The sequence below is a fragment of the Macadamia integrifolia genome, chromosome 5 (genome assembly GCF_013358625.1).
Source record: "Macadamia integrifolia cultivar HAES 741 chromosome 5, SCU_Mint_v3, whole genome shotgun sequence".
NCBI lineage: Eukaryota > Viridiplantae > Streptophyta > Magnoliopsida > Proteales > Proteaceae > Macadamia > Macadamia integrifolia.
The window spans coordinates 46,320,571-46,434,761 of record NC_056561.1 but is presented as its reverse complement, the minus strand read 5'-3'; the positions used below and the strand labels follow the sequence as shown (position 1 = coordinate 46,434,761).

Sequence of the window (114,191 nt, the reverse complement as noted above, 5' to 3'; positions counted from 1 at the left end):
AAAAGATTTTTTTGTATTTTTCCAAATTTACATAAACTTGAAATGCACACTTTTTTTTGGAAAAAATTATGCATCTAATTTCACATCATGGTCATTGGCCAAGTAAATTATAATTATTTTTTTTTAACTAAAATGAACTGAATTTTCTAAAAAAATTGTATTTTTTTAGTATTTTTCTTATTATTAATTACTTTTCGAAATAAAAAAAAATAAAATAATACAAACTATTTAGAAATTTTAATTTTTTTATAGAAGTTGTAGATTAAATGTTTTTAAAGAACATATAAAAAATTAACAAAGTGTGGACCAATATATTTGAGTAGATCTAAGAAATAAAAAAAAAATTTGAAACCCTCACTTTTTTGGGAAAAAATGTGGGTTTCATTTGAAATCATGTATTTAGTAATTATAAGTTATGACATTATTTTTAAGAGTTGAATGAACTAAATTTTCTAAAAAAAAAAAATTGGGATTTTTCTTTTTTTAATTAATTTGGGAATAAAAAAATTAAGAAAAAATATTTTTTTTGAGAAAAATCAAAAATTTCCATGGAAGTTATAGAACACTTGTTTTTACATAACATATAAAAAATATAAACATTTTTAACCATTGAGCATGAGTAGATCTAAGAAATTTGAAAAAAATTAAAACCCTCATTTTCTCTTGAAAAAAGTGTGTAAATCCTTATAAATCCAATGATTTCATGTAATAATGATGCACAAAATGTGATTCTAAGTATGATGAACCTTAGATTTGTAAAAAAACTTGAAAATCTAAGGTTAAAGTTGAAAAAAGTGAGTAAAGATTCAAGAACTTACTATTTAAAATTTTCAATTTTCAAGTTCAAGGTTCTTCTTGGACTATGTTTCTCTCCTTCTTTGAACCATTCACTTCCACAATGTTTCTTTCAATCTACCATTTGAGTCTCCAAAAAGGTGTATGAATCAAAGGGGAAGAAAGAAGAGAAATATAGAAAACTGTTGGTGAGAGTTTGAAGTGTTTGTTTCAAACAACAAAAGGCACATTCACACTTAAGTAGCCGTATCGTACCGATACGGTACGATACGCTTTGATACTATACGATACAGTCGATACGTACCGATACTCACGGGAATTTTCATATTTTCAAAAGTTCGTATCGCAGAGTATCGTACGTATCGGTACCGTATCGGTACGGCACGATACGGTACTACCAATACCCCGATACACAAAAAGGGCCCAAAATTCCCTGTAGCATATCGGTATGTATCGTGCCGATGCCTACCGATACCGATATGTATCGGACGATACGGCACGATACGCATCGATGCTTAAAACCATGCTTATGATTAGTGTTGTATAAGTAATATGTTTGGGACTTGGGATATTGCTCTAGTACACTAAATATTAGTTAATTAATGTTGATTTATTTGTAGTACTATCATATTATATCTTGTTTTAGCAATGAAGCAGGTAAATTCTCCAAAACAGTTCGACGGACTGCCAAACAAGGGTGTAACTCTAAAACACTGTCATGTTCTAATATTTTTGCAATTTTAAGTTCAAAGCATGTTTATTAACCTTAAAACAAGCTACCCACCAAGTTTCAAGTCAAAATATGGTCGTTTAACCACTGAAACAGTCAACCGAGTAAAAAAAAATACACCAACTCGCCGAGATTTCGGTATTTCGGTGGATCTAAAACCACCAAAATACCGAAACGAAATGAGATTTTGAACCTTGCTGCTACCTTCTAGGGTTCTCGCCTCCTCCTCAGCCCTCTTCCTCCTCCCCCACTCCCAGCCTCGACCCTACTTCTCTGCCTCCCCCCAAGTCCCTCCCACCCTCCTTCCCCTACCACCAACTCCCCTTCTCAAGGTAGAATGACCTGATCGGCCCTTTCAGTCCAGCCCCCTTTCCGTCCAGAGAGGGCCTCCCTCACCACTTTGCCCCTCCCTCCTTTAGTAGAAACACTAAGATTCTGCTCTATCTATCTTCCCTTTTGGACTATAAGGAGCTCTATGGTCTTAACTCCTTGGTTGCGCACTTCATTGGCAACCATCCCTAGTAAATGTGGTTCCATCTCTCTCTCAAAAGCAATGGAGACTTCAAAGGCAGGTGGATGCTAACCTGCTTGATAATGGCTTCTTCGTCTTCAAATTTTCAGATGAAAATGACAAATTACATGCTCTTGAGGGTGTGACACATCACACGTGGCAGGTTGGCCAGAAACATATTTTCTACAGGCAATGGCTCCGGCATCTGCAACTCCACAAACTCGGTCTTTCCTCCATCCCCCCTATGGATTGCTCTGCCAGGGATCCCACTCCACTTTGGTGCACTGATGGCCTGAGTATAATCGGCTCAGTGCTGGGTACTCTATTCAAATGCAACAACAAAAAGAAAATACAGACTTATCTTCGCAGGCTGTGTTGAAATCCCAGATGAAGCATCTCCTCTGACCAAGGATTAAAGTATATGATGCGGATCTTGGTTCCCAATATGGGAATCAGATCGCTTATGGACCCACTCAAGAGTTAATAACTCAAATATTAAAAATAGTGGCAGTTTTGTAAATACTCTCAAATTCCCAAGAAGGGTGGCAATGTTGTAATTAACTAGAAACTAAGAAGGGCCAATATGATATGAAAGACTAAAGGACATCACATAGTTTTAATTTATTGGCTAAGGGTATAACAGGAACTGAGGTTGAACTAAAAACATAAAGGATTAAAGGCATTAAGAAGGGGGTAATATGGAAAATAGGGTTTAATTAAAGGAAGCAAAACCTGGACAGAATCAGTCGTCCCTTACCTCCAGATCAAAACCATGGCAGTGAGCTCAGAACCTTGCAGAAGAGAAAGCTGCTTCAGTTCTTCTTGAAAAAGCCAGAAATTCCAGGTGAAGGCTGGAAACCCTTTGGCCTCTTGATTCCGGTAGGCAAGTACCTCAAACAGCAAGCAACGAGGAACAACTGCACCTGCAACTCAGATCTAGCGATGAGCAATGATCCAGATCTGGTTGTGGAGTAATAGCTCACAGCAGAGGTTGTTTCTGATCATGAGAACCCTGCGATTGGGTCGCCTTAGGGAGGTGATTCTAGCCCCAAAGTTTGAAGGTGAAAACACTTGTATCTAGGGAGATCCCTTCAATTCTTTTGAGCTATAACCTATCGTCTAGAACAGGGGATTCACAGGGAGAAGGATAAGCAGTCGTAACCCTGAAACAAATTAGAAGGAAGAAGTAAACAAAGAAGAAGAAAAGGAAGGAAGAGGGAAGGGAAGGGCTCCCGCACCACACTCACTATATTCACAATAAGAAACTTCTCAATCAATTCTTCAAATCTAATCTCCAGAAACGTTTTACAGCAGTTTAAAGAGGAACCCATTGCATAAAATTGGAAAGCAATTTAAAGATAGAAACTAACTAATTGCAAAAAGAAACTATTTCTAAAACAAAAGAGAATCAAATATACTAGGATTTCTTCCCAAGTTATCAACTACCAACCCTTGCCAGTCCAGAAGATTGGTTTGGCTCGGTTGTGTCTTAGCTTAGGCCTCCGCAGTGGGTCAGTCTAGTCCAGCCAAGCCAAGGCTTCTGCATCAGTATCAATATTAGTATCAGTATCAGGCGTTGTATCGATCAGCTAAATTTAATATATGTATCGAAGGGTATCGTATCGTATAGGAGATATGCTAAGATATGCTAAAGATCAATGATTAAAGTATGGCTATTGATTGCCGTATTGGTTGGCTAAAAATTAAGATATGTATCGTAGGGTATCTATCGTATTGTATCGGAGATACTTTAAACCATGCCTGCAACTTCAATCACGATTACTGACGACGAAGGTACACTTTCGAGAAAGATCAGCACCCTCGTCAATGCCTTTCTACAAGGTATTTGAGCATGAATCCCCTTAGTGCCTTCCTAGGACCTCACCAACACTCAATGAGGAAACTCCATCTCTTGATTTGAATCCTCTTCCTCCAGTCCTGTAGCTGAACCTGAACCTCGAGAAGATGATCCAAATCCTTACCACCCTGCTACTGCCTCTTCTATCCCCCACAACCACCGTCACACCTTATTTCCTCCTCCAACCCCTCTACCGTTGGTTGGGCCAACCTTCTCCCTCTCGTGGCCATCAGCAAAGCCGTCATAATAAGAGAACTCATCATTGGCAACAACCTACTTCAGGCTCTCCAAGGGCCATTTTGTTGTGTACTTCGATCGACTGGCCCAATCCTCTAAGGACCGCTGGTTCCAACCATTTCTCTTTATTACAGATTGATGATGCCACCTCTTTCATGTACATAGCAGACCCTAAACCTTGTAGCCTTCATCCAGTTGGTCCCCCGAAGGGTCACTATCCCCAGGAAGCCATTGCTGCTTCTTCAATGATGCAAGTGGTTATGGTCCGTCCTCATACCGCCTTGTCTCGCCTCCCCTCTCCCGAGCTATGCTGTCTTCTTTTCAAGGAAATGGAGGGTTTTATCCCTCCCTCCACCTCCCCCCCTCCTCCCTCTTACCCTTGCCCTCATGTCCTTGGGGTTAAGGCACATTCACACACCTCTCGAACCTTGCCCGACCCCCTCTCTCTCTCTTTTTTATAATCCCACGTAGATACTGAGAGGGGTGAATCGATGTAACCAATTTTTCTCCCCAAAATTCCATTGATTATCTCATTTTTGGCACACACTACTGGCAACCACAGGTTCAAACAGGATGGCTGGGGCAATCCCAATTTTATGTCAACTGTCAACACAAGTTTGTGTGCCAACCTACACAACCACTATGTGGCCAGGTTTCCCAGGTTGTGCATATTCATCTTGCAAGCACACAACACTCTAATCCATATATTCTATATTATCACACAACCGTGGTTCAAAATCTCACTAATATCTTGGAAATTTCGGGGTTCTTTTCTTTAACGAGTCGAAATGACTTATGAAATACAAAAAGGAACATATTTCGGTCGAAATTACGTTATCTCACCGAAATTTCTTGTACCATTTCGGCGAGATACTAAAACGTTACATGTGTGTTATAAATACTCATTCTTGTGAGGGTGAGTCAAAATTTTGACTCCAACTCTGCTGTCTTGGCGAAATTTCTATTTCTTACTTTAATTCAAAAAATCAGTCCATTGTCAACTAATTTGTCACGTCATCACATCTATTGCATTGAAGATCACTCCAAGTTGAAGATCTACACATTTCAAGCTTTGGAAAGGTAAACTACTTTCCCCAAAACCTTTTCTTTTGAAATAATAACAAAAATACATGTTAGGTTGGGGCTAAATTTTTTATATGTTAGACACTAGAGGCCGATCTATGACCTCACGGAGTCAAATATTTTTTTTGTTCATAAATATTTTTTTATTTTTCTGGTTTAAAAAATACATTTCCATCAACATAAAATGTTTTTTTTTTTTTTTTTTTGTTAATATAGCTTTGATGGAACTCAATTATATATATGTTACTCACCATTGGCTGATCTACGACTCTATCCGATCAAAATTTTTTTTAGCTAGTAAATATTTATTTTAATTTTTGAAAAAAATGATAAATTGATTAATAATTAAAAAAATTAGGAAAAAGTATTTTGTTTTGATTTTAAAAAATAAGAAAAAAATATGAGATTAATTTTGAAGTGTTGTGAAGTGTACATGATGCTTCTTATGTTATACCATATTTGATTTTGTTGTATTATGTCATAAAAATATTCTCTAAAATCGATTAAAAAATAATTTCATGTAAGAAAAAATATAAGTAGCTACCATATACTTGTAAGTTAATGACATTTTTTTTCTATGCATCAGCATTAGGGTGATACATAATGGCTGACAGAGGAAGCGACAAGGAAAGCGGGAGAAGAGGGAGAGGAGGTGGGAGCTGTGATAGGAGTCGTGACAGTGAAGAGATTGCATGGAAACACGAAGTGCCAATTGATGGCGATAAGAGGAAAACAGAGTGCAACTATTATCACAAGAAGTTTATGGGTGGTGGGGCCACTAGACTTAAGGAACATTTGATTGGAAATTGCTCAAATGTGGCTACATGCACTGAAGCGCTTGATAATATTGCTAAGGTCATAATTGAAGACATGAAGGGATGGAATAAGAGGAAAGCAATGAAAGAAAAGGCGAGGATAGAATTTGAGGAGGTACTCACCCATGCAACGTTATGATAATGATAGTGATAATGACAGTGATGACCCTATATATGTGCCTGTTGACATACAAACTGAGGAAGAGGCTAGAAATTAGAGGTGGGGCCAAGCGTTGAACCGACAAAGTCTTCGTGAGGAGAAGGAAAGACGTAGACATGCAAGAGGAGGAACTGGTCCATCTAGAGCAAGAGGTAGTTGATCTTCACAACCTCCTTTGTCATTTAGAAGAACACAGAGTACAAAGGTTGCCCCACCTCCACCTCCACCTCCACCTCTAGTGATACCACCTCGTGTGAACCCCGTTCTATAATAGGATCCCCGTAGGTACAGGAAAAGGGCAGTAAGCAGCATAAGATAAAGGGGATGTGGACAAATATGAAGGCTTATGTTTGGGAGGTTGTATCTAAGTGGATGTTATTTTGTAGCATCCCAGCAAATGTCACTACAAGTCTCTTTTACCATCCAATGCTTGATGTTGTTGCTAAAGTTGGACCAAGGATAAAGCGACCCACTGCTAACAGGTGATGAATGTGAATTTGCCGTAGGAGAAGAGAGTTGAAAGCATACATAACTGAATTAAAGATTTTATGAGAGCTATGGGGTAACCATAATGTGTGGTGGTTGGACAGGGCCCACGAGAAAGTCCATCATCAACTTTATGGTTTATTAGGATGGTAGAACAATTTTTTTGAAATCTTTGGATGCATCTAAGGAAACAGTGGATGCAAAATACATCTACAAGCTTTTGAAGGACGTTGTGCAAGAATTTGGGATAGAGAACGACATTCAAATTGTGACGGACAACGGAAGCAACTACAAGAACGGTCAAAAAATGATGAATAACAGCAGATTCCAACTCTTTTGGACTCCTTGTGTAGCACACTGCATTGATTTGATGTTGAAGGACATGGGGAAACTAAAAAATGTGAAAAATGTGGTTGATAGGGCAAGGTAAGTGAGCACATTTGTATATAACCATGGGTTTTCGTTGAACCTATTGAGGGAGAAGTGCGGGGGGGGACTTGGTCAAGCCCGGTCTCACAAGATTTGCTACCAACTGTGTTGCACTTAAGAGTTTTGAGTCCAAGAAAGTCGGTCTCCGATCCATGTTCGCATCTGAGGAGTGGATTGGGTGGAGGGAAGTAGGATCACTTGGTGGTAGGGAGGCACAGGCAACAATTTCATCATATGAGTTTTAGACACAACTGGGTAAAGTGGTGAAAATCTTGTCACCAATTGTTGGTGTGTTGAAGATGGTGGATTCTGCTTTCAAGACCACCTTGCCAAGCCTGTATGCTACTGTGGGAATGATGAAGGAACATGTTTATGCTGCCAACCACATGGAAGTAAGAAATTTGTGAACATAATAGAAGATCGTTGGGAGTGCCAGCTCAAGCATCCATTGCATCAGGCTTGTAAGCAAAGCTGAAGACATTCTTTTATGTGATATAAAAATGCATTAATGTTAACATTGAGTCATTGACAATAACATGTTTTGTCAAATTTCAGCGTACTATTTAAACCCCAAATATCAGTATAGCCGTAGAATTACATTAAATCCAGAGCTTTTGGAAGCAGTGAAGCAAGTGGTTGCCAAGTTGCAACCAAGGCCCGGTCTATAAGCCACAGCCAGTACTGAGGTGATTTTTGTGGTTCTATAGGAATCCAAATTTCAGTACAATGGCTGTTAACTATTTCTTATTTGTAAATTTGTTATAGACGAAAGAATTTAGGGATGCATTAGGTAGTTTTGGAGCCCCCGCCGCACTCGCGGGTCATACAAGTATTGATGCTGGTTTGCAAACCAAATTTCAGTATGTTACTTATACAAGTGTTAAGTGTTTTGAATTAAAAATAATCTTTTGCACTTTTAATTTGTAATGCAGCTAAATGGTGGGTGTTGTATGGGGGTTCGACACCAGAATTGAGGAAGATTGCCATCAAAGTACTCTCACAGACATGTTTTGCATCTGGTTGTGAGAAATTAGAGTACATTTTCATTCATCCACTCGAAAATGTGAATTAATTAGGTTCAGAATGTCTCGCTGACTTGGTGTATGTGCACTACAATGTTAGACTGAGGATGTAGCATACACGCATGGGTATGGAGAATGATAGGGGCCAGATCGAGCTTGCTAGTGTTTATTGACTTTGATGAAGAGAATCCTCTAGTAGACTGGGTGAGGGATAGAGGCAAGCCATTGATGGATCAGCTGGGAGGTAAGCTGGACCCATATGTAGTGCAAGAGATGGCAGTCAATGTGGATGAGTATATGGCTATAGAGGGAAGGATACATTCACAGATCCCCGACCATTTGAACCTTCACCTGGTAGGGATGATTCAGATGAAGATGATGATTGGTCCACTTCCTCGGGTGGTCAGACCCAAACTCAAACTCAGACACAGACACAACATCGAGCACCAGGTAGTGATGACGGTGATGGTAATGGTGATGGTGGAGATGATGATGACGTTGATGATGGTGATGGTGATGGTGATGGTGATGGTGATGGGGGTGGGGGTGGGGGTGGTGATAGATTTGAAGGAGTTCAAGAGCATTGTGAACAGGTTGAGCCAGAGCCAGAGCCAGAGCCAGAGCCGAAGCCGGTGCGATTCACTGGGGAGAGTCAGTTTGAGTATGCCACACAAGATGCTGATCACAGTGCACGTCAATCAAGTGGCGGAAGGAGTTCGGGCTACACCAGAGGGCCTTGTCGCCGATTCGGTGGAGATGGGCAGTGAGGTTGTATGGACATTGATAGTCTATCTACTTCTATTGGCGGAATGAGTTTGAATAGAGGGGATAGTCATCCTCGTAGTGACAATAGAGAAAGTTGGCATTGGCGTGCCCCATCATTTACTAGAGAGAGCATCTGGTCGGAGTATTACAAACCTTATGGTCAATTTACTGGGATAAGGCATGCATCTGGTTCATCCATTCCTAGTATTGACTATGGCTCCCAGACTCAGTCATATGGTGGTTGTTTTGTGGACACTACCCAGCCCATCCGTACATGTCGGAAACATCAGTTGACAGTAGTTCAATGGCGGGTTCTTCTTCTTTATACTATGGTGGTGACACATACCCTCGGATAAGTTACCTTCAGTATGTAGATGACTCAGTTGTTTTGGTAGATGTGAAGGACTATGATCGATTCTTCTCTCACAATATGACAGCATGCATTTGTGATGCAATTAGAGGAAAATGCATGTTGACTCCATCATATTGGGCGTGGAATCCAGCCAGGCCGTCATAGTTCTTTCCAGTAGACAATCATTATGATTAGTGTTGTATAACTAATATGTTTGGGTCTTGGGATATTGCCATTTGGGACTTTAAGACTTAAGAGTAAGAAGCTCATTGGATGACTTTAGTTGGGACTTGGGAGTTAGGGAGTTTCATATATTACTCTAATACTCTAAATATTAGTTAATTAATGTTGAGGTATGTTTTGATCATGCCTTAGATGCATTATGTGGTTGTTTTACTATCATATTATATCTTGTTCTAGCAATATTTCATAAAATTTTCAGAACAGTTCGACGGTTGCTGCTAAACAAGGGTGCAACTCTAAAACATTGCCATGGACCTATATTTTTGCAAATTATAAGTTCTAAGGATGTTTATTAACCTTAAAACAAGCTCTCCACCAAGTTTCAAGTCATAATATAGTCGTTTGATCACCGAAACAGGAAACCGAGTCAAAAAAAAAATCAAACAACCTTACCGAGATCTCGCCAAAATTTAGCTTTAAACCACTGAAATACCGAAACGAAACGAGATTTCGAATCTTGCACACAACACAGTAATTACGTGGTTCATAGTTTTTAAGGCGCTGGTAAGGCGATTACCAGCACCTTGGCACTGATGCGGTCTAGAGATGGTAAGACAGTGCTCCGTCTTTCGTGAAGTGGCGCCTTATGGGTTTTTTTTTTTTTAACACATTTTAAAATTACTTGATGAATATTCCAAATATAGATTTTTTATTGGTAGGTGTATGATTTTGTTAACACTTGAGATGTATGGGATCAGCTCTACTCCACTAAAAATAACCAAAACAAACAAAACAAAAACACGATTCACAAAGAGGGTTTGGATTTTGTCAAGGGTTTTAAGAAAGGGCTTTGAGAAGGAATCAAGGAACAAGGAAGAACCATTGATCTAGGCGACCATTTTGCTCCGGCAGCGATGAGTTTGCTCCGGCAGCGGTGAGCTTCATTCTTCTTTGACAAGAGTAGAAATATAGTGGATGACCTTAGGGCTTAGGCACTCATTTTGGCATCATAAAGGTAAGTATAATAAATACTTGTATTTTTTATGTCTTCTTTTCTTTGTATTTATAATTTTGTTTCATAATTATGTATTTATATTATATGTTAATATGTTATGATGATTGATGATTGATGAAGATGAACTTAGTTTATTCACTTTATTGATTTGTTTTCTTGATAAATATCTTACATTGGTATGAATATGAACCTTTAATATTTATTTAACATATGAGTAATAGGATTCAACTAGGATTTGAGCCAAATAGATTGGTTTTATAAAAAAATTACACATGAACGCTTTAGTCAATAAGGCGACGTTTTATGCCCGCCTTATCGCTAAAGCGCTCCGAAAGACCCTTAAACGCCTCTATCGTCTTACTGCCTTAAAAACTATGACGTGGTTAGGTATTATGCCTACATCCTTGGAGCAATACCCTATAGAGGGTTTCGTGTTTAGCTCAACACTCAACTCAATTTGACGACAACAGTCCAGGTTCTCCTACTTCTGTTTCTGACTATGCTACAACACAATCTAGGGCACCAACACCCAATCCAGTCAAGCCCCAACTTGACTTGTGAGTGGTGATAAAAGGTTTCAAATTAAAAGTTCAAGCACCCAAACTCCAATTACAAACACTTGGTATGCATTCATCAATATTACCACCTACTTACAAGAAATGGGATTTGGAAAATGAGATTGATTTTCCCTGAGTAATCCTTTACTCGGCCAACACCCCGAAGCACTTGTATCAACTTTGGCAATGCACAAATCCGGAAGCAATCACAATTAATGCTTAAATTTGGTTCTCAACAGCTAATAACCTCTTCAATACTCCTTTTTGCTCCAAAAATGGGTTTTTGAGGTAGTAGCTCAGATAACAATGCCATGTGAAAAAAATTGGGCCTAAAATGGTCTTAAAATGAACTCAAAAATGTTTTTTAAATTTTGACTGTTGGGTTTGGACAGGGTGAGCCTGGTTGACCTCCATTTGGAATCTAAAAGATTCCTTATGACAGGAACACGCTTCATCGGCTGGCGGTGCGATATCAGTCATTGGATGCCTCTTTAATAATGTGGGCTCAATTATGGTCCTCAAATCTCAATAGTAAAAAGGACGATGCATACAAACCGCGTGCTCAGTGGGAGGGCCTGAAATGGAATCTTGCATAATGTTATGATGCACAGGTGGCGTACTGGATCTATATCGACACCATTAGCCATTGGATGGAACTCCTAATATGCGGGTGGCCTATTAAGTGTTGGATTGGCTCAATAGATCCAGGTGCTTCAATAATTAGCGGACACAATGAGGTCCAATAATGTAGAATCCATATTAGGCGCACAATACGAGCATTTAGCACTGGAGCAGGCTTATTGATTACATATGACGTGAAGTACTTTATTCAGTACACAAGACCAATCAAAAGCCATGTGAGAGAATATTCTCCATGGATGCACGCACTTCGATCTGAATTATCCATTTGGGCCTTGATCTAATGGATGTGTTGGATCCTCCCCTTGGGGGTTGGGAGGAGACTTCAATGTGGTCCAACTTGGCCATGAAAAGCTCGGAGGAAACCTCATCGACCCTACCTTTGTGGATGCCTAGAACTATTGCCTAGATGACAGTTTCCTGGATGATTTAAGGTGGTCAGGTCTTAAATTTTCCTGGCACAACAAAAGATCCAGTCCCGATCAAATTGCTTGCAAGCTTGATAGGGTCCTTATCAATGAAGCTTGGCTCACCAACTTCCCTCTTCCCATGCCATCTCTAATTATAGCCCTCTCTCTCTTTTTGTCCAACCTTATATCTCCTTCGGCCCCAAGCCATTTAAATTCTTCAACATGTGCACTTCCCATCATGGTTTCCTTCCTATTGTCCAGATGGCCTGGGACAAGCCGGTTCATTCCTTCTCCTCTCCCTTTATTGTCTTCGCTCGCAAATTAAAAAAAACGTTAAATTTTCCCTTTAAGAGTGGAAATCCTCCACATTTGGATCATTTCTTCTGAGTTTCTTCCTACAGAGACAAGGTTTCCATCATCTAATCCCGCCTTCAATCTGACATCCACAACCCATTCTTGTTCATGATGAAAAGTCTCCCTCTCTTGAGCTCTCCTCCTTGCTTGCTCAAAAAGAGAGGTTCAACAACAACAACAATTCAACCTTTTCCCAACTAAATGAGGTGAGGTTAGCTATAGGGATCAGTCAAAGGAAAAGATAAGAGGTAAAAGAGAAAAAGGGGGTGATCAAGAAAAGAAATAACGCAATGCAAAACCTCCAGGTCATTCCACTTAAACACAATCTGCCACATGGATCTTTGCCATCCAAACAGTTCTATTTGATGCCATACTAGTGTAAGACAGCTTTTGCATGTATTTCCTTACCAAATCATCAACGGTTATTTTATGCTTGCCCCTAACTCTACTAGCTCCTTCCAATTGGATTTGATCACTTCTCCAAACTGGACCATCCCCAGGCCTTCTTTGGACATAGCCATACCACCTTAAACGGCATTCTCGAAGCTTGTCCTGAATCGGGGCCACTCCTAACTCAGCTCTTACTCTGTCATTCCTGACTCTTATCTCTCTTAGTTTTTCTGTACATCCATCTCAACATCCGCATCTATGCTACACTCAACTTATCTATGTTACACTTCTTGATTGCCCAACATTCCGTGCTATACAACATAGCCAATCTTACGACTATCCTGTAAAACTTTCCTTTAAGCTTGAGGAAAATGCGTCGATCACGCAACAGTCCAAATGCACCTCTCCACTTTCACCATCCTACTTTAATTTTGTGGGAGACATCATTATCTATCTCACCATCATTGCTAATAGCAGACCCCAAATATCTAAAACAGTTACTCTCTCTCTCTCTCTCTCTTCAAGCTTCACCACATTAGTATCCATCCTTGAGCCACTAAAGTTTCAATCCATATATTGCATCCTTGTTCTATTTATCTTAAGACCTCTTTGATTCCAAGGTAGATCTCCATGACTCCAACTTATCATTAATCCCCACCACTGTCTCATCGACCAAAACGAAAGCATAAACCACGGAACCTCCCCTTGAATGTTTTTTATTAAATCATCTATGATGAGTGTAAACAAATAAGGACTTAAAGCGGATCCTTGATGTAACCCAATGGTAACCGGGAACTCACTACCATGATCTCCCACCAATCTCACACTAGTCACCAAGTTCTTGTACATGTCTTTAATTATGTCTACATACATACTAGCCCCACATTTATTTTCTAAAGAATGCCAAATTAGCTTTGTGGGAACTTTATCATAGGCCTTTTCTAGGTTAATGAACACCATATGAAGATCCTGTAGGATCTAGATTTTTCTATGATCACCTCCATCGTGGATCTCCCAGGCATAAAACCAAATTGGTTCCTTAAGACATTAGTTTTCCTTCTAATGCGGACTTTGATGATCTTCTCCTATAATTTAATAGTAAGACTCATAAGTTTTATGCCTTTATAGTTATTGCAGCATTGTATATCGCCTTTATTTTTGACTGGGACTAATACTTCACCTCCATTCATCAGGCATCTTTTGAGTGTTCAAAATTTTGTTAAACAAATTGGTTAGCCAGGTAACGCCACACCCTCCCAAATCCTTCATACTTCTATTGGCAACTCATCCGGGCCTGGAGTCTTACCTACTTTCATCTTTCTCGGGGCATCTTTAACTTCGGTTACTCATTTTCTATAAGCTTTCTCAAGAAGAGAGCTTCCTCAAGCAAAATTCCCTCATCAAATAGTTGAATCTTAGAGAGTCCAATTCTGCTTAGGTCCATAAGTCCCAAAAAGCAATAACCAATTCAAACTCCATTTCCCTTCTTTTGTCCTTTAACGGGGATCCAAAACCCTGAGGACATCAAAGCTAAGATTGTCTCCTATTTTTTGAACATCTTCCACTTCCCCCTGACCCCTCCCTTTCCCTTCTGCTCAATAAATTCATTCCCAACCATCTCCTCCCTCTCCTCCAAGCCGTCCCATTGACTCTGAGATCTTGGTTGTTGTCAACTCCCATAAGCCTAACAAAGCCCTTGGCCTAGATGGCTTTAGTATGGCTTCTTTTCTTGTTTGGGGATCATCGAGAAAGATCTTATCTCTGTTATCAGAAGCTTCTTCCTCAATCCCTCTCAATCCATGGAGTCAACCACACCTTCCTTTGTCTCATCCCCAAAAAGGAACGGGCCTCCTCAATGTTTGACTTTCGGCCTGTTTTCCTCTGCAACTTCCTTTATAAGTTCATAGACTTTCGGCCTATTTCCCTTCGTAACCTCCTTTATAAGTTCATTGCCAAGACCCTTGCCACTCGGATCCAAGAGGTCATTGACTCACTCAGTCCCAACTAGTCAACTTTATAGATGGTCAAAGCATCGCGGACATTATCTTTCTCTGCCATGAGATTGTTCGTGGCTTTGTCAAAAAATCTCAATCTCCTTCCCTCGTCAAGATTGACATCCACAAAGTCTTTGATTCAATCAGATGGGATTTCATCTCCAACGTCATGTTCTCAATGTGGGCCTCCTGTCTTTGTCAACTAGATTTACTCTTGTATTTCCTCCCCCAATTTCTCTATTCTAGTCAACAGATCCCTAGCTGGTTATTTCTCCTCTTCTATTGGCATTAGACAAGGTTGCCCCTCTCCCCCTTTCTCTTTTCCTTGGCTCTTGAAGTTCTCTCTAGATCCATCCAATCCCACACTAATGATATCCTCATTTCCCTCACCCCTAAATGCAGATCCCTTGAGCTCACCCACTTTGCATTTGCTGATGATCTTATGATCTTCTCCAAAGCTAACCCCCTCTCCATTCAAACCATTCTTTCTTCCTTCCACTTTTTTTAATCTCTTTCCGGCCTCCGTATCAATCTTCTCAAGTCCAATATTTTTCTCTCTCGTGTTTCAAATGACACCAAAGCTCACCTCCTTGAGCTTATTGGTTTCTCTGTTAAAACCCTTCCTATCTATTTGGGCCTTCCTCTTATCTCCTCCAAGCGAACTGCCCACCATTGCACTCCCATGTTGCACAATATGCACAAAAGGCTCCCAACTCTGGAAAGGAAAGCTCCTTTTCTATGCCGGTCAGTTGAAGCTCATCAGGTCCTTTTTATTGGTCTGGCATCTTTGCCCTCCCCAAAGCCACCATTAAAGCTATTGAGTCTCTCTTTAGCTCCTTCCTCTCGAAAGGTGCGGATGCAACCAGATTCTTCCATCCCATCTGCAAGTCCTTCATTTGCATCCCCAAAGCCAAGGGAGGTCTTGGTCTTAAAAGGATTAATGATGTCAATTCTTAAAAGGATTAATGATGTCAATTCTACTGGCATCCTTAAGCTTGTCTGGAAGCTTGCCTCCAAGCAGATTATTATTTGGGTCTCTTGGTTCTACTCCTCCCTTCTCTGCAAAAAATCCTTGTGGACCGCTCCTATCTCTCCGGATGCCTCTTGGGTTTGGCGTAAAATCATTCAGGTTAGACCTTTTGCCATGGAGAACATCCACTGTAAGATCGGTAATGGTCTCTCAACCTCCCTTTGGCTTGACAACTAGTCTTGCCAAAGTCACATCCTTTTCCATTTTCTCCAATGGCGCATGGTCTCCTCCCACCTTCCCCATCGCCTTGTCTTCTATTAGGTCCTCCTCCGCCTCCCCTTCCCATCTCTAATAGGGAGGACAAAGTCATTTGGGCTCCTTCCTCCTCGAAGAATTTCTCCTCCTCAGCTTGAAACCTTGTGAGAACTAGTGGCACCACATGTCCTTGGCACAAAATTGTCTGGTTCATATTCCACATACCTTGCAATAGCTTCACTGTTTGGACCCTCTCCTATTGTCTGCCCACTCAATCCTTCCTTATCTATCGCCACATCCCCGTTGCCCTTGCTTGTTGTCTCTACTGGAAGAGTTCTGAAGATATCAACCATCTCTTTTTTTACTGCCCTTTTTTCCTCCTCCATCTGGAGAAGAGTCCTAGCCCACTACTGGTCTTCTAGGAGATCCCTCCCCCTTCCCCTCTCTACTGAATGGATTTAGATTGACATGACCTTCGATAGAGATTCCATCTATGACACTGCTAGGAAACTCACTTTCGGAGCAGCAATTAATCACATTTCGATGGAGCACAACCTCCTTGGTCTTTTGAAAAGATTTGGAATGCCATCTACTTTGAGATCTCCTCCAAGCTCTCCCTCATCCCTGCCCTCCCTATTGTAAGCTCCCCAAGGAACAATATCATTGTAATTTCCTGGGGTTTAGCCCCTTCTATTTTGATTCATCCCTCCCCTAGCTCTTCTAGGTTGTAGCATCTTTTTGATGATTTTGTTTTTCTTCCCCCTCGAGTTTGTATACACCACCCCCCCTTTTTTTTTATCCTTCTCCTCTTTGGTAATGAATTTTCTATTCACCAAAAACAAAAAAAAGGGACAACGTGATTCTTAAACCGATTACTTTAACAAAAAACGTGTCACAGAGAAAGACTTACCAATAGGTAGGAACCAAAACCCCTTCAACTTGACAGTACGTTGAACATGTAGGAGGCTAATGGTTTAGTTACGTTTGAGGCATTCGACTAGGGCCACAGCCGCAACGCCAGCACACACAGGGGCCTTTGCTGGCAAGCCACTGCACGCCTGAGGGCTTTGCTCATGGTTGTGTGGCTGCACATAAAGTGCGTGGGGCTGCCTTTGCTGTAAGGGTGGTGCACGCATGGTGTGCGTGGCTGCCTGGTCATTCAACCTTGTGCTACCATGGCCGGTCTGGCTGTACCCCAGCACTTTGTGGTTGTATAATGATTGAACACTTGAACTGGCTGGCAGCCATGCCACGTGGCAAATTTTTTTTTTTTTATTCTCTTTTCAGTGATGCCATATGCCTCTTCGACACGCTGTTTGTCACTTCCATCACCACTTGGCCATATCAACAAATACCTAACCACCTCAACTGGTATAACCCTTCGCAGTCACTGTCTGACATTTGGGAACATTGCCAATCACTAAACCTCACCAAACTGTTGCCAACAATGACAGCACTGCCCCAGTTGCCCAACAATCTCCCTCTTTGGAATTGTTTGCAAACAAAAAAACAAAAACTAACCTGAACTTCATTGCAACTACTATTCATCTCCCCCTTTGACAACAAGAACAAAGGGACTCCCCATGCATGAAAGCTCCCCTTAATCTCCAATGCTAGAGCAACAAGCTCACCCATAGAAATGCTCACTGCATCTTTCCTGTCCTATAGGGAGAGATGATCCTGTGCTCCCCTTGCACATATGCCAGCTACCTTTCATGTGGAGTAACAACTCTAAGCTTATCTCGTAGTTTTTCAAAGTCGTCCTTAGGGTGTGCCTTGGTGCAAATGTCAACCATTTGGTCTGATGTGGGGATAAATTCCAACCTTACTGCATTGGTGGTGACCTTCAAAAAAAAGTGATATTGTGTATTCATGAGCTTCGTTCTTGAATGCTGCACAAGATTCCTGGAGATGTTGATGGCGCTTGTATGATCACACATGATTGCCACTGGTTCTTCATTTTGAACTCCAAAGTCTGAAATCCACCTCTTCATCTATAGAACCTGTGTACAACTGGCTGTTGCTGCTATATATTCGGCCTCAAATAAAATGCACTACCGTTAGTGCTTTTCGTATCATCAATACTGCCAGCCCAGTCAGCATCTGAAAATATTGTGTGAATTTCCCAATCTTGGGATACCACAGCCCATGCTCTGTTGTCCCTTTCAGATACCTGAAGATTTTCTTGACTGCCAATTAGTGTCTCCTTGGGAGTGGCTTGAAATCTGGCAACAAGACATACAGCGTGCAAGATGTCAGGTGTAAAAGTTGTTAGGTACAAGAGACTTCCAATCAAAGACCTATAGTGTGTGTGATCATCCAAAGCTGACTCATTACTTGAACTTAGTTTACAGCCTAACATCATGGGTCATGGGTGTCCCTTCTGGTTTGCAATCTTCCATCATAAACTTCTACAATATCTGCTTGACATACTTCATTTGCGATATGAAAATGCCATTTTGTCTTTGACTCATCTGCAAACCAAGGAAGTAAGACAATTTCCCCAACAGACATCTCAAACTTCGTCTTCATCCTCTCCACAAACTGTTTACATTGTTCATCACAGTGACCCCCAAAGATGATGTCATCCACATACACAACCACTACCAGCTGACTACTGTCCTCTGTCATAACATAAACAATTTTATCCACCTTTCTTTTCCGGAGAGCCAACTGATGCAAATATGTGTCTATTCTTGAGTACCAAGCCCTTGGAGCTTGTTTCAAACCAAATGGGCCAAGGGCAGGGCTGCAAGGTAAGGTTTTAGTTGAATCAAAGGTCCAGAAACAGATGAGCCCACAAAGGGAGGAGAGGGTTGGGTTTGTGAATAGGGGTATTTGTGTGACCCATGATTGGATGAGGATTATGCAAAATGGGGGTTGATGAGGGAGGAGGAACATGACCCGACGCAGGGGTTTCTGCTAAAAGAAAGTCAGGAGCAGAAGAAAAAAAGACGGAAGATGGGGATGGCAACAAGGTTGCAAGGCTACCATCGAGTGACAGCAACTACTCGACCAAGTAGGGGGAGACTTTCTGTTAGGGGAGCAGGCAACAACTCCAAAGGAACCGCTGAGGTGTTGTCGACATTGTTGCAAGTGTCAATCTTCTGCAAGGTGTTAAAGTGGTTGGAAGGACCTTCGGTTGTTGGTGGAAGGACCGTTGCTGGAGGAGAACCTGAGGCAGTTTCTCACGACGTTGGGAATTGCGAAGGATACTTCTTCTCCAGCTGCGGTTGGGACCACGGGACCAGAGATAGCAAGGATGCAGGGGCCAGATAAATGGAGCAGCCTGGGTGATGGATTGTTGGGGTATCTACAGCAGAGGGGTCCGAGAGGGATCTCCAAGCACAGCAGAAGGGGCAGTGATGTTGGGAGTACAAGCCTGAGTATGATTGCTGAATAGCTTGCAGACAAAGCATTTGAAAGGGAGGGAGGGAGGGAGGGGGGGGGAGGCACCATTCATAATGGACCTTTGTTTGAGGGAGAAGCCTTCATCATCAGCTACCATGATAGAGAAAGGAGGAGAGAAATCCTCAGAGATCTCAACACATATCCTCGCATAGGCCAACCTGTCCATCTTTTTTGGTTTTCCCATCAGAGTACAGCGGGTTTCCTAGCACCGATCCAATGATACTAAGACCAGCTTCACAGCAGAAGTGGAAGTAACATACCAGTACAGCGGGTATATGAACTTTCTTACCTTTGTGGACGGTCATTCCCTCTTAACTTGGTTATATTAGTTGAAAGATCGTTCAAAGTTTTTATCTATCCTTAAATCTGTTTATAATGAATAAAAACATAGTTTGATACATCTGTACAATTCTTCATTCAGACAATGCATTAAAATATAATCAAACCTCTATATCTTCTTTTTGCTTTGAGCATGGTATTTTACATCAAACTAGTTGCTCTTATATGGTTATACCCATCAGCAGAATGGTGTAGCTGAAAGAAAAAAACTGACACTTATTAGAAATTTCTCATTCCTTTTTTCATATGAATGTTCCCAAAAGTTTTGGGGGGATGTGTTAATCTCTTGTTTTCTGATTAGATAAGTCACTTAATAGACTTATTTTATTGGAAATAAGCTTTGGGTTGGGTTATGTATGTGTTGGGCCTTTGATCCCATGGGTTTTCTTTGTAATAGCCCACTTTAATGGGCCTAAAAATATTGGTAGAAAGTAGGAAAATGAAATTTACTTCATTAGTTTAGTTAGAGTCCTAGACTCCTATCTTGATATGTTTTGGTTTTTTTTTTTTTTTGGATGATTAAAATATTAAATTACGAGAGAAAAGAATATACAAGGGGGGAAGATAGGGGAGGCAAAAGCCGACAAGAAAGGGGGAACAACCCCTACAAGAGGGAAGAGTGGGGGGAGCAGGTACAAAGTCAATCCATCGTAACAGGGGGAATGATAGAGAAGGGGAGGCCCCGGCAACAACAATGAGCCTGTTCCTTGGGAAGTCTCTAACAGTGCGGGGACGGAAGGAGGCAAGTTTGGAGCTAACATCAAAGTAGATGCCCTCCAAATCATATCAAAGGACTGGGATTTGGACATCCATCTATGGAGATTACGCTCCATCCAGAGGTGAGAAATGGTAGCATAGAAAGCAAGCTTTCCAGCAGTGTCACAAATGGTAGATCCGCCAAATGTCATATATCGACCCAGATCCATTCTCGTAAGAGGAAGGATTCGTCTATTAAAAGGCCAGCAGTGCTTGAGAACTCTCTTCCAGATGAGGAGAAAGGGAAAGAGAAGGAAAGTTGGTTGACATCCTCAGAGTCGTTCCAACAAAGGCAGCAAGAGGGGGGAACATGGATCTGGTGATGGATGAGAAAGGACTGTGTCGGGAGGCTATGACGAGGGATATGACCTTTGAACCAGATGGTTTTGCGTGAAAGGACGAGCGGGCCTTTGGAATGGACAAAATCCCAAGCGAGGAGGAGGATTTTGGTTGTTTTGTTTGGGTCCAACTCCACGTTGGAGTCTTAAAGTGTCTTCTAGGAGTCTTATTATGAGTCCAATTATGTTCTTCTTTGGTGGACAAATAGCTTAAGTCCTAGGCTAAGTAAATTTCTTGTTTTGAGTCTATTTTCTTTGTTATTTCAGTTTTCTAGTCAGCTTAGGTTTCCCAATTAGTCAAGGATTGGGTTAGGCCTTTACTTATTAATGTTTGAGTCAGTTTTGATCTTCTTTATAAGTTTGTAAGGGGCTACAGCATTGAACATGAATTTATTAATGAACTTGCAGCTTTATGCTCCCAAAATTCTGAGAAAGGTTTCTTCAACTACTAAGATAGTTGTGGTTGAGGAGCCCAAGCTGAAAGAGCCATCCCACTATCCAACCCACATCTATCCCATCTCAATCCTTCATTTTCATTTTTATTCTTTCATCATATTCTTCATCCAACAACATGTAAGTATTGTTCTTCAAGTTCTCCTTGAATTTCAAGTCTTCTATAAGGTTGGATGTCACGTTTTTTCGGATTAAGCAATTCAGCCATCCGATCGAACTCAAATTTTGACCAGGCATTCAAGAACCCTAATTTGGAGATTGATTGTATTATGGGCTCTTTCTAATGGCTTGATCTTGAGATATTTGTAAAATACCAATTCTGCCCTTCCCTTCTCAAGTTGCTGTCTTTTTTACACCTAGTGATCATTATTTGCATCTGGACCATCCATTGAGTATAGATCCTTGTCAACTTGCTACTATTTCGATTTTTTCAACTATAGTACTACATTATATAATAATTCTCCTATGAGCATTGTTTTTCCTAATTCTTCTTTTTTTTTTTTTTCCTTACCACCTCATGTATTTGGTTGCACTTGTTTGTTCATGTTTTACAACCAGGTATTGATAAGTTCTCCCCAAGCAATTAAATGTCTTTTTCTTCGATATCCTTGTAGTCGAACATCATTGTTATGATCCTGTCACCTGGCAACAGTTTGTTACTGTTAATGTTACATTTTTCTAACGTACACCATATATTTTTCTGCTGAGTGTTGGGAGTTAGCAACTGATATTTTTCACCCTCCTCCAATACCTTCTTGAGTTCCTCTTTCGGATATTCTGACCTCATCTCAGGCAGAATTACTGCAAGTCTACCAGCAACAACCTAACTGTTGCCAATTCTACTTCTCCACGGCTTTCTGTCTGATGAGATTTTGAGGATGAAGTTCTTGGTCCCTCTCCTTGCTTTTCTACAGTGGTGTTCCAAGGTGAGCATGGGTGGTATCTATGCTCCAGCTTGAGGGGGGAGTATAAAGTTGTTATTTATTGTTTGTCTACCATAGGTGTAAGGGTAGTAGTGTCTTTCTTCCTTCCACTTATTATTTATGGTTCTTATGTTTGTTAGTTAAGGGGCAGATGGTATGTAATTTCTCTCATCTATAGATTATTATTTTAATAGAACTTTTGATGTCGATAGGGCATTGAATCAAATCTATTTCGAGTTTTTCTTTTCTGCTCTTTGTCTCTCTGGCGACTCTTTCTCTCCCCTCTTCTTCCTTGTTCTTGTCTCTCATCTACTGCTGTTATTTGCTTGATACTGTTACACATATCATTAGCATGTCATCATCCAATATCTATTCCATTATTCTTGATCAGTTGCAAGGTATAAATGCCAGTGGTGATCTTGGATTTTGAAATTGAAAAGCTTATGACAATCTATTAAGTCTTTCTGCTGTTACTGTTTCTTTTCACTCATCAAATTGCTGCTTTCAAGTTTGATTTTATTTAGCAAATGAGGTGTTTCTCTACTTTTTTTTTTGGCCAATTATAATGATATATCTATTGCTGCAGGTTGCTCATGCTCAGATAGCCCAAGCAACTAATATGAGACACAGGCTCGCTTCAGCCATAGTTTCTGGTCCCAGCCCAACCTCCGTGATTACCTTACCAGCTGAATCAATGATTGTTGTTGAACCTAACACAGTCCCAGTTCAACCAACAAGCAGCACACCACAACCTCCTTTGACCCACCCTGTCACTTCTTTTGCGGCTTCAAAACCCACAGCGGAAGAAGAGCAAAAGAAAGCAACGGCAGCAGCTGTTGCAGCCAAGCTTGCTGCCTCTACATCTTCTGCACAGATGCTCACCTCTGTGCTATCATCACTGGTTGCAGAAGAAGCAGCTTCTATGAATGGTGGCTCAAAATCTGGAGGCTTTGGGAATAGTTTTCCTTTCTCCAGAGAAAAACGTCCCAAACTTGAGAAACCAATGCTGGTTTCGGAAATGGGCAGTACAACATACTTTGCTAATGTACAACAGCAACCATTAACCAATTATCCCCTCGCCCCTGGCCAAGCTTCAACCACGAGTATGCAGCCAATGTCCCAAGCCAGTCAGGTACAGTCTCCATTCCCGCCGCCTCCACCACTACCACCCCCACCCCAACACACACACCAATATGTACAATCCACAGGTATGATAGCTGGAGTGATGCCTTATGGGTATGGTGCTACAAGCCTCCCTCCTCCTCCACCCCCTTTGCCTACACACATAGCAATGGGTTTAGCACGGCCAGGGACTCAGCCACAGCAGCCACCACAGCAGCAGCCTGCAACAGGAAGTTATTACCAGCTGCCAGGTACTGGATTCTATGGGCAGAACCATCAGCCGACAACTCCCCCTGTTCCTCGGCAGTGATTTCCCCTCAGAATAATCCATACAGGCAAGTGGGTTGTCCAAGTATCCCATCTGTCTGATTCTGTAAATTAATATTTTGTGACTTTAATTTCTTTACACGGTGTAGAAAGCCAGGTCAAGGCACAAGCAGAATGAGGTCCCCTCAGATAGAGTGTGAAATGTTAGGTTTACAGTGGTTAACAGGAAGCCAGTTCAGTCTAGGCCTTGTAGTTACTAATCTTTTCTGTACTAACTTTCAAAAAGTTCTCTTGCAGGAGAGCCTTACAAGTTTAGATCAGTTTTTTTTAAAAACCACTTTAGGGCTGCAGAACCCTACTAATGGTTTACTCAATTACTATACTATACCCTGTACCTTTTCTATCTGGTGTCAAAGCACCTTGGAAGAAGGCCTTAAGAATCCTGGTTGTGCTGCGAAGTGATTACCGAATGGCTTCTACTTTGCTTAGCTTGTTGCGATGGACACACTGCTAGTCTAGAAAGAAGAATTTCCTTGGTATGGGCTCAGTCAGACCTTTTCAAGGTTCCATTTGTTTTCAGGTAAAGACCAGTAAAAGAATATATGCGTAAAATTCAGAATGGAAAGGTCAGATCTTAATTGAAAATTTTCATTCTGCATGCTTTTTACCAGTGAAAAGAATTGTATGGCCTATAACAAATAGATATTATTTTGCTAAATATGATACAAAATTGTCAATTGACCTATATTTAACATCTTCTTAAAGTAGTGCCTTCTAGGTCCATGATACAATCGCTAAGCTCTTACTATGGATAGATTTTTTTTTTTTTCTTATTTTATTATTTTGGTGTCGTCATAAACTAGAGCCCCTGGATTCTTATTTATTAGTACTACTAACCAAAAAATTATTTTAATGTGAAAAGAGAAAATTTTTTTCCTTTTTTTTTTTTTTTCCTGTCGTCTCATCCCGTGGCCCATATTCACCCCACAACAGCATGAGGAAAGAGAATTTTATTATTAAAACTATTTAAAAACATCCACCAAAGTTTTAGTGTCAGATTTTAGTTTTCTTATATATAACAAAGCAAGTCAACTTTGTTTTTGGTAAAAAACAAAGTAAGTCAATGCTTGAATAAAAGCGCAACTTCGTTAGAAAAGTGGAGCTTAAATTTAATAAAAATAAGGAATTTATGGACAAAAAAAAATAATAGAATTGTGCCCCAAGGCTACGAATTGGTGCTCGCTTCCGAGCCAAGTTATGCAAAGTATCTGGTTTATTAGTTGAAGTAGTCATTTTAGAAGCATCCATATGGAAGCCAAGAAGAATCTCATCGTATCAGACTTTCATTCCTTCCTAACAAGTGGATTTTCGGGGTGATAAAGAGCGGCAATCCATTATTCACCAGGGGAAAAGAAAAGGAGTTGCAGGCCATTACATTCCACATATAATTGCCCATTCCAAGCCTTCCATGGTCTCTGTTGCTGCCAAAAAACCCCGCTGGTCCAACCTACACAAACACAGACGATGGAGGTCCGGAACTTTGTCCGGGGTTAGTCCTCCGACGCTCAAGTCAGGGTCGGCCGCACAGTTCAATAAGGGAGTAATGGTGAGGGTATTAGAGCTTACCTTCCCCTTTCTTCCGTGCCTTCTTATATAGCTCTTTGGCCTTAGGGTTTTTCCCCCTTCGGCCTTCTTAGAGTCCTACTCGAATACGTCCAACCTTCTGGGGGGAATATTCCCCTCATGCAGACGACGTGATCCCGCATGATTCTGCGGGCGTGCCTCGGTGATTGCGCGTGCTCGAGTGTGAGTGGTCTCTTGGAACCTTCGTCTGGCGGTGGACACGTGTCTCAGAGGCGACACGTGTCATGGCCCCCACCGAGAGGTTATTTTGGCTATATCAGGAGCCCCCTTACTTCCACTAGGAGCTTCTTCCTGTGGGAGTAACCATCTTCTTTGGTTGACTTGTTCCTTCGGCCTTGGCATTACCAGTGTCCAAGGTTCGGGGTCGATCGAGAGAGACCTTTGACCGCTTCGGATCGACTTTGCTGAGCCCCCTGTCGATCGGTCAGCACCATTCGGCTCTACCGAGCCCCCTGCCGAGGGAGGGACCTTCGGTCAGTTTCGTTCGTCTCTGGCCGAGCTCCCAACCGAATGACAGACCCTCGGTCAGGTCCGTTCGGCTCTGGCCGAATCCCCAACCGAAGGAGGGACCCTCGGTCAGGTCCGTTCGGCTCTAGCCGAACTCCCAACCGAAGGAGGGACCCTCGGTCAGGTCGGTTCGGCTCTGGCCGAACTCCCAACCGAAGGAAGGACCCTCGGTCAGGTCCGTTCGGCTTTGGCCGAACTCCCAACCGAAGGAAGGACCCTCGGTCAGGTCCGTTCGGCTTTGGCCGAACTCCCAACCGAAGGAGGGACCCTCGGTCAGGTCCGTTCGGCTTTGGCCGAACTCCCCACAGAAGGGAGGACCCTCGGTCAGGTCTGTTCGGCTTTGGCCGAACTCCCAACCGAAGGAGGGACCCTCGGTCAGGTCCGTTCGGCTTTGGCCGAACTCCCAACCGAAGGAGGGACCCTCGGTCAGGTCCGTTCGGCTTTGGCCGAACTCCCAACCGAAGGAGGGACCCTCGGTCAGGTCCGTTCGGCTTTGGCCGAACTCCCAACCGAAGGAGGGACCCTCGGTCAGGTCCGTTCGGCTTTGGCCGAACTCCCCAACCGAAGGAGGGACCCTCGGTCAGGTCCGTTCGGCTTTGGCCGAACTCCCAACCGAAGGAGGGACCCTCGGTCAGGTCCGTTCGGCTCTGGCCGAACTCCCAACCGAAGGAGGGACCCTCGGTCAGGTCCGTTCGGCTTTGGCCGAACTCCCAACCGAAGGAGGGACCCTCGGTCAGGTCCGTTCGGCTTTGGCCGAACTCCCAACCGAAGGAGGGATCGTCTGCTAGGCCTGCTAGGTCCGCTCGGGCGCAAACCTCGAGGCTTCGTACCCTGACGTGGCGGTGCCATTAATGCTCGGAAGTCGTACCGCCATTCTTCCATCTATATAATGTGGGGGGCCATTTGTGGGGCATCCTTTCTTTTTTCCCTTCGGAGAGCTCACCTTCGGCCTCGGATCCCCTTCTAGCCTCGTCCTCTTCTTCCTTAGCTTAGCAACAAGTAAGTGATGTCTTCCTCGTCGGGCTACAGCCCATCGTCCCGCGAGAGGTCAAGACCAAGACGTAGGTATAGGAGTCCTGGGGAAGTCCGAGGGATGTCCTCGGATTCCACCGACTCTCCCTCCTCCCGCGACTCATCGTCAGCGGCCACACCGTCGGGGTCCAAGGGTGGCTCCAACGGTGAGGAGTTTAGGGAGAGGGTGCTCGACGCCCGAGCCCAGACACAGGAGCCCTTAGAAGTTGAGGCCCTTAAGATCGTCTCCACGATGGACGAACCAGAACTGGAGGAGCTAAGGGCCTCCTTCGGCGTTTCGGATGCTTTCGAGCTCCGTCTGCCCAAACCCTCTGACCGAGCCAGCTATCGGAACCCCGAGGAGCTGTGCCTGTACAAGGAGGCCTTCAAGGCAGGCCTTCGGCTGCCCCTCCACCCCTTCTTCACCAAAGTGTTTCGGCACTATGGGGTAAGCCCGACCCAGCTAACGCCGAACGGGTGGCGACAAGCATTAAGCTTCGTCATCTTCTTCGTTCGGCACAAGAGGCCTCTCTCCCTTCGACTCTTCATAAACTGTTTTCTTCTTCAGGCCTGTAAGGGACTTACGGGCTGGTACTACTTTTGCCCCCGAAAGGACCTTCGGCTCTTGAAGGGTTACCCGAGTTCCATCCATGGGTGGAAGGATAAGTACTTCTTTGTGAAGTCGACCGAGGGGGTGCCCTTCGGCACGGTCTGGGACATCCCGGACCTTAGGGATGTGAACTCCGCCCCTGCCCTATTCGGGGCAGATGCGGAGTCGTTGGCGATGGCGAGGCGGCAGGAAGGCTGTTCTCCAGTCGAGGCCGACTGCCTCAAGTCCGACGCCATCCTCTTCAAGTTCGGGCTTAGCCCGGGTGAGTTAGGCTAGACTCCGTCTTCTTCCTTCGAGTGTCGGTCTTTCGTACTGATACCTCTTGTTTCTTCTTGCAGTGCAAGTTACCAGAGCCGAGGCTAAGGCCGCCGCCGCCGCAAGACAGGCAAAGATAAAGGAAGCCAAGGCCCGCGACGCCACCCAGCAGCCGAAATCCAAGAGGAAGGAAAAGGCGGGCCCGTCTTCCGAGACCCCGAAGAAGAGGCCCAGGGTGGAGGGGTCGACTGCCGAGGCTGTCCAAGCCCTTGCTGCTCCCAGAGACGGTCTGGCTCAAGACCCTTCGTCCGCCACTGCCTCCCGAGGCCCGAAAGTCCCGTCGTCGAGGGCCGAGGTGGGGTTCATCCCACAATGGTCGGTGAAGGAAGACGACTCTCTGACCGTCGGACGGGTTGCCAGAGAGTTGGTGACGAAGGGGAGTCTCCCCCGAGACGCCACCGAAGCCCAGAAGCAAGGGACGGCGGCACTGCTCACCTCGGCGTGCATCTTCATGGCGGGGGTAAGCTTCGGTCCCCTTCTCCTTCGGCCTTCCTACCTCTTTCTTACTCGTACTATATATGTATATATATATATATTTTTTTTCATTCTGACCTTCGGTGCTCTGCGCAGGCTCAGAACCAGATGGGTCAGCTGGTCCTCCGAGCCGAGGCCATGTGTCGGGAGCTTGAAGCCAGTGAGAGGGAGAAGGTCTCCCTAGACAACGAGCGCTCCCTCCTCCTCGAGAAGGTGGAGCACCTGGAGTGCGACCTAGCCCTCGAGCGCCGAGAGTGCGAACGGAAGCTCTCGGAGTTGAAGTCACAAGTGAGGGCCCGCCTTCAGGAAGCCGAAGCCCGAGGGGTCGAAAAGTATCGGTCCTCCGAGGCCTTCAAGGAGGAGATCAAGAACGCCATCGCCCCAGGGTACACCATGGGCGCTACCGAGGTCCGAGATTGGGTCCTCGGGCGCTACCCTGGGGTTTCCTTTGCAGACAGCGGCCTCATCTTCGAGGACGACGATGTGGAGGTGGTGCCATCGACCACCGAGGTTGCCGACGCCGACGGTGGAGGCGGCAGCGAGGAAGGCGAGATCCAACTGCATAGGGAAGTCCCTCCGACTCCTGGTCGTGGGGGTTCGGACCAGGAGGCACTCCCCGCCGAAGACGAGGCCGCGAACCCGACGGACGCTCCTTAAGGTCGCCTCGGTTCTCAGCGCAGGCTACCCCCTTGTCATGTAACTAGCCTTCGGGCTTTTTTTGTAATCTTTTGCCTTCGGGCTTCGTATGTAACTAGCCTTCGGGCCTTTTTGTTGTCTTTTGCCTTCGGGCTTCATATGAATGCAATCGTTCTTTTTCCAACTGTCGTTTAATGATCTTTGGTTCGTAAGTAGTTGCAGAGGGCCGAAACCCTAGCTGTCTTTAAGCTTATTTCCCCGAGACTTGGCCGAGGGTCGACCTGTTAGTATGTCCGACGAAGGCCGAACCTATTATCACTTGCAATATTTTACCAAGTGTTTTCCCTTCGGCTCGAGCCGAAGGGTTCACCGAAGGTCGAGGGGTTCATCGAAAGTCGAGGGGTTCACCGAAGGTCGACCCTTCAATGGTCAATCACCAAGCAATCCATCGTGTGTACCCTCGGCTCCAGCCGAAGGGTCTATTAGATGCTAGGTCTTCACCGTTATTGCAATATTTTATTAAGTGTTTTCCCTCTCGGCTCGAGCCGAAGGGTTCACCGAAGGTCGATCGTCCAATAGTCCGAATCACCGAAGGTACCCTCGGCTCCAGCCGAAGGGTCTGTTAGATGCTACCCCTTCGGTCAGGTCCGTTCGGCTATGGCCGAACTCCGAGCCGAAGGGGTGATTGAGCCTCCAAGGTGTGGACCTTCAGTCATCCGTTCCTCAGGGTTAGAGGTAGGAGAATTCTCAGTTGCCGTAAACCAGCTCTCATATTATCCAGTCTCGCGGATTTCAAGATGAATTACAACTTAAAAAGGGTTCAAAAAGACAATAATTGCAAAGAACGACAGACGGACAAATTTACAAATGACTACTGCGTGCCCGCTACTTTACTACTGGTGGAATTTTCTTAGATTATCTGAGTTCCACGATCGGGGTACCCTTACTCCCCCCGTAGTCTCTAGGTGGTAGGACCCTGGTCGTATTACCCTCGAGACTCTGTAGGGACCTTCCCAGCTTGGGTCCAGCTTCCCTTGATGCCTTGGATCCGACACTTCCGCCCTTCTAAGGACAAGGTCGCCCTGCCTAAACTCGTTCTTCCGGACTTTGGTGTTGTAGTGCCTAGCGACCCTCCGCTGGTAGGCGGCGATCCTTTCCTGTGAAGCTTCTCTGGTTTCTGCCAAGAGGTCCAAATTTGCCCGGAGTCCTCCGTCGTTTTCGTCTTCGTTGTAGTACCGAATCCGATGGGTAGTAGCCCCCATCTCTACTGGGAGTACAGCTTCAGTGCCGTATGTTAACATGAAGGGTGTTTCTCCGGTAGCTAGCCTCTCGGTGGTGCGGTAGGCCCAGAGAATGTGGTGCAACTCATCTGCCCATAGCCCTTTGGCATCATCAAGTCTCTTTTTTATCCCTTGGAGCAACGTACGGTTGGTTACCTCTGTTTGCCCATTGGTCGAGGGATACCCGACGGAGGTTTTCCTGTGGTTGATGCCGAGGGCTTCACAGAACGCGTCGAAGGTCGGATTAGCAAACTGAGTTCCATTGTCCGTAACCACGACCTGGGGGATTCCGAATCTGTATACCACCGCCCTTTGGAAGAAGTCCCTAATGTTCTTTTCTGTTATCGTCGCTAGGGCTTCGGCTTCCGCCCACTTCGTGAAGTAGTCGACCGCCACCACGACAAACTTCCTCTGTCTCGTGGCCAGGGGGAACGGGCCTAAAATGTCCATCCCCCACATGGCGAACGGTACTGGGCTAGATAGGGACGATAGCTCGGTAGAATGTAGCCTGGGCACGGGGGCGAACATCTGGCACTTGACGCATTTCCTGACCAGCGATTCTGCGTCCTTTCTCATTGTCGGCCAGTACAGGCCCTGCCTTAGTACTTTGTGCGCCAGGGCCCGGGCCCCAAGGTGTTGGCCACATATCCCCTCATGCACCTCCCGGAGCGCATAGTCGCCGTCGGAAGAATCCAGGCACTTGAGGTATGGTGAGGTAAACCCTATCTTGTATAGAGTGTCGTCTTTCAGAAAGAAGCGCGCTGACCTTATTCTTAGTTTCCTTGCTTCGTCCCTGTTCTCTGGGAGCTTCCCCTCCTTGAGGTATTCTATTATGGCGTCCATCCAGCTTCGGCCGTTTTCACCTACGGGTAACACCTCGTGGGGTTTCTCGATGCTTGGCTGTGGTAGTACTTCAAAGTACACCGCTCGTCCAAATTCTGCGAAGTCGGAAGTGGCCAGCTGCGACAGTGCGTCTGCGCTAACATTCTCTTCTCGTGACACCTGCTTTACCTCAAATTCCTTGAAAGCCGCTGACCCTTCTCGCACCGCGTTCAAGTATTCGGCCATCCTCTGCTCTTTGGCCTCGTATTCGCCATTCACTTGCCGCACCACGAGTTGGGAGTCGCTATTCACTACCAGTTCCTTCACCATCAAAGCCCGGGCCAGATTAATTCCGGCTATTATCGCCTCGTACTCCGCTTCGTTGTTGGAAGCGTCGAAGCCGAACCGTAGGGCGCATTCTATTTTGAAGCCTTCGGGGCTTACCAACACAATTCCAGCGCCACTTCCACCGCTATTGGAAGCCCCATCCACATACAGCGTCCAGGCCTCCTCTGCTCGTTCCTCGGCAGATTCCTGCGGGTCATCGGGGATCGTCGTCTCCGCTATGAAGTCTGCGAGGGCCTGTGCTTTAATTGCGGTTCTCGGCTTGTACTGGATGTCGAACTCTCCCAGCTCTATGGCCCAATTTACCAGACGACCGGACATATCTGGTCGCTGCAGTATTTTCTTCAGAGGCTGGTCGGTGAGTACGCATACTGTGTGTGACTGAAAATATGGCCTCAGCTTTCTTGCCGCCGTCACGAGGGCGTATGCCACTTTCTCCGCCTTTCGGTATCTTGTCTCGGCATCTAAAAGGGTTCGGCTGACGTAGTATATTGGCCTTTGTTGCTTCCCTTCCTCTTTCGTCAGTACGGCGCTTACAGCAACTGCCGATACAGCAAGGTACAGCTGTAGGACATCTCCGGTGTTCGGCTTTGTCAGCAGTGGGGGTGCGGCCAAGTACTCCTTCAATTGCTCGAAAGATCTTTCGCACTCCTCCGTCCACTCGAACCTTTTAGCCCCTTTCAGCGCCTTGAAGAAAGGAAGGCATCTATCAGCAGACCGAGACATGAATCTTCCGAGGGCAGCTACCCGACCCGTCAGCTCCTGGACTTGCTTTACGTTCTGGGGTGACCTCATGTCCCGAATGGCTTGTATTTTGACTGGGTTGGCTTCGATTCCTCTCTCTGAAACGATGAAGCCGAGGAACTTCCCCGAGGCTACTCCGAAGGCACATTTCGCTGGGTTCAGCTTCATGCCGTACCGTCGTAGCACTTGGAACGCCTCTTCCAAGTCTTGGATGTGCCTTTCTGCCTTCAGGCTTTTCACGAGCATGTCATCCACGTACACTTCCATGGTCTTGCCGATCAGCCCTTTAAAAACTTTGTTCACCAACCTCTGATAGGTGGCCCCCGCGTTCTTTAGTCCGAAAGGCATGACCTCATAGCAGTACAACCCTCCTTCAGTTATGAAGGACGTTTTCGGGACATCAGCCTCGGCCATTTTGATTTGGTTGTACCCCGAGTATGCATCCATGAAACTCAGCGCCTCGTATCCCGCCGTCGCGTCGATGAGCAGGTCTATCTTCGGCAGGGGGTATGCATCCTTGGGGCAGGCCTTATTCAGGTCGGTGAAGTCGATGCAGATCCTCCACTTCCCATTTGCCTTCGGGACCATCACCACGTTAGATATCCACTCCGGGTACTGGATCTCTCGGATGAACCGGGCCTTCAGTAACTTTTCTACTTCCTCGTCTATCTTCTTCTGTCTTTCTGGGGCGAACGTCCTTTTCCTCTGCTGCACCGGCTTCTTCATGGGGCTAACATTCAGGTGATGTTCTATTACTTCTCGGTCGATCCCGGGCATGTCCGATGCCGACCAGGCGAATACGTCAGCGTTGCTCCGTAAGAATGAGATGAGTCTTTCTTGCTGCGACCTTGGCATGGTAGCCCCAATCTGGAATTGCCGGGTGTGATCTCCTTCTTCAGCTTCAACTTGCACTAAATCTTCGGCCGGCTCTCCTCGTTGATAACTGGCATCATCACGTAGATCCTCTATCGGGAGCGTCTCACCCGCCTTTTCTTTTCCCCAGAGAGTAGTGGCGTAACATCTTCGGGACGTCTCCTGATCACCCCGACACTCCCCGACGCCATTCTTGGTTGGGAACTTCATTTTGAGATGGGGGGTGGAGACGATGGCCTTTAACAGATTCAACCCGACTCTTCCTAGTATGGCATTATACGCTGATGTAATGCTCACTACCAGGAAGTTGATCATCACCGTCGCCTGGCGATCTCCGGTGCCAGCTCGAACCGGCAGCTCTATCGACCCTTCCACCTTCACCGGGGTGCCAGAGAATCCTTGCAGCGGGTGTTCGACCTTCTTTAACTTTCCTTCGTCGAGGCCCATCTTCCGGAAAGCTTCGAGGAACAGGATATCAGCTGAGCTGCCGTTATCCACTAAGATCCTCTTCACTTTGCAATCTCCTATAGTCATGGCGATGACCAAGGCATCGTCATGCGGGGTCTGTACCCCTTCCAGATCATCGTCTGAGAAGGAGATGACCGTCCCCGTCTTCGCCTTCTTGTTCGACCATTCTGCCACATGTACGCTCCTCGCGTAGGCCTTCGCCTTCCTGGCAGAGACCGAACTCTCTCCTGCGGCCGGGCCTCCACAGATGGTTGCTATAACTCTTGTTGGGCTCTTGTTCTCCTCTCGAGGCCGGCGTTCATCTTCCTCTGGTGTCTGGTTCCTCCGCCGTTCTTGATTTCCTCTGCGGGCGAGCCCCCCTCTTTCATACCGACCTGCACCATCTCTCCGACGGTTATCTCTCCGGCCAGTGCCTTCTGGAGCCAGCTCTTTCTCCCGGTCTACAAATCTGCCTAAGTATCCCCTTCTGATCATTCCTTCTATCTCCCCCTTGAGATGCCAACAGTCTTCGGTGTCATGGCCGTGGTCTCTGTGGAAGTGGCAGTATCTATCCACATTGCGTCTTTCGGGATGTCGCCCCATCTTTCCTGGCCACTTCATGGCCCTGGCATCTGGAGAATCTTTTATCTGCATTAACACCTCTGTTCGCCTTCGGTTCAGGGGTGCATACCTCTCAAACTTCCTCGGTGGACTGGGGGCCCGACTGCGCTCGGACTTTCGTCTTTTTCCTTCTTCGATGGGTTTATCATCAACCCTTAAGGGCCTCTTCCTCGCCGCCTTCCTTTCGACTTCTTCATCTGCCTGGAGGGTTTCTTCCATCTGGATGTACTTATCGCATCGCGCCCTCAGCTCGGTCAGATCTCTAGGCGTATGCTTCGCCAGGGACCTCTTCAATTCCTTGTCCTTGACGCCACCTAGCAGGGCCGTGAACTCCTCCTTCGGGTCTAGGCCCCTGATTGTGATCTTTTCTTGTTGGAATCGCTTCATGTAATTCCGCAGCGATTCCCCTTCTTGCTGTTTGACGTTGGTTAGGTTCAACGTAGTCTTCTGGAGGGGCTGGCTACTAGAGAACCCCTTCACGAAGAAGTAGCTCAGGTCGCTGAAGCTGTGGATCGACTTCGTCGGTAGTCGGTTATACCACAGCCTCGCCGCCCCCCTGAACGTCAATGGGAGGGCCCGACACATAATATTTTCCGAGACGCGATGGAATTGCATGGCGACCTTAAAGCCTTCCAAGTGATCGACGGGGTCCCCCGACCCGTCATAGGTGTCGTACTTGGGCAGGCGGAAACCGACCGGGAGCGGGTCCCTCATGACCTCGTCAGCTAAGGCCGTATCATTGGTGAGGTCGGGCTCGCGGTTCCCTGTCTGGTTTTCTGCCACCTTTCTGATCTCGTCCTTCAGGTCTAAGATCATCCTCTTTAATCCCGAGTCCTCGGACCTCTGTCTGTCTCCTTGGTGCTGATCCCCATGCGGGTCTCTGGCGGCGCGTCGCGTCCTACTTCGGGGCGCGGGACTCTCCCTTGCTCGGCTTCGAGGATCGCGGCCGGCCCTCGTCGATCCCGTACTGCTTCGGTCTTCTTCTCGAGCCCTCTCGAACTGGACGTGGGTACCTGGGGGTGCTCCGCCGGTCTTATGGGAGACAGCTTTGGAGACCTCTCTCATAGTCTCGGCCATCCGGTTATATTTGTTCTGGAGGTCTTTAAACTGCTGCCTTGTCACGTACTCCTGGGCCGCGGGAGGCTGATGGTCGCTGCCCTCCCGTACTGAATATCCAGCCGACCGCTGGTACCTGACGGACACTTCCCAGTCGTCATGACCCCTTTCTCGTCCAGTCTCCGCCGAGGGAGGAAGCTCCCCTGAAGGTTCTTCCCCCATGTCTACGTTGGACGTCGCTCTCGTCCTTCTTCGGTTGTAGGTTCTTCCCACCATTACCGTCGTTCCCACAGACGGCGCCAATCTGTTGCTGCCAAAAACCCCGCTAGTCCAACCTACACAAACACAGACGACGGAGGCCCGGAACTTTGTCCGGGGTTAGTCCTCCGACGCTCAAGTCAGGGTCGGCCGCACAGTTCAATAAGGGAGTAATGGTGAGGGTCTCCGAGCTTACCTTCCCCTTTCTTCCGTCCCTTCTTATATAGCTCTTTGGCCTTAGGGTTTTTTCCCCCTTCGGCCTTCTTAGAGTCCTACTCGAATACGTCCAACCTTCTGGGGGAATATTCCCCTCATGCAGACGACGTGATCCCTCGTGATTCTGCGGGCGTGCCTCGGTGATTGGGCGTGCTCGAGTGTGAGTGGTTTCTTGGAACCTTCGTCTGGCGGAGGACACGTGTCCCAGCAATGACACATGTCATGGCCCCCATCGAGAGGTTATTTTGGCTATATCACTTACCACAACTTGGATAAGCAAATTGCTGAGTCTAAGACGAATGTGGAGCTGGTACAGAACCAATTGTCTTCCTCCCCACTCAATCACTCATTGGTTGAAAGGGAGAAACTGGCGGTTACTCACCTGCAGCATCTTATGTCTGTGAGAGAGTCAAAGTTGCATCAGCAGGCCCGTATTAAGTGGTTAGCTTTTGGAGATAATAATTCCAAATTTTTTCATCGCTCTCTCAAGATAAGAAGATCCAGGAATTGGATTTCTTCGGTTCAAATTTCTGATGATACTTGGATTTCTGATGAGGAAGGTTTTCGAGCTGAAGCATCCCGGTTTTTTTTCTGAAGCCTTCAGTGGCTCTCCTCAAGTGGTGTGTGGTCTCTTCGATCTCCCCATTGATCGATCTTTATCTTGGGTTGAGAGGGACAAGCTCAGTAAAGAAATCGCTTGTGATGAGATCAAAAAAGTCATTTTTGATGCAGATGATGATAGTGCTCCTGGCACTGAAGGCTTTGGGGCTTTTTTTTTAAGAGATCCTGGGACATTACTGGGTCTGATGTATGTGCTGCTATTATGGATTTCTTTCGAAATCCCTATCTCCCAAATCAGGTGAAGCTCTCTAGACTTACTCTTGTCCCTAAAGGTGCTGCCCAGAACTCCTTCAGTGATTATCGCCCCGTTGTAGTTAGCTTTTTTATTTATCGGTTCATCTCTAAGATATTGGCGAATAGATTGAAGTTGGTCTTACACAAGATAGTTGGTCTTACACAAGAAGTTGGTCTTACACAAGATTGTAGTTATCACACAGGGCGTGGCATGCCCAGGTTTGCTGCGAAATTTGATTTGCGAAAGGTGTATGATTCAGTTCAATGGAGTTTTCTGTTCTCCTTGTTGAATCGGCTTCATTTCCCTCCGGTATTCATTAATTGGATTGTCCAGTGTGTCATCAATCCGGGGTATGTTATTTTTCTGAATGATGCCCAGTCTTTAAAGTTTTCGACTAATAAAGGGGCTGCGACAAGGCTGTCCTCTATCGCCTTTTTATTTAATACTGTGTTACAGTTTTTTGCTGTCTCCCTCACTGTAGCAGCCTCTCAAGGTGTTTTTGCATATCATCAATTTTGTGAGAAGCGGGGTATCACTTCCATTTGCTTTGCAGACGACCTTTTTGTGTTTGGGAAAGCATCTCTCTCAAATGCCTTATGTTTAAGTCAGTTATTGGCTCAGTTCTTGGAGCTTTCAGGGCTATCCATTAACAAAGGAAAATCAAGCATTTTTTATGCAAATTGCTCAACCCCGGTCTGTGACTACTTCAACCAGTCTCTTGGCATTGAATTTGAAGCCTTACCCATCAAATACTTAGGTGTTCTTCTACACTCGCGTTCTTTGCACTCCCATGAGTACGGTGATTTAATTACTACTAAGGTGGAGGCTAGATTGGCCTCTTGGAAGACCAAGTGTCTTTCCAATGCTGGTCGTTTGGCGTTGATCCAGTCTATAGTGATGGGCATCCTAGCTTACTGGTTCAATGTGTTTTTGATTCCCCAAGCCACAATAAAACTGCTCGAATCTATAATGTCGAGATTCTTGTGGAGGGGCAGTGCTTCTACAGGCTCTATTAAGGCTTCCTGGGCTCTTGTTTGTCGCCCAAAAAATGAGGGAGGCCTAGGGCTTTGTCGCCTTGGGGATTGGAACAAGGCGGCCCTCCTTCGTCAAATTTGGGTCTTGGCTTCCAGGTTTTCAAATGAAGGATGTTATTCCTATTAATAACAACAGATAGGATCTTGTCATATAATCATCGAATCACAAAATTAAACTATAAGGGTCGACGCATACCGTTCACCATCGACTGTGAAGAATTACTGCCAATATATTCTTCCTGTATCTTTAGTCCTGCAATCCCGATCACGAACACAATGGATCTTCTAGGTTTCTCCCACTAGCTCCCTTAATGCTCTCTTGGTGATGAAACCAATAATGAGATTAACGTTAGGGTAGGAGGAGGACCTAGAGTCCTATTATATAAAGTTTTGCACCCTCCCATGAAGGTGTGCAAATAGGGTAGGACTCTATTCCCTAATTTGACGAGGAGTGGGTTTCCTATTTGAAATCCAATTCTATGAGATTAGTATCGGTCAATAACCTAATTGGTATATGGGACAATAATAGAGAATATTCTTACAATCTCCCACTTGAACCATATGACCACATAATTATAATCTCAAATATAATTTGGATTCTAATATTATACTGCAGTATTTGAAAGTAAACCCATTAAGTTTATGTCATCACAATCATAATACCATATTTGAACAAAACTACTAATGTAGATCATGGCGGTTATACATCATATAACGACATACTCCCTTCCATAGTCACAACACTAATAACTTCATCCAAACAGGTGCAAAAGTAGGGAATAGACTAGAAAAGTCTATAACTAAATGGTCCAACATAATATCTCACATATATTAAATAAAATGTGTACACACGATAATAAAGTGAGAAATATTTAGAAACAACAAATATCATGATCATTTAAATAAATAAGTAAAAATGTCTAACATAATATGACCATTACATCAAACTTTACATAAACCCATGTCCATTACAAGATTTGTAAAGTGTTTAGGCGTTAATGCCTTGGTCATAGGATCAGCAATCATTAGACTTGTCTTGATGTGTGTAATAGACACTTCTTGTTTCTGAACTGATTCCTTCACAAAATTGTATTTTACTCCAATATGCTTCGCCCTACTTGAATGCTTATCATTATTGGAGTAATATACGGTAGCAACATTGTCACAATACATTCTCAACGGCTTCGAAATGGTGTCGACAACCCGAAGTCCTGAGATAAAGTTCCGTAACCAAATTGCCATAGATGTGGCCTCAAAGCATACCACAAACTCTGCTTCCATAGTAGAAGTAGAGACACAAGTCTGTTTCTTGGACTTCCAAGAAATCGCCCCACCAGCAAGTAGAAAGATGTATCCTGATGTAGATTTCCTACTGTCGAGGCATCCTGCATAATCAGAGTCTGAATATTCGATCACTTCTAACCGATCAGATGCTCTGTAAGTAAGCATGTATTCCCTAGTCCCCTTTAAATACCTCATCACCTACTTTGCTACAACCCAATGATCCATGCCAGGATTACTCACATATCTGCCTAACATACCAATAGCAAAACTGATGTCTGGACGGGTACAAGTCATTGCATACATAAAACTCTCTACAACGGAAGAATAGGGAATATCCTTCATTTGTGCTCTTTTCAGATCATTCTTTGGGCATTGATTTAAACTGAACTTATCTCCTTTGATAATGGGGGAAACACCTGATTTGCAATTCATCATGCCATATCTTTCCAAAACTTTGTTAATATAGGTTTTCTGTGATAGCCCAAGTATCCGACGAGATCTATCATGAAATATCTCAATACCGATAACGAAAGAAGCTAAACCCATATCTTTCATTTCAACGTTCTTAGAAAGAAAGGTCTTTGTATCACTCAACAAACCAAAATCATTACTAGCAAGTAAAATATCATCCACATATAAGACCAGAAATATAAACTTACTCCCACTAAGTTTCAGATATATATACCTATCAAAGGTGTTCTCAACAAATTCGAAGGAAACAATGATATGGTTAAATTTAATATACCACTGTCGGGAAGCTTGTTTAAGTCCGTATATGGATTTCTTAAGTTTACACACTAGATTTTCTTTTCCTTGATCACTAAATCCCTCAGGTTGGTTCATGTAGACTTCCTCATCTAAATCCCCATTCAAGAATGCAGTTTTCACATCCATTTGGTAAAGCTCTAGATCATAATGAGCTACTAATGCCAATATGATTCTCAGAGAATCCATCTTAGAGACAGGAGAGAAGGTTTCATGGTAATCAATGCCTTCTTTCTGAGTGAATCCCTTTGCAACTAGTCTAGCTTTATGTCTCTCAATATTACCCTTTGAGTCACGTTTGGTTTTAAATACCCATTTACAACCAATCACCTTAACGCCCGTTGGTAATTGAACGAGATCCCAGACATCATTGTCACTCATGGACTTCATCTCATCTTTTATGACATCTACCCATTTAAGAGAATCATTATCGTTTATGGCCTGTGAAAAGGTTAATGGGTCATTCTTGATTCCAATATCAAACTCTGATTTTTGGAGATATACTATATAGTCATCATGAATAGCAGACCTTCAAACCCTCTGAGGTCTTCCTTGAATTTCCAGTTGAGAAACATTCATAGTATTATCAGTGGTAACTACATCATGGAGTGGTACATCTTCAATAGTTTGTTGTTCCATAGGATCATTTTCAATAGTTACCTGTGGGACAACATCATCATGATGAATATGTACATCTTCTATAGTTTGTTGTTTTACTAGAACATTATGAACAGTCATCTGTGGAACAACAATGTTATCACGATGTACATAAGTTGGTAAAGAAATTTGATGTTCTTCAAATACCACATTACGTGGTTTCTCACTCCCACTAATGTTACCATCCTCTAAGAATCTAGCAGTTAGAGTTTCCACAATTCTAGTACTATGTGTTGGTGCATAAAACCTGTAACCCTTTGACCATTGACAATAACCAACAAAGTAACAATTTATGGTTTTAGGGTCAAGTTTCTTTCATGTGGATTGTACAATCTAGCTTCAGCAGGACAACCCCATGCATGTAAATGCCCTAAACTAGGTTTCCTTCCATTCCATAACTCGTAAGGAGTTTAGGAACTGACTTACTAGGAACTCGGTTTAAGATATACACAGTTGTTTTTAATGCTTCGCTCCATAAGAATTCAGGCAATGAGGAGTTGCTCATCATGCTACGTACCATATCTGTGATGGTACGATTGCGTCTTTCTGCAACCCCCTTTTGTTCAGGTGTACCAGGAGTTGTATATTCGGGGGTTATACCCTTCAACTTAAGAAATCGGGCAAATGGTCCTTCACTCTGCCCTACATCAGTATGTCTACCATAATATTCACCCCCTCTATCAGATCTCACAGTTTTAATATTTCTATCTAACTTATTTTCAACTTCAGCACAGAACACTTCAAAAGCATTTAAAGCATCAGATTTTTCATTTAATAAGTAGACATAACAATATCGTGAGTAATCATCAATGAAGGTGATGAAATATTTTTCACCAGTTATACAAGGATCAAAATGGCCACAAATGTCAGTGTGTATCAATTCCAGAAGTGAATTGGTCCTTTTGGCAGCAACTTTATTTGTCTTAGATTGTTTACCTTTGATTCAATCTATACAAGTGGTGAAATCAGTGAAGTCTAGATTTGACAATATTTGATGCTTCACTAACCTCTCCATTCTAGGTCTAGAAATATGACCTAAACGTCTATGCCATAGGGATGAGGAATCATCATTGTTGGATTTACGCTTTGATCCAACATTCACATGCAGTGCAAGAATGGATTTAGAAAAATTAGAATCCAAATTAAGTTTATAAAGACTATCACATAAATATCCAGTGCAAACTAGATTAGTGTCTTTAAAAAACGTTCACAACCTTATCACCAAAATTAAACTTAAAACCTTCACAATCAAGTCTCGATAATGAAACTAAATTTCTAGAAATAGAAGGAACATAAAGAGTATCCATAAGGTCCAACTGGAATCCGGTGTCAAAAATGAGTCTATAAGTGCCGATGGATCGAACTTCACACTCCTGCCAGTTTTCTATGTAGACGACGCTCTCACTTTGATTTGGTTTCTGGGTTGTAAGCCCTGCATAGAATTAGAAATATGAACAGTTGCTCCTGAATCAATCCACCAAGTATTACAAGGAACATCAACAAGATTGGTTTGAAAACATACTAGGATAGAATCATTACCCTTCTTTTCGAACCAAGTCTTGCGTTTCTGACAGTCTTTCTGAAGGTGTCCTACTTTCTTACAGAAGAAACACTTCAACTTGTTAGTTTTCTTTTTCTTGTTATCAGACTTTAGATTGGAGGCTTTCTTTGATGCATTGTTGTTTTTGAAATTTCCTCTCTTCCTTTTATTCTAGTTGGATATAAAATTGACCTCCTGGCCTCCCTCGTCATTCAATCTCCTTTTCTCTTGGACGCACATACTCTGAAGTTCATTGAGAGTCCACTTATCTTTATTTGTATTGTAGTGGATCTTGAATGCTCCAAAACGAGGAGGAAGTGAAGTCAGAATGATTTGGACAAGGCAACCTTCATTCATTATCAATTCGAGAGGTTTTAGTTGTGCACAGATACTTGCCATTTCAGAGATATGGTCTCCTATCCCATTAGTATCAGTATACTTCATTGTTACTAGTTTGGTCATCAAAGTCCCAGCCAAAGATTTATCAGCAGTAGCAAAACGGTTCTCTACATTGATTAGGTATTCCTTTGCATTTTCAGAAGTTGGAATGGAGTTTTTGATAGTCTTGCTAATCGTCTTCTTGATATATAAAAGGCAAAGACGGTTGGAACACTCCCACCAATTATGTAATGTAACCTCATCATTAGTGCTCTCATCAGTGAGAGCAGCAGGTTTCTTATTACGCAAGGTATAATCATGATCCATGGCAGCAAGGTAATAAATAAGTTATTAATGCCAGTCATTAAAGTTTGATCCATTCAAAAGTGACACGTTATTCGAAATAGGGATAGGTGTTGAACCTATGAATAAGAGTAAATAATACATGCATATCAATCATCATGCTTTGAGTTTCAGTAATAGAATATTAAAATTCTAGAAAAGTAACCTATTGCATCATTACAATCTATCATGTGGGATCGAGATGGTAACATGCTAATGGTTCACTTTACATTAGATGGAAGACATCATTAGGGTAAAAAATTTAAGTCATCAAAATGGTCAAATAAGATGTATACCTGTGGATATTCCCATCCCATTTAACTATTAAACTATCATATATAGATCAACGCAGTCAATCAAGAATGTATACCTGCGGATATTCCCATTTTATCTTGACCGTTACATAACGATCATCATAAGACCCTAAAGTTTAAAATTTAAATTGAATGTGTGATACGATTATGTTTAAGGTCAACATATATAATTATTGTGATCAAGAAAAATGTGTACCTATGGATACTCCCATTCAACTTAATCACATAATCATTGATGCCCCAAACGCATTTAAAATTGAGAATTATATACTTTCAATTTAAATTTAATATAAATTGTCATCCAAGCATCATAGATATTCTAAAATAATGCATAAAGACATAAACATCTATTTCTATCTATTTCTACCATAAAAGTATTCTAAAAACATAGAAATTCAGTTGGTAATATAGAGCATAAGTAGAAATAGATGTACAATCCATGAAATATGTATAAACTTAAGTAGAGAGTACAAATAAACCATATCTATTATGATTAGAATCAGAAATAAGACATAAAGAGAAGATGGGCTCATATAATGGGTTTATTTCATTAAATCCCATAACATGGGCTTTCATAATGGGTTTAGTTTATTAAACCCCTCATATGGTTTTAAGTAGGGTGCCATAAATCCAAAACCCTAAATTACATTATACAAAATAAACCCTTGGGTAAAGTATAACAAATAAGCCCTAATTTACAATTAGAGTTTAAATCTTTTCAATACTTGTGAGTCCCATACAAATAACATAAAGAAGTTTTTTTACAATTGTTCATATAATATTGGTCATGAATCATATGGATTAATATCAAAATTAATACAATTCATCCCATTCAAACCGATCCGATCAATCGGATCATACAAACATAATATGGGTTGAGTACTGTCATGAACAGTAATCGGCACTATTCATGAACAGTGTCATGAACAGTGCCGTAAACAGTATCGGCACTGTTCATGAACAGTGCTATGAACAGTAAACCTAACTTCACCCACATTTATTAACATAAAATTGGTACTATTCATGAACAGTAGTAAATACCATTCATAAACAGTACTCTCCATGTGATTCAAGAATATATTGACGTAACCATACAGCTCTGATACCACTTGAAGGATGTTGTTTCTATTAATAACAACAGATAGGATCTTGCCATACAATCATCGAATCACAAAATTAAACTATAAGGGTCGATGCATACCGTTCACCATCGACTGTGAAGAATTTACCGCCATTATATTCTTCCTGTATCTTTATTCCTGCAATCTCGATCACGAATACAATGGATCTTCTAGGTTTCTCCCACTAGCTCCCTTAATGTTCTCTTGGTGATGAAACCAATAATGAGATTAACGTTAGGGTAGGAGGAGGACCTAGAGTCCTATTATATAAAGTTTTGCACCCTCCCATCAAGGTGTGCAAATAGGGTAGGACTTTATTCCCTAATTTGACGAGGAGTGGGTTTCCTATTTGGAATCCAATTCTATGAAATTAGTATCGGTCAATAACCTAATTGGTATATGGGACAATAATAGAGAATATTCTAGAAAATATTCTTACATCAAATTATTGGACTCGGTTCATTCAGCACCGGTGGTTACGGAGGCATTTTATATTCTCTTCCTTCCCCGTGTACTGCTCCAGCACTTTCAAGAATATATTGAAGACTCGATCGGGTGGCTTCTCAGTGCATCATGTTTCTTATCCAATCTAGTGCTCAGACCCTGTTATGGCATGACCCTTGGCTTGCAAGTGGCCCCCTTGCTTCCCAGGGAGTACACATAGTGGAGGCCCTTGGTCGCAGCTCTTTCGATAAGGTGGATGTTCTATTGAATCCTAATAGGGACTGGGATGTTGACTATGGGGATCCTGCTATTAGAGAGCGTTGGGACGAGATCTCAAGCATTAAGATGCATCGTCGACTGCACCAGGATACAGTGGTTTGGACTCGATCATCTTTCCGTCTTTACTCTTTAAGCTCTGCTGGGATGCAATTCGTGTGCCTGATGTTGTTGTTCCCTGGTCCGAGTTAGTTTGGTTTCCTCATGCACAGCCTCGATTCTCCTTCATTTCTTGGTTAGCCATTCACCGGCGGCTTCACACTCGGAGCAAATTATTATCTTGGTGCGTCATCGATGATGATGCTTGTCCTCTGTGTCACAACTTCCCTGAGAAGCTAGACCATCTCTTTTCCACTGTACCTTTTCCTCATGGATATGGAGTCGAATCTTGGATTTATCTGGCACCAGGCGGAGCGTCCTCAACTCTTGGGAGGAGATTATTGGATGGCTTCACTCTCAGTTTAAGGGGTCATCATTTACTAGTTACGTTCGTCGGTTTGCTTTCACTTTGATGGTTTATCATATTTGGCTAGAGGAACAACAGGGTTTTCAATTTAATAAGCAAGACTTCATCACAGGTTCAACAGATCATTGGGGAGACAAGGGCCCGTTTTTCTATCCTAAATCAGAGGCTGGTAGACAATGACGTTAGTAGGGATTTTTGCCTTCGTTAGCATATTAAGGTTGAATTCTTTAGCGCTAAGAGCACTATTTTAGTGTGGCCTCATCCTCCTCCTTGGGTGGTTGTAAACTGTGACGGTTTGGTGCGTGGGAACCTTGGAGGGTATGATATTGTTGGGCAGAATAGTGATGGTTTCACTATTTTTGCAGTTGCAGGGGCTCTTTATAGTACCTTTGTTCTTCACATGGAACTTCTGGCCGTTAAGGCAGCTCTGGAGAAGGTAGTGTCCATGGGTATTCCTCGTGTGCAGATTCGCTTTGACTCCCAGTTAGCAATTATGATGATCATTGGGCGTTGGCATGTTCCTTGGCATGCGTTGGGCGTCATTGGCGACATTTTTGAGCTCAGTTTACAGATTCCACACTGTCTTCTATCACCGCTTTAGGGAGTTGAATTCTTGTGCTGACTGCCTGGCTGGCTTTCTTCATATGCCCCAGGTAGTCGAGTTTGATGTTGCTAACCTCCCTGGGAAATTGTCCTCTCTTCTTCAGGCTGATAGGTTAGGGAAGAGGATTACCCGTCTGTAATTATCTGTATTGCTCCTTTATTTTCTTAATTATGTATCTCCTTTTTCCCCCAAAAAAAAAAAAAAATCTGCTAAAAGAGGTCAGGGTCAATCAGGTCCAACCCAGACGGCCCAATCAGGGCCAATCATGGTGTGCCTGGATTGGGCTGAGCCCAGCAGGGTTGGGTTGTTTTTAAAAGCTGGACCTGTTACAACCCTAAGTTGAACAATTTTAATCTATTTGTGTGGTCCAGCAATGTAGACAATTGAATTGATCTCTGTGGCTCATCATCTAGCAGTAGATGCTCGCTCTAATAGTAACAGAAGCAGATGCATAGTTCGCTCTAATGTTTTACCTTTACTGTTTTTAATGGTATTCTCTTTTTCTGGAACAAAAAATCCCAAACCTTCAAAGAAAATTCTTGGGTTCTATGCTACATGACTGTTGAAGGAATCTTGGGCAGGCCTCAAAAAGCTATGTGCCTCATGTTCAAAAGATTAATCGTCACGGATCAAGCCAAACAGGTTTTTCCATATGGGCAATGATTTGGCCATTCTAACCAATGATGGGAAATTCTATTGACAAGCTATATGTCAAATTTGTGGAGAGAGTGATAGGGCGGGCACCCCTAGACTCACCTCACTTGTCAAGTTTTTGAACCAAAAAAAATGAGGGAAGAGTATTGTAAGTCCAAACTGAACAAAAACTGAAAAATGCTACTAGATTCCATTACAATAAAATGACTCTTTAAACTTTTTATCCACCTCCTATGCCTATATGGGGAATTGACTATGAGATGTATGAGCTACTCTACACCAAACCATTTCTATCCACAATCAGGGAAGAGCAACAGAAATCCAAACTGAACAAATACTAGAAAATGCTAGTAGATTCCATTACAATAAAATGACATTCTTCACACTAAAAGAACCTGTGGACACTTTTTATCCACTTCCCATGCTTGTATTGGGAGTTGACAAAGAGATGTACGAGGTACTCCACATCAAACCAGTGCTATGCATGTCTACCACATGACGAGAGAGCAGACTTATTTAAGCCAGGCCATATTTTTCCATCGCTACTTTGCCGCTGCTTGAAGAGCTACTTCTATACAGGAAATATCCATCAGATAATGGCATTTCAGTTAAGCTTCTCACCACTTGCAAGGCGGTTTTTTTCTTCCTCAACTTGCTCCAGCAATGCCTCAAGCTCTGCTTCTGTTAGTCCTTCTAACCGTTTCTGCAAAACCAATCTCAATTTTAATGAATTTGTGCAAGTGCAAGATAATCTAAGTATGAAAAAATTATACTCAACAGTATCTATAAAATATGCTATTTAGTTTCTATCCAGTCTAAATGTTTCTAACAGTTTCAAAACCCATTGAACTGATCAATCAACAGCACAGCCTACCAACAGCATAATGATACATGGCCAAACATGCAAACCATGTTTAATTTAAGTCTAATGTAGGCTAAGCAAGAAGAAAAGGATAATACTTATCCAATTAAAGTCATTTAGTTTACTGCATTCATTAAAACTATGATTCAAGTATAAATAGAGCAGGACAAAACTAAAAGGCGTGAGGTCATCCATCAATGGTGAATATCAACCATGGCATATGTGTCCGGTTACCCCCACTGCTTTTCTTAATCAAGGATATTCCACATTTTAAAGCTTTAAGGTTCCAAGAGTAGGAAACACATGATTATAACTTCTTAAAACCTCTTCACATTATTTGGCAAATGAGAAGATTGTACAGTCCGTGAAATGCATTAAATTTTTTCCTGAGGCAGGGAACCAAAACCAAAAATTGATCAAGTGAACCTGCATGACTTTGTTCTCATAATCACGGAGCTGCTGAGCATATGTCATTTCCTTGTTTGAGACTCTAAAAATGTATGTAGAAATCCACCCAATGGTTAGACCCAAGACCAGTACCAGCTGAACAACATTTCCTGCTTGTAAAGGATCAACTCCAACAAACTGCAGAAGGAAGTCAAAGGAGGTTAAAGATTAAGAAAAAACTACCTATTAAGCATCCCCCCCCCCCCCCCACACACACACACCAACCCCTGCCCCAGAATAATAACAATAATAATATAAAAAAGAGAAACAGGCTTGTATATATGGGAAAAAAGACGAAAAAAAAAATAGTTATCCATGTAATGAATGAAGATGATGTTTCAAAAAATCACAAGATACTTCTGAGCCATCCAATTTTATGCCTGTTTTAATCTAAACCGTCCATCCCCACTCAAAGTTGGGAGACTACACAGTAATTGCTAAGAGGACCTATACACATGCATGGACATACATGGGATGTGTACAAATACAAAAGGGGGTATTAGATTGAATTAGATTCTGAAATTTGACATGTGGCTATTCCAGACCATGTCCTCTCTGTCCAATGGTCGGGATGGACGTATCATCTGTCACATGGCAGAATAACTGCCTCGTGACATTTGAAAACATAACAGTCCTTTCTGATAACAATAATCCATCTAATAATAATAATATAGGGTGGTGCATAGAATAGCTGTGTTGGTTTTAAAATTAGACTGTAGCCATGAACCTGATTGTAATATCCCACTTATATGTCATGATTACCATATTATTATAACATGAGACATTACCTATTCTATTATTATTTATATTATTTTATAATAATTTAAATTAATTTATGTTTATTTAATTGGATTAATGTATTTACGTGAATAGTGAAGCATGAGGTGGCATGATTAGTGATAAATTATAATTGGTTAAGGTTAATTATAATTAATTAAAATATGGAGTGATTAGGAATTAATGGGGCTATGGATGGCAGCACCTTATTGGGCCAAGTGAGGCAACATGGCATAGCCACCATGTGCATGCTGAAGTAGGTGGTGGCAAGGTTGGGACAGCACATGGTTACAAGGAGGAGGTGGCCATTGACTTGGTTTAACTAAGCACACTAGTGCATTACATGGTGGCTTTAGAGGCAGCCACCATATGCATGCTTAAGTAGGTGATGGAAAGGTTGGGACAGCCACATGGTTGGAATGTGGTGGCTACAGCTGGATTTGACTCAAGGTAAAGTGTGCTTAGTAATTCAATTAGTTTGAATTAATTAATGAAAGGATGTTTAGTTGATAGAGCAACTAGACAATGGGATTTTTTTAGCATTGTGTCCAACATGTTGAACACTAGATTCTAGGGCTTACCATGCCTATTTCATGTTATATCAACATGTTTTCTTTTAATTCAGTAATATACTAACCATGCAGAGCAGCTAGATACATGTACATGGATTTCATCCCTCTCTCTTTTACGTATTTTGGCCATGTTTTCCTTTCAATGTGTGTGACGGCCACGTTTGCATGATTAAACCTAGCCGGCTCTTTCGATAATGTGTGTTACCTAGGGTTGAAGTCCGGTTTTACCAGGTAGACCGAGGTGCCTAACACCTTCCTCTAACTACAACCTGACATGAACCCTAACACGTGAGTAGACAGTTCGGAAGGGGTCGTTTGCATTTCTATTTCAATTTCAATTAGCAATGGGTCCCAGACCCTAATCTAAGTGGTGATTCCTAGTTATAGAGCCTGATGGACTCACACCACTATTTTCACGAGGAGGTCTGCAAAACCACGCAGGTCCTCACACATGGATATACACTGGAGGGTATGACATTAGATCAAAAGGTAAATGATTGAATTTGAGGCTGAAACTTCACTCATGGCCAAGCTAGGCAATTCCCTAAATATCTAATGGTGTGATTTTCCATATAGTTCTTCCATGTGGCAGAATCAGGACATAATTGTATGATTAAGCCTTGTACAATATAAGCATGCCTGTCAATACTTGATTATATGTTAAATTTTCCATGCATAAATCATTTTATAGCATCATCTATCTATCTATTTTTGTAAATCTAATTGTAACAATACTCAACTATACCATTTTCCAATTAAATGTGATCAGCTACATGGATCATGTTCCATGTTCTATTTAAAGTTATGTTTGTTGTTGAAACAATGGCCGTTCATATAATTCCCACTTATTCCTAAGTAAGTTTCAGTCTACCCCTCAGTCTTCTAATTCCTTTAATCCATGTAAAGTCACTCCTTTGCAATTCATTTGACAGCTTACGATACAAACATAGTTGTCACAGCGTCAAATCGATCCTAGGCGGTGGAGGGGTGGCTAATCGATTTGGCGATGAATCGCCCATTATGGCGTTGCCATGGCAGTCAAATTGCCCATGTGTCATTTTTTATTTTCCCTATTTTCAAAAGCTATTTAGTATGCTATTTTTTTATTTCCCCTATTTTCTAAAGTTATTTAGCATGCTATAAACCTACAATATATACCCTATAACATATAAAATCAATATTAAGCAACATCAAATCATCAAAAATCAACATAGCCCTATCAAAATCACCCTGTATTTTATAAAAAATTGACCGCTTAGTGAATCAGGCGTGACCTGACGTCCATGGCGGTGCCATAGCGACGCCTATCAGCCAATGGCGACCGCCATTTGTGAGTGACATAAATCGTAGCACTGCCATGAACTTCTTTTTCCTCCAGGACGCCAAATCGCCGCCTTGGCGATGCCATGAAAATTATCGCTACAAATGCTAGATCACTGTTTGTTACCGTTTAGCCTAAAAGCTTGAACTAGTACGTAAGGGCAATGTAAATTTATACACCAACACCCCCCGACATGTCCAGGCCTGTCATTGCTTGATCCTTGCATGTGACACACCGCATGCTCCACATGGCACCAAGGAAGAATTGTCGAAATATCCCATTGCACTTACCTCCCTGCTCTGATACCATGTTCGCTACCGCTTAGCTTAAAATCTCGAACTGTTAAGTAAGGACAATATAAATGTATACACTAACAATCACATCAAACGTCATCTCTTTCAGCTTAGCTTATAATCAAAGCCACTCCTAAACCATTTCGATTTAATTTTTATTTTAATTTTTCTAGTTTTTCCATGCATCCAACTCAACACCCTCATCTCAGGCACACTTATTTTTGTTCATATGTTGTTTCTTTGTTGCCCATCATTTAGCTCCACTCATTATTAGTCTTGATTTATCTTATGCAAATTTAAGTTTAAGTTGGATATGTCAAATCACAAGGCACTCCAAGCACCTCTCCACTTCGTCCACCCTGCTCTAATTCTATGAGCAATAATGTTTCCTCAATGTCTCCTTCATTTATGTTGACCCTAAATAGTGGAAACCATAATTCTAAGGTCTCCCTACCATCTATCCTAACCACTTCACTCGCCCCTATATTTACAAAAGTTACACTCCATAACACATTTTTCCATGATTAGTTTGTGGCATATACCCTTCTTTTATGTTTCAGCAATCAATACTCTCAACTTTTATTTTTTTTAGATGAATAATTTAATTAAATACAAAAGGGGGAAAAAAGTGGGGTGGGAGGGATATACAATGTCGAAAGGTAGGGGAAGAGGAAGACATCCCTACAAGGTGGGGGGATGGGGAGTCAAAATATACAGAGGTAAACCCAGGAGACAACAAAAGTCTATTGGGGAGTCAATAATTGGACTATCGGGGGAGGGAACCAAGTTTGGAGGAGACGTCAAAGTAGATGGCCTTCCAAATTTATCGAAAGATCTAGAGTTGGAGGTCCATCTACAAAGGTTGCATTCCATCCAGCTATGGTTAATAGTTGCTCCTAAGGCAAGCTTCTCAGCAATTTCATAAATAGATCTACCAGAAAATGTCATGTCGATCTAAATCCATTCTCTCTTAAGGGAGAGGTGCCTTCTCCGAGCAGGCCAGCATTTGGCGAGGACAACCTTCCGGAGTATGAAGAGCACGATCAGGATTGTGAGTGATGACTGTGCTTATGGAGCACCTTGAGGATGATCAGGATCATTTTCATTTTGATTCTTTTGTGTAGATATAATGTAATACAGTGGATGGATATGTATGATATATCATAGCAGTTGTACAAACTTTTTTGTATATTTAATTACATATCAATAGATGATCACCGTATGTTTTTGTATATACAATCTTATATGTCTTAATGGATTTTAGTTAATTTCATATAATTGTGGTGTTAAAGTACTACATCATTGATCTTGGAAAGATTGATTGGACATAGAGGTATGTTCAAGTCACATGCCTTGGACCCCAAATATCACAATGTATCAATGAAAAAGAAGTGGCATTCTTATTTCCAGAAACAGAATAAGTGATTCGAGTTTGTTTGGCTAATGATACAATTTTTAAAGGAAAAGCCTAGCTAAAGTTCTTAAAGGAAGATGTCCCAACTGACGATGCCACTGTAGTATTTCAGAGACGAGAGGTGACGTAGAAGATGTCTCAAGAGTATGACCAGAGACCGACGCCGAGTCATCATCAAGCAAATATAGACCACCACGTACCCTAACAGAGCCAATCGTTGCCCCTGTCACCAAATCCTGAAAAACATAAGACAGGAAAAAGGTGACTTGTAATTAACACTGGAGGTAAGACAACTAATGGACAACAAGTTAGTAGGAAAAGAGGGAACATGCAAGATAGTAGAAAGAGATAAAGGAGTACAACTAACGGAGCCCTTTCCAAAAGTAGTGGAATAAGTCCCGTTATCCAACTTGACCTTACCATTACCAAGACTGGTAGTGCATTGGGAGAAAAGAGACAAGCAACCTGTCATATGATTGGAAGCCCCAGAGTCTATAATCCAGGGGGTAGAAGGGACAGACACAGTATGGACACAAAAAGGGATACCTGACCCAGAAAGGGGTGGAAAGAGTAAAGCTCCCAGTGGTTGATGCAAGAGAGTCTGGATGTGTTAGAAGGCGCCGGATGGCAGTGAGCTCATTAGAATAGCGAGGCTGCAGAGATGCTAGGAGCAAAGTCAGAGTCAGGGATTGACCAGGAGTACCGGCATGACACTTCCCGCGCTGAGGGATTGATGGCAGGGACAAATACAGATTTCTTAGTGGGAGTGACAATAGGCTATGGAAGTATAGTGGTGCGACAACTATCCACAAGTTGGATCACAACATAGGCTTGATCCAAGGTAGGAAAGGGAACACGACTCAGAACCTGGGACCATAGCTAATCAAACTCCACATTCAGACCTACCAGACAATCATAGACTCGGATCTTATCCTCTCATTTCTGAAAACTGGTGACATCTACAAGGATAGGAGTATACTCCTCTTAGAAGTCTAGCTCAACCCACAATGTGCGCAGTTTATAGTAGTATTGTGATAGAGTGAGCCCTCTCTGCCTCAGGTCATGATCTTTCTGGCGTAGCTCAAAGACCTTAGCATCATTCCCAGACCTTACTTCCAGATCTTCGCAATAGAGTCTGAAAGGAGATAGCCACATGAAGTTGTGGTTGTATGGAGTTGACAAGGAAGGGCATAACCAGAGATTTGGCACACTCCCACATGTCTCAGGACCAGTGGTCGGACACTTCGTGGTTCCAATAAGGTACTCATAATAGCTACGGGACTTGATGGAGATGTAGATCGACCGTGATGACATAAGGTAGTTTGCGCCATTAAGTTTGATTGCACAAAGAGGAAAGGTGGGAAGAGCTGGTAGACATGGTTGAAACTTAAGGGAGCTATGCTAATGGGAGAAGCACCGACTGGAGGTAGAAGAACAAAAAACCACCAAAAAGTAGGAAAAAGGATTAAAACCCCCAAAATTGATAAAGGGTGACAACACTGACAAATCGATTTTGGAGATAGCGCTTGAACAGAAACCCGGGACGGTAAAGTGGTAGCACATACCACTATAAGGATAAGGAGCACCAATCTCAACAAACATCAAGCCAATCAGAGCATCGAGCAGGGAAAAAGTACCTCGACAAGGAAAATTCGATTTCAGGGGAAAAAAGCCTAAAAAAAGATGGGAAGGAGCTACGTCTCTCAGATGATTGTAGAAGTGAGTCTGAGAGCCTAGGGGAGAAGGGAGATGGAGGCTAGTGGTTCACTTGGTGGTTTAAAGGACTACCACTGAGAGAGGAGTAGAAAAAAGTGATAGCGCGGGCACAAATGGAGGGAGGCATTCGGAGAGAGAAAAAGAGAGAAAAGGGAGAAGAGATGGAGAGAGAGGAGGAACCTTTAAGGTTTTGGATCCAAAAGCTCTGATACCATGTTGGATGAGGTAATGATCTATGTCAAATATAACACCAGCCCTCTTTAATTATAATAACAGAGAGAAAGTTCTAGAATACTACAAGAACCATTAAACCCCTTAATGACCTAAGGACCCCTTTTGATTTTGAAACTTTCCTTATAACCCATTATTACAAACAAGAAAACACTACGGGGGTAGCCGGAACTATAGCCTCATGGCGGTCCCCTCCCCCTCTTATAATCCCTCTGTTACTACTAGGCCTAGATCTATTGGTCCACAAGATGTTCTCCGCTGGTTTCAATAGGTTCTCCTTGCTTTCGTGTTTTGGTTCTAACGATGAGGTTGAGTCCTTGTCCCCTCGATCATTGGCCCAAAGATCTCCTCACAACTACTTTTGGTGTGCCCACTGCAGATATCCCGAACCGTCTCGATCAATAACTTGTCTATCCTACCTCAAGTTCTTACTAGGTTGGCAACCACCACCCTTTCGCCTCTCCCTCCTCTGAAACCCTTCCTACCTCTTTGCTTCCTCCCCTGCTCCCTCTAACTTTTGAGAGATCTCGTCTCCAAATCTCCTAACTCCTTTTTTTAACCTAAATCCCGTTCTTATTTCTTATTCTGACCTCCCTAACCAGACATATCTGGTTCGGCTAGACCTTATCCAACCTTCTCAGCTGCCCCATCACTCCTTGTCGGCTCAACCAACTACCGACTCTATTAACCCTACCAAATCGGGTACCTCTTAAACCGATCTCCTACCCATCCACTTGCCTTGACCGTCATCTCAACCGCCTCATCTCTCCTTTTCGGGTACCACTTTTAACCTGAAAACCCCTCCTTCCTTACTCGCTTCTCTCCACGACACCTCTCCGTCTATTCACAAATTATCATCCCCAAATGTTCCGTCCTTTCCTTTCCCTACTTGCCTCTTTAGCGAAGACCCTGCTTGCCTCCCCTAGGTACAACTCTCGCTAGCCTATCCCTTCTATTGCTGTTGGCAACCCTACTGCTGATCATGTTTTGGAAGGCACTACTTCAATTCTTTGGTTTGCGTAAGTCCCTCCTACGCCCTCATTGATGTCTCACACCTTCTGCTCCCATGGCCCATATTCCAATTGGCTCCTTTGCCCAGGCCTTCCGCCTAGTCGCTTGCCCATTATTTAGACTCTTGTGACACCTTAGGAAGGTGTTGCTTTGTTAAAGGTGGTGTGCTAGGTCACCAATGGTAGCCTTCTTTTTAAATTGTTAGAAGACTATCGTGATAAGGAAGGAGGAGTCCTGCAGGTTGCGCAGACTCCTGCCTCCTCCCTTGTTAGTTTAGGAAACTAATAAGGAAAGCCTTAGTTCAACTAGGACTGATGTTAGTGGTGTTAATCTAGAAGTTAGTTATCCTAGTCAAACTAGGATTAGTTGGCTAATTAGTTTTCTATTATGTCTTTATGTTTCTAGTCCTACTAGGACTGCTGTCCTATTTATAGTTTATTTTGTAATAGATATTGTTATATAATGAGAAGAAGAGGGCAAACCAATACACGAATGAGTCTCCCTTTCCCAAAGTTGTGACTCTCTCTCTCTCTCTCTCTTCTCTTCTTTCTTATTTACATGGTATCAGAGCATGGTATGATCTCTGAATAATTAAGAATCTACTCAGATTACTATTAAGAGTGATCACTGGTTGGAACCTTCTGGTTTAAAGGCTGGACTATACACTCTTGGAGAAATCGATTGGTGTTTTCAGGGTTTTGGCTACCTGCCAGAATCGGTTTTTCCCATATCTTCCAGGTGTGATCTCTGTTTGCAAATTCCTTTTAAGGTTTTCTTTATCATCATATCAAGAACATCTAGTACAAATTTCAGCATCATTGGAGCAGTTTACACCCAACCGCAGGTATTCTCTCCGATCCCTAGCCGCAGGGTTATTTTATCCCTAAATAGTCGGTTTTTGGTTGACAATTTTGGGACTATTTTGCTTTTATCCTTGTGGGGTTATTACTGGGTCTGTTTCTTAAGTATCTTTAATTGTAATTCCCCAATGGGTGGTGTCCCAAAACTTAACAACCTCCACTGGTGAAATTATGAGTCGATTCCCTTTTGGTTTTTGATTTTATTGACATCTATTTAGAGGTTTGGTTTGTTATCTTATTTTGATTGGTCAATTATATAAGATCAATCAATTGTGTGGTGTAACAAGGAGGTTAGACCACTTTTCTAGTTTACAATTTTGTGCATTGTTGTGCACTAATGGCTGACAAGGAAAGAATGTTGTCACTGAGGTGATATCCTCATAATCACATAAGATCACAGAAAAGAAGCTTGCAGGAGCTGCCAATTTTCAATAGTGGAAGAAAATTGTTCAGCATGTTTTAACTAGTCGAGATCAATAGGATCACCTAATAAAGGAGAAACCTGTTAATGACACTACATGAGATATGGTTGATGCACGTATTTTCAGACAGCTATTGAACTTAATGGATAACTCCATAGTTGATATTGTCACTCACATCAATACTGTGAATGAGCTATAGGCCTATTTGAATGTTCTGTATTCTAGACAGAATAACCTCTCTCACATCTATGAGCTGTCTCAGGAATTTTATCGGACTGATAGGAAGGGTTGGCCTCTAACTCAGTACTTTGCTGATTTTAAGAGGATGTATGAAGGGCTGAATTCTCTAATCCCTATTAGCAGTGATGTGAAGGAGATGCAAAACCAGCATGAGCAACTTGCAGTTATGGGCTTTTTGGGAGGTCTTGGAACTGAATATGACTCTGTTCGTTCTCAGATTCTTAGAGGTGACAAGGTGGCATCACTTGCAGATACCTTTTCTCGAGTCTTATGAGAATCTAGAGAGAATTCTCATGATTCCACTCTAGTGGAAAACTATGCACTTGCAGCACAGTAATAATCGTGGAGCTTCATGTGGTACAGGTAATGGTGGTAATAAGGGACAAGTTACTGGGAACTCCTCAGATAGTTCAGGGGCAGTGCGCATATGCCACCATTATGGTAAACCAGGACACGTCCAACACTTCTGTTGGAAACTTCATGGAAAACCTCCTCAAAAGCAGTTTGCCAACTCAGCTACAGTTGATAAACCTTCTCAGCCTGGACAATCTGAGGGTAAGATGGTCAAAATGACCGATGAAGAATTTGCACGATACAATCAGTTTCAGATTCAAGCACCTCCACCTTTCACTGCTACTCTTGTTCAGACAAGTAATACCATTTTATGTCTCTCCTCTTCTTCTCGCCCCTGGACAATCGATTCAGGTGCATCGGATCACATGTCTGGTATTTAGGTATATTTTCTTCTTTTAAGAAATCCTCTTCTACTGTCACATTGGCCAATGGCTCAATTGCTAAAGTCAATGGTATCGGCACTGTTTGTCTTAATTCCTCCTTATCGTTATCATCTGTTCTTTATTTGCCACAATTACAGTTCAACCTAAGCAAGTTCACACAAGCTTACCATTGTTCTATAACCTTTTTCTCCGACTCATGTGTTTTTTAGGATCTTACGATAAAGAAGATGCTTGGTAGAGGTCGTAGGGTTGAGGGACTGTATCTTTTTTAAGACAATTCACCTTCCATAACCTGTTCGGGTACTCTGACTCCTCATCAGGTTCACTTCCGGTTGGGCCATCCGGCTTTACAAATTTTCCAGAAACTTGATCTTAGTTTTAATTTTCTTTCTAGTTTAGAATGTGTCATGTCAGTTTGGAAAACTCCATCGTGTCAGTTATTCCCCTTGGGTCAATAAACGGTCTGTATCTCCTTTTGGTTCATTCGGATGTATGGGGCTCTTGTCCTGTAACGTCCAAGTTAGGTTTTAAGTATTTCGTTACCTTTGTTGATGACTATTCCAGGACGACCTGAATTTATTTAATGAGAAATCATTCTAAATTATTTGCTATCTTTTGTGCATTTATTACTGAAATTTAAAATCAATTTAATATGACTATCAAAATTCTACGAAGTGATAATGCCAAAGAGTATTTTTTTGGTCCATTTTCTCAGTTTATGGCTGGTTGTGGCATGATACACCAATCTTCTTGTTCAAACACTCCTCAACAAATGGAGTGGCTGAAAGAAAGAATCGTAATTTGATGGAGGTTGCTTGGTCACTTATGTTTGAAATGAAGGTAGCCAAATACTTTTGGGCTGATGCAGTTCTCACTGCTTGTTATCTTATTAATTGTATGCCTTCCTCTGTTTTGTGTGGTGGTATTCCCCATTCTTTATTATTTCCTTCTAACCCACTTTTTATTCTTCCCTCTCACGTATTTGGTTATGTTTGCTTTATTCGTGATCATCATCCAGGTTTATCAAAGTTGGATCCTCAAGCTATTAAGTGTCTCTTTTTGGGTTACTCATGTACCCAAAAGGGATACCGGTGTTATTCCCTTGTTCTTTAAAGATACTTTGTTACTGCCAATGTGTCCTTTGAGTCCACACCCTACCCAAACAAGTCATTTGTTTTGTCTGAGTTGGATGATGATCTTCTTCCACTTTATGTTATCCATCATTCTAATCCACAGGTTGCCACAAAGGAAGAGCTGCCACCACCACCAGTTGCTTCACAGGTTTATACTTGTCGTGTTCGGGAAGCATCAGCACCCCCTCTCCCTGCGGAACCTACCTTATCATCTTCTATTCCTCTTTCTGATTTAGATCTTCCTATTACACAACATAAGGGTGTTACGAGTTGTACCCAACATCCTATTGCTGACTTTGTTTCTTATTCTAGCTTATCGTCTGCTTTTCATTCCTGTCTTTCCACTATTTCTTGTCATCCTGTTCCTAAGAATCTTGCAGAGGCATTATCTAGTCCTGGCTGAAGGACAGCTATGAAAGACGAACTGCTTGCCTTGGAAGAAAACCAAACAAGGGATCTTGTATCGTTGCCCCCGGCAAGAAGGCTATTGGTTGTCGTTGGGTTTATGTGGTTAAAGTTAACCCTGATGGCTCTCTTGCTCGTTTGAAGGCTCGCCTGGTCGCAAAGGGGTACGCCCAGGTTTATGGCATTGATTATCTGGATACCTTCTCCCCTGTTGCCAAACTGGCCTCTGTTCATGTTTTGATTTCTCTTGTGGCTTCATCTCATTGGCCATTATTTCAGCTTGATGTGAAGAATGCTTTTCTTCATGGTGATTTGTATGAGGTGTATATGGAGCAACCTCCGGGGTTTGTTGCTCAGGGGGAGTGTGGAAAGGTGTGCAAGCTCAAAAAGTTCTTGTATGGGCTGAAACAATCTCCTCGGGTGTGGTTTGGTAGGTTCACTAATGTGGTTTGTGGATTTGGACTGTCAAGGTGTGACAGTGATCATTCTGTGTTCTATCGGAAGTTTGATGCAGGGAGGATATTTCTGGATGTATAAGTTGATGACCTTGTCATACCGGAGATGATGTTGAAGGAATCCAAAGTTTGAAAGCATATTTGCAGCAACACTTTCAAACTAAGGATCTAGGACAATTAAAGTACTTCCTGGGAATTGAAGTTGCTCAGTCAAGGAAGGGAATTTCTTTGTCTCAGAGAAAGTACATTTTGAACATACTTTCAGAAACAGGTATGCTAGGAATGAAACCCATTGACACTCCAATGGATCCAAATGTGAAACTTATGCCTGAAAGAGGTGATGTGTTAGAAGATCCTGAGAAAAACAGAAGACTGGTGGGAAAACTGAATTATTTGACTGTGACCAAGGATTAAAGTATCGGTATCGATCGCCGCATCGGTCGGCCAAAATTAAGATACGTATCGGAGGGTATCATATCGTATCAGATACGCTAAGATACGCTAAAGATACACACACAAATGGATATGAAACAATTTTTTAAACACTTTTGCATAAGGAATTTGTTAAAACAAGCTATTGATAACATGTATTATGCATAAACACTAAATTGAGGATATCACACTAAGAATTCAAGGTTTGTAGTTGTCCCATAAATGTAAAATCCTTATTCCCAACCTTGATTTCCACTTTAGTTAGAGAGAAATATGGCTGCTAGCAACTTTGGAACAAAAACCCCTCAAAAAATCGTGTTTTTCTGAAAAATTATCCATTTTGGCCATTATATGACCGTCGCACACTATATCGGTATATACCGATACTCACCGATACGTACCGATACTCATCGATACATACCGAAACGTATATTTCACCTTGATTTTATATTTTCCATAAAGTCGTATCGGTGCATATCGTATAGATGTGCATATCAGTATGTATCGTAGGATATAAATCGCTACGAAAGGATTTTAAAAATTCCATGTATCGTATCGGTCAGCTAAATTTAAGATACGTATCGGAGGGTATCGTATCGGCATCGAGATACTTTAAACCATGACTGTGACTCGACCTGACATTGCCTTCCCTGTCAGTGTTGTGAGTCAGTTTCTTTCGTCTTCACGAACTTCACATTGGGATGCGGTTGTTTGTTTTCTGAGGAATCTTAAGAAAGCTCCAAGACGTGGTCTGTTGTACTCAGATCATGGACATAACCGTATTAAAGGATTTTGTGATGTTGATTGGGCTGGTTCTCCTATTGATAGGAGGTCAACTACAAAATATTGTACTTTTGTTGGTGGAAATCTTGTGTCTTGGAAGAGCAAGAAACAAGCTGTTGTGGAAAGGTCTAGCGCTGAGTCTGAGTATCGTGCCATGGCTCATGTTACTTGTGAGTTGATGTGGGTAAAATAGCTTTTGACGGAACTTGGATTTAAATGCACTTCCTCTATACAGTTGTGGTGTGATAACCAAGCTATTATTCATATTGCATCTAATCCAATGTTCCATGAGAGGACAAAACCTATTGAAATTGACTGTCACTTTGTTCGTGAAAAACTACGAGGAGTTATTTCTACAAGTCATGTTCGTACAGGAGAACTTGCAGATGTTTTTATTGCGTCCTTGGGGGGGTGGTAGAGTAGACTATATTTGCAACAAGCTGGGCATGATTAACATCTATGCTCCAACTTGAGGGGGAGTGTTAGAAGACTATCGTGAGAAGGAAGGAGGAGTCATGCAGGTTGCACGGACTCCTGCCTCCTCCCTTGTTGGTTTCCTAAACTAATAAGGAAAGTCCTAGTTCGACTAGGATTGATGTTAGTGGTGTTAATCTAGAAGTTAGTTATCCTAGTCAAACTAGGAGAGTCAGAGTCCAACTACGATTAGTTGGCTAATTAGTTTTCTATTATGTCTTTATGTTTCTAGTCCTACTAGGACTGCTGTCCTATTCATAGTTTATTTTGTAATAGATATTGCTATACAATGAGAAGAAGAGGGCAGCCTGATACACACGATTGAGTCTTCCTTTCCCAAAGTCGTGACTCTCTCTCTCTCACTTTCCTCTTCTTTCTTATTTTACATGAATCTCTAAGTGTAAGTGATCTGATGGAGGCACTGCAGAAGGGTATGGTAGGTCACAATGGTAGCCTTTTTCTTGGATCTCTGAGTGTAAGTGATCACATCCTTTACACGCTTAAAAGGTGGCTTCCCCTGAACCGATGTCTCCCCCTGAATTAGAGATATATCAATGATTAACAGAAGCTCTTCCTTAAGACTCTTTCCTTGAAGAGTTGAAGTAAAATATGCCTCAAATTTATGGAAGGTGACATCCATAGTTACTGTTGACATGACCATAGTTAGTTTTACTATTTACCTTGGTTATTTACTATTTACCATAGTTATTGTAGATAGGGACACTTAGTCAGCGATACCCTAATTTCCTTATTTGGTTGTAACCTCTTCTTATAAATAAGAATTAACTCTGTCATTACTCACAAGTCAAATTATTCTCAAACCTCTGGTTCTCAACTTGGTAACAAAGCAAAAAAATCCTAAATTCCATTTTTGTTTTGGTTCTCTTCTCCATCCTTGGGGGCCCTCGCCTCCTAATTTAGCATGTAAACTAAACCACCACCCCTCCTCACTGTGCTTCCCTCTGCCACTACGCCTCTTCTCGCACTGCCTCCGCTGTTGCACCACCGATGCCTCTGCTGTGCCTCTCCCTGCACCTGCTGCCTCCGCTGCTGTGCCTCCTCGTGCCGTCGCTCCTTTGCTACCGCGCCTCACACTGCCTCCGCTGCCTCTCCTCTTCATGCTACCGTCACTGCCTACGCCTCATTATGCTGCTGCTGCTGGTCCTTGCCTCTTCTCCCCATGACCCTTCTGGTTGTCGTGCCTCAGCATAGGTGTCACCACCACCTGTGTTGCTGGCTCTTTTCCTCCACTTGTCTCTCCTTTTTGAGCCATAGCTACTACTGATGATGCCAATAGTGGTCTCCTCCGGAAAGCAAGATGGTCATCGTCCAGGAAGCTAGCACTCTCTCCATCCTTGACCAATCAAGCTTAATGGTCAGAACTATCTCATGTGGTCTCGTGCTTGCCTGCTTACCATTTGTGAGAACAATTTCTTCTGCTTTCTCAATAGGAAACCCACAGATCCTGTCACTGCTAGCACCTAGTTAGCCAATAATGTCCTTGTCATGTCCTTTTTGCTCAACTCCATATATCCTACTGACAGCCTAACTTTGTTTTTCTCAACTCTGCTAAGGAATTATGGGATGCAGTACATCAGAACTATTCTCAGGGAGGGAACTATGCTCAGATTTATAAGATTTTCCATATTGTTTGTTCCACTACCCAAAAGGAACTATCCCTTACTGCTTATTACTGCACCTTACACACCCAATGGCAACAACTGGATTTCTATCATCCAATCCCTATGGTTTGCCCTGCTAATGCTGATGCCTTCCAAAAGGAGAGAGAGATGGAAAGGGTGTATAACTTTTTGAAGGGTTTGAACCCTAAGTATGATCACGTAAGGGTGCGAATACTGGGCCGTGACACTTTTCCAACTCTCCTATAGGCATATAACATTGTTCAGTCTGCGGATCATTGTTGTTCTATTATAATTCCCCCCAAAGTTTATGTTCGTTCTGCATTACTGGCTACTCTAGCTACTGAGGACTCATTTAAAGGGCCTACCACTCCTCGTGAGACTATTCAGTGTGATTATTTTGCAATCATCCTCGCCACACTAGGGAGACTTGTTGGAAGCTCCATGGTTGTTCCAAGGCTCCTAGGCCCATCTATCCAAAACTGTTGACAGTAACCTTACTATTACACCGTTATATCTGGATCAAATGGCTGCTCTTAAGTAACTAATGACATAGTTGGGCACCACTCCTATCCCCTCTCCTGTGTCCAATCTTGCTCAATAAGCTATGTTCCTTGGTTCTTCCTCTACTTCTCCCTTGTAGCTACTTGATTCAGGTACTACTGATCACATAACAAGTAATTCTGAGGTCTTCCATGCTTACAATCCTTGCTCTGGTTGGGATAATGTAAGTGTTGTTGATGGTTCCTTGTCCCCTATCTCTGGTAAAGGTTTTGTGTCTTGTTCTCCCATTCTCTCTCTTCCTTCTGTTCTACATGTTCCTCAACTACGTCCTAATTTTCTTTCCATTTACTATTTGGCTATGGAGTTGAATTGTTTAGTTCACTTTTTCTCTACCCATTATCTTTTTTAGGATGTGCTGACAGGTGCAATGATTGGGTATGGTCAGGTCTGTGACGGGCTCTACTATTTGGATTCTCCGTCGGTTGTGCCTCCACCTATCACAACAAATACTCTTCGTTCGGACAACTCTCTCTCTCTCTCTCAACTCTACCAATGGCACCACGTTTAGGGCACCCTTCTTTTCATATTTTACGTCGCATGTTTCCTGGTTTAGTTAAACATTGTGGTTTGAAATAGCTTAAGTGTGATGTATGTGAGTTTCCTAAACATACACGTACCTATTATCCCCTACTAATAATAAAAGAAATTTCTCTTTTCCTATTATTCATTCCGACTTGTGGGGTCCTATTCAGACTATTGACACGAATGGATTTCGTTGGTTTATTATTTTATTGATAATTGTACTCGTCTTACGAGGGTGTATCTCCTTCATAGTATGTTTAATGCCTTCTATTCTTTCCATTCTTTCCATGCCATGATCCTGACATAGTTGAATGACACTGTTTGGGTCCTTTTTAGTGATAATGGCATGGAATGTAATACCCCAAAGTTTGGAACCTTAGGTTATTTTTTTTTCCCTTTAACCTCTTTAAATATGTGTTTTGCCACGTAAATTAATAACTTGAGTGTTAGCCTGGTGATTGTGACTTAAGTTGGTGAGAGGTTAGGGGTTCAAATCTTATAAATTTTAAAAGTGGTGGTGAAGTTAATTTAAGATCTTTATGGGTCTCCCTTTTGATAGGGAATGGAACTGAATTGACATGACCTTCTCTGGTTCTTCCATTTGTGACTCCGTTGGCAAACTGGCTTTCTGTGCTATTGTTAACCACCTTTGGATGGAGCGTAACATCAGTAGATGGACTCCCAAATCTCGATCTCCAGATAAGATTTGGAAAGCTATCTACTTTTGATGTCACTTCCAAAGCCTAAGCCCTTCAAACCCACCCTGTCCCCAACACCTCCAAAAATTTCCACATCATTGCTTCTTAGAACCTTCAGGTTGATCTCATCCATCCCATTTGATGGCATTTTGGATTTTGGCCTTCCCCCCCACCCCTTAATGTCGTCCGATGATTTGTGATGTTTAGTCTTTGCTCTTGTATTTTGTCCTGGGTTGGCTTAAGTGTTCCCTCTCCCCCCCCCCTTTTCCCTTGTATATTCTTCTTCTCTTGGTAATGAATTATTTATTCATCCAAATATATATATATATATATATCTTTATGGGCTTATTTCAGTAAAAATAAGCTTTGGGTTAGGTTATATATATATGTTAGGCTTTCAAGTATTTCCTTTGTAATGAAGCACCTTTCTGGGCCTATAATATGGGGTACAAGGTAGGAATACAGGATTAGTCAAGTAATAGTCTTTGTTTCTTTACTCTACTTATTATTTAGTGTTTTTTTTTTTAATGAATAAATAATTTCATTGCCAAGAGGAGAAGAATATACAGAGGGGAGGAAAGAAGGGGGAGAACCTAGAAAGAACAACCCGACTAGACGGGAGGGGGGGGAAACAAAACCAAGCTTAGAGGTAACAAGCCAAGGGGGGCTAGGAGAGTCGGGGAGGCCTAGGGGCCTAAGGTGGTAGGGGAGAGGATGTTGGGGGGGGGGAGACCTAAGGCAACAACAATGAGCCTGTTCTTTGGGGTGTTACTGACCGTATGGGATAACCTGGAAGCGATCTTGGTGGAGACATCAAAATAGATGGCATTCCAAATCTTGTCAAAGGAACGAGAGTTGGTAGTCCATCTACGAAGATTCCTTTCCATCCAAATATGGTTTATGGTAGTGCAGAAGGCAAGCTTGGCGATAGTGTCACAAACGGCAGATGCGGCATAAGTCATATCGACCCAGATCCATTCTCTACTGAGGGGGAGCACTCTTCTTCTACTAGGCCAACAATGACTAAGAACTTTGTTCCAAACAGAGGTGAAGGGACAGGAGAAAAAAAGGTGGTCTGCATCTTCAGGACTATTCAAACAGAGATAATAGGAGGAATGAACCTGAATGTGTCTAGAATTCAGAAAAGCTTAGGTGAGGAGGTAGTTGGAGAGAGCAAACCAAGCGGTGAAACTGTGACAGGGAATGTGGCCTTTGAACTAAATAATATTATGCCAGTGGATCCAGGGTGCTTGGAGCGGACAAAATCCTAAGCAAAGGCGGAGCTAAAGGAGCCAAGGGAAGAAGGTTTCTAGATGATACTATCATGTCTACCTCGGTGGCCATGAGGGATAGGGAGAAGGGAAGCCCAGATGTTGGCGAGAGACGGGGCAATGAGGAGGGGACCAAATGCCTTCACAAAGGATGGAATCGAAAGTGGCCGAATAGTTAATACCATAGGAGTAGATGGATCTGGGGCTGACGGCAGAGAGAAGAGTACCAATAGGGTGCTAAGGATTGAGCCAAAGGGAGGTAGGGGATCCATTGCCAATAGTGTAACGGATTGCTTCGAGGGCTTTAGGTCTGGAGCTAAGGATGTTGCACCAACCCAAGAGGCATCAATGGATTGGCTGGAAGTCCAGAGTGAATCAGTTTTGAGGAGATAAGAGTAAACCCAAGACACCCAAATGCTCTTATGTTTGGAAGGCAATCTTCCAGATAAGCTTAAGAATGCCCGCAGTGTTAGCATCCCTAATTCTCCTAAGGCCGAGGCATCCTTCAGATTTGGGAAGACACAAAGAACCCCAACTGATGGGATGGAGGAATTTGGAGGACTCTCCCCCCGTTCTAGATGAAGGAGCAAAGCAAGGATTCGATGGCTTTGATTTTGAAACAAGGAAGGAAAAGATACCAGACTATTAAAGGTACATAGATTGGAGGACCGATCTGGTGAGCTCAAGACAGCCAGCATAGGAGAGGAGCTTCCCTTTCCAGAGCTGTAGCCTTTTTTTTTATGAGATCAAGCATTGGGGCACAATAATGAGCCGAGAGCCTAACAGCAATGAGAGGCAACCCCAAGTACTTGATGGGGAGGAGACCAGGAGAGAAGCCAGTCAACTCGAGGAGATGAGCTTTGGTAAACTCAGAGAAACCGAAGAGGAACAAACGAGATTTAAGGAGATTAATGCGGACCCGAAAGAGATTCGAAGAGATGAAGCGAGGACAAGATGGAAGAGATGGATGTAAGGTTGGCTTTGAATAGGTTACTACCAAATAGTTATTGGTTTCTTCTTTTAGGGCCCATTATGGGACCCAAATCAAATCTGATTTTATTCATTAATGATCCTGTTGGACTTGTCACCCAATAATTTAGGGTTTTTGTGGGACCCTAATTGTTTTAGGGTTAGGGTTTTCCTAGGGACCCATTAAGGTTTTTCTTGGGACCCAATCAAACTAATCGTAAAATGATTCTTTATATGGGATTTTTACTTGAGACCCATGTGACCCAAATCTAATATTCTTTCCAAGACCCAATATCGGACTGATATCAATATGTGTGGGATTCTTTACATAGGGACCAAATCTAATATTATTTTCTTCACCCAAATATTGGGACATTGTGCCAATCATATATAAGAAAGATTTTGGGATTTTTTGAGCTGTCCAAGGGGGTAATCGATTCTGATTTGGGCCCAACAAAGGTCCCTAACATCAATTCTTGGTTGAATCTATAAAAGTGTCTTCAAAACTAGCTATACGGAGGCCCATATTTTTTTACCATTGAGTGAGAATCAATCCACTTAGGGAGAGAATCTGATTCTCAATTTGCTTGTTATTTAAGAACCCATGACATTGGAGAAAATTAAGGGACCTAAACTTGTATTTCCCTAATTACTTTAAATCCAACTGTGAACTTTTGGGCATACTTTAAGGGTTAGTAGAGCAGTCCTAGTGGAGGTTTCAATCCGAATTTGGGGATTATCTGTCCAACAGATTGAGAGTAATTTCAGATTTACTGAAATCTGAAAGTTACACATTGAGATTAGAGTTTTTCTAATTACTCCTAGATCACTCAACTGATCATTCTCATCTTCGGAAGGGTGATAATACGTGTCAAGGGGGACTGATTCCCAGAGTTTGACCTCCATCTGGGAGAGTTGACTTTTTTGGTTCACTTTTGAGGAGAAATGAGGATTTTGGATTAGTTTTGAACTAGGAGATTAATGGGAGATGTAATTAATTGCAGGTTGTGATTGACTTGAACATTCAGAGCCCAGCAGGTGGAAGTAGGAGACATGCGGGCTGAGGTAAATGGATTATGGTGGGATTATACCACAGGTGTGTGGTTTGATTATATGATATGATGTCTGATATGCTTGTATCGTTGATATGTGCTGACTTATGCTTATTTGAATTGTGTTTATGTGTGACATGAGTTTATGGCGGTGATTGGTATTTGATGAAGATGACTATTATTGTATGATGCGTATTGATGTTGATTCTTACGTGGAGATTTTACCTGTGTTTTCACATGTTTGTGTTCTTAAAGAAAGTGATTTTATGAAAGGTGATTTTGTGAAAGTGTGAAAAGAGAAAATGTGTGAGGGAAATAGACTGCTCCATACCGAGCTAAAGAGGGGTGTCCCGTTGAACTGTGGGACTTGTACCCATTGTGCACAGTGGTGTATATTTAGTCACAGAGTGGTGACGAAAGTGTGATTGTGTGATCGTGTGATTGTGAGAGCCGAGTTTTCCTCTCGTATTATGGGCGAGGGTAGCTTATTTCCCTCAATGCAAGCTAAAGTGTGATGAAAAGGGGTATTTTTAAATGATGGTGTTTTATTAAAAGTGTGGTTTGAGAAACTAAAACTACTTATTTTAACAGTTGTTTTCGTTTGATTGTTTGCTCTATGTTGTGCATAATCCATTATTTTAACATCACAAATAATTGAGATGAAGGTATGCTTGGAGCAGAATTCAAGGCCGACTTGAAGACTTCTTTATCTGTTTTTGTTTTAATTTTCTTAAAGGGGTGTAGTGATGACATTTAGAGGTAAACTCTAGTAATAAAGATTTTGAATTTTAATTGGGACAAACCTTAGATTGCCGCCAATAGGAGTACTTAAGATTTATACAATGGTTGATTAATTTTGTTGAGACTTGAATTGATGAAGTTTGTTTTATGCGTGATTTTGTGAATGTTATTGATCGTTTGATTAGCGCCCGTGAGGGCTGTATCTCACCTGACATTTGGGTTTGGGTCGTGACACTCTCAGTATGGTTGGCCTGCCCAAGAGTACTGGCACGACCCTTCCCTCGCCCTTTTCCAGATGTATCATCACGGCGGCTATGAAGTTTCCAGCAATGCACCTTGGTGTGACACTCCTTCCCACAGTTTTAGCACTTCACTAGAGTCCTGGTAGAGGATCCACCAATACGTCGACTGTCCTGAAGTTGGATCATAGCATAAGCTTGATCCAAGGTAGGAAAGGGGTCACGACTCAAAACCTGGGACCGCAACTTATCAAACTCCACGTTCAAACCTGCCAGAAAGTCGTAGACACAGATCTTGTCCTCACTTTTAAAAACTGGTGACATTTGCAAGGGGAGGACGTCCACCCCATAGAAGTCAAGCTCAATCAACAATATCCGCAACTTATAGTAGTACTGTGACAGAGTGAGCATTGTTTGCCTCAGATCACGAACCTTCAAGCGAAGCTCAAAGACTTGAGCATCATCCCCCGCCTGGGAATATATATCCTGGACAGACTTCTAGATTTTCGTAGTGGAGTCAAGGAGGAGATAGCCATGTGAAAGTTGTGGCAACATGAAGTTGACAAGGAAGGCCATAATTAGAAAGTTGGCCCACTCCCACTTGTCAATCTCAGGACCAACGGTCGGACACTTCATAGTTTCAATGAGGTCCCTATAATAGCCATGGGACTTGATGGAGATACAAACCGAGCATGACCATATAAAGTAGTTTGTGCCATCAAGCTTCATAGCACAGGGAGGAAAGGTAGGAAGATCCGTGGTCTCTCCTTCAGTAGAACCAAACGAGTTGTAGGCATGGTTGCTACTCAAAATGGCTATGTAAATGAAATAGACACTAGCCGGAGATGGAGAAAGCAGTAAAAAAAACCAGAGGCTAGGAAACCCAAAAATCGATAACGATAAAACCCTGAGAAGTCGATTTTGGGGATAGCTCTAGAACAAAAACCTCAAATGGAAAATGGATCGGTACATACACCATTACAAGGGTAAGGAACACCAATCACAACAAACATCAAGACAATCGGAGCATCAAGCAAGGAAAAAGCATCCGGCAATGGTAAAAATGATTTCAGGGGAAAAAAGGCTCTGGGTCTCTCAATTCATTGTAGAAGAGAGTCCGAGAGCCCAGGGGAAGGAAGGATGGATGGAGGCTAGAAACCCTTTTGGTGGTTTAAGAAGCTCCCACCATGAGAGAGAAGCAGGTGTGATGCAGTTAAGTCACTTAATAGGCTTATTTTATTGGAACTAAGCATTGGGTTGGGATACATATTTGTTGCGCCTTTGACCTCATGGGTTTTCCTTGTAATAGGCCACTTTAGTGGGCCTAAAATATGGGTAGAAAGTAGGAAAATGAGATTTAATTAATTAGTTTAGTTGGAGTCTTGTTTTGAGTCTATTTTCTTTATTATTTCAGTTTCCTAGTCAATTTAGGTTTCCCAATTAGTTAAGGATTGGGTTAGGCCTTTCCCTTTTAGTGTTTGAGTCAGTTTTGAGTCTTCTATATAAGTTTGTATGGGGCTATAAAATTGAACATGAATTTAATTGAATGAAAGTTTAATTTTGTTGTCTGCAAAATTATTTCTTGAGAAAGGATGATCATCAGCTGAGATAGTTAAGGGTGAGAGACCCAGGCTGAGATAGCCATTCCCCTACCCCCATTCTTCCCTTTATTCTCTTATTTTTGTTTTGCTCATACTATCTATCCCTGAATCTGATTTTTATTGAATTCACTAAAGATCCTACCAGGGATTGGGTCACTTGTGATTCGATATTACATTAATTGGTATCAGAGCCTAGCCTAATCGAGGATGGAGCCACGTTATTTTCGTGGGGAATTCCTTGAATGGGTGTATGAATTGGATGTGTACTTTGACAACTACAACTTGACAGAGACACAAAGACTTCAATATGCATGTTCCCAGAAAAATGATTGTGATCGAATACAATGGAAAGTCCATGAAAGGCAACTTCGAGCTCAAGGACGTGAGCCTAGGACTTGGGAAGAGATGCAATACAAGTTGGCAGGCATGTACCTATCTAAACATGAACGAAGAATATACTTCCCTCCACCAGATTCCCCTTTGAAGTCCTCTATAGATTTCCAAAAGCCATCCACAAGCGACAAGACCATAAAAGAAGCGATAGATTGTATAGTTCTTGTGTAACAATACAAGGAAGTGCATCCAAAGGAGACACCTCCAATCAAAACATCTGAACTTGAAGTTGAGGTTAGTGTGAAAGAAATTCTAGCCATTCCTATTGTTGAGGAGGAGTTAGTCATTGATGTTCCCATCAAAGAGACAGACTTATGTTGAAGCATTCGAAAGCAACAAGGTTGCCACAATGGACAATGAGGTTGAGACTGAGGAACTTGACACTACAACAATTGTGATGATTGCGAACAGCCAAGAGGAAGATCCTAAGGGGTTCAAGATTGAAGTTGTGTTTGAACCATCAATGGAACCGATTGAGAACCACCAGGTAGATGAACCAAAAGAGCTTTATGTTGCATTGGAGTTTGAAGAGGTTGAAGGTGCATATGTAGATGACCCTATGGATACATCCGACGATGTTGAGGTGGCGCATGTGGAGTTCATCATCCCATTGAAGTATCTTGAAGATCGTGGCCCTCACATTCTAGAATACATTCATGTCTTCAAAGAATTGCCTGAGTTTTACTATGGATTGCAACTTAACCTTCATCAAACCAAGGTGGTTGTTCTAATGTTCAAAACTCGAGGTCGAGTTTTTTTTAAGTTGGTGGAGAATTAACGCAGATAAGTCACTTAATAGGCTTATTTTATTATAAATAAATATTAGGTTGGGTTATATATGTGTTGGGCCTTTGATCCCATGGGATTTCTTTGTAATAGGCCACTTTAATGGGCCTAAAATATTAGTAGAAAGCAGGAAAACGAGATTTAATTCATTAGTTTAGTTAGAGTCTTGTTTTAAGTCTATTTTCTTTGTTATTTCAGTTTCCTAGTCAATTTAGGTTTCCCAATTAGTTAAGGTTAGGTTAGACCTTTCCTTTTTAGTGTCTGAGTCAGTTTTGAGTCTTCTATATAAGTTTGTATGGGGCTACATCATTGAACACGAATGTGATTGAATGAAAGTTTATTTTTGCTATCTGCAAAATTATTCCCTGAAAAAGGATGATCATCAGCTGAGATAGCTGAGGGTGAGAGACCCACGCTGAGATAGCCATTTCCCTACCCCCATTCTTCCCCATATTCTCTTAATTTTATTTTGTTCATACTATTTGTCCTTGAATCTAATTTTTATTGAATTTACTAAAGATCCTACCTGGAATTGGGTCACTTGTGATTCGATCTTACATTAAGATGAAGAGAGATGGAAGGAGGTGCAGATGAAGGAGGCGTTGGGAGAGAATGAGAAACAAGAGAAAGAGATGGAGAAGAGGGAGAGCCCTTAGGGTTTTGGATCCTATGACTCTGATACCATGTTGGATGGGGTAATGATTTGTGTCAAATATGACACGAGCCCTCTTTATTAATAAAAATGGAGAGACAGTTCTAGAGAATTACAGAGACCATTCCCTTAGGGTCCGTTTGGCAACTAACACTCTCCCTAAAACCCATTATTACAACAGGAATGAACCCCAAAGGCAAAGCTTAAGCATATCATTTTCAGAGATGTAACCATTCAAAAGTCATAACAAAAAAGATTCATATCAGAAAAATAGCCAAGCACTGCAAGAGAGTAGCCAAGCTAGACCAATTTGGGCAGCACTGACCCAATCCCTAATTCCCATACATGAGTCCCTGGCTAATCCTCCTCACAGAGTAGATGAGTAAGAGTCAGTGACAGCATATTTCATGTGTTCAATCATCTTTTGTAAAGCATAAATAAATAAATATCAGTAGAAACCACATACAAGGCAAAACAAGATGAAGCAATGGTACCTCTAACCCACTCTTTAATCCAATTCCAAGAACCGTTACTCCAACCCCAATCAATAGTACATCTTTCCTTGAATATCCAAAAGGTACCTGCCATTGCAAAGTGTTCTGGATATGAATATTGACTCTAAATCAGTAGGATTATAATCCACAAGAGAGATATATGATCTTTATTAATAGAACTGTATTACAGAGTAATGCAAAAAATATACACTCTTTAAGTGAAATTCCAAGAAAATCCAACATAATTTCATTTTAATATACAGTTCACTCCATTCATACACAGTAAACTCTAAGAGGCAGCATCCCCTTTTCTTATATGATTTTGTTGGACTCATATCCTTATAGGAAACTGTAAGCTACATAAAGTACATGTATTGTTGTCCATGGGTATTTGGAGAATTATCTTTTTGATAGGAAGTCAACTCTATAATTATTATTAATAAAAGGTTATGTTAATAGTGAACATGATGAGACTAACATTGCTCTTCTTCCCACTATATTCTCTCTTCTTTCTTCATCAGTTCACTTTCATATTATTCAGATAATCTATAACATGATATCAAAGACGTTGATCCTGGTAATAATCATTTCATCAATTTTTGGCTTTCTACTCTCCAGGTATCTATTACCCTATACTTTGACAACCTAATGGTTTCTGTAGTGGGAGTTCCTCTCCTTAATCTCCTTGTTGATGTGGGTGTTATTTTGTCCCATTCTTCATAGACAAATCGCAGAAAGGGAGTTCTGTAACATAAGTAATTGACCTATATAAACAGTTTTTTAATTGTAAGTTTGCTTTGATTATGCAATCTTTGAGTTTTGATGCCATAACAAGGATCTATGTTATTACCCTTTTTATTTTTGGTAACTGTATTGTATCTGCACAGGATTAAAAGCACAACCCAAAACCGGTCCATGTATGATTTTGAAAACGCTTTTCCGTTTGATGGAATTCGTGGTTGTTCTTTTCAGTTTTCACAATACCAATATCAGATCCAGATTTATTTAAGATCACATATTTCTAGATCTGACTTATCTTAGACTGTGTGTTAGCATGGGGGTACTCCTGTGCTTCAGTGCCTCTTTAGTTGTCTTGATGATTAGCTATGAAGCATTAAAGTGAAACAAAATTGGCCATACCAAAGAAACTAAGAGTCCTCTTTCAACTACTATGATAATGTAACAGTTCGTATCACTATAGTGGAGGGTTTCAATTATCTGCTATAGGTTCAGCCCACTCAGGCAGTTGTTTGTGGGTGCAAGACGTATACTCAAGTATCACACTAAATTACCACCTCCATCATCTGATCCTAATTTTAATGCCACCATATGTAGAATAGCATGGAGAATGCCAATGTTTTCTACAATATTGTGAAACAGGTCTGGGACATTATGCAGAATGCACTCCTAAAATAAGAATGCATCTAGAATTTGATCAGTTATGCTGCAGGGTGATTTATGTTTGAGTGAATACTGCAGAATGCTTTGTGGTATGTCCAAAGAATTAAATTTATCAACCTACATCAAATGATATTGATAGTAAAAAAAAAAAATTGCAGGTAGAAAAATTAAGTCAATTACAGGTCATATATTAGCAAGCGATGGACTTCTATCTTCACATAATGCCTTTCTTGTACGAAGTGCATCTATAACTTCTTTGCATGCATCTTCAGGTGAAACTAAGTAGAACTCTGCTATGGTATTTGTTTCTGGTCATAACCAGAATCTTTGGTAGTTTTACAAGTGGACATGGTCGTAGAAATACCAGTAATGCTCATTATCATGGGTGTAGTGCTGGAGACACTACAATCTGCAATTAGCCAATTACCAAAGGCAGTAGATAAATGTTGGGTCAAATTTGGAAAACCAGCATCAAGTATTAGTTACAGTGATAGAGAAACAAACAATCTTTTCCCGCTAAGAGTTCTGGTAATTGCAACAGTAATGCAGTCATTCTAATCTGTGATTAATATAATGACATATTATAATGCACATGCCACACAGTAGCTCGTCCCTGGTTGCAAGACGAATATAATGCCTGCTGCGACTAGCAGGTCAATACATATTGAGGCACTTAATACATGCCAAGAAACCTAGCAGACCGCGAACCTGCAAACCTGAGAAAACCTTGCTTGAAATCCCATCTTCCCAATTCCTTCGGTCAAAAATGCATCGGATAAAGATGACTCATTTGGAGGGATCTTGGTGGATCAAACTTGTTCCTATGTGAATCAAAATCCAGATCAAGCACAGAACCATGGGGTGGGTGAGTGACTCCAAATTAACTTTTTCCTCCATTCTCCTCTTAAATATCTTTGCCAAGGATCACATCAAGACACAAAACCAATGTAGATTTCACGAATTTTTTGCAAGTTTTCTCGGATTTAATCCTAAAAGAGATGCAATGTGGGTATAAGGGTTGAACTGTCCATAGGGGCATACTTGTTATTGTAATGTGTTAAAAGCCTTAGCCTACTATTATAAATAAAGGAGGCTTGGTGTCAATTGACACAAGTCACAATTCCCCAAATCAACATAGTATCGGAGCAGTTGAGTTCCCTTCCCCCAAAACCCCAAAGCCTCCATCGATTTCTCCCACCTCCATCGTTTCCCTCACTTTTATGGAAGCCTAGCTGCCACCTCCCTCTCGTGATTCTCTCCATTCTATTCCTCTCGTCTCTCACCTAGCCCCCTTCTCTCTCTCTCCTTTTTCCTCTATAGAGCTTCCTTCTTCTATCCTATTTTGGTTACTTTAGGGTTTTGTACTCGATGATGAGTTTCTTCACACCCGGGGTCTTGCTTGTGGTTCAAACCCTATGCATCAGTCCTAGATCTCTATAAAGTGTTAGATCTGGAATTTTGTAGTTGCTCATGATTCCTTTTGAGACCATCTATTACATCCATGCCCAAAACCCCAAGCTAATTTTAACTTTTAGACACAGGTGATACACGGTGCACCCAAGGTGATAACCACTAGTAACTTGTGGATTGTCCAGTTCATTGTATGGAAGGGATTTAAACCACTAAAGAAGAAGTCAATGTAAGTCCTCTGCCATTGAGGGGGAGTTACTCGAACCCTAGTAGTTAGATGCACCAAGAAAGGGCCCACATACTTGCCAACACCTAAGGAACACTCCACACAGCCAACATGTCCTGTTCCACCCAAAGTGGATCAAAACAGCCCACACTAGCTGATGGTCACCGGTGGATGGGCATCAGCCGGTGAACACCCTCCAATGAGGGTACTAGCTAGAATCGGGTTATATGGCCATGGGGCGCGGGCCCTCGCACCCATGTGCCTCAAACCACCTCCAATAGTTGGAACAACCTACCATGAGGTGGATTAATGTATTTGGTCACCCCGAGGTGGGCCCGCTAGTGCCGATTAAGGAATTAACCCAGTAATGAGTGAAAACTCATTTAATTCCCAAATAGTCTTTAAGTAACTTAAGTTACTATAAATAGAGCCTCTTACTCATTCATTTCTCTACCTACCAAATTAGGAGCAAGAGAAGGAGAAGAAGAAGAGCAAGGGAGAAGGAAGAAGAGGGAAGCAAGGGAGATCACCTACCCAATTAAGGTGAGTTCTCTCTCTCTCTCTCTCTCTCTCTCCTTCCCCCATTCTAAAACCTAAGTTATAGTAAGCAAACCCTAACCAATTTCCCTCTACCCACCTATCCGACTTACAAATTGGATGGGGGAAATGGTGTGGGAGACCTAACCTAGCATGATTGGTTGCTCACATTGGGTGTGTAGATCTCCCCTATAAAGAACCCCATCTCAAATCCCCAATTTGGGCAACCCAAACCCTAGAATGGTGACATTGCCCAATTTCCCTAAAATTAACCCTCCCAACCTAATGTTATGTTGGGGAAATGGGATTATACATATATGTGGAAGATTTAGGGTGATAATACGATAAATTGATAGCTATGGTATGTGCCCCAACCGAAATCCCCAATTTTGGGATAACCTAGACCTCTAAAATGAGGAGTTGAGTAAACCTTGTACTCCTATACCACCTAAGCTACCAATTCTACTAACCCTAGAACAAATGAGGTATATGAATGCCCTCCTACTTGTAAACCAAACCTAGAACCCTAAAACCTAATTGTCAACAAGACAATAAAGGATAAATGGGAACTTTAGTTGGAATGGACCCCCATTATGGAAACAACCACACATAGACTCTCAAAAAGACCCAATCAGCCTATGGAGAAAATCTGGGCAGAAAACACCCCAAATATGCTTCACCAGTGAACCCTATAGACATTTTTGGAATTTTGTGAGCTCTCAGATCCATCGACCGGTGGGTCACCACCAGCCGGTGATTATCCACCGGTGACCACCTTACACCTCAATTATAAGCCCTTTTTTATTGGTCATTTGACCTATGGGAAGACCCTTCCCATACATGACTGTTGACCTAAAAACCTTATGTCTCCTAGGAATAGAACCGGCTGATAGTGGGATAGTGTGGCACGAGGCCATTGGCTTTCCGCAATCAGTAGAGACTATAGGTGAGTGGGTGTTGTGTATGTTTTACGGAAATTTTACAACATGTGTACCCATACGTATGATCACAAACATTTTGCATATAAATCTGTTACTATTGGTGAATGTTGATTATGCGTAATGATGTGTTTGTGTGTGTGTTGTGGGTGAATGGGATGCAGGGTAGCCGATGGTTGGGTTCCGACACTGCATGCCGAGCGTGTGTGTGTGTGGATGATTGGGATGCCAGGTAGCTAAAGGTTGGGTTCCGGTACTACATGCCTATGGTGTGTGAGTGTAGGGTACAGCGTACAGGGTAGCCGAAGGTTTGGTTCTGGAACTGTATTCCCACGGGGTGTGTGATTATGATTGTGAGGTGACATGTGACATGTGACATGTGACATGATAGATTGTATGACATGTGACATGATAGATTGTATCGGGCTAGGAGAACAACCCTAGTGCGACAACCCTTGCCAATAGGGGATTACATATTGGCTAATCCGACCATCCGATAGACTAAGGTTGGGAGAATTTCTGGTGACCAAGGTGGGTGGATGCCGGCGTCATAACAAACCCTTCACTGAAGGTTGGATATACCCAACACCAAAGGTTGGATACCGGTGTTGTGGTATACCCAGCACCGAAGGTTGGATACCGGTGTTGTGGTATATATGGGGGATTATTAACAAAGGCTTACTGAGTAACGATGTTAGGTACCGGTCACCGATATGCTCCTAACTCGCAACTAACTTGTATTCTCGGGGACCGATAATGTACATTCGTGACTGGGGATACCACCTATGTTGCAGTAGCACTAAGACTTAATATGAACTTAGAAAATATTAATTAGCTTGCATCGGGCTAGTAAAACAACCTAGGTGCTACAACCCTTGCCAATAAGGGATAGGTTTTGGCAAATCCTACAATCTGACGGATCAATGTTGGGTACTGGTGTCATCTCAAACCCTTCACCAATGTTAGGTACCGGTGTTGTGGTATACGCTTCAACAATGTTGGATACCGGTGTTGTGGTATATATGGGGGATTATTAACAGGGGCTTACCTGGTAACGATGTTGGATATCGGGCACCGGTATGCTCTTAACTCACAAATAGCTTGTATCGTCAGAAGACAGATAATGGGACCTTCGTAACCGAGGATACAACCTATGTTGCAGTAGCACTAAGACCTAATATGTTGATATTATTTCTTGTATCCATACTTGTTTGTGCTTGCTTGCATATCCAAACCTCACTGGGCTTCATGGAAGCTCACCCCATTTTATATCTGTTTTTAAATGGTGATCTAGGTATCCCTTCAAAGGCCATAGTAGAAGTGCCAGCTCTGTATGGGGATGAGCTGTGGGTCAAAGAACTAGTTGAACGCAAACCGGGTTGTGTTTGTGAGAGCTGTTCCTACGCGGCACTTTGAGGATGATAGGACTCATCCTATGTTGCAGTAGCACTAAGACCTAATATGGATCCAGTCATTGCATTCATTTAACCTTGGTTGATTCAATTATGTTGTGTCATATTTGAAATTCATTAATCTTGTTGATATTATTTGTTGTATGATTTGTATCCATACTTGTTTGTGCTTGCTTGCATGTCCAAACCTCACTGGGCTTCATGGAAGCTCACCCCATTTTATATGTATTTTTAGATGGTGATCTAGGTATCCCTTCAAAGGCCATAGTAGAATGCCAGCTTTGTATGGGGATGAGTTGTGGGTCAAAGAACTAGTTGAACGCAAACCGGGTTGTGTTTGTGAGAGTTGTACCTACGCGGCACTTTGAGGATGATAGGACTCATCCTTACCTTTTGATTCTTTTGTGTATATACAAGTTATGGTATAATACTCTGATATGTAGAATTTATTGGACGGTTGAACACTCATTAAAAAAAGTGTAAACATATCAAATATCAATAGAGGTTCGCCAGTTGTAATTATCTCAATTCTCAATATCTCTTATATACTTGTTGATTTTAGTTCATTTTATAATTTGTGATCTTAAAGTACTGCACCGGAAAACCTGGTTGGATTTTTTTTGGACACAAGTCTATGTCCCAAGTCACCAGCCTTCAGGTAAGATAAGGTGGGGTGTGACACCAGCACATATGGCCTTAGAATATTCGACTACATCAGCCCTTACAGACGGGGAAGACCTTGGTTCCAATGGAGATTACCGTTTGGTCCCTACTAACTCCATCATGTTGGATGGGAGCAACTATCTAATGTGGTCCAGATGTTGTTTCATGTCTCTCAAATCCTGAGGTTATTCTGGGTACCTCACTAGTGCTATTGCTTGCCCAGTTGTTGCTGTTGCTTTGCTGTTGCTGTTGCTGTTGCTATTGCTGGCGCTTCTCAGGATAAATGGCATGCTACAACCTGCTTGGTGATGTCCTATCTTATAAATTCGATGACCCCCTCCATTGCCAGCCAACTGTTGGATGCTACTGCTCTTATTTGGAAAGCAACTAAGGAAACCTATTCCAAAGTGGGGAATACTGTTCGGTGCTTTGAGTTGAGACAGAAACTCCATGGGGCTACTCAAAAGGAGATGACTGTGTCCCAATACCATGCTGAACTTTGTGGTATGCGGCATGAGCTTGATTAGTATGAGACATATCAGCCTGCTTGTGCTACTGATGTTGTAGGTTTCAGGAAGCATGAGGAAATGTTGCGAGTATATTATTTCCTGGATGGCTTGATCAGGCTCATGTGTTTAACCGTTATCCCTTTCCCACCTTAGAGCAAGTGTATTCCCTGATTCAGGTTGAAGAAATTCGTTGTACAGTTATGCTTCAACCTTTCCCACAGGAACCCTCTGCCTTACACACTGGTCAGGGTCCCATTTCTCAGCCTACTAGTGATGTTGTAAAGAACAGTACCCCCTCCACTACCAAGAAGGCAGTTGTCAAGTGTGATTATTGTGGTAAGAGAGACACACAAGGGAGACCAGATAGAAACTTTATCAGAGGCCAGCCAACACCTGTGGTCGTAGCCAAGGCCGTGGGCATTCCAATCAGTCCCAGGCCAATCAGTCTGAGATAACTGACACCACTGATGCTTCAGCTCCCACCAGTTCCTCTTTTTCACAAGATGAGATAGCTATACTCCGTCACATGATGCCCAGGATGGAGACACCATCTTCCTATGCTGCTGTTGCCTCTCTACTAGTCACCTCTACATCCCATTCTGCCTATTCAGGTATTGCTTTTGGTGGTCATTGTGCATCTATTGGTTCCCAACAATTGATTTATGTGCCACAAATCACATGACTCAGTCGCCTAGTTCTTTCTCCACCTATTCTCCATCCTCAAGTAAAACCAAGTTTGAGTAGCTGATAATTCCCTATCACCAGTTACTGAGATGGGAACTCTCAAATGCTCTCCATCACTGTCTCATTCCTCTTTGTTGCATGTTCCTAAGCTTTCTACTAATAGCTTGTCCACTATTAGTATTACTAAGGATTAGAATCGCAAAGTCACATTTTTGCATGCTCACTGTTTGATTCTAGAGCTGGCAACGGGAGCAATGATTGGCAATGGTAGAGTGAGTAGCTGCATCTACTATTTAGATAGTTGATCTACATCAACTATACCTACTCAAGCACTTTACACAGCTTCAGAGTTAGCATTATTGTTTAGGGAATCCCCCCTTTGGGATCTATCTAAGTTATTTCCATTTTAATTTAGCATTGTAATCAAAACCAGCTTTTTTGTGATGCATGTGTGTTTGCTAAACAGACTCGGAATGTTTATTCTATTTCTGATAATAGAAGGTATTCCTTTTTACTTGATCCAGTCTGATGTTTGGGGCCCAAGCCCACCATGTATCTGTGACTGGTAACTAGTTATCAATGGTTTGTTACTTTCATTGATTGCCATACTTGCCTCACATGGGTATATCCGTTGCATCACAAGAATGAAGGTCTTTTGTTGTTTCCAACAATTTCACTCTTTGGTTAAGAACCAAAATGATGCTAGAATTAAGGTCCTGAGAACTGATAATGGTACACAATATAAGGAAGGTTCCTTTCAAACCTACCTTGTAGATTATGGCATTATTCATCAGATCAATTGTGTAGATTCTCCTTCTCATAATGAAGATGCAGAGATGAAGAATAGAAACTTGCTAGAGGTGGTTTGATCCCTTATGTTTGAAATGCATGTGCCTGCCCTGTATTGGAGTGAAACATTTATTACTACAGTATATCTTATTAACCGAATGCCATCTCATATTCTGAAAGTTTGTTGTCCAATTGAGCTACTTACTGGATCCAGATCCTCTGTGGTGCCACCCAAGGTTTTTGGTTCTTTTTGTTTTACCTAGAACCATCATCTCCCTGGCAAGCTTGATCCCAAGGGGCTTCGGTGTATCATTGTGTGATACTCTGCTGCTCAGAACGGATACAAGTGTTACCCACCCTCCTGACATATACTATTTACCATGGATGTAGCGTTTCATGAGATAGAGGTTTATTACTCATCTATGGCACCTCTTCAGGGGGGAGTCTGCTAGAAAGGAAGAGGTACCTTTGATTCCTCCATTCGAGTACTAGAGCGAAACAGGCATCGCCAGGGGTCGAAACAAAACCTCTGGTTATTTTAAAAAATCACCTGTTTCGACCAGGTATCGATAGGTTTCGACTAGGTTTCCCATGTTTCGACCGAAACATGGGAAATTTCGACCTTTTCGACCCAATTCGACCATTTGGGTTGAACAAGGTCCGATTTAAGTTGTTTGAAACAGAAACCATTCACTGTTTCAGCAGATTTCGACCTTCTCTTGTGCTTTTTTTCTCCCAAGTGTGGGAAACTTGGGGAAACAATGGAGATTTTCATTTTTTGACTCCCAAACTTGAATCTAAGGGTAATTAGTGCTTTCTCTACACAAGGCATCTTGGACCAAAAAAGTAAGTCCCAACTTCCTCAAAAAACATTTTTTTTTTTATATAATATGTTAGTAAATAGGGTAGAATCATGTAATTTTTTATATGTTGCTTAGGAGGACCCAATCTACGCATTCATGATGGCCGAATTTTTTTTTTCACGTTAATGCTTTTTTTTTATTTTCTGTTTTTAAAAATGCATTTACCTATAACATTTTTTTTTTAAAAAAGGGGTTAATAGTTGGTCTTCGGTGTTCAACATATATTAAGTTGAACACCATCAGCCGATCTACAACTTGATGGTCTCAGTTTTTTTTTTTTTTTTTTTTTTTTTTTTTTGCTGTTATTTTTTTTAATTACGAAAATTCATTAAATATATTCTGAAATTATTTTAAAAATGTAAATAATTACAAAAAATTGTCTATTATGGTTTGAAAATTTAAGAAATTTATTGAATGTATTACAAATGCATTTACAATCATGTTTGTAAACTAATGTGATGTTTCTCAATTACTCATTGTTTATTAATTAAATAATTATTTTTAAAATTTTTTTTAAAAATATTTTTAAATAGGGAAAAAATATAATGCTTTGTTGGGAATTTGCAATTATCTTTAATTGTTTTTATGAGTCATTATGGATGCATATATGTTTATAATTGGGTATCTTTTTTGTTGGAACAATGTTTGTAGGAAGATTTTAAGTGTTGTATAATGACTGATAGAGGTGGGGACATTGCAAGGCTGCATGGGAGACCCCTATCAGTTGATAAGAGGAAGTCACAATGTAATTATTGCCAGAAAAAAAATCATGTCTGGTGGGGCCACAAGATTAAAGTGGCATCTAGCAAGTAGGGACAGGAATGTGTTGGGCTACCCTAATGTATCCAATGAGATCAAGAGGAGCATGTTGGAGCATTTTAAAGGAGGGTTGCAGAAGAGGAAGGAGAAGAGGGCAGTTAGGGATGAATACCATGATGCTTGTCTTGAGTCATTACCAGAGTTGGGGGAGTAAGATTACGACATTAAGGAACGTAACTTGGATGATGTACAAATGCCTCAAGAGGCTGAACAATTGAGGACTTTTGTAGCAAGCAGATCCCAGCTTGATATTGATGAGGAAAGACAGGTATAGAGGGCTAGGGGAGCTAGTTCATCTCGAGTAGTTGAGGAAGACCCTAAGCCACAGAGGAGGAGGAGGAGGTTGAGACATAGAGAGCCAGATGTTCCATTAAGGAGGTCTCAGAGTGTGAGGGACCAAGCCCCAGCCCCACCCTCACCCCCACCACCATCTCATAACCGTAATGTTGAGGTTCTCCAATCTGATTCTACACTACATCGAAGGCAGAACTCGAGACAGTTAAAATTGAAGCAAGTGTAGACCAATGTTAAGGAGGTAGTGGGGATGGCTTTCTCCAAGTGGGCTTTCTATCATAGCATTCCAGCCAATGTGACCACAGGGTCATACCAAAACCTGCTGGATGAGATTGATAGGGCTAGTCCAGGTGTGAAGGGCCAATAGCTTATAAGATGTACAATGTATATTTTCCAAAGCAGAAGAAAGAGTTGGTAGATTACATTAAGGATATGAAGCCAATATGGGAGTATTATAGAGTGACCGTGAGGTGTTATGGATGGACTAGACCCACTAGACGGTCCATCATCAATTTCATGGTGAATTGTGATGGAAGGACAATCTTCCTAAAGTCAGTTGATGCATCCCGTGAGAAGAAATATGCAAAATACATCTACAACCTCTTGAAAGAGGTGGTAAAGGATGTTGGGGTCAAGAATGTGGTACAATTGTCACTGATAATGGGAGCAACTTCAAGAAAGCTAGGGAAAAGCTAATGAACAATCGAAGGTACCATCTATTTTGGACTCCTTGTGCAGCCCATTGTATAGATCTCATGTTAAAAGACATAGGAAGTTTGAAGATTGTAAAAAGTGTGGTAGAGAAAGCGAGGCAGGTGACCACATATGTGTACAACTATGGGTTTGCTCTGAACTTGTTAAGAACAAAATGTGGTGGGGACTTGGTGAGGCCAAGATTGATAAGGTTCGCAACGAACTACATCGCCTTGAAGAGCTTTGAGAAGAAGTCTAGATTGAGATCCATGTTTGCTTCTGAGGAGTGGTTTAATTGGGATGGATCTAACTCTCAGGGAGGAAAAGCAGCCCAGGCAACTATTTCTGGTGAAAAATTCTGGGAGGATCTCAAGATAGTGGTGAGGATATTAGATCTGATTGTGAGCGTCTTAAAGTTGGTTGACTCACAAAAGAAACCCACCTTACCAATCATATGGGCAGCCATTGAAATGATGAAGATGGAGTTTGGACAGGGTGGAGGATCTGGGCATTGGCATGCACCAGAATTCATTGACTCGAGCTCTAGTCCAATACATTATAGCGTTAGCGGCTTTGAAAGTGCCGGATCAGCTGCATCGCGTTATGGGTATCCGGGACAGTATGGTGTATATGCCGGTGGACCATCCTTTGAGAGCATCGGTTCATTTGGATATGGTAGTGGTTATGGATAGTATGGTGAATCTTCTTCCTCATTCGAACAGGAGGGTTCTACAGGTGGTGGGTCATCTTTTGTTGACAATATCTTTGGGTATTTATCCCAACCTTCTGTGCCATACCCACAACCTATGATTGTGACGAACGCATTCCCCAGGTTTGGATACCTAGCTAATGTTGATGATGAATCTTATACAAGAGCGGTGAGAGACTATCAAGATAATTGGGCCCAGAACATGTCATGGGATGCATATGTCACTCATTCAGAGGAGCTGCTACGACATCTGCAGTGGTACGCAACTCGTGGGATGGAACCGCCTAGACACTTTACTTGGAATTGAGTCACTACTTTCGAGTGTTGAGTAATTAATTCACTATTGTTGAGTGTTGATAGATAAAATGTAATATTTTTTTTATTTTGGATCATTTGGATTATGTCTTATGTTTTTATGTAGATTGTAGACTATATATAGTCATTATGTAGTAAAGTTTCAGAATTTAAGTCAACAAGTCAGCGTCATGTCTATCGAACCTTTAGTTCACCACACAAGTAGGACTTTATGTGTGTGTGTGTGTTTTTTTTTTTTTTTTTTTTTATGAAACTAATGATATGAATTTAGAATTTAAATATGATGTGCTAGAAATGTTTAAATAAAAACACTGTTTGGGGGTGAAACCTATGTTTCCACCATACCGGAAAAAATTCCCCAGTATCCTCGAAATTTCCCAGGTTTCAACCAAAATTTTGGTCTCCCCAAAGGTCGAAGCCCGATACCGTGAACCTTGCCCCAAACCTTGTGTGCCGTCCTTCAAGAGCACCAGTTCATTTGGATATGTGGTGGGTATGGATAGTATGGTGGATCTTTTACTTGAGTAGTATGCAGCTCATAGACTAGAATTGACTTTTGAGTGTTGAGAGATAACTCACAATTATGTAATATTATTATTATTTATTTTGGATCCTTTGCGTTATGTATTATGTACTTTTGTAGATTGTAGATTACTTACAATGTAGACTATGTACTTATGTAGTATAGTTCCAAACTTTCAGTCAACGACTCAACGCACATTACCAAACTTTGGTTCACCCCACAAGTATGAATTTAGGTGTTTTTCCATGAAACTAATTATGTGAATGTGTTAGAAATGTCTAAAATAGGACGTACACAAAAAATAGGCAAACAAAACACATTTTGAGGGTCGAAACCAAAGTTTCCACCCAACCAGGAAAAATTTCCTGGTTTCCTCCGAAATTTCGGTCTCCCCAAAGGTCGAAACCCGATACCTTGAACCTTGCCCTAATTATGTGTGTGGATGATATAGTCGTCACTGGGAATGACTTTGCTGAAACCTCTAAACTCAAGGCTTATCTAGATAAGGAGTTTGAGATCAAGGAGCTAGGTAGGCTCAAGTACTTCCTTAGTATTGAGGTGGCATGGTCTACTAAAGGTGTACTACTTCTCTCCCAGTGAAAATACACCCTAGATCTTCATTCAAAGACTGGTTTGTTAGGATGTAAGCCATTTGATAAACCTATTGAGACTAATACTGATTTGAAAAGCAATAAAGGTGAACTGGTTGATAAGGGTCAATATCAGAGGCTGCTTGGATGAATTATTTATCTGTCCCATACTCGACCAGACATTGCCCATGCAATGAGTTTAGTGAGTCAATACAAGCATAATCCCTATTCTTCTCACATGAAAGTTGTGTTTCACATTCTTTGTTACCTGAATCAGCTCCAAGGAAAGTGATACGATCCCATATCAGCTTTTGGGGGCTGATCCCACATCGGTTTCCTATGGGAATTGATGTGGGTTGATATGGTCTTGGGTCTCCTCACTTTATAAGCCGGTTTATGGGGTTGAGTTCTTCCAGGACCGTAATAGTGATATCAGAGCAGTCAATCCTCGGCCCAACCCACACACAAACCCTAGAGTAGAGTGAAAGCCACCTAGAAAGGGCTACCTGATCCGGAGTGGGCCACCATGGATGTCGGGTTCTGAAGCGTGGTGGTATGTTAAGATCCCATATCAGCCTATGGGGGCTAATCCCACATCGGTTTCCTATGGAAATTGATGCGGGTTGATATGGTCTTAGATCTTCACTTTGTAAGCCGGTTTATGCGGTTGAGTTCTTCCAGGACCGTAACAGAAAGGCATCATGTTCTCCCCTTCGAATCATATGTGTGTAGAGGCTTATACTGATGTAGATTTGGCTGGCTCTCAAGATGACTGTCGATCTACATCAAGATATTACATCTTTCTTGGTGGAAATCTTGTTACACCAGATTTAGTGTCGACGCTGAGTTGTGAGCCATGGTGCATGGCATTTATGAGTTACTTTATCTCCAGGAACGTCTTCAAGACCTGGGCGCCTGTTCAGTTGCCCATGATGGTTTAAGATCCCGATGAGATCTCGTTATTTTCTAGTTTTTTCAAAAGGCCAAACCAAGATGCATGGCGAGGTACAAAATGTACCAAAACTAGACCGAGATCTCGAGATCTTGCCAACCAACTCGGTTCGAGTTGGTTTTGGTTCAACTAGACCAAACCCATATGATATAAATACCATATTTCGATCCCATTCACCAAAGCTCGCCAAATCTCACCTCTATCTCACTTCTCTCTACTCTTTTGAAGAAAAAACACTAAGGAGTAAGGATTTTGGTGTTTTCGCCTGCCAAATTTCATTCCTACACTTATTAAAGCTTAGAGAGTGGAGAAGATCACTTCCTCATCCACAATAGGAGGTATTTTTCTTCTCAATAAGCATTTTAGGAAAAAAAAATTTCACAAACTCATTTTTTCATGGAAACATCAACACTTGTTTGTTTACATTGTTTTTTTTTTTATATGTGATGCATAAACACTGATCTATGGATTCATGGAGGAAAATATATTTTTCTGTTTTAAATTTTTTTTCCTGTTTAAATAAATGATTTTCTTACCAAAAAAATAAATGAAAATAAAAATATAATTCATACTCATTTAATGTTAGTCATTTTTATGGTTTTGAAAATTATTTTAATGTAATGTAAGTACTGTTAGTGTATTTTAAAATGAAAATGATGTTCTTTGTTTCAGTCTATTATAATTTATTATTTATAAAAAAAATTAATTTAAAATTAAGAAAAATTTATAAGTAGGGGATTAATCTGTAATAGCTATATGATGTTGGATAGCTTATAATGCATACACTATTTAACATATGATGTTGAATAGCTCCTAATGGATGCATTCTTTTATGTAATAGTGTTTAAAGTTAGGGCACAATGTCTAGTGCTGAAGGTGGAAATGGAGATATTGCATGGTTACATGGAGATTCAATGTCATATGACCAAAAAAAAAAAAAAAAGTCAAAATATAGGTATTGTAAGAAAATGATTAATTCTAAAGGTGCCACTAAATTGAAGCAATATTTGGCTGGTCGGTACAAGGATGTTGCCAAATGCCCCCAAGTTCCTTATGAAGTGCAAAAAAAATATTGCTAGACGTCTACAGGGTGGAAGGTTAAAGAGGGCAGAGAAGCAAAAGTTAGATCAAGAATTTAATGAGGTTGCCTTAGAGAGACACCCAATAGCAGTGGATGCTAACTAATGTTTTCCAGTGGGGAGTGGGTTTGATGGAGGGAATCGAGTTCGCCAGGTGGTAGGGCAGCACAAGCCACCATCTTTAGTGAACAATTCCGGTAGAAATGTAGAATGTGAAGAAGATCCTTCTTACTTTTGGGCCAGTGGTAACTGTCTTGAGGTTAGTAGACTCCGAGAGGAAACCTACCTTGCTATATGTGTATGCTACAATGGAAAAAATGGAGAAGGTGAGAGCATCCATTCCTAAGGGTGCAAAAGTCTTACAGAAAAATTATTAAGGAGAGATTGGAAAAACATTTGATGCATCCACTGCATAGAGATGGTAAGTTTTTTAACTTAAATTTAATCTACGTTAAAGTTACTTTACATTCAACGAGAAGTTGTTCATGGAATTTACAGCATATTATCTCAATCCTAAGTTACTACAAGTAGAATCTAGGAATGGACTATACATTGCCACAAGCAGTAGAACTTGTGGTGGCAAAGTTGGCCCCTAAAGCTAACCTATAGTCAAAATGCAATACTGAGGTGAGAGTCATTTATTCAAAATTGTCCTAACTCATAGTCTCTTAAGTCCTAAGGAATGCTCTATTGTGTATTAATTTGTATTAATGTTTAAAATATGCATAGATAAAGGAATTCAAGGATGCTAAAGGGAGTTTTGATCGTGCAACGGTAGTGGCTGGAAGATAAGGTACTGACCTTGGTGAATGGTGGGTCCTTTATGGGAAAGATGCACTTGAGAAAGATAGCAAGATAGCAATTAAGGTGCTCTCCCAAACTTGTTCTGCATTAGGATGTTAGCGCAATTGAAGTACATTCTCATTGCTCCACCCCAAAAGGTGGAACTGACTAGGTCACAAAAAGCTACAGCAGTTGGTGTTTGTGCATTACAATATGAGATTGAAGATGTAACACATATGCCAAGGCATGGAGGGTAATAATGAACCAATTGAACTTGCTGACATTTTTCAAGAGCACTCAAATAAGGAGGATCCCCTACACCAATGGGTGACGGATCGAGGTGAGCCACTTATGGATTAAGTTGGGGGTAGGCCCGACCCTGTGGTAACTAGTCAGATGGATACTGACGTGGATGATGATGTCTCAAGAGGGCCGTGAGCTTTCAAAAATACCCAAGCCTTTCGAGTCTAATGCTTCCTGTGCTGATGTGGAGCCTGACACCGTTTGGTCACATTCCAGTGATGATGATGATGGTGTGGGAGCTACGGGTGGTGCTAGTAGTAGATCTGTAGTGATGGTGATGGTGATGGTGATGGTGATGGTGATGGGATGATGGTGGTAAAGATGGTGGTAAAGAGGGGACGCGCGAGAGGTACCATTACACTGAACCGGAGCTGATGCACTACACAGGAGAGACTGAGTTCACTAATGCCATACAAGATATGGACCATGGTGCACATGCCCCCACACCCTACAAGAGAGTCTCACGTCGTCGATTCATATCTGGTGGAGAGGAGCCTAATAGCATAGAATTTATGGACATCTTGATTAGGAGCCTGACTGACACTCTAGGAAGCAGCTAAAGTATGAGAGTGGTATTTATGGAGAGCAGTTGCACGCACCGCCAGCTATATATGGCACGAGCACCACCGGTTTAGACTATAGTTATTATAGTCAGTTTGGTCAGTTTGGACACCTAAACGCCACCTCTTTCCCCTCTGCCTCTGAGTATGAGGGTCAAGCACACTCCCAAATTGGATTAGGTTTTGTGGATAGCATCTTCAGGATTCCAGCCCCCTAGCCATACATGCCGGTGCAGGTTCCAGTGTGAAAGGCACCATCCAGTAGCGGCGGATCTCAATCCATCTCATTTAGTTTCAGAGATATCTACCCAAGGCTACGGTACCTCTAGTATGTTGCTAATGATGTTTATAGGACTGCTTTGGAAGACATCGAGTATTATTTCCGGCATACTATGACATGGCCAACCTTTGTAATTCAATCTAAGCAAAACATGCTTTGACATCAACAACAACAATATGGTGGTTATTATAATGATATGGCCTGGCACTCATTTCAGTAATAAGAGTCTAGGCCTCTACAATGAGTCTAATACATCTATATGTATTATATAATCAGTACTGTACGACCTATGTTGTTATGTGGCTTATTTTAGGTCATTTCAAATTTTCAATGTATGTGAATGTGACTAAAGAAAGATGTGGCATTGTGGTGGATAAAGACCTAAAAAACGATGTTGCGGATGTTAAAAGGGTTAGAGATATAATTTATCCATAAAGCTTATGTTAGATAAAGAGGTGGTCAACATAATCAGCGTGTATGCACCCTAAGCAGGGTTGGATGAAAGTAGTGAGTTACCATTCTGGGAGCACATGAATGACTTATTGCATGGTTTTGGTTCAAAGGAAAAGATAATCTTCGGAGGAGACTTGAATGGTCATGTTGGTAGAGATAGGAGAAGTTATGAAGAGGTTCATGTAGGTTACAGAGTTGGGGAGAGGAATGAGGATGGGACCTCACTATTAGACTTTGTGATAACCTATGACCTACCAATTGTGAACATCTTCTCTAAGAGTGAAGAACATTTGATCACCTACAAAAGTGGACAACATACCAGCCAAATCGACTTCTTCCTTACTAGAAGGTCTGACAGAATGTTATGTAAGGATTGCAAGGTTATACCTAGTGAAAGCTTAACGTCTCAACATAGATTGCTGATCTTGGATATGTACCACAGTGTGTTGAAGCATAATCCAAGAAAACCTGTTTGCCCTAGGGTAAGGTGGTGGAGATTGAATGGAGAGTCTTTGGGATCCTTTACCAATAAAGTGGTGAAGCAAGGAAAGTGGGATTTTGATGGAGATGCCAACACGATGCGGACTGGGATGACAGATTGGTTTTAGGGGTGTCTAATGGTACTCGGTTAGCCCCTAGCAAGACTTGGTGGTGGGATGAGGAAGTGCAAGCTGCCATTAAGCTCAAGAAAGACAGTTTTAAGATTTGGCAAAGGACGAAGGAGGCCAAAGATCAAGAAAGGTATAAGGCTATGTAGACACCCAATTTTGTCACCGGCCGCTACCCTCACAGGCTGCAAGGAATGAGGCAAAAAAGAGTGTGGGGAAAGCACAAGTGAAAAAATATGAAGACTTGTATGACAATTTAAACACTAAAGAAAGGGAAAAACATATTTACAAGATAGCTAAAATCCGAGACAGGAAGAGTAGAGATTTTGACATTGTTTGTTGTATCAAGAGCGAAGATGGTAGAGTTCTTGTAAACAATGATGAAATTAACAGATGGATTGAGTATTTTTGTGTCTTACTAAGTGGAGACAACACATGAAGGAGTAATGAGAGTATCCATTATAACAATAGGCACCATAGATATGTCCAAAAGATACGAGCGACTAAGTTAAAGATGCCCTGAAAAAGATGAAAGTTGGTAAGACACCAAGCCAATTGAAGTGTGGAAGGGTTTGGGAGTGTGTGGCGTTGCCTAGCTAACCAAGTTGTTTAATAAGATTATGAGCACAAGAAAGATGCTTGATGAATGGAGAAGTTTTGTCCCAGTCTACAAAAATAAAAGCAATATTCAGCGTTGAAAGAACTATAAAGGCATAAAACTTACGAGTCATACTATGAAAGTATGGAAGAAGGTCATCGAAGCCTGCATAAGAAGAGAATCTAGAGTCTCGAGGAACCAATTTGGTTTTATTCCTAGGAGATATACGACATAAGTGATTTACCTTCTACGAAAGCTCATGGAAAAATAAGAACCTACAAAAAGGATCTTCATATGGTCTTCATCGACCTAAAAAAGGCCTATGACAGATTCCCCCGAGAGCTAATGTAGTATGCATAGAGAAGAAAGGGGTGTCTAGTATGTACATGGACATAATTAAAGACATGTATGAGGGGTGTTATATAATGTGAGATCTATGGGAGGTCACAAAAGTGAGTTCCCAATTACCATTGGGTTGCATCAAGGAACAGCTCTAAGTCCCTATCTGTTTACGCTTATCATCATAGTTGTCATGGCGTCAAGGCGAACCAAGGCGCTGGAGGGTTGTCTAAGCGCTTAGGCGAGAAGGCGCCCGCCTTAAGGTGAATAAGGCGCCAAAAAAGACGTTACTATTTTTTTAATATATCTATAATATCTAGTATAACTGTACAACAATGATATACTTAATTTTAAATTGCTTATAAAAAATCAAGCCTTTAAGTTATATCAAAATACAAGAAGCACGACTTTAAGCAACATCAAGGGAAAAAAGTACACTTTAAGCAACATCAAGAGACAAGAATCAACATTCAACATGAAATTCATATCAATGCAAATTGCAAGGTGATATATTTTCTAACATGAGAAAACACAACAAAAAATAAAAAAATTATTCATAAAAAAAAAGCTATAAATAAAACAAAAGGCATAACAACATATAATTCCTAATGAAATATTATAAATAATATAATATTTAACTATTTAAGTATGTAGTTAGATATACTTACCTCTATGATGCCCAAAACAAGATCCACAAAGTCCATCATAGACCATGAGTCCATGAACCATGATATTTTAATGTTTGACCCCCTGTCAATCAATACGTATAAGTTAGTGATACTAAAGCACTAAGCAACAAGAGAAACCTTGTTCCTTAATATATGAGTCATAACTCATGATAGGTTATAGGCTATGGGTTCCAATCCTACCTGGGGAGAATTAAAAACACCTAATGGAAATTGAGAAACATAAAAATAAACCAAAATGCTAAACTTTAGTAAGCTTTAAAGTATAAATTTTAAAACAACAAAATAAACCATCAAGCTAAACTTTGTTCTTGTTTAACCATAATCAAGCTAACAAATCAACATCTACTTCTTCTCCCTCCTGTTGTTGTTGACTCATAGAATCAGTTGGCCCATCACCAAAGTCTTCTTCAATATCTTCATCATCACGCACCACATCGTCGACCTCTTCTTCAACTTCATCATCTGACGATTCCTCAATAGTGGCCCTCCCCCTACCACGATGTGTGTAGCAAATATTGGTTGCACTTGTTGATCCTTGAGCCCTCCTAGGTAAATTACGACCCCCCACCGATGTAGATGCACCAACTGCTCTATCAACATCTCCCTATGTGAGGTCGTCTCCAGGATGGACTAAATCTCCATCTTCTTGCTCCCCTGTTATCCATTCACTACTCCAATTCATTTCATCAAGAATTAATGGATCATAATTGCTGCCCTTTTCCCTTCTTTCTTGGAACCTTGAATGAAGCCGACGATTATATTGGATATAGACTAGATCATTCAAGCGCTGATGTTCTAGTCTATTCCTCTTCTTGGTGTGAATCTGAATCCATAAATACTCTTTATTTAAGTCAAGAAATAGATGTAAAAAGTATAATTACAAACTAATATTTAAAAAATACGTACAAAATCAAATGTGCTCCAATTGCGCTCACAACCGGAAGCGGAGCAACAAAGGCCTAATATGCGTATTGCATATTGTTGAAGTGTAGGGGCCGAAGATCCATGTGTTTCCCACCAAGAGACTATATATAAGGAAAAAATTAGATACACATATTGTTAAATACTTATTAAAATTAAAAAAAAAAAAAAAAATACTTAGTACTTACTAGGATCCAATGCTCCTTCACCGGCTTTCCGTTGTTTAATAGCCAAACTCCTTGAAAAGCTACCTTCACATTTTCTGTACATTTGAGACTCACGTATGATCTTGTCTTGCACAGCTAAGTCGGGCACCATTCTTTCAATAACTGTCATGAATGCATCTTGTATTTTACATGATTCTTCAAAAGGGAGTCTCTCATCATTGATGTAGTCAAAATATTTGCTAGCATTTAGGTAAAAGCCAGCAGCATATAAAGGTCGATCGATTTAGACCTCCCAACGGTCATCAATAATTGCTAACACCTTCTTCCATGACCGTTCTTTGTTGGCAAAATTTACTTTTATCCTTTTTTTTGCTATTTCCATTGCCAAATAAACTTCAGGCAATGCAGGCCTCTCATCACCATCTACTAACCTCAAGACAACTAAAATTGGTTGGGATGCTCTTAAGCAATCTAGTACACTGTTCCAGAATGTTTGTGCAAGTATTGTCTCAAGTACTTTCTTACCTGCCTCTGTCTTGGACAACTTAGAACTATTCCAATCATCAAATACAAATAATTGCTTCAAGGCATCCTTGTTCTTGTACAAACTTTGTAGTGTCAAGAATGAGGTAGCAAATCTTTTAACTCCAGACCTCACCAGATCTATTCCATTTGTCTTTTTCCTCAAAGCATCAACGAGTTTGTAATGTCTGTAGATAAAACTTGTCATTGTTTTTGCCCTCTCTATTGTTGTTTTATAAGCTTTCAACTTGCCAATATCTTCTAACATGAGGTCCAAACAATGAGCTGCACAAGGAGTCCAATAAAGCTTACTCCGTTTTTCCATCAACATTCTACCAGCTGCAACATAATTAGCTGCATTGTCTGTAACTACTTGTACCACATTATCCTCCCCAATTTCTTCAATTTTACTATCAAGCAGCTGAAATAACATGTCTGCATATTGAGACTCACTAGATACATCTACAGAGCCCATAAAATAAGTCCCCAATGGACAATTGACAAGGAAATTAATCAAGTGTCTACCTCTCTTGTCAGTCCACCCATCATACATAAGAGTGCACCCGTGCATTTTCCAATAATCTTCATATTTCTTCTTGATATAGTCAATCTGAGCTTTTTCATCCTGTAGCAAGGGCACTCTCAACTCATGGTAAGAAGGGGGCTTATATCCTGACCCAAACTGCGCAATGGCTTCAACCATCTCCTCAAAGCTCCTTAACTTGACTGTTTTGAATGGGATGCCAGTTTTATAAAACCATTTTGCAACATATGCATTAGTTTTCTCTCTGTCTGCATTTGATCTTAAGCTGCTTTGTATTGTTGTCTGGGTAGAACCTTTAGACCTCCTCTCACCAACTATTTCTTCAGGAGTCCGTCGAAGATAAGAATCTATCGGACCCTTTACTGCCACTTATGTAATAACATTAGCTTTATTCCGTTTAGAAGATGTCCCAGAGCTTGGCACAAGGTTCTTTATTGAGGAGTCTATAGTTGGGGGCCTTGGTGCACCAGACTGGAGTTGCCCTCCACTTTCTATCTCTTCAAGCAAATCCTCTCCCTGCTGATGATCAACAGAATAATCCTCATCAAATACATAAGGCTTCCTCTTCTGATTTCGCATGATAGCTTCATGCATCTCTCTAGCGATTGCTGCAATTGTTTTTGGGCACTTTGATATATCTCCATACCCACCAATTAAATGTTGCTTAAGCCTTTTGATTCCTCCTTTGGCATCTTTTCCACAAAGTGTACATCGCACTAAGTTCTTATCATTAAGATCTGGCAAATATCCATACTTCCACCCGGGGTCTTTTGATTTGGCCTTCCTAGTTGGATCTTTGCTTGGATCATATGTTGATGCTCCAGTGCTAGCAGATGGCCCGCCACTACCACTAGTAGCCATATCTATTTGAATAAACTACAGTACTACACAAACATAAGGAACAACAACAAGAGAAACTAAGTAACAAAAAATAAGAAATAAAAATGAGAGAAGGCATTGCACTAATGCACAACAGTCAATAGTAGTAAAAAAAAATTCATAAGAGAAGAAGCATTGCACTGCCACTAATGCACTCTACAATCTAAAAAATAATAACTAATGCACTACAGTCTATCTACAGTAGCAGGGAAATGCACTAGCAGGAGAAGAAGGAATCATGCAGTAGTAAAAAAAATTCATAAGAGAAAAAGCATAGCACTTATGCACTAATGCACAACACTAATGCACAATAGTAGTAATCATGCAATCATAAATTCAAAATACAGATTACAGTCTACGTCTACTTGCAGGGGAAAAAAAAAGGAAACACTAGCAGAGAAGCAGAGAAGAAGTAGAAGAAGCATAGAAAGAACCGGTAGCCTCCATAAGAAGCATTCGAGAACAGCAGAGGGGAAAAGAAAAGAAAAAAAGCAGATGCAGACGAAGAAGAAGCAGAGTAAGAAGAGAGGAAAAAAAAACCAGCCGTAGACGAAGAAGAAGCAAAGGAAGAAGAGGGAAAAAAAAACTCAGCTGCAGACAAAGAAGCAGCAGAGGAAGAAGAGAAAAAAAAAAACAGTCGTAGAAGAATGAAGCAGAGGAAGAAAGAGGAAAAAAAAAGTCATAGACGAGAAGCAGAGGAAGAACGAAGAGGAAAAAAAAAAAAAAACATCGTAGAGGAAGAAGAAGCCCAGCAGGAGAGAGGAAAAAAAAAAAAACAGTCGCAGACAAAGAAGAAGCAGAGGAAGAAGAGAGGAAGAAGAAAAAAAAAAGTCGTAGACGAAGAAGAGGGAAAAAAGAAAAAAAACAATCGTAGACGAAGAAGAAGCATAGGAAGAAGAGAGGAAAAAAAAACAGTCGCAGACAAAGAAGCAGAGGAAGAAGAAAAAAAAACAGTCGTAGACGAAGAAGAAGCAGAGGAAGAAGAGGGGAAAAGAAAAACATTCGTATACGAAGAAGAAGCAGACTAGCAGAGGAAGAAGAGGGAAAAAAAAAATCAGTCGCAGAACCAGAAGACGAAGTAGCAGGGAGGGAAAAAAAATATATTACATACCTAAATTCGAAACAGAGGAGGGAACGATGGATTTCAGCCAGGTCCAACTTCAATCTCAATCGGTCGGTTGAATCAATGAATCCAAAGTTCTCTAGGTTTAGAGGCGTAGAGAAGTTAATGGCAGAGAGACTTCACCGGGAGAGAGAAACATGGAGGGTTTTAAATTATAAGCCTTTCATGTTATATTTTCCCCCACCACCAAACCTTTTTTTTTTTTTTGTTCACTTAAGGGGGTAAAATGATTCCATGCATTTCACACCATTTAAAAACCTGTACTTCATCAAATGAAAAGTTTACAATTAGAATATAAAAAACAAATACTTAAGTGAAAGTAAAAAAAAACACACACACACACACAAGGCGGTCGCCTTGCCTGCCAAGTCGTCCAAGGCGACGCCTTTTGGACTCCTTAATACCAAAGGCGACCGCCTTTCCTACGTAAACAATGGCGTCCCTCGCCCTGTCCCTAAAAAAACGCCTGGACGCTTGGCGACGCCTTGACAACTATGATCTCCATTCCAACCGAGGGGTTACATACGTATATAAGAAATCTAAGTCAAAATAGAAACCTACTCAACCAGGAAAGTAATACTAATACAAACTAGGAAACTTGAAACAATCCCTACATAGCTAACCAATAATACAACAACAACAAACTTAGACTTATCCCAACTTAATGGAATTGGTTACATGGATCTATACAAAACAAGAAAAGTGGAAGAGGGGGTGGGGGTGAGAGGAAAAGATGAGGCAAGAAAGATGAAAGTAGATAGATGAGAGTAAGTGGAAAGAGGCACAACCAACAGGTCGGGAGAATCTCAGCTAAATAGGTCGGATTCTTGGATCCTAGCCCTCCAAAAGGCTCTACAAGCTCATACTTGGGACAAGATTGAGACTATGCATGATGTTCCTCACCACATCGCCTATTGTGCCCCTAGGTCTTTTAGTTCTTTCAATCTAAATTAGGTCACTCCTTATTGGGGTGCCCTCATGCCTCCTTTGAACATGGCCATACCACCTCAAATAACTTTCACGAATCTTATCGTAGATCAGGGCAACTCCCAAATCAGCTCTAATATGCTCATTCCTTTCTAACTAATAATAAAATAATAAAATATTATTTCCTTTACTCTCATTAGATCAAAAGCCTGTTTTGGGACTGGTTTCCAGATTGGGTCATGCCGCTCCAGCCATGGTTATGCCACACTGCCACTGCATCAGGGCTCCAACTTACCTAATTCAATGAATGAAGTATGGCTTTTGCCTCCATTGTTCTGTCAGATTCTGAATGAATTGCTGTGACAGCAGTGAGACCATTGGTGATATGCTGAGGGAGGTTGGTGAACTTCTAAGCTAGGTTTGGTGGGATGCCTACTCTGAGGATCAGGTGGGATCCTTTATTCATATTTTATTTCTTCATTATTCAATCAAAACCAAAAAAAAAAAATATCTAGTAAATATCTGTGCATCCCTCTTTTCAGTTTTCTGGTTCCTGCTTATTTGTTCTTGTTCATACCCTACTAGCTGGAGTTTCCATTTCTCCATGGTTTATATCTGAGATTTCAAATCAAACTTCAGATTTGAGAATTGTATTGTATTCTAAACACATCTACGGTTTCAATTTTGATTTTGGTGTAGATGTCTTAGAGCTCTACTTCAAGTAGGATTCTTTGCTCTACTTGTTTTGAAGATAAGATTCTACTTGCTGTTCCAGATTTATAGTCACTTATTAGATCTAATATATGGTCATTGTTCTACTCTTTTGTTGGCTATCCTATTGGACCTTTAAATTTCTGTTTTATTGTGGTGCTGAAACCTTAAACTCTAGATCCTTTTGCCAATAGGATTAGTCCATAACTCCAGTCTAACCATCCAATTTCAGTCGGATTTCGAGGAGTTATTCTAGGCCATTAAAGTGATATTTGACAAGAATTTCATTCTCATCTGAAATTTTTCATTGTTATTGAATGTCTTCTAAATCTGATCTTTTACCCTTCACTATGCTCTTGTTTTCAGTCATCCTGAACCTAATCCCTTAGGCTTCTATAAATCCACCAGCCTTCTAAGACAAATACATTACATAGGCTACTTAGGGTTTTGGGTTTCCCTGCATCAAATCAGACTAACAGACTTTATGACATTAGAAGCAACTAGTGTAATTATCTTGCTTGGTTGTTTTGTTCTGCTGGTAGTAAACCCTTGGAGAACAGGCATTAAAGATTGTAGAGAAATCCTGGTTTTGTGCACTTCTACTATGCTGTTTCCACTACAGCACAACACCCCCCCCCCCCCCCAAAAAAAAAAAAAAAAGGTTTTGACCATTTTATTGTCAGTTTGATTTTTTTTTTAATGCTTATTTATAGGTATACCTAGTTTGGGGATATTCATTTGTCTTATTTAGATCATTTTTCGTTCTTTTCCAGGCTCTACCAGTTGGAAGGGAATTAGTTGCTTGTTTAACAACCTTTAAAGAATTAGCTTCGTTCAGTGAGGGTAGAAGTGCTTTTATGTCCAGTTTTGCACAGCTGAGAGCTCCTATTTTTGAGAATCTTGAACCAAAAAGAAGACGTGAAGGCGATGCGAACGATACTCTCCTCGATGAGTCTGGTTCGATTAAGCATCCACCTCTATTGTATTGTTGCAGAAACTTGTTGAGATCAATTGATGCTAGGGATGGTCTGTTACCCTACGCTGTTGACGCTGCAAGGGAATTGTTTTCAGGTGCTCTATTTCTCTGCATGGAAGGTAAAAAGTGAGTTATTTTCTTCATAACTGGTAATTCTCTTCTGATCTTATTTGCTTGCTGACTAGTTTCGGTGCAAAATTACTATATTGGAATCTAGTCATGTGGTGGAATCAGATGTCATTCTTTGTGATTACACTTGTTTCCATCTTAGTTTTGTATGAATCAACTGCCTACTGTGTTTGAATTCATATATCCAACATTGAGCCATTAAATTTTAGGTCATTTAGATAGTCCTATTTGACTACCCTATAGCTTCAAATATAATTTTTTGGTTAAATCTTACTGATTTTCTTCCCAATCCTAAGTTGCTATCACCATGCCAGCAGGCAGCTACTATATTAAGACTGGTTGCCAAGTTAATTTCACCAGATGATCACATACTCATTTTAGATTTTCTTTCTAACCTATGCAGGTTGTTATTTCTATATGCAATTGATCTGAATCCGCTATTTGAATCTTTTTTTTGTGCCCTGAAGTTTTGATTGGCTCTATTTTGTAATATTTGTGGTACATCATAAATCTTAAGGTTTCCAAAAGCTGTGGTGACTACATTGCTGGCTTACTCGTATTCCTTAACCATTGCTTTGGCTAGCACACAATGATTTTGGAAATTTCTTTTCTTTCTATTTCTTTTATAACTATGATAGATGTTGTTGAGAAAGGAAAAAAGTTCAACACTAATCCATGAGAGAAGTGATGAGCTGAAAATTAGGAATAACTAACTAGGAAATTTACCATGAAAGGACTTGGTCCATAAGAATGAGATACTGAAACCTTAAAGTGGAACCAAAAAAATAGATGGTTATAAGAGGAAGGTACGAAACCTGGTTCACCACTTTTGGCTTGACAGTAGTTTGCATATTCCTGCTATAATTAGAAAGTCTTACCATGGGTCTTGAAACCTAACACACGGGATGTTCTGTGGCTATCAGAAAGGTATAAAGTTTTAGTATCGGGAGGGTGATTTTAAGAGACATATCGTGTCATATCAGAGAGACACAAGCATAGTTGTCATGGCGTCAAATCGATCCAAGGGTGGAGGAGTGGCTAATTGATTTGGCGATGAATCGCCCGTTATGGCGTTGCCATGGCGGTCAAATCGCCCATGTGTCATTTTTTTATTTTCTCTATTTTCTAAAGTTATTTAGTATGCTACTTTTTTATTTCCCCTATTTTCTAAAGTTATTTAGCATGCTACAAGCCTACAATATATACCGTATAACATATAAAACCAACATGAAGCAACATTAGATATCAAAAATCAACATAGCCCTATCAAAATCACCCTGCATTTTACAAAAATCGACCGCCTAGTGAATCAAGCGTGACCTGGCGTCCATGACAGTGCCATGGCGACGCCTATCAGCCAATGGTGACCGCCATTTGTGAGTCACATAAATCGTAGCACTGCCATGAACTTCTTTTTTAGCCAGGACGCCAAATCGCCGCATTGGCGACGCTTAGGCGACGCCATGACAACTATGGACACAAGATACGCTAAAGAGGCATGGAAATGGTCAAGAAACATATAAAAATGCTTAGGATATATGCAAAATATACTTTTGAAACATAAAACACTATAAACAAGGAGAGTTTCCTCCATCGTGGGTGAGGGAAAAGTACACTCATCTAGGTGCCATTAATTCCCCCCCCTTCCCCAAACCATAGTATGAAGTCAATAAGACCCCCCATTTTTCCTTGATACCCTTTGCACACCATCCGAACCCTTGGTCAAGAAATTCTCACTTGACCATGGCTGAAGGAAAATGCTTCCAATAAGTAATATGTAAAATATATCATGTATAAAAGGGAGAACAAAGTATGATGAGCCAAATGCATTTAACTGATTATATATAAAGGATGAGGTTTCTTCATTATTAATACTTTTTTCTTGGGTATTGTACCGGCACCGTATATTGTATCAGTACCTTATGATACGATACATATCTGTTAGTATCGTAAGATATGGAAGGATACTTAAAACCTTGGTTATGAGATTGGTCTCTGTGTGAATGGCTTGGCTAGAACACATGTCAGACTTTCATCTAAAGCATCAGGGCTTTGGTGGTTTGTGCCTGTTCTTCTCTCCTGGTTTTTCTGAGGACTTCTATGGTTCAACCTTTGCATGAAATTGAGCAATAACCATTTTTTTGGGAAGCCTTTAACACCAGACAGACTGGAGCCTCATGCACTGGGATTCTATGTTTTTTTTCCCTTGAACACTAGACAAACTTCATTTCTTATTTCTAAGATAAACCCAAGATTTACGAGAAAAATCATCCATAAAGGTAACATGTAACTAATAAATAGAGATGATGGGTGCGAGCTTCCAAATCATTCAACCACCTGATATTGGTCACATTAGCTGGTCTCTTAGGTACGTAGTCTTGGAATTGTTCAAGTTCCTTCTACCAAGATTTTATTTTTATTTTTATTTTGGTTGGATTTCAACTCCTTCCGAAACTGAAATATTTTGGTGAAAATTCAGTAAATTTCAGAGATCTCAATAAATTTTGCATATAAATTTGGAAGGTCATTTTGTTTTGGTGCTTGCGAAACCGAAATATTTTGATAATTTTGGCAGAATTTCGGTGAAATTTTGAACCTTGCCTTTCACTCATGACATAGGGAGTCATTGGTTAGTGCAAGTGGCTTCTCTCCCTGCCTCCCTGGAGTGTGCTTGAGTTTTCCTGCTCTAACTAATAAATTCTCTCGGTAACTCTAGTCTCCTATTAATTGTAGTGCAACCAACCAAAAAGGTATGCTGATAAGTTGAATTTCACTTCTATAGAGAGGCTTCTTTTTCTATTGTATCATTCTAGCTTAGTTTGCAGTTTTTTCCATTTTATTTATTCATTCACTGCCTTGGTCTGAAACCTTTTCTATCTGCAAACTGGAGGTCGGTTATTTTTTGAGAAGCTGCATCTTGAGTTTAGTTTTGGATTTTATAATGTACATACCGACATCATCTTGTATGGGATTTTATGTCAAAATGTTTTTCCTAAAAGTCATCCAACAATAATTTTGTTGTTGATCAGTTTTAACATGGAGGGCGTTGCTGTGTTGAAATGCCTTTTTGGGCTTCGTCATGATTTTGATGGCACTGATGATTTTCCACAAGAGAAATCCAAGGATTTAGAGGAACTGATAATTCTGTTAAACAAAAGGTTTAATGAGGATGAAAGATCAGTTGCTTCAAATCTGAAAACCACTTTATTGCAGGTATACATTTGGTTTTCCATTTCATGCTTCGTTTCTTAATTTTGCTTTAACTCACAGTGTTTTCTGTGCACTGTGCAGACTGTGGAATACGCAAAATCAATATTGATATTACTGCAAAAGCCTATTGGCTCACTTAAGGTCAAGGATATCTGTTCTGGTGAATGTTTTCCTCCATCAGCAACTGATGTTCTAGTACATTCAAAAATACTTTCACCTTATCTGTTGTTTCCTTCTCTGACAATGAAGAGTGTTCTGAGTGATGAAGTTGGGTCATCACTGCCACGGATCAGGAAGTTCGACATTAATGCTGAAAAGGCTGATGATTGCTTTTCTTTTGGGGGACTTGTGGACAAGTTTCTCTGGGAATGTCCTGACTCTTCATCTGATAGACAGCAAGCTCTTCCTGTAAAGAGGAAAATGGCATCAATAGAAGGCTCCAATAGGCGTTCCAGGGTTGAAGGTTCAGGTTCAGAGGTCATTGGCTTGAATGCATTTTCGCGGGGATTGGGGATTCCAGCTCCCTCTTCTGGTCCTACTCGCAGGGATACCTTTAGGCAACGCAAACCAAACACCAGCAGGCCTCCTTCTATGCATGTGGATGACTATGTTGCTAGAGAAAGAAATGCAGATGGTACAAGTAGTACCTCAAATGTTGTAGGCTCAATACAGCGTGGGGGATCAACCAGTGGTAGGCCTCCATCAATTCATGTTGATGAATTCATGGCAAGACAGAGAGAGCGTCAAAATCCAGCGATTATGGCAGTTGGGGAGCCAGCAGCATCAAACAAAAATGCCCCTCCTGAAAATGAAGTTGATTCTGAGAAGTTCAATAGATCTCAGCAGTTGAAAGCAGATCTTGATGATGATCTGCAGGAAATAAATATTGTGTTTGATGATGAGGAGACGGAATTGGATGATAGATTATCATTTCCCCAGCCAGATGATCTTTTGCAGCCTGCCCCAGTCATAACTGAAGAAGGTTCCCCCCATTCAATTGTTGAAGAGACTGAAAGTAATGTAAATGAAAGTACTCAGTTTTCTCACTTGGGTACACCACCAACATCCAATGTTGATGAAAATACACGAAGTGAATTTTATTCTTCTAGGAGGGCAGTTTTACGATCTGAGATGGGATTGAGTCGAGAAACAAGTGTTTCTTCAGTTAAGTACATGGGGCCAAATGGGGAGAAAACATTTTTCCAGGAGCAATCTGATGAGACGAAAAGTACTATTCCGGTTATGCCCTCTGGTGGGTTCAGTTCTGCTGCAACAGCAAACATGTCTGGATTTCCTACACCCTTCTATAATAAAGGTTCTCCTGTGCAATTACTAGGTGATTCTAGGGCATCTCCACGTAGTTTCTATCAGAGGGACAGTCCTCAACAACCTGTTAACACTACTTCGGCAACTGGATCTCAAGCATCTTATGAACAGAAACCACTGCTCAATCAACCCCCACTACCTCCATTGCCCCCTCCACCAATAGTCTCCATACCCTCACTGACAGCTGAATCTGTTCAAAGTCATTCCTCTCCATTTGGTCACTCTATGAGAGATCTTCTACCTCCACTTCCAACAGGATATCCATTGCAGGCATTTGATGGTAGTGGCCCCAATGCTGTACCGACTTTCCATGTAAGAGAAGACAAACCTTCAGCTAGTTCATCAGAATCAGTAAATCACTTACATAAATATCAACTCCAAAAAGAACATGTATCTGCATTTAACAGCAGTTCCACACAATTAACCGCTCCCTCTCCTATGCAGGATTCAAAGTATTTTTGGGCTTCTGTTTCTTCTTCAAGTAGGTTAACTGATGAAATCAACACTTCTAGTGGATCTGGCAGACCACCTCCGCTTCCTCCTACTCCTCCACCGTATTCAGCTACATCTGTTACACAATCATCTTTAAAGTCTAATACCCAGTCATCAGGGTTAAGTCAGAGTGGTGCTGGAACCACCCAGGTTCCATTGACATCTGCCATACCTTTAACTGATACTAGATCCAGTAACTTTTCTGCATCTGGAGGCCTTCTGACTTCTTATTCACCACCTCCACCACCTTTGCCACCATTGCTGGCCAGTAGGCCTACATCTGTTCCTGGAAACTTTTTTATCAGTACGCCAACTCAGCAACAGGGCCAAAACTTGTCTAGTCTCTCACATACCATAACCAGTCAGCCTTCCATTCAGTTGGCTCAACCTCGTGTACAGTTACAACCACTGCAACCTCCACAACCACCCCGTCCACCCCATCCTCCTCAGCACATTAGGCCACCTATACAAGTTTCACAACAGCAATCAGACCATGGGGTGTCTCTGCTACAGAGCCCTATTCAACTGCAAATGCAGCCACTACAGATGCCGCAGGCGCATATTTCTACTGTTCCTGTTTACTATCAACCCCATCTTCCAGAACACCTTTCACAACCTCAGCAACAACAGGTTGAATATGTACAACCTCAAAACCTGTACCAGCAAGGTGATAATTCATCCCAACAACATCAAGATTCAGGGATGTCACTACTGCAGCAATACTTTAGTTCTCCTGAAGCAATTCAGGTATTTGTTGGATATTACCCGTGTAAAGGTAACTCTGTTATGGATTTGATTATTTTCCAGTTCTCGTAATTTTCCTTTTCTTTTCTTGATAGTCTTTGTTGAGTGACCGGGAGAAACTTTGTCAGCTTTTAGAGCAACACCCAAAATTAATGGAGATGCTTCAGGTATGATCCTTGTTTGTTACTAGGTCAAATTGTCTTCTTGTCACCTTTCTGTTTGTTCTCTTACTATTTAATTGGCATCGTAATGTTTTAATTTTCAAATAAAAAATCCCTTGACTTGCTTTAAAATATACATGCCAAGCTAACAATCATTTTCAATCCGAACCCAAGTTTGCCAGTCAATACATTTGTGAAGTATGGGAATATAGGGGCATGAGTCTTACTTTTGTAACTTATTGGAATCATACAAGGGTTAGTAAGGTTAGTAGTGTGTGTTTGATATTGAACTATTTTAAATGTTTGCCTCAATTTTTAGTCTCTTACCATTTGCTAAATTGAACAACTTTTATACTTTAATTCCTTCTTTTTTTCTTCTTTTTTTGGGGTGGGGGGGTTGGGGGGAGAGGTTACGTCATGATCATGTTGCCTTAACTGCATGTAATGATTTTTTTTTTTTGGCACTATTTTTGGTAAAAAAAAATTGGCTTAAAGATAATTTTCAATTGGTTGGATTGCTATGTTCCATTACAGGATTATGGTCACATGCTAATTTTACGCCGTATGAAACATGATGGTGCCTGCCAGAAATTGGGGGTCTTACTACTGTTTCATTTTCATCTCTACTCCTTAGTGTTAGGTTAAGCAAGTAGAAAAACATAATATAATTAACCATGAGAAAAATCAATAGGCCTTTGCTGTTTCCTCACACCCTTAAACTTTGCCAGGTGTTAATCACTAGTATTGGTCATCACCAAAAAAAAAAAAAAAGCACTAGTATTAGTTACTCTGTCACTTTCCCTGTTTTTTCTGTTTGTGTTTGTGTGTGTTGTTCATATCACTTTCATTAGATTGCGCAGTAAGATTTGATTGTTTACTATCACCAAAAAAAAAAAGAAGTAAAATTTGATTGTTTCTTCTGGATGATCAGGATCGGCTGGGCCAACATTAACAATGTGATGCCAAAGATGTCAATTTTTCCGCTTGTTTCTGTTGAAGTTATGTTGAGTCGGCTCCTTGGAGATTCATTTACCTAGGAATGGCAACCAATGTTATCTTCTGGTCACGGATGTATTGAACACCATACGTGATTTTTGTACCCATGTACATTATGTTTGAATAGATGGATGTTTATATATATATATATATATATTTTCTGTATGAGAATTTATTTACTTCTTTATTCGTTTATTTATCAGGAAAGGCAGTGGCTGTGCCAGTGAGTCGGTCACCTATTTCTGCCACATGGAATGATGATCTAATGATAGATAGGAAATTTCTGGAGTTATTCATGTGTCGAATTTAGTTACTATCTCAAATGTATGCTTTTTTTTTTTTATTTGAGTAATTTTTTTTTTTTTTTTAGTGTTTTCGTATAATGTTGATGTTTAACAGCACATAATTAGATGATGTTGTGGATCTTAAATCCACCTATAGATATGCAGTGGTTCACCATTTCACTGCCTGCCTAAATAAACTCGACTGAATGTGGGCAAGGCAATGCACAGACAAAGGCCACAAACATCAGTAATTGGCAAAGATACAGAAATGAAAATGAAGGTAGGAAATCAATGCAAGTACTAGTGTAGGGCAAGAGGATGGTGAGTTGACATGGCATTCCCTACCCTTGAAATCATGCCGAAGTTTAAGGTTACAGCTTAAACTCCTCTTGTGTGGGGGTGGTGTGTTCTGAAGGGTGATCCCTTGGTGGACTCTTGGATAGGACTGTAAGGCCACTGCTACGCGAGGTGAGTACTCTGGCTGGGGTGCACATTTTAAATAGTAAATAGACCTTTTTGACATGAAGCAAACCTTGTCCCTTGGTGATGTGATTATAGATAAGATGGGACTCAACAAACTTATTGATAAATTTAAAAATACCTTTTCTCTTGGTCATCTAAAAGTATTTATAGCAAAAAACCGAAAATGTAATTACACGTTTACTAGTTTTACACCATATCTATTTCTAAGAAGAAAAGTTCTTCCTGGACTATTTTTTTAGGTTTTTTCTACACCAGCATCCCCTGGGGTGCAGCCTCTGTGGGAGGTACCTTTTCAATTTTTTTTCCCTTTTCATCAAGGATACCTCTACATTAAGTTTTTATCTTTGGAAAGACGAAAGTTTTCCTTCACTAGTGGGGGAGAAATAATCGTATCCCCTCACCACCGGTGATGTGACCATGTGGTGGGATTCCGAATGAGGTTCATGTTTATTCCTTAATGGTACTCTTTTATCGGTTTATAAGGAATCCTGTTTCTCAGGTTCAATTTTTGAAGCAGAGGCAAAAGCTATGCGACAACAACTCTATCAAGCACATCGTTTGCAAGAGAGACATGCTGGTCGGACAAACAGTTTTTTTTTTTTTCCTGTAGTTCCTGTTGTAAGTAACAATAATTTCAGAGCGGTTATTCTCTGTAGTGAGTGAGCCAGTGCAATAAGCATCGAATGACTGAGAGCATCTGATCATGTATCCTGATGGTAAATTCTAGTAACAAGTAACCATGATCATTCTAATACAGCATGAAAAGTCCTTTTTCGTGGAGGTGGGTACATTTTTCCTTCCTATATGCTTATCCTTGGAAATCCAGTCCCAATCAACAAGCAAACACTCCCTAGTTGGTCTAGTCGTGGTTAGTAAATTAATAATAATAATAATAATAATAATAATAATAATTAATTAATAATTGCAGGAGTTGTAACCAAGCACTACATAAGAGACATTCGAAGCTTTCAGCCTTGGAAGTCATCCATCCTCTCCCCTCTTCTCCTATGGATGTTGAAATCTTGAGCTTACGTGATCCAAGAAAATTTAGCCCATGATCCGAGAGCCCTCATAATCACCGCCCCTTCGAAACCAACTGTACTTTTATTAAAAACTGATCATATTAAACAGTTCTAGGATCATACAATAAATAAATTACCAAAAAAAAAATGAAACAAACAGTTTTAAGAATGTCATAGGCCCACTTATCTGACGCGTTAGATTAGTCATAAGGAAGTTTCTGATAAGTGATTGAGTTGTGTTCAATTTACTCCTTAGCCAAAAGGGTTCTTATTATATTATATAAAAATTTTTGTAGGTGTATTTAAACTTGTTATCTTCGTTTGACTACCACTTGTTTTATTTTTAAAAGTTCTTTAAGTTTAAGTTAGGGATAAAAATAATTTTCTAATTAATTTGAGGATAAATTATAATGGAATTATTTCATTATTAAAAATTGCCATTGTCTTTGCATAATTTTTAAGTATATATATGAATTGACATGATTTATCCTTATTTAAAAAAAATAATATATTAAAAGATAAAAAAGTAAAATTACAAATTATTTGAAACCTTAAAGGGACCAATCAGAAAATCCCATAAATAAAATACCAATTATATATATATATATATATATAAATTATTATTATCCCTTTATGGGCTATGTATAAAGGATCTAACATCCAATTGATGAAAAATTAAAAATTAAAACACATTGGCTTGAATATGGGACTTATTTTCTACTAAATGGAATAATCAAGTTGGTTATCAATTTGGTATTGGTTTAAGGACCATTTGGACCAAATAAAGAAAAATAAAGCCCTGATAAAATCGATTAACATATATATGCTTTAAACCTTGTTGCTTTTCTATGAATATGAAAAATCGAGATCAAGCTGATAAAATATGGTTAAAGAAATTGATAACCGATCAAAATCAATTGCACAGATAGCTGGCAGTTTTAGTGTGGCTTTAATTGTGGGTCGAGTACCTTATTGTTCTATTTTTTGTCTATTCCATATATTTTTGTACAAAAAGTTTACTGAAATCAAATGGAACCGACCATTTGACACCCCTTAGACACGATATGCATTCGCATTCTCTATGTAATGTGAGTAAGGAAAGGTCGGGCAAAGATAGATACCCCCACCGTTAAGAATTTGTTACCCTTAAATCCACCTTCTAAGAATTGCTAAGTATTGAAAGATTGGGATATGAGAGATTTCTTCCATCAACGATATGTAAATGGTGTTTTATCATTTTAATGGGACTTTTGACCTCACCCAACATCTTTTAAACCAAGGTGCATCATGTACGATCGTGCATAAAACTTTTTATCAATAATAAATGTACATTAGAGAGGAATTATAGGCGTTGACCCATCATCTACAATATATTTAATTTTTCCCTATCTTTCCTAAACCATATTTTTGTATGGTCCACGTTAGAGGACGACTTGTCTCCAAGACATCCATAACCTCTCCTGCACGTGTACCGGGAAATGGAAATGCATTCCCTACGTCACTTCTATCCAAGACCTCCCAAGTTCCCAAACAGTTATTGCTACACTTGATCTCCCCTTCATGGGTTTCCAATTTAATTAACTAAATGTTAAATGTAATTAATTAAATCTAATCTCTCTAAACTAAGCTAAGCTAAGGCTGTCTCCTACATTAGGGAAACCAAGTTGAGCCTCTCAATGCCTTGCACCCACATCTTCCTTCTCTCCACCAACCCCTCGATGACACATTTCATGAACATAGACACCCAATTTTAGCCTACGGAGGTGTTTCTCCTAATCTTATTTCTCTCACGTTAATGCATGATCAAACCCATATGCATATGATGCAATCAAACACGCATACCCATGCATGTGAGTCCCACATCACCACATGCATGCACACGTATGCACATATAAGCCATGGATGCCTCCCTTTTATCCCACAATGTAAGGGACCAAGCTCGAGAGAGAGAGATGTTGACACAAGGTGGTGAAGGGTTTCTCCCTCTTCCTCCAAGGCCATTAGTGATGGATAGGAAATGGAAACCCAATGGAGAATTAGCTCCAAATTGCCCTAGATGTGATTCTTCCAATACCAAATTCTGTTACTACAATAACTACAGCTTGACACAGCCTCGTTACTTCTGCAAGAATTGTAGAAGGTATTGGACTAAAGGTGGGTCCCTTAGGAATGTCCCTATCGGCGGTGGTTGCCGGAAGTATCGTCGAGGGAGGGTGAGGATATCAAGCACCTCCACCACTTATGGTGGTTCTACCTTTCTTGATCGCTCTAGGCTTCCTTCGGATGCTTCTGTTGGGAATTTGTATCAATCGGATTCAAGCTCCATGGCTACTTCCGGTGAACGTGATGCTTCTACCATCGATCTTGCACTGCTTTATGCTAAGTTCTTGAATCATCAACCGGCAGATCAGTCTGACCCTAGACTTGTAATGCCCGAACAACTACCACAGCCACTGCCGCCGCCGCCGCCGCCGCCGCCACTGCCGTCAAATTCTGATCCTCATTTCCAAGTTTTTATAGGAGAATTTGACATGAATCATAAGTTTATGGGTTTAGAAAGTAATTGTTGTGGATTGCAACCATTGGCCACTGAAGATGGGGTGGTCCAAGACATGTTCTGGTCGAATCCTTCTCTTGTTCCACCTCATCCTCCATTGCCCAACTCTAATTTTCAATGGCAGGTGACACACACGCAGAGGTTTGAATCTGTAGCCGAAGATGAGACAAGTTTTTATTCAAACCAAGTAAATGGTGGTAATAACTGGAGCTCCTTCGATCTGCCTGAGTTGTGAATTAATTAATCCATCTCCTGGAGACCCTTGAGTGCAATTTAGAGGTTTTGATTTCTTCTTCTTTGATATACATACTTCTCTGCCATTATTACTTTACTGTTATATCATAAAGCTACAGATAGATCATGGCTTGTATAATGTAAAACTTTTTCTTCATGAAAATAACCGATTTATGGCATGACTTCTCTGAATCTGATTTTTGGAGTTTTCTATGGTTGAACCCTAGAAGAAGAGAATGCAGCTCCACCACCGTGAAAATCCTACATTGAAGTGTGTAAGTTGAGAATTTTTTCGACCAATAGGAATAATATATGGTAGAGGGTGGATCTTGGTGCAACGGTGAGGTTGCTCTATTGTGACCTAATAGTTGCAAGTTAGGAAACAACCCTATTTACGAAGCAAAAGTAAGGCTGCTACATTACGAGTTTATGACTCTTGCCAAACTCTGAGGCAAGGCTGCGTACATTATGAGCTTATGACCCTCCCCTGACGGCAGTGGCAAGAGTCTTGTGCACTCAGTACTTATTTATTTATTTAAGAATGATGATATATAGTAACTAACCATCTATAAACCCTAAACCCCTATCCAAGTGAGAGACGGTTTGATGCAACTACCTAAAGCCAATATCTTTTACTATTTTCCAATGATAATGTAAGAAAAGGCATCTCAAGGGCATGCATATTTACAAAATGAAGGTAGTGAAAGTACAATGATATGAAGAACTTATTGAGGAGGTGGTTCATTCCTGAGTAAGTTGCAATTGATCCAAAGCTCCCTTGGTTTGCAACTGCTCCAAAGTTTATGATTGTCTCCTTTAATTCATAGGAGGCAATAGAAGGTTGCACTTAGGAACAATTTGATTTAACATTTTTCTAAAGAAACTGCCATGATTCAATCCTTGCCGATTAAAGTAATACATAGATACATCAGGCAAAAATTGTTCCATTTAAGATCAAGACCATAAAATTTGAGATCAGTCTTGGGATCGGTCAAGGTCGATATTGATCTGGATCACCTTGAATTGGATCGTATCAAACAAATTTACCTTACTTTTCAATAAAATCATTTTTATTACCATTTTACTGCTTTGCCTTATTAGTGGATTGGTTAGGATAGGGAATCAGTTAGGGGTGCAAATTCAGCTTTGAGTCTGAAGAAGGTCTGGGTTGAAAATTTTTCTGGCTATAAGTGAGGGCCGGGCCGGGCCAGGATTGAGGCCTCAGATTGAGCTCGGCCCAGTCCAGCCTGATCCAGATTTAATATAATAAGTAATTAACTAAATTAAATAGATATATTCATTCCTCATCTCTCGCATTAGTCAAAGCCCTAATTTGCACAAAATTTCGTCGCTAAGGTCTCTCCGGCATCCTTCCCTATCTCTCACACTTCAACAGTCTAACTCTTATCAGAGCTTCCAACGGTTCAACTTTATCGCATTTTCTCTTAATCTTTTGGTTTTGCTAAGCACATTGAAACAACTTCACAACAACCTCCCTGGCTTACTTGAAGTCTTAGAATTTTGAGGATAAAAAAATAATCTTTGTGAGGTAAAAATGCTTAGAAGGAATAAAAATAAGTGAATTTTTACTCTCTATAATTCAGAGTCAATAAGGGTCAGCTTGGCCTTGAATGGCTAAACACGGTTAGGGTCAATCAGGGCCAAGTTGGCTCGGCTTGATCCAATCAGGGCAGGTCAAGGTGGATTTGTCTGGGTCAGGGTTAGGCTTGGGTTGAGGTTTAGGCCTTGAGTCGGAGCAGATTCGGGCTTGGACCCAGTTAAGGAGACTCAGTGTTGGCCTAGCCCAACCCAACCCTGTTAGAGCTCTAGCCAGGATCGATCAAAGCCAATATCAATCCAATCCAACTGATACATGTTTGTAGATCCTAAAACATTCTTCCCCAAAAATCGAGAATTGATGTTTTGCCACAATCTTGGAGTTCCCTTCTCTTAGCGAGACAAGAGTAACGAGGACTCCAGTAAGCCAAAAATTATTGAACTGCAGGTTGATAAGGGTAAGAAATTAGTTTTTGTAAGAATCTGTGTTGAAATTTCATTTGGCACATTGATATTAGGGGTAGTGTTGGGTAATTGCATTAAAATTTCTTACAAAATTCAAATTACAATACATAGCTTTTGCAGTAGAAACTATGTTGTTGTAGTGTTGATCCTTAGCTGATATGAGATGAGGAGAAACTTGAAATAGATGTTGAATCACCACCACAACGACTGAAGAAGCTTCGAATAGAATAGAGGTTGAGTCACACTTGTAGTGTTGCCTTTAAGGTAATTGATGCCCTCTACTGCCAAGAGTTGTTCTGCACCTCTATCTCCAAGATAAAACAACCTCCCACTAGAAGATGAGATAGTTCTTCTAGTCCCTTCTAGGAGCAAAAAGCTACAGCACAGCAGCCCCCCTCTCACCATAAACTAGAATTAAAGAAAATGGAAGGAAGAGAAAGACTTGTATGGTTACAAAAAGTGGAAATGGATGGAATGTCAATGTGTGAATGTGTCTCTGCAAGGTATTTGGTCGGGTTTGTATAGATCCAAAACTAACCCTTGCACCCTATTGGATTCCCCAAGAGTAACCTCCAACTAATGGTAAGTTAATTGGAGAATAATGTCATATGGACATGAATTGGGAATTAATTCAATTTATTGAATCAATCCTAATCATTTCCTTAGCCCAACTCCTCACTCATGGTAGTGACCATGAATGGACTTTAGGGCACCCATGTAATGACATTGACCATTTACCTCCATTTGGTAATAACCTATGGCATTAATTAATTCTCTTTGCCCACCTCTCCACTCATGGTAATGGTCATGAATGGAATTTAGGGCTCCTATAGGGTGTTATTGACCATTTTCCACTACCTTGACCCCAAGGGTCCCACACCATAACTAGATAATCAAAACACATAAAAGGAAGACTTCATTTTAAAACTCAAATATAATAAAATTGATATCAAATCTAACAATCCCCCATAAGTTTCAAACGACCCAAAGGACACATGTGTTGTGACTGTATTAGACACTATAGGACGCATCGTTGTAGGTGTCTTTCGGACTTGAACCTACATTAGGTCTAATGAGTCGCGCCACAGAGTACTAGTAGAGTCAGACTCCTTGAACCTTTCCTCATTAGTGTAGCTGACCGAAACATCAACTACATCCCATAAGTTGACTTTTTGAGCTACCCATCATATACTCACTTTGGACTTTTGAACTGGCCATGTCCCTTACCTTGGACTCATGAATGTTTAGAGAACTTGCCTATAAGTTCTCATTGGTGGCGGTCACATCCCCTACATTCACTTAGGTTAGTTCCCGATGTGTAT

General features: G+C 41.3%; 4 protein-coding genes across 4 annotated transcripts; 3 read left to right on the top strand and 1 right to left on the bottom strand.

Moving 5' to 3' along the window:
• The first annotated feature begins 20,575 nt into the window (after positions 1 to 20,575).
• Positions 20,576 to 23,662, top strand: LOC122078125 (formin-like protein 7). Its single transcript, XM_042643987.1, has 3 exons — positions 20,576 to 20,774; positions 22,371 to 22,384; positions 22,817 to 23,662. Exons 1-3 carry the CDS (start codon positions 20,576 to 20,578, stop codon positions 23,660 to 23,662), a joined length of 1,059 nt encoding a protein of 352 aa, XP_042499921.1.
• Positions 23,663 to 46,373: 22,711 nt separating this feature from the next.
• On the bottom strand, positions 46,374 to 95,454 carry LOC122078124. The gene is made up of 9 exons (XM_042643986.1): positions 95,061 to 95,454; positions 94,386 to 94,955; positions 93,959 to 94,334; positions 92,786 to 92,930; positions 92,620 to 92,639; positions 92,419 to 92,500; positions 72,421 to 72,507; positions 47,502 to 47,660; positions 46,374 to 46,916 (listed from the first exon to the last, which is right to left on the bottom strand). The coding sequence occupies exons 1-9, from the start codon at positions 95,452 to 95,454 to the stop codon at positions 46,818 to 46,820; spliced, it is 1,932 nt and encodes a 643-aa protein (XP_042499920.1). The 3' UTR covers positions 46,374 to 46,817.
• Positions 95,455 to 97,871: 2,417 nt separating this feature from the next.
• Positions 97,872 to 106,559, top strand: LOC122078123 (protein virilizer homolog). The gene is made up of 8 exons (XM_042643984.1): positions 97,872 to 97,919; positions 98,947 to 99,335; positions 102,368 to 102,551; positions 102,630 to 102,708; positions 102,817 to 104,186; positions 104,319 to 105,113; positions 105,206 to 105,277; positions 106,203 to 106,559. The coding sequence occupies exons 1-8, from the start codon at positions 97,872 to 97,874 to the stop codon at positions 106,221 to 106,223; spliced, it is 2,958 nt and encodes a 985-aa protein (XP_042499918.1). The 3' UTR covers positions 106,224 to 106,559.
• Positions 106,560 to 110,008: 3,449 nt separating this feature from the next.
• LOC122078122 (dof zinc finger protein DOF3.5-like) lies at positions 110,009 to 110,848 on the top strand. Its single transcript, XM_042643983.1, has one exon. The coding sequence runs from the start codon at positions 110,009 to 110,011 to the stop codon at positions 110,846 to 110,848; it is 840 nt and encodes a 279-aa protein (XP_042499917.1).
• Positions 110,849 to 114,191: the final 3,343 nt, after the last annotated feature.

Coding starts and splice junctions, on each gene's coding strand:
- LOC122078122 (XM_042643983.1), top strand. CDS start 110,009: ATGTTGACACAAGGTGGTGAAGGGTTTCTCCCTCTTCCTCCAAGGCCA.
- LOC122078125 (XM_042643987.1), top strand. CDS start 20,576: ATGGAGATTACGCTCCATCCAGAGGTGAGAAATGGTAGCATAGAAAGC.
- LOC122078124 (XM_042643986.1), bottom strand. CDS start 95,454: ATGGCTACTAGTGGTAGTGGCGGGCCATCTGCTAGCACTGGAGCATCA. Junction 92,931..93,958: donor CCAATTTTAGTTGTCTTGAG/GTTAGTAGATGG, acceptor ACATCGTGGTAG/GGGGAGGGCCACTATTGAGG. Junction 92,501..92,619: donor GTGTTTTTAATTCTCCCCAG/GTAGGATTGGAA, acceptor ATTGATTGACAG/GGGGTCAAACATTAAAATAT.
- LOC122078123 (XM_042643984.1), top strand. CDS start 97,872: ATGAATTGCTGTGACAGCAGTGAGACCATTGGTGATATGCTGAGGGAG. Junction 97,920..98,946: donor TTGGTGATATGCTGAGGGAG/GTTGGTGAACTT, acceptor GCTTATTTATAG/GTATACCTAGTTTGGGGATA. Junction 102,552..102,629: donor TGAAAACCACTTTATTGCAG/GTATACATTTGG, acceptor TGCACTGTGCAG/ACTGTGGAATACGCAAAATC.